Raw genomic sequence first — 117,501 nt, 5'->3', positions numbered from 1 at the left:
AAAGGCGCAGTATCTGTCACACTTCGCGGGCACGCACGTGAATCGCGCTATAAAGGAAGGGAAGAAGGTGGGACTGAAAGAAGAGAAGGAGATAGAAATGCCGTAGTGGAGGGGTACGATCCACCATGCCCTAATGGCTTTCGCCTCGTCGCAATTTAGTGGTCTTACATTCAATTCAATTACATTCAATTGGACAGATGGACTCACCGGAATTTTCCACTTGTGGCATCCTAGAGACTGTGGACCATGTATTGGTGTGCCCAGCGTATGCGTGCGAAAGAAGTGTGCTAGCCGCTTCCTTGAAGCGTTTGGACAAGAGGCCTCTGTCGGAAAAAACTGCTGCTGGGCGCTTGGCAGGACAAGGGGAAGGGTGTCCAGGCAGTGCGTGCTAATAATAATAATAATTGGTTCACAGGAAGGGAAAGGTGCAGTATCTGTCACACTTGTTCTGTGGACATCTGAACCGCGCCGTGAGGGAAGGGAGGAAGGTGGGAGTGAAAGTGGAAAGAGAGAAAGAGGAGCCGTAGTGGAGGGCTACGGAGTAATTTCGACCACCTGGGGATCTTTAACGTGCGCTGACATCGCACAGCACACGGACGCCTCTTGGTTTCGCCTCCATCGTGCTCTTTGCCGTTTTTTGTGCGCCAGCGGACTTGATTCGCGCTTGTAAAGCAAGCTGCTGTCTCTGTATATGTATTTCATATACCTTCTCCCACATCGTCACCCATCATGACCTTCTTTCTTCTTTCATTCCCCTTCACCAGTGCAGAGCAGCAGGCCAGATTTGAATTATTCGGGCCAACCTCTCTGCCTTTTCCTTTCAATAAATCCATCTATCTATTGGTCTAATGTGCCCTCTAGACTTTTTCCCTAAGCGACAAGAACGCGCAGCGTGGCCTGCAGCTTGCCAACAACGACAGTTTTCATACAGTCGTGGTGATGATGCCAGGTGGTGGCGGCGGTAGTGTTATCTTATTGTGAAAATAATAAAAACGGAAGTTAAAATATTTTTGCCAGCCCCTGTTATTGCCACCGGACCAGCATACCCACCTCAACTGGGTGATGGCTTCCAGATGCCAAGAATTTGGCAGTGCCTTTCGCCGCCGACGTACGAAAATATACATGCGATCAGTCATTTTATCACCGATGCCCTTCGGTTTTCAACAAAACGTTCTTATCTCCATGTTCATTGTGGGTTTAAAGTGCTGTGCGCATGTCGTAAAAGAAGAAAACGAAACGCCGCGTGCCACGAGTCGAGCGTGCTCTCCTTGTTCAGCAAAAGGGCCCCGTATCCCACCCGATTTCACCGCTCCCATTGCTTTCACCAGCTTTTACCTGGCACACTTCTTCAGTTGACAGGTCAGTCAATTGTTCTTTGCTGATTTCTTGCAGTTATTATCCTTATTTTGCCAGCCTATGAGGACGCAGGGAAGGACAACGAACCCCTGGCTACAATGGCACCCACACCTCAGCTTCTCTTTTAGGAAAACGCTATACTCTCGACGACATGCTATCCAACCAGATGTATACGCGCTCGACGACATGCTATCCAACCAGATGTGTATACGCGCACTACTAAGATCACGGATTATTACAAAGCATGCTCCGAAAAATGCCCGCTTCTCACTACGGCAGCAGCCACCCGCTGCAGTCCGTGCAAACAGCCGTATGCGATCTGAGGTTCACAGGAACCTTGGTATCAATCTCAATGCCTTTTAAAAATGCCTCTGGTGGCATGAAACCATACGTCGCCGATAAGGGAGAAGGAAAGAAGAGAAGCACTGAATTAAAATCTCCGTCCACCTGGCCACACTGAGTAGCAGGAAGTGATAAACGGTTTTGTTTAGTTTGTGGGGTTTAACGTCCCAAAGCGACTTAGGCTATGAGAGACGCTGTAATGGAGGTCTCCGGGAATTTCAACCACCTTGAATAAACGTGCACTGACGTTGCGCAGAACACGGTCGCCTTGATTTTCTCCTCCACGAAAAAGCGGCCGCCTTGGCCTGGATTCTATCCCGCATCCTTGGGCACAGCAGTCGGGTGCCCCAATCATTGCACCACTGCGGCGAGGCAGAATGAATTGGAAGAAATACGCGCATGCGCTGGCGCTTTGATTAATCTTCTGCTTTGACGGCCTGTTTGGTGTGTGCGCACAGAAAGTCTTGTAGGATCCTTTACAGTTTTGCGAAAGTTCGTCTATGAAGGTTAGCCTTCGTGATGATGATCTGCTTGAGGCGTTCACTCAGAAATGAGAGAGTTTAGCACCTTTTCACTCGCGCTGCGAAACCCAGCCAGTGTAAAGGGATGCCCTTGATGATGCATAGGCTCCTCCAGCTGGCAGCGTGGGATACGGACCCACTTTGCTGCACGACACGACGTGCTTACGAGAGAAAGAAATAAGACACGAAATAACGCTTCGGAAACTCGCTGCTACGCGGCGTGTAGGCCACGTGAACGCTTCTGTTTGTCCCTTTGAGGGCCTGCACAGTTGGGGCGTGAGGGTACTCAATGACAAAAAAGAAAAAGAAAGACAAGCTTTGATCTTTCTACGAGCGGTCAGGGAAGCCGACCCACAAGTTGTGTACAGCGCTACGAAAGGTGGGAGCGGTATTGGTCATTCAATGTTACGCCCATAAGGTTTATTCTCCTACCACCTGTTGCACCCGCGCTTTGAGTCTACTAGGGCGTTCTGTCGAACCCAGTATACTAGCGTTCGATTATAACGATCTATGCAACGCAGGTTGGCATTCAACATAATAGCCTGTCGCCTTGCTGGTCTCATTGGGTGTGAGCTCTCCCTTTCCTCTTTCTTACATAACAACCACATAGGTCTTTGTGCTGTTCTTCTTGCCCCGCCGGGGTGGTGCAGTGGTAAGACGCCCGACTACTGTGCCGGAGTACCCGGGTTCGAACCCGACCTCGGCGGCTGCGTTTCGATGGAGGCGAAACGAAGAGGCGTCGTGTGCTGTGCGATGTCAGCGCACGTTAAAGATCCCCAGGTGGTCGAAATTACTCCGTAGCCCTCCACCTCTTTGTCTCTTTCCACTTTCACTCCCATCTTTACCCGCCGGGGTGGCGCAGTGGTTACGACGCTCGACTACTGTTCCCAAGGACGCGGGATCGAATCCCGGCCTCGGCGGCAGCTTTTCGGTGGAGGCGAAAAGCAAGGCGTCCGTGTGCTGTGCGATGTCAGTGCACGTTAAAGAACCCCAGGTGGTCGAAATTTCCGGAGTCCTCCACTACGGCGTCTCTCATAGCCTGAGTTGCTTTGGGACGTTAAACCCCACAAACCAACCAACTCCCATCTTCCTCCCTTCCCTTACGGCGTGGTTGAGGTGTCCACAGAAAAACAAGTGAGACAGTTACCGCGCCTTTCCCTTCCTATAAATAAATCAGCAGGCCTGTTCTTCTTACTGTACAGTGTGCCAGTAAAGTGCCTGTGCTGGCTGCCCTTGACACGATGTTTGCTCGGACGCCTCCAGCGTACGACACCCTCTTGTTCTGCTGTCGGCGTCATGTAGGGGGCGCTATCCCGATGGCACCATGTCGCATTTACCGATCTATCATTACGAACCTATGAGTGTGAGAGCAGGAATACATGGGTTCGGGCTGTAACCCGACCGTGGCAATCGCGTTTTGATATATCTTTCACAGTGTTTTATAGCTCCCACGTAAGCTTCCTTTTCCGTTTTTGTGGCGAAGGTACCCCTGACTGCTCGGAATTTCTGACATTTGAATACAAGTCTAGGGCCAGATGTTTTGACTGTCATTATACACTCCCGTCTCTCGACATGGATGGAGAGGTGAACTGCGTACAGCACAACAAAGTAGCTTTTCTTCAATTTTATTATACAAAAACATACATTAGTCACTTTCAGGCTGCCAGTATTCTGTCGAAGATGTCGCACGGTGCACTCAACTATGGCACCGTGGCTAACACCCAAGCTTATGGTCAATCGAGCTACGACCAGAGTTCGTACGGACATACCACGTCCGACAATACGCAGACCACTACCCAGGCCTTCACGTCACAACTGCACGGTAAGTACGGCAGCGTCGTTCTGAACTTTGCAGGTGCTGTGTTTTCATGTCATGAAACAATACCGTAATATGTGTGGTCGACAAGGCATAAGTTCATGCATTGCCTAAATCAGGTATTCGCATAATTATATAGCTAATGGTGCAACCAACCAATGGTGCAATCATCTTACTGTCTGTTACGTATAAGGTATTTACTAAGGTAATCGCTAAGAGAATCAGGACAACCTTAGGCTGCAATCAAGCAAAGGATCAAGCAGGTTTTCGGAAACGGTACTCTACTATCGATCATATCCATACCATCAATCAGGTGATAGAAAACTGCTCGGAATATAATCAGCCTTTATACATAGCATTCATTGATTACGAAAAAGCATTTGACTCAGTTGAAACATCGGCGGTGATGCAGGCATTGCGAAATCAGGGGGTAGACGAGCCATACGTGAAAGTGCTGGAAGATATATATAGTGGCTGCACAGCAACCATAGTTCTGCATAAAGAAAGTAACAAAATTCCCATAAAGAAAGGTGTTAGGCAAGGAGACACAATCTCCCCAGTACTAATCACAGCTTGCTTAGAGGAGGTATTCAGAAACTTGGAATGGGAGCAGTTAGGGATAAGGGTAGATGGAGAATACCTCAGTAATCTGTGATTTGCTGATGACATTGCCTTGCTAGCAACTCGGGGGATGAACTGCAAATAACGATTGATGACCTAGACAAGAAAAGTAGAAAGGTAGGCTTGAAAATCAATATGCAGAAGACTAAGGTAATGTTCAACAGCCTCGGGAAGGAACAGCAGTTTACATTAGATAGCGAAGTACTGGAAGTAGTAGGCGATTATGTCTACTTAGGACAGGTAGTAACCGCAGATCCGGACCATGAAAAGGAAATAAGAAGAATAAGATTGGGATGGAGCGCATTTGGCAAGCACTCGCAGATTATGACTAGCAGCTTACCGGTATCGCTCATGAGGAAAGTATACAACAGTTGCATCTTACCTGTACTCACCTATGGGGCTGAAACGTGGAGGCTAACCAAGAGAGTTCTACTTAAGTTGAGGACAACCCAGAGGGCTATGGAACGAAAAATAGTAGGGGTATACCATTAAAAGATAGGAAGCGTGCAGAGTGGGTCAGAGAAATAACTCAAGTTACCGACATTCTAGTAGAAATTAAGAAGATGAAATGAACATGGGCAGGACATGTAGCGCGAAGAGAGGATGACCGATGGTCGCTTAGGGTAGCAAACTGGATTCCAAGAGAAGGAAAGCGTAGCAGGGGGCGACAGAAAGTTAGGTGGGTGGATGAGGTTAAGAAATCCGCGGGGGTCAAATGGATGCAGCTAGCACAGAACCGGGTTGAGTGGAGAAATATGGGAGAGGCCTTCGCCCTGCAGTGGGTATAGTCAGGCTGATGATGATGGTGATGATGAATGGTGCAACCATGAGAATACTTGTTATTAGCTAGACGACCTTGACGATGGGTAAAAACAGTGCTCTGAAATAAAATCTATGTAATGAAGCTGACTGCCGGCTGCCGACCTGCCTTTATTTTTGTCATGCCAAGGTATAATTTTCAGGATTAGCACTGTGAATGGAAGTTGGGTATAAATACTCTCAGAAACTCCTTCAATATTTCGTTCGCGATTGCTCATATATGCGCACAGACTTGTCATCACTAACGTCGTAGAGGACATTAAATGCATGCTTGATTCCGATATCGACAGTGTTGCTGTCTTTAAAAGCGCTTCCTCCTCGTAAAATGCTTTGAGCGCCCCGTTGACGAGTATTTTTTATGTCGTTTTTTTTTTTCAGACAAAACAGAACAGTAAGCAAACATTTATCGTTTACGAATTGTGCCAGACTTTCCCCGCTGTTCTGAGTAAGTAGCAAGAGGCATCTTTGCTTTAAGAAAATGCAACTCTGTTCCTGCGTTCTAACATCTCCATAAAGTTCGTGATGTCTCTATTTCTAAAATTAAATTGCGTATACGAACATTGTCAATGAATCCCGAAGACTATAAATTATAAATCGCCAAGCTGGCCTTGCTGGGTGCGATAATCAACAGGGAAAAAACTATTTTTCTGAACGCTGCCGTATTCACTCTGAGAGCACCTCTGCAATGAGGGTTATCTCTATTTTCTCTTTGGAGTAACAGTTACGCGAGGGCCAATAGGATTCAATATTATTTGGAGCGGTAGCAAGGGCTCTTTTCGTATGTCCACAATAGCACCTTGAATCCTGTATTTGCATTGCTATCTTTAAGACACCGCCACTGAACGCTGCCCCTATGAAGTATTAGGTTTGGTTTTTGGTTTGTGGGGTTTAACGTCCCAAAGCAACTCAGGCTATGAGAGACGCCGTAGTGGAGGACTCCGGAAATTTCGACCACCTGGGGTTCTTTAACGTGCACTGACGTCGCACAGCACACGGGCGCCTTGCTTTTCGCCTCCATCGAAAAGCTGCCACCGAGGCCGGGATTCGATCCCGCATTCTTGGGAACAGTAGTCGAACGCCGTAACCAATGCGCCACCCCGGCGGGGCCTATGAAGTATTAGGCAGTATAAATTTGCCAGGATATTTTGTGGGTTATTATTAGTAAAAGTTAAACTTCAGAAAGCATATAAAAAGAACTGTCATTATGATGATGAAAACAATTTACTAAAATGAATGAGGCAGGCGGATTTATGCAATGGTTAGTCGTTTCCTTTATTGTGGGATTCTAATGTCTAATTCCGTCATTCCTAGCTCTTTCCACGAGGGCTCTCTGATCCCCAAGACCCGACCCGGACAGCGTTGCCTATCACCTTTCGCATGTTGCCTGTTCTATAGTGTCTTAGGCCCTATTAACCTGTCAGGCGCAAGTATTGACCTGTTATAGGTAATTAGTTAAAATATTTTAATTAAATAATACTTTAATAAACATTAAATTAGCTGTCTGTTTAATTAAACAATAGAAACTTGAGGATGTCCTTTTTGGTATCATCAATTGGTTTGATATCTAGTTCCATTTGTTTCCTATCCTGCAGGAAGAACAGCGCAGCGACAAATGCGTGCATAGCCTTTACCGTGGCTGCCCTCATTGCAGCCGTCATAGCATTGTTGCTTCTCGTGCAAGGTACGTACAGCGCCGTCACAGCATCGCCGTAACTGTATTACAGATCTTTGAACCCGCCACCTCCTCTCTGGTCGTGCGCTTCGCGGTAATACATCCCTCGTCCTTTCTTGAGACAGGTTAAATTTGACATATCATACATACTACACTTCCCTCTACCAAACATAACACGCTATATATCATACTGTCCGCTGCAAACCACGTGGTGGGATAGCTTGCCGCAGTTCACCACGTTACATTGCATCATAGCACAAAATATTACGCCGCATTAAAATTTTCTTCGTGCTGGAGATATCGCGCTGGAGATGTTTGTCTGAAGCGTATGAACGTATTTTCTGTTAATTACCTGTTAACTATGCCTGCATTATTCTTCTTGTAACGAAGCAGCATTGCCAATCTCGTGTTCATTAATTGAGTGGTCAGCTTATTAAATTAAAATTTCAAAACGTTGTTTGTGACTGTTTCACAGTATGCTTTTTATGCCACGTTCATCAGAGATGCTGCATGTAAAAGAGGGTCGAGGACCTCACAAATGGGTACTAGACGTAGCAGCTTTTAGCGCGGTATGTTTTATTATTTGTTATAGAAATCAATAAGAAAACCTATTAGAACATTGTTTAGGAAGAGAGCGTGGAAGTTGTAGACCATACATGCACTGCGTCCTCGCCTGAGCACCACACTACTGCTGAGGGACACCTGTGTCTTATGTTGCAGGCACATTGTTCAACTCCGGCACCGAGAAAGTGGATGCAGAAGGCACGGACGTGCCTTCTGCGCCAGTGATACAACCCGCCTATCCAGTGTTGCGAGTAATGCGGCGTTTTCCCACAGTACCAGTACCAAAAATGCAGTCGACAGTGACAAGTACTACCATCACACCAACCGCATCGACTCTGTCGCCCAGGGAAGGTCAGTGATACAGCCGGAAGTGCCTACACATAACTGTCTAAATCACTGTCGTTGATTCCAAATGTATTTACCAGTTGGACCACTTGATTCGCACTAAAGCTTTAATTCTGCCTGTCAGATGTACATTATGAGGGCTCCCCTCTAATTTGACTGCCGTTAAAATCTAATTAAATTTAATCGCTGGTCTTTTTCGAAGAATAATTATGGAGGTTAATTTGTAACATGATCAGCGCCAGTTTGTCCGCCACAGCTCAAGACGTGCTGTGAGCTTATTTGTGACTTGAGCCACTCTACCTAGGTTTATACAGGGCTGTCCTATAAACGCAGCTAAACAAGAACCTGTGGAAATTACAGCCTTTTTCGTATTGCCACCAATATTTTTTAGGATGTTGGCAATGCGGTCTCTTTGAGCTGTTTTAAAAGCAGCGACTTCTTATCGTTACCTTGTGCACACGAAACACTTTCTCTTTCTCCAAGATATCCATGCGACATTATAAACAAATCGAGCGTTAGAAATGTGTGCCTGGAAATGACAAATACAGTTCACAGGCTTTCTTTGGCGACCAAACATGTGCTACGGCATAAAGCAGGTTGACAGATGCATAACACATTTGCAAGCACGCTGGCATGTGTTTATACTTTCGCTGTAACGTTATAAATAATACGAAATAAATAAAGCTAGAACACAACTCAGCTAACTCTAAACATCAAGATCACCACGCTTGTTTTCACTACATCGTTCGTGCAGTCATTGACGAGCAGCCGCTGATCTGCACCATGGGATCCAGGAGCCGGTCCGCGCACATGTTTCCACCGGACGGGCTGTGCGAGTACATCTTCTTCGACTCGGTCGAGAAGGACAATCGAAATCCGCTAGTCGACCCTAGTCGGTGGGACAACGACCTACTCACATTCTTTGGGATTTACCCTCAGTACAGCATTACGGCCTTCGGAATCGGCTTCTCCTTTGAGTGAGCAGCAGCAATCTTCAGTCGTTGAATCTAGACCACTTACTTGCGCCGAATAGTGAGTAAATATTTGAGAAATGTCAAAAATGAAAATAGATCTACCACTTTAGCTCCATCCCACCGTTGAACAGGGACCGGTCTGGATTTTTTTTTTCGGTATTAATGCGAAATCATTTAACAGCTCATGAGTAGCGTCCGCAAAAAAAAAAAAAACCGTGGACGGAAAGTGTCCACTCAACCTGCCAATAATCAGAAAAATAAAAATACTGTCTCCACTGAGAATCCATTGCTCGGATCCCCAATCGAGCGATTTAACCAACTGCGCCTCGCCCAAGATCGTGAGAAGCATATCGAAATTCTGCTTCTCTAGCGTGAGGACGATAGTAGGGATGACATTAACATTGAAATGAGTGATGATGATGATAGTACAGATGATAATGATGACGTATTTTGTTGATAGTGATAACGATAGCAAACACGATGCACAGTGTGCAGCAACGCCGCTCAGGCCTTCGCTTTCAGCAGTGTAGATTCTACAGTGCTCTCGGATTTTTTCTTTTGCTTTTGAAAGCGTCTTAATTTTAGACATTCTTCATTTACCAGTGCTGTGCATGATTATGAACTCATTTGGACACTGCTTCATAAGGCGTGTATAATCAGCTCCATGGTTCTTTTTTCCTCAAGGAGTGTAGTTTTTGTGTACTGCTTATCGTTAATGGCCTCAATTATCTCAGTATGTCATTTTCAGTACAGTATAGCTCATAAATAAAACAACGAAACACGGGATAATCGAAAGGCTGATCAATATGCCAATGTTCCCTACGCCGAATTGCAAAACTACTGAGGTAGACTGGATTGCATTTTGCCCATAGGATTTTCATAGGACATTTGTATCTTGTATGTGCAGAAAGAAGCTAATGTGTTAGCTTAAAACTAATCAAACAGTGAATATCCGATAAAAGCCACCAATTGTGGCATATGAAAGTATTTAATACGAAAAAGTGCTTTAAATATCTCAAAATGCCTAATACGGGTAGTACTTATGTTCTATTCTTTAAGCGAAAAGTTTGTGCCCGCGCTTCCGTCTTGTGCAGGAGATGCTGGGATCAAGGCAAGTGACGAATCGGTCAATCCCGCCACTTTTCAACATGGGTGTCTGAATAACATCAATATCTGCGTTTTATAAGAATTGTAAGGAATAATGCAAGTTTCGCTGAACTTGACCTGGGCTAACCACGCATACATGAAAATAGCCTTTACGGGGACATGTAACGGGACGTTGGGGTGAATTACATGTGACCTTCAGCAGAACTTCAATATTTGATGAGCTACTCTCTGTACATGTTTAACTTTTCCTATAAATTTTCTGCCTGCTCGTCCCTCTTTTGTTAACCTTCTTAGTGAAGAGGGGTTTATTAGGAGTTATTCGGAGGACTGGAGACGGCGACCGGTGACACACGACGATCGTATAGTAAGGCGCAATCTCGTCCGAACAAGACAGTCCGAGCTTCGAGTGCGTGCGCCAGCTGATCGGCCAGAATCAGCCGTCTTCGTCGTCGTTTGCGTGGGCGCTGAATCATCTTCTTCCATACATTAGGCCTATTTGCGAGACAGGGAACACTTATTGTGTATTTGGCTTTTGAAATTATGTCGAGCTCATTAGACTACCCGAAGATTCGCTCTGATTGTGCGAAAAAGCGACAACTAATGAATCGTTGATTCGTTTTTCCTTCCTAATTTCTAATTTTGGTTTTAACTACAAGACTGCGATTGTGAAGTCGTAGACAAGTTAAGCTCACATGAAGTGCCCACAAAGTACTGTATGATCACTGGTTGGTTCCCTATATTGCGCGTCAGTTCCTACGTAGAAGTGCCTAGGTGTAGTATAAGGGGGTTCTATGGTTAGGGCTGTCGACAGTCGATCGAGAACGAGGATTGGACCGCAGCAGTGGAGGCAACGCTTCGATTGAAGCGAAAAACAAGGTGCCCATCTACTATATTTTGTAACCAACTAGTTCCTCTTTTACAGCGCCGAAATAGTCATGCACACCTTTCCTTGACGCTCTATTTTGTGGTACCATTCTTTTTTGGCTGCGGAGCTGGTTACGAGGGACAACGATGACGCCGACGATCACGTTACTAGTTACTATTTAGTTACTAGTTCCTCTTTTACAGCGCCGCCAAAGTCATGCACACCTTTCCTTTACGATATCCTATGGTAGCACCACCTCCGCAGCGAGGAAAGCCTGCGGAGCTGGTTACCAGACAACGGTGACGCCGACGGCGCGAAGCGCAGGAACGCGCGCCAAATAGCTGCGCTCTAAAATTTCCAAAGCACTGTGGAATCTACACTGCAGAAATGCGAAAGTGTTAGTGCACACTGTGCATCACGTTTGCTCTCATTATCATTATCAACTAACTGCACCGTCATTATTATTGCTAATGTCATCATTGATGTTATCAATAATTGCAGCGTCATTGTCATCGCTACTATCATCCTCACTATATAAATTTAACAGAGAAGCCTGTTAAATTTCTTCTTTCTCTCTCTTTCTTACTTCTTCGGACTATTTGACTGAACATTTAGCATAGAATTTTCTCTCACTCCTCAATTTTTTCTACCCGTTTCTCCTGGCCTGATCCAGAACTTTGTGAACCCCCGATACAAAGGGGAATGGCCGCATCAGCATCAGCATCAGCATATAGACAAGGAGGATTATGATGTGCATTCACGATCCCGGGCGTAGCGCAGTTGGTTAAAGTGCTCGACTGGGGCCAAGAGATGAAAGTTGGATTCCTGGTGGGGACAGGGTTCATTTATTTCATTTGTTTATGGAGCCGGTTACAAGGGACAACGCCGACGGCGACGCCGCGAAACGCAAAAAAAAAAAAAAAAAAAAAGGCGCCAAAGAGCTGCGCTCTGAAAAGCATACGTCAAACACGTCTGTTTTACGTGCTGTACGACGAGCAGAAATTTTTGAGAGTTGGTTTTCCTGCGTGGCTGAAAAGAGCACAAAAGGACAAAACAAGCGTACAAGGTTCAGCTGTCGGCCATTTGTTGGTGCTTAAATTAGCTTGGCGCTCTTGACTGAGGCGAATTCAGTTTTAATGAAGGAATACATTTTAAGGCTACATTTTTAACTTTGTCAATCGCGGTTCCGTCCACAAAGCTCTATAGGACAACCATAGGTGACTATAAGGAGGCTCACATATATTTTTAAACTTCTCGTTGTTTTATTGCGAAAGCAATACTACGACAGCCAAAGCGAGACCTCGGGCGGCGTGAAAGGTTGCTACGCCGTGAAGAGGCGTAGCTATGGGCTCACCCAAAAAAAATCATCCTGCCATTCAATTCACATTGCCTCTATGCCACGGGCAGGAGCTGCCAACTCGGGTCGCTCTTTCCATATGGGAGGGTGCTATCTGAATCAGCCTGCCGGAACCTTCTGCATTCTCGTTACCCATACATCACACACAGGCACGTTCATACGGCTTGGTTGAAGCGTGACTTTATATGTGGGCTGGTAGCTTACGTCTCACGTCATGCCCTTAAAGGATGAGCTTAAGTGTCCCTAATAATGCAGCAACTTACGCTGATAGGGCGTGACAGGGGAATAGTGTAGCAGGCAAAATAATTTAACTAGGGTTAACCAGAATTTTTTCAAAGTATTCTTTCAAAAATATCGCCAAGTAAATTGCCCTGACCGCGAACAGGTATTTCATTGCTCCATCCAATAACGACATTACAAAATGCAGAATAATATAATAATAATAATTGGTTTACAGGAAAGGAAAGGCGCGGTATCTGTCACACTTTTTTCTGTGGACATCTGAATCGCGTTGTAAGGGAAGGGGGGAAAGTGGGGTGAAAGTGAAAAGAGAGAAAGATGCACCGTAGTAGTGGGCTTTAGAATAATTTTGACCACCTGCATATCTTCAACCTGCACTGACATGGCGCAGCATAAGGACGCCTCCTTATTTTGCCTCCACAAAACGCAGCCACCGGCGGTCGGGCCGGAACTCGGGTACTCCGGTATTCAGAGAAGTCCTAGCGCGTGTGCCCCGAAACCACAAATTTAAATTGGTTTATAAGATACTGCAAAGGCACTGTATCTGTCGCACTGTATCTATCGCACATCATCGTGTAAATATGAATCGAGCTCTAAAAGAAGGGAGGAGGGTGGGATTTTATGAAGAGAGAAGCGCCGTACAGTGGAGGGCTCAGTAATAATTTCGACTGCCTGGGCCCCGCCGTGGTGGCGCAGTGGTTAAATGCCCGACAACTGTTCCGGAATAGCCGGGTAGCGAACCCGGGTTCAACCACGACTGCCGGTGGCTTCGTTTCGATGGAGGCGGAACGGAGAGGCGTCCGTGTGCTGTGCGATGTTAGTGCACGTTGAAGATCCCCTGACGCCACTGGAGTTCGAAGAGATATGTAAGGTAACAGAACGAATTCCTCGGACGTTATTTAACCCATTATTTAATGTTCAAACAAACAAAAGACTCGGCGCTTTAGCTTTGCTGTTGTTCGAAACGGGCGGTAGACAGACTCGTCAGGTGTGATTTATGGGAAAGCCCTATTTCGGAATTGCCGGTGGTCGAAATAACTCGTAGCCATCCAAGCTACGACACCTTTTTTTCTCTTTCCGCTTTCACTTCCACCTTCGTCTCTTCCTTTAAAGTGTGGTTAAGGTGTCCACAGAAAAACTCAGATTGTCTTTTTTCCCGTAAACCAATTATTTTTATTATTTTTAACCTAAGCTGGGACATCGCACTGCACACAGACGCCTTTCGTTTCTCCTCTACCGAAACGCAGCCGATGCATTGCGCGGGCACTGCATGGACGCACCCCTCATCTGCGGCAATGTTAATGTCAACACTAATCACAGTGATTGCCAGTGCCATGCGCGGGCTATTAAGGGTAACATTGTTTAACAACCCACTTCAAACCACTACCAGAAGTGCATCTTGTATCCATCACATCTTTTCAAGGAACGTAGATCTGGCCTGGATGAATTGTGTATCTTTTGTCACCACATACTGTTGCTGCGCGTATGGCGGGCGTGGTGTGCGACAGCACGCCATGTGCGTGAAAAAAACTATTTGCTCACAATATGTGGTTTGTTCATGCCAACAGAACATGGGCCAGCAGGCATGCATTCCTGCAGTGGAATAATCTAGGCGCAACACGAATTAGATCACCATTGTTTTGCTTCGGCACCTTTATTTGTGAACCCCTTTTTGTCTGCATGCTGCGCGTAGTGCAGTTCAGATGACAATTTCCTTGTGTATATGAGCCGGACAAAGAATAGTGCAAAATCAATTCTAGGATTATTAATCTGTTTTATTAATTCACAAAGTATGGCACTGGTCAATTACAGGGCATCTCTAAAAAATGATATTGATTTACTTCATCAAAGTGCTCGGGCTCTTTTATAGAGAAGGATTATACAGTAACTGCGCTTGTTTTTACTGAAGATACGGAGTGGAAATATTGGCGTAAGAAACCCCATTGTAACATTATGAGGCGGTTCCCATTATGCAGCAAGGCCTTCAGCCTAGTGCGGGTGCTTAACCGGACTGGCGTGTCGCTGCTGGAGCCTTTCTGGCGCAGAAGCATTTTCCACTTCGGTATCCTGGATACAGCCACGATAAACCCGAGGGAACCGGACGTGGACTTGGCCCTGAGGGTATTGAAGGTGAGTAGATTGGTGAAACACTTCTCTGCTTCAATGGTAGAACTAGAGAAAGAAGATGGCTACCCAGTATGAAAGAACACTGGTTAAGGGTAGAGGAGGAGCACCAGTCCGCAAGCCGGGCCAACGTTTCGACAAGTAGACTAGTCTTCTTCCCCAGAGAGAGAGAGAGAAGTCCAGTTGTCAAAACGCTGGCTCGGTTTGCGAATGAGGCTCCTTCTCTACTCTTCTTCAGTACTCTTTCATTTTCTGTTTCGATGAATCACAAATACTGCAGCCAGCGCTTAACTAGAAATGTGATATGTTGACATGTGGGTACGTTTACGAAGATGAAAATTATAGTGCAATAGGAAACAAATGCACAGAGGCAATAGTTAGCCCGTCGGTATGTTTTGGGGGAAAAGCGGTGATTATTATACGCCATGATGCGCTCTATATATGTACGAGATGTTGGCCGGAATAAAAATCAGTGAACGAGGAGTAAATGGGAGAAAGATACAGGCATAGAAAGAGCTTTCGCGATTTGCTAGGGAAGGCTCGCTTACACGGCGCGCATGATAGTCGTCAGTAGCAAGGACAGCCGCATGGAGCGAACAAACTGTGATATGTGCGCTCATGATGTTCACATTGACGCACACAGTGTTGTTAGCTTGCAGTTCATCTGATGAACACATTGTGGTCACATTGCAACGATAACTTATTTTGAATGGAAAGTCGCAACCTGCAGAAAGCTTGAATCATGTTTATTTGAAGAGTGTTCACAAGGTCTGCTACGATCAACAATGGCGATGACGTGGACTCTGACCGCGGAAGTGCTTGTTATCCCAAATGCGATTCCTTCACAAAAAGAGACGTAGTTCAGCTAACAGCATCTTCAGATGAGAAACCTAATGGTTCTGAAGAACCTTAGTCTTCTCAAAGTTATCTCAAGACTTCATTTAAGCAACTCACAGCCACTCGTCATAACTTTTGGAAGCGGTGAGGCAGACAAGGACGAGAGAAGTGGACGGGGCAACATCAACTAGCGCAACGTAATCAGCAAATATAAAACAACCAACATCTAATCAAGGGGTAGATGCCACTGTACTTGCCGCTAAATAGACAATGAGGAACTTGTCCGAACCGCTAACATCATTTTGACATAAACAGCAACTCTTTGTGCAGCGATCTCGCTGACGTATCGCTGACGCACTTTTCGCCCAAGCCGCGAAAAAGTGAGGCTTCCAATATTTCTCTTTCGAGCCGTTTTCTGCCTCCTTCCACAATATTAGGTTTGAGCAGTGCAGGGGAGAGAAACTGAGCAAATTCGGCTACCCAAAGGCTCTGGTACAGGCGGTAGCATAATCGCTTTTAAAGAAGACCAAGTGCCCTCATTCTGATCCTTGCGCGTCGGAAAACCGACCAGAGAAGAACAAAAAGTATGAGGTTATGCCCTACCAGCACAAAGTCTCGCATAATCTCAAGAGAATTGCCTCGAAGTATGTCGTACAGTTGGTGTTTTCCGCGTCATAAAAGTTCTCACAGGTGTGAAGGCTTGTAGCAGAAGGGCCACGTCGTCGACATGTAAATGTTCCCTGTCACACAGGTGTCGTCTACCTGATGTCACTCAGCTGCGGGAGAGTGTACATTGGCCAGACCGGCCTCAGGGAGTATGAACGTCCTTTGGGAACAGGCAGTGGTTCGAACTTGCCACTGCACTGTAAAAAGTGCTCAGGCTACTCATCTGCACTTCGCAAAAGTACTATCGTGGGACGAGGCAAAAAACAGCTCGAAAGAGAAATACTGCAAGTCTCGCTTATTCACGGCTTGGGTGAAAAGTGCGTCAGCGGTACGTCAGTGACATTGCTGCAGAAAGAGTTGCTGTTTATGTGAAAAGGAGGTCAGCGGTTCGGACACGTTTCTCATTGTCTATTTAGCAGCACGCACACGTGGCATCTACCCCTTGATTAGATTTTGGTTGTTTTATCTTTGCTGATTACGCTGCGCTAGTCGATGCTGTTGTGTCTGCGCAGGAAGACTGGTCACCGGACAGGAAGGTTAAAATAAACACAGGTGCAAGTAGCGTTTGTCCCGTTCACTTCTCTCGTCCTTGTCTGCCTCAGCGCTTTCAATAGTTACGATGCTATACCAGCTAGCCCAGCAAATAACCTTGTTAAATCATAATCACTCGATTTTTCAGTGGATATGACCGCTTGCTTTCAAACATTCTTAACAAATACTGCGAAGTACTAGTTTTACCATGAATTGACTTTGGAACAAACTTGCCTTCTGTATTAAATCATTGCGCTATCTAGGATTATAAATGTCTTTGTCTGTTGCTTATTTCCTGATGGCTACAGCTGTGGAATCAAATAGTGGTGACTCGTGTTGTACATATTGTCAGTATAATAGTCGTTCAAACATATCTTGAAAATTGTAAGTTCTCATTGATTATGCGTCATATTAGAATATTTTCTTCTATTTTCTTTTTTATTCTGATCCAGTAGACGCAATGTAAAAGTATTTCAAAGCTTTGCTTGTATTACTCGGACTCTAGAAGTTCGTCGTTACACTATTCTACAGATGAAGATTCGGTATGTACCGGTGCGGACAAAACTAAACGGAGCACGCTATTTCCTTCTAAAATGTTTTACGCGTTGCATAATGGAATCTAGCAGTCATGGTATATGCGAACCGGTAGTAGACGCCAATGCCCTTTCATTTGGACAAATGTTGTTCTCTTATCTCCAGTGCAGAAGGCGTAATTTTAATTTGAACAGAAAAGCGTGCTCCGTTTACTTATGTCCGCACCTGTACCTTCATTACTTGATTAGTGTTTCCATCAAATAGATTTCATATCCCCTCTGATCACGGTCAAAAATGAACAGTATAATTGAATAAAAGCGCGGTGGCTATTACAGCTCCCAGAAATTTAAGCGAGAAAGGCTACTTTATACTAAACTTCTTTATTGTTCCTCAGAGAAATGCTGCAGAAACAACACGTCTCAGTTGGCGGCCATCAACTTCCTTTGACGCAGTTCGTAGAAGCACACTTGATACCTATGGTGCTGTCTGCAGGTAATGCATTCAAAAAGATTTAAACGGCACAGCATCCGTTTCAAGTAAGCATGTACCGTCTTTGCCAAAAGTAACCAGGCTGCATCTTTTGCTTCTCGATTTTATTCTAAAGTCAACATGGATTCCCAGATGATCACAACTTGTTGAGAAATGAGGACAGGAGCTCGCCTTTACTTTGCACATATTTGCAGCTTCACATGTGGTACGAATCCTCTGCTATCAAACTAAAAAGTGGAACACGCAGCCTGGTTACTTTTGGCAAAGACGTTACATGAGGATCTTACATGCAGCATAGTTCTTCAGAGATGACAATGCTGACTTCGGCAACGAATTTCTTTCAGGCCCTCGACACGCATGCCCAAACACAAAGGCAACTGGGCAATCCATCGTTCATTTTCCTCGCTGGAGTAGTTTTCAACAGCAACTGGCTCAACTTCTACAGTGACAAATTTAAGTAAGTAGTCATGCCGCTATTTTACATGCAGTAGTTACGAAAGTCTTGTTCGTGCTGGTTATCGGTCAATAGTACTTACTATGACGCCAGGCGTCAGAAATTCTGAGCCTGATCTGGTTTAGGAGCATTCTATAGTCGCTGTTTATATTCCTATTCGTGGCATACTTTCTTTTCCAGATACCTCAAGTATTTTGTACGCAGAGACTACTGATTCATTCTATGATCGTTAAAATGTTAAGAGAAAAACACTTGACGTAGAGCCTTTTGCAAATACTAGAAAAACATGCAGAATAATGGGTCATTTCCAGTGGGAAAGGTCTTCACATTTGCGCACTGGGGCCTTGTCAAGCTGTTGACGCTGGTGGTGATATATTGGCTGGACCGGTTATTGCGATTTTTATATGACATATCTTGTGAAGCAGATAAGCTCCTTTGCGTAAATGCTGCCGTTGGATCAAGGGGCGAGTGCCCCAGAGCGATGACTTCAGTGAACATATATTTTCGGGGTGAAATCTTTCCGTTCTGGCATCCTTTTAAAATTTCTGAAAAACTCAACGGAGAGCAGTAAACATCGGTCCTATTGCGCAGAAGCCCTCACTCGTTCTTTAACATCGTTCTTGGCTTAGCTGTGACGATTTATTAAAAAACCTGATGGCTTACTGAATGCAATTAGGAGAATTATTTGAATATGCTTGGAAAATCTGACCCCGCAGCGTTTCTCCTAACATCAAAACCGAATCAGGGGAAAAGTCGTGTACTGAGTTGCCTTTCTCGTTGATATCGAGCACAGGAAGAATTTTCCCATGACATAATAGAGTTTATCCATCCTACCGAACGGTTCGACAAAAAAAAAAAAAAGATTGAATTCTTGTTACGTTACGAAAAGGAAAGTAAAACACAAATATATTAATGAATATCGTGCATAACTCGGCACAATCATCTTAGCAACGTCAAAGCGTCAAAAAAATTTATGGCTCACTTTAATGATATAATTATTTCATTTAACTTGGCGCTGCTAGAACAGCTGCCACAGAGAGCAATAAGGACTGAGATTTGAAACGTTTTTCACCATTTACAATAGATATCTTTTTCTGGTGACCAAAGGGGCAACTTTGAAGTTCACATCTTGAGATGGTTCAGTGTTATTGCTGTTTAATCGCCAAGCGACCTGTATGACACCATTAGTACTATCTCCCGCAATCGGAAGATTCGGGCCAATTTCGAATTTAACACCTTTAAGTATTTTTTTTGGTGCTTGGTCATTCAATGACACGTGGCCTTTCTGATGCCATTACTGTCTTGACTAATCAATGATCTCGTGTCTTGTAGAGGCGGGATTTAGGACTGACCGGAAACCTGATGCCATCGCATCAATAAAATGCTCAAATGTAGACTAGTACGTAAGCGTTCACCCCTTTCGTAATTTCCTGTAATGTGAACTTGCGAAACGTTGATCATTGTGTACCCTCTTATTGGTACACATACGGCAAACCTCAACGGCTATGCAAGCAGCTTACATCACAGGTCTTCAGTCATTAGAATACACAACAGGCACCGGTTGTCGGTTCTTAATTATTAAAGCGCTAAACAAGGGTAACAGCCTAGCATAATGAATACGCACAAAATTTATCGTTTTTATTCGGCCACATTACAGAACAAAATTAACTCGCGTAGGAGAGAGTCTGCAGTTCGGTTATGCCTCTGGCCTGTTTCTCCTGCGTGTGGATAAGCACTGTAAATTAGGGACAAAGCAATGAACATAAAATGGATCTGCACTGCAATAAAGAGCCATGTTTAACAACCAGAAATGTTAGGAGCCTAGAAAGTGGCTGAAACCTGACAACATGAAGTGGCAGGACAATATGCAACCACATTTGGTTCAGTGTTACGTGAGCGGATGCCAGACATAGCTGTCCTTCATATAGTTTTTGGATAATGGCAAAGAAAATACCTTTTCTTTCAGAACTCTTTTCATAAGGCATTAATGAGCTCAATATTTCGGTACACTATTTAGACCGGGTCAGCCTTACTGTGCATACTACCGGGTCCTAAATTTTGGAAGACAGTATCACAGTTATCGCAGGAACTTCGCTTTTTGCGCAGTTATCAACACTGATATATTGACGAGTAAAAGGAGCACGTTTTAATTATGCATTATCCGCTGAAAAAGCTAGTACGCGAGTTAATATAAAAGCGACAGAGTTACAAACGCTTCCGTGTAGAAGCCCAAACTTTGGATCAGCGATGCTTTCTTTTTGACAGTACATCAGGTCACTTTTCTTGAACTGGCGGCTAAGTAGCGCTAATGTACACGAGGGCTCAGTATGCGTTTTTATCCTGTTGAAGTTCCTCATTTGGGGATTTCCACACTTGTACGAAAACTACCGGTTTGAACAGCCGGAAAGTATCTTAGAATACGCTTATTGGCGTACCCTGCGGATACTTTCGTTTTGGATGAGATTTTGGGCATGGCGAGCTTAATTGCTCCATTGCTTACGCAGGAACTTCTACAAGCCAGACCTGTTCATTGCCCAGGGCCATTATTTCTCTGGCGACAACACCTTTCGCGACTGTCGCGTGACGCCACCCACACTACTGCAGAGACAACCAAACCGAACGAACTACCTCCATGATCTGGTGAGATGCCAGCCTTTGACAAGCATATTATTTTATTAAGTCTTCACGTTCTTATTCACGCGATAAAAATTAAGCCATCGAAAACTAACTGTCTATTTATTAATTACTGATATTTATTAGATAATATCGTAAAAGATTTCGTTCGGACAGCTGCGTAGCCAGGGGTAAGAAGGTCGTGCGATGGCTTCACAAGTTCACTATTGAGGCAAGACAGGGCCGTTAACTGGATGTTCAACAGCTTGAGGGGCAAGTTTGTGCTGCATAGTACCCAGAAATGTGGCGCAACAAACACAACACAATCAGATGAGAAGAAACACAACACAGGCGCACACTACCAACTATAATATGGATCTGAACACACACTTCCTTTTCACCACTCATCCTCTTCTGCACCCAAGTACATCTTCTTCACACACCTCTTCTTTGCCAAGGAGATAGTAGTACTTTCTCTCCGCAGAACTCAAACATCGTCCAAGCATGACAGTCACAAATTCTACACCCAAGTACATCTCCACACACCTCTTCTTTGCCCAGCAGCTATTACCACAATCGTCCCAGTACAACAGAACCATCATCCAAGCAGGACAGTCACAGAGTTCACCACATGGACACACACTAGCAAACTACCACCACACATGTGCAGTAAGACATGCCCTTCCAAAACACTTCACTTGTGAAGTCCCTATGTTAACAAAAGGAACTGTAACTTGCCCGGCATGTCTATATAAGTATATATATTATATGAAGGGTAGGCTGTAATGTATCAGACGCCTGTTTCAGTCTATGAAGTCTGGAAACCTGCAAGGTTTTGAAATACGTTCGCCCGCTGACAGGCTAAAAAGTTGGCTCGTTGGGAGAGATTGCACAACTAATGAGGATGCGCGAATTGGACATCGTGGGAGACATTGGGTTATTATGCATATAAAAAAGTATCATCCGCTCATATATCAGTACATCAATCAATTTATTAGTTATCAGAACAGCGTGAGGTAAAGGATAGAATAGTTAAAAAGAAGCAGGACAATCAATAAATATTTATCTCCTGAAGTGAACGAAAAAGCGGTGAAAAAAGCAGCACATATTTTCCTACTGGAAGTCGTGCAACTGGCATTAACATTTTTTTCTTCATGAAAAAGCTGAGTAGTTTAACCCGAAAACAACAAGAAAATTGTACGTCAAATAAAACAATATGTACAAAATGGCAGCCTTGCTCTCTTTCATGATTTATGGACGCGCAATATATGTTACTGTACTTGCACATATCAGCCCTTTATACTTGTATATACTTTGCTTAATATACATACTAGAAGCTTCAAAGGTTTCAAATATTGTGCACTTCGATTATTGTTCTGTAGTACTGAGGGTTCTCCTTTTTCCGAGATATGATTGTGCTGTTGTTCGCTTTATTGTTATTCAGGTTTTTACAAACAATTTTTACATTTTGTTGCTTGTTTGCATTTGTTGGACTTTTTGCTTCTTTCATTATGTAAGCATGTACAGGGTCGTCCACTTCTAGCTAGAACACGGTCACTGCTTTTAAAGCAACATTGTATCTGACGCAGGCAGATATCGATGCAAAGCGATGCAAGCACACAGAGACACGGATGTGCTGCTTCACATGGCCAGCCACTTTAGATTACTGCGTGGCCGGGTTGGATGCAATTACACCTTGAAAGCAGTGACCGTGTTATAGCTAGAAGTGGACGAGGCTGTACGTAAAATGTCTCTTCTTACACGTATGTTGAGCTGTTTTTAGAGCGGCAGTATTGTTAAATAAATAAGCGCTGCGTTTCAATTCTAATTTGTTACAATGAAAACGGGAGTGTGGTATATCATTAAGAGCGCAAAATTTTCTTCGCCCGTGAAAGTTTCTTGAAACACTGATGCACTGAGGGGGAAAAGAGCCTAGACACAGGTGGGAAACAATTAAGATTTTCCGAGCGACGCGCAGTGGTTCAAAACAATTGGAATAGACAGTACGACTACCACAGTGTACATCCATTTTCACTGCCGAGGGTTATGCAGTCCTTATGGCCCTAGAAAAAATTAAAAATGAAAACATAGAGAATAGTGCCATTTACACTGATTTTTTTGGGCATACTAACAGCATATAATCATAAAAATGCAGCTTTACAGTATGCCACAACCCAGGGACATACTGTAAAGCTTTGCTGGGTTCCGAGTCAAATAGGATATATGCGCTGCACAAGCTCGACATATAGAAATTAAGAAAGTGCACGTTCTCTACAAAGAAGCAGTCAAATTAATGCAGTCTAAGCTTAGAGATAGATGGCAGTCTAAATAGAATAATGAAGAAAATAATAAGTTACACCTAGTAAAACCTGTCCTATCTGAATGGAAGTCATGCACACACCAAGAACGATCCACTGAAGTCATTTTATGTCGCCTCCGTATTGGACATACACACCTTACACCTGGTTATATTCTTAGAAAAGAGGAAATAACAACATGCAAGCTCTGTGGAGAAACAATCACAATTAATCATAATTTATATTCCTGTACAAAGCTAGAAGAACTAAGAAAGAAGCATTTTCCAATATTTTATTCAGAATATATTCCTCTTCACCCTAGCTTACTCATCGGAGAAAATGCTCTTGTTAATATATCATGCGTTTTTATGTTCTTAAAAGATGCCAACCTTCTTAACAAATTACGAGATTTTTAACCATATTTAATAGACCTGCATGGACAGCAGATCTCACCATGTGTTTGGCGCATGATAGCCTTAGATGCTTATGCGCCATAAAACACAACACACAACACACAACACACAACATCTTAGTACGGTTTTGTGACCCAGTATTAGGCTCTGTGTACGACTGTAGCATACTTTTATTGCGCACATTCCTCCTACTGTGGACATAAACATTTGTAGGGTGAGCGAAAAACACGATTTTTTAAAAAGGGGAAAAAAAAAAAACACGCGTACTGGCGAAGTTGCTACACAGAACCACTATAAGCACGGCCGCTTTTTTGTGTGGCAATATCCTTTAGAAGGTATGATTGGTTAAGCTATTGTGTTGAGGCTAACCGGTCATGAAGCTGCACATGGCTTCGAAGCAAAGGTCGAGTACTAGGCTTTTGGTTACTGTTGAACGCCAAAGGTTTCTATAACATGCACTGCCATCACAAACCACGTGGTCGTTATCGAATTTTATCTATCTAAATGAAGCCTCCGTTGTGGGGATTATATTCGATGTGCTTGGACACAATGGTCAAAAACACTAACAGCTAAGGCAATGCAGCAAGTTACCTCCTGTTTGGCTCTCAGCAGAAGTCGTATCAAAATAAAAATGAGCTGCACTGTTTTGTAACTGACCAGGACAGCAGTGCCATTCGGAGTGTCGTCTGCCTTACGCCCGCAGGGTACTGAACAGTGATAATTCAATGGTATACTTAATACGGAATAAGTACCTCATTCAACTGGCGCGAAAAGTCCTTTGCTCACATAAAGTTTCTTACTCTTACCTAGAGGGAAAGCTGTGCTGCCGTCTATGGGAGTTTACGTGGAGTTTCCAGACGGCCAGTTCAGCCACCATAGGCGCTCAAAGCATTATGGGCCGGAGAGCTACCGAGTGCAGAACTACAACTTTTGGTCAAAACTAATGCAAAGATAAACGTTGTTCTACCGTAAATAATGTCCTAAGATTGAATATTGGGACTGTAAATTGCAAAAAGAGAAACAGTATGCCAGTGTGATATTTATCTAATATAAGCGATGGCTCTTTCTCCTATTGGCTTAGTTTTGAGCAGCACAAATACCAATATTTTGCACTTAATAGGCAAAATTTGAAATAAAAAAACGTTACAAAAATATTTATGGTTGTGCAGTCACTGAAGGAAGTTTTTAGAGGCATTTCGGGAAACAGAAAGCATATATTGGCGACGTCTGCTTTTACGCCTTCGCTACTATGGCTTTCGCGGTCTATGTACGCACCTTCAAATGACGAAAAGAAACATCGCAGTAACGCCACTCCACGTACCCGAGAAAAACCGACTGTCCCGCAACAAGTAGCACACCGGCCCATGATTCTTAGCGCGCCCATGGTGGCTGAAGTGCAGCGCCCTCAGCTTTCCCTCTAGTTAGTGTAAGGAACTCTATGTTTGCTCAGACCGGCGCAGCCTAAACAAAGGCACGCTTTCGTCCAGAGCATGGCAGCTGACAGCCTCAACCTGTTGGCAGCGGAAGGAGTGACACTAATCTCCGCGCTGTCGGTGACCATGAAAGGTCGCTTCACGATGACCCCGCAAGGGCGACTTCTACCTGGCGGCTTCTTCTCCGCCTGCGTGCACAATACAAGTGCCCCCTCTTTTGGCAGTTATTCAGAGGTGAGTTGCATTGCTTGCACTCTTTCGGTCCCGAGCGAATTTGGTCGATTTGTCTGTGTAACTATATGCTCAGTTGTAAATGGGAGCAGGTGATTCATAGCTTTCGCTTCAAGACTGCGACCGTAGGCCGTCGGGGTTAAAACTTCGATGTCAACCCGCTTTCTGTTAGTAAATGTTATCTTTGTTAAATCAGCTTATTTGAATCGAGCGGGATGATTTTTCAAAATACAACTACTTCGTGTGTTCTGTTTGTAGCTGCTCTGAAACATCAGCCTTTAATATATTTCCGCGAAAAAAAAAAGTGGGCTTTAGCCGCTTCAGAGAGCATAGGCAATGATACAGTCGACGAAATTGCTTTTGTTGCGAAAGCAACACTCCGACAGCCAAAGCGAGACATCGGGTGGTCACAGTGAAGAGGCGTAGCTACGCTGTGAAGAGGCATAGCTACGGTCTCCTTATAAAAAAAATCAGCCTGCCATGATATTTGAATGTACGTTAACCCTGTGCCATGAGCAGGAGCTGCCAACTCGGGCCTCTCCTTTCATATGGAAGGGTGATATCAGAATTAGACTGCCAGAGCCGTTTGCATTCTTGTTACCCGTGCGACACGCAGGCACGTTCATACTGGTTGAAGCGTGACTTTATATGTGGGCTGGTAGCTTACGCTCTCGCGTCATACCCTTAGAGGATGAGCTTAAGTGCCCCCAATAATGTAGCACCTTTCACTGATAAGGCGTAATAGGGGAATAGTGTACCAGGCAAAACAAGCTTCCGCCGCTGCATCCTTTCGCAATTCAACTAGGGTTAACCAGAGCTAAACCACAACTTTTTTTTTTTTTTTCAAAACGCTGCACAGAAGCTGGTCAGTTAAACGTTTCTACTGTAGAAGCAATGGTAACTTTCTAGGTTAGGTCTTGCAACACAAAGACCGGTTATAGTAGATGATGGAGCAGCCATTGCCGTGAAGAGTTGGTAGAACAACGTGCGTAAAATTCATTGGTTGTCATTTTAGATCTCACCGCCTGCAGGTGGGTGTTTCCTGTTATATTTTCTAATCAGTTACCTTTCAGAGATAATTATGTATACATTGATATTGATTGATACTGATTTCACACTAATGGGCAGTATAACTAAAGCACATTCCTCTATGGCTGTTTCGATGACTGTTGGCTTCCTGCCTATGTATCTCATCATGACCCCTTGCCCCGCCGCGGTGGCTAGTGGACAGGGCGCTCGACGTCATGAAGACGTTGCTTCCATAGCGGTTGTGGCGGTCAGTTTCTGATAGAGGCAGTGCTCCCGTTACTATTCAGTTCCAGTGCACATTAAATAACCCCATGTGGAGGAATTATCCGGAACGCTCCTCTTCGGTAGTTCTTGCAGTTGAGGCTTTGGGACGAACCCCGCAGTCCGTAAATCATACCGAGTCCCTAACCTTTCTTTCACGGAAAGGGTGAAAATAAAAGTAACGGGGCACGGGAGCACACGGGGGCATAAAAAAACATGCAAAAAACAAGGATATGGGTTTCCATGTTACGTGACTTAATTCACGTCCGAGTTTTAGGAGTAGCAGCCCGCACTGCTCCCGAATATTTTCGGCGTAGCGAAACCATGTCTGTGCTCCTGCTCTCGATATGACATTGCAGGACGTCCGTTTTTCATGACAGTACATTTGAACTGGTCTTGAGTGATGCTGGTCGCCCACTGAAATGTGCTATTATCTCCAAATAAAACTGCATGGCTGCAATTAGCGCACGAAATATTCGATCATTTACACCAGGGTCCGTATTCCGAGTTTGCGTCGTTATCGAAAGTGTGGCTATCTTCCCAACCTCGGGTCATATGATTGGTGGAAATTGCCGGAACATGATGTCGCCACTTTTTCCGGTTCCGTAGTGGCAACACCCGGTTCTCGGCGTTTCGGCCAATCAGATGACTCGAGGTCCCGTGAGATAGCGACACTTCGATAACGACGCAAACTCGGAATACGGGCCCAGGGCAGGGCAATTCTAACGACACTGCTCTGTGTCAGGTTTGCAGAAACCCAAGGTACACCCAGAAAACCTACGATTCATCGGTGGATGCCATTCTGGCTTTCCACGACAGAGAACATACGATGTTCGCCTACGACAACGAAGTTGGTCTGTGCAGGAAGGTGAGATGGAGAGCTGACTTAATTGGAGTATGTGTAAAATACATATAAAATATGCTGAGCACTTGAGTTTACATTCTTGAATGAACTACTTGTAGATTTCATGAGGCAGTATGACTCAGTTTGTTAACGGCCTTCTCTCATAAGATGATAATGCTGCAGTTATCGTTTTGAGTCATATTATTTCCGGCGAAACAGAAAAGGAACACCGCGATTTATCGAACCATCGGCAGCATGGAACAAAGGAACTGGCGGAAGAAGTTCTGTGGTGGAGGCTTTAATGAAGTGCAAAATGAGTCTCCGGCTCTCGTGAATAAAAAGCGATTCCAGAAAAAGGAAATGCAGAAGGATATAGCTGTTTCCTGCTCAGGCTCTTGAGATGTTTATAAAATATCACAACAACCACAGTAGCCCCTGCAGCAGCCGTTTTTTGCAGCGCGTATCAGGACTAGGACAAAGCACGCAAGAACTAGTAGGGCACACAAGCGTTGAACTGCAAATTTATTTTGGCAATCCGCCAACCACATCATATATACCCACAGAAAAGCGCCCACGAAGGGAGCTAAAATCTGAACACGTGGCGAAAGAAAACAACCGGTGCACACAAAAGCAAGGCGTCAAATGGAACAAACCACAATAAGTTTATATATCAATAAATCGATAAGCCTAGCCCACAATTAACAGAAAAAGCAACATAGGATGGATGCAACATAACGTAAGTCCTAATAGTAATAGCCAGTAACAAACAGTGCGCTAAAGGAATGACAATATTTTCAGTTCCTAACGAGCTTCTTAGGCTGGCTAAAAAGTGGAGACGCAAAAAACGCTTCTTATAAGATGTTTTTTTTTTTTTTTTTTAACCGCCGATGAATAAATGAGATGGTCAAACAATGAGTGACACATGAAGAAATGTAGAGTGATGCAAATGCTCGAACCAAATCGAAAGCCAACTATTAACACGGCAAAACAAAAACCAAGAAGGAAATAAATTATGCTGCTAACATGGGCATGTAGGCTAAACGAGAAGGATAAACAAATACAGGATTGATGAGGTCTGATCGTGGAAGGTTAGAACCTAAAAGAGCAAGAAAAAAACAACCGGACACAAGTAAATTAAGATACAAAGTATAAAATATATAAAGTGACGGCATATAAAGAGTGCAAATAAACTAAAAGATAAAATCATAGAAAACCAGAGACAAATGCAATTTCGTTGGTCGAAAACAAAACAGAGGCTGTGCTGACGCATTCATCCTTGTACTTCGCGATCAAAGCGGCTTCCACTATATCGCGTACATGTTTATTATGATATCTTTTAGAATGGTAGCCTGTTCAAAGACAAGGGAACATTTTACATTGCTAATGCACTGGTAGCTTTCTGGACGATTAACCGGAAAATCATAGCTGTGCTTCATTAATCGTTTACTGATACATCAGCCGGTGTGGCCGATCTAGCATGCCTTGCCACCATATATGGGAATACAGTATACAGCGTGTTCTGCGCATGCTACTGCGGGATTCTTGTGCCTTGTGGCGCACCAAGTGTATCTCTCTTTGTCGTTTCGTTTACCATGAGACAAAGCCCAGATAGGCGGTGCGGAGCCGAAAAGACCATGGGAACACCTGCCTTCTTGCTAATGTTCTTAAGGTTATGTTTAACTTTATGCATATAAAGAATAATTGCCACCTTGTTTCGCTTTTGGACTTCGTCTGAGAGGCCTGTCTCGGTTCCTTAGCATTTTTTAATATTGTTCCACCGACAAAAGAAAACTGTTGCGTGTATCCCGACAGCGTCCGCTTGCACAGTTCAGATGAAAAGCTATCCTGTAGTTTGGCTCGCGTGACTACGTCAATGCATTGCTAAAACTATATTGTATAGTATTCCTTTCAGAACCGTATGCTAAAACGGATTTCTTACTCCTTGGCTAGAATGCCCAGTATACATGATTTCGCTGCGCATGTATGTTAGAAATTGAAAAAAAAAATGCAATAAAAAATAATTGGTACTGAAGTGAGAGGGGGGAAAGCTTCAGAGAGAGCTCGCAAAAGCCACCTAGAGAGCCTCTATTTTAAGTGAGAAATTAAGTAACGAACGAACTAAGGATCAAACGAGTGCACATGGAGAGGGCGAACAATTTAGCGGGCACAGTAACTCGTGAACAAAAGAGGCAAAGTCAAATAAGAGACAAAACGAGCAATGGTTAATGCTTTGTTGTCAGCGTGCCCCCGCGTAATCGTGCAGCAGGTTCAAATTACGCGCGAAAACTTCTTCGCTTTCTACGCTTTATGTAAGCGTGTACGTCGCCACTCATTCACAACACTGCGTTCAATAATGGACCTAGACAAAAACAACGCGGAACAAATATTTTCCTCTCATCATCGGCCAAAGTTTACGAGAAAATGGACCCCAAAAAGCGCGTATTCCTTATAGCAAAGCGTTACTTTCGCGACATCACGCGCCACTGAGCGAACTACCATCTCGTATAGGACTTAGACGAACTAGGAGACTATCTGAAACCGGCGTGGCTCGCTGTGTCCCCACCGTGGTCCCCACCTAGGTCACCGCTTAAAAAGAAATCAACATTCTTAAAGCCATCACAGAGGTAATGATCAACTAGCAGACGCCAACTTTGTTTTCATGTATGAAAGATGCATGAAATTTATGTCCAGTAACCATCCCAGCCTCGGCAGCCGCTTTTCGATGGAGGCGAAAAGCGATGTCCCCGTGCGCTGTGCGATGTCAGTGCACGTTAAAGAACCCCAGGTGGTCAAAATTTCCAGAGCCATCTACTACGGCGTCCCTCATATGAGGGACGCCGTAGTAGATGGCTTCGGAAATTTTGACTACTAAGCTACTCAAGTAACTTTGCGGCATTAAATCAATAAAACAAAACAAACCTTATATTTGATAACCATCAAATAAGGGGTTTCGTTGTAGGATACGTTAGAAACATGCGAAAAGCCACTGACGCTAAGGAAAGCGTAGGGGATATATATTGGTGGTTATAAATTTGAATTAATAATTACTCTTGGAGGTAATTTGTTAGGATGTACTAGACGAAAGCACCGGTGCAACCGATGGGATCCGAACACACGACCTTCAACTTTGCGTTTAGTGCTCTACCACTGAGCTACGGAAGCGACTGTTTAAACTTGCACTTTCTTAGTAATTTATATCGGGTGTAGCCTATCCTTGAGTGTGTTCGCCAGCGACACCCTTCTCAATAGCGGCGAACGTGGAAAGTGCCGTGAAAGCACGAGAGACACATGGAAAGTGGCAGGGGCTGCCTCCATTCTTTTATCTTTGGTTACAGCTTAAAGGGCCCATATATGTTGCATATATAATCAAGCGCAGTTTTTTTTTTTTTTGTTTTGTTTTGGAACACGCACGTGGAAAACATGCTTCCCGCGGCTAGTAGCACTGGCACACCCGGCGAAATGTTTGCTTTAAAGCATAGTGCTCATGGATTTCTATACTGAAAGCGATCAGCAAGAAACGATCGTAAAAGGAAGTTACATGTTCTGATATTTGCGTAATACAGAGAATAAAACCAGATTAAAAAAGAGAAAGAAGAGAAGAAAATTAAGTGCGACCGTTGACCTTTGCTGCACTACAGAGGGGATGGGTATTACAAAGAATGAACCCCGTTTGTAGTTACTTGCATTTGGCACAAAATTGATATTGATGTAGATTTTCTTTGCGTTTAGAAGTCATAACAATTTTTGTTAATGAATAGATGGATAAATCGAGGTATTGCACTAAATCATGCAATTTGAGGGCGTTTTTTTGTTGTTCATTTTTACATTCAGTACAAAATCCTGCACTAACAATCGAATGCAGGTTGTAGCGTATTCTTGTATATGATTTTAGTGCTCAGTACGAAGCCGAGTTCCGAGATATGGCTGGAGACCCAGCCGAACATTCGGTTCTGCTGGGTCTCCAGCCATATTGGAATTGATGGTAATGAAACCGCTGATACATGTGGTGCGGAAGCCCGCTACGGCGAAACAAAACAAGTGAGCGTGCCACACAAGGATTGGTTGAAGTCATTACATAAAAAAAAAGTTGAGACATAGATGGCAGGCTGTATGGAGAGATCAAGAAAACAATAAATTGCATACCGCAAATCCCTTTTTAGCAAAATGGAGGTCCAGTAGACACCAGGAACGTTTTAAGGAAGTAATTTTATGTCGCTTACGAGTCGGACATACTCATCTCACCCACAATTTCTTACTAGCAAAATGAGACAAGCCGCTTTGCGAAAGTTGCGGTGATGAACTCACAGTTAACCACATCTTAATTGCCTGTTCAGGACTAGAAGATCTAAGAAAAAAAGCATTTTACAGTGTTTTATAAAGAACACATCTCCACATGCTCCTTTTAGGTGAACAAGCACTCGTTGATTCTGCAGAGGTTTTTTAAGTTCCTCAATGATGCCAGCATCTTAAACAAACTGTAACAGTCAGGATATGACATTATCAATCTATATCATCAGTTTTAAACCTTGCGTTTGGCGCAGCACCGCCTTAGTTGCTTTTGCGCCATAAAAACCCAACATAACTAATTAACACCTGAGAGGGGGGGGGGGGGGGGGGGGGCTTATAACATACACGAATCCGACAGACAGCCTTCCAGTTTAAGTTCAAAAAGCGTGACTTCTGCGGAAACAAGTAATTCTGCAGAGATGCTACTGAAATCTAGAAGCCCGCCATCAGTAATCATAAAATGATAAACTAAAATACCACAGGAACAAATTTTGGGCTGTAATGCAGAATGCCCCTTGCTTCAAGACATGCCAGTTTTTGTAGTTAAGATCGAGTTAGAAATGAGGTGGTTTATATTGCTTGCCTATATATCTTCAAGAGTTTTACAGCTAATGTTTACTATTATACATGAAAATTATAGTTCTTCACTTCCGAGGCAGGGTCATGCGAATCGCGACCACGTTTGCAACCTGCCATTTGCTATGAAAACTGCCACGCAAAGAACGCCTGAAAAAATAGTTGGATTTATTGAAACGCCTGAAAAAGAAGCCGAAGGTGGGTTATGCGGACTGCGCAAATATTTAACACGGTCATTGGACTGATCACCAGGTGTGGCGGCATTACATATTCAGCGCATACCAGAAGAAACGGTATGATTTGGCCTTATCTTGTTTATGCCAGCCATACGATTAACTTCAAGTAGACGGCACTGAATGGAATGAAAACTGTCGTGGCTTTTCGCACAATGTTTGCAGGCAGGAACGATTTTCTGCTCAGTGAATATTTCGGCTTTATTGATATTGGCTTATGGAATAACTTCTTTTTGCTGATAAAATCCGTTGCGTCGAGATCTGATTTTATATTCTGTTTTCCTGCCTTACACTTTTATTTAGCTCCTGATTATTAATTTATATTCCTAAGCTCTGTATTTGTGTACTTAAAGTTCTTAGATTTCGTATCTATCAGCTGCGGGCATTGCCAAAATGTCGCAAGAATACTGTTTGTTGCCCCATTTTTCTCCTTTCTTATGTTACTGCGGTATTATATTAAAAAAACATCGTTATTGCTTTCATTCTGTTTATGAAGGTTTATATTAATCTAAACTTTTCATTTGTTTCTTCCTAGACTTCTATAGATGCCTTAATTATTTATTACCATTTTATTAGCTTTTCAGGAAACAATTTCACGAATGTTGCAATTTTCACTCAGTTCTATTCACTGCAGAATGAAATAATTGAACAAATATTTTAAGTACGCTACATATTTCAGAGGGAACAAAGATTTCAGCTTCAAGCAATTCGAATTCGAATTCGACGGAAATCTATCATTGCCTCACATGTATTTGCAAACCAAATGTGCATAAATTTGTGTGCTACATATGCTACATATTTCATGCTACCTATGTGCTACATATTTCAGAGGGAACAAAGATTTCAGCTTCAAGCAATTCGAATTCGAATTCGACGGAAATCTATCATTGCCTCACATGTATTTGCAAACCAAATGTGCATAAATTTGTGTTTTGATGGCATTCAAATCTAGTTTACATTTTTCTCAAATAATGTATAAAAAATATTCATAAAGACAGCAAATTCTGTTAAAAACCTTTTCTTCTTACTTCCTTTAGCATGCTGTCAAAAAAAAAAATCAAGGGGTGCAATAATTCTTCTTGCGTGTGGTAATGCGAAAGCACACAGGGGCGTCCTTTAGGTTGTGTTGGCGTTGGTTGGCTTGTTATCTAGATTTTCGGTTGCATTGGTGGCTCTGGCTTCGATTAGGGCCATGACTAATGTCGAAAGTTGTTATGTATGTGATTAATGCGTTATAGACAATTAATCATGACTGAATTTGGTATTGGCTTGTAATGTTGATTCTTCGCTATGACGAATTCTTGGCTATGATATGGATTCTGGATATGACTGATGTTGCAAGTCATTATGCGTTGTCAGTAAGGTATTATAGCCAATTAATTATGACTGGATTCTTCATAGGCTTAATTATGTGGATTCTGGATAGGTGTTTTGGCTATGACTTGGATTCGAGCTATGAGCTATGTCGGTAGTCATTATGCAATTTATATTCGACATTATAGACAAGTAATCATGACTAGATTCGGTATTTTTTTGGCTTGTTATTTGGAGTGTGTTAAATTGGCTTTAGATCCGTCTATTGGCGACGCATTCTGCAGACAGTCACTCTCTGCGCATGCCACTGATGAGTCAAGAAGGCTTTCGCCTTAATACGCTGCGAAATTACAGCGTGAGAAACTGTCAATGTTTACTAACGTTTCAATTGACGCCCTGTTCAGAGCTGCTTTCCTTTTCTCGGCAGCTGTGCAACGTGAAAGCTCAACACCCAGGGCTGCGTTTCGGTATCGCCGTGTACGACCTGGACTATGAGGACTTCTCAGACACGTGCGCAAGTATTAACAAGTATGGTACTTTCTCTCGGTTCTACGCCATCCGGAGCGTTCTGAACTACTTCAGGACAAAGTTCAGAAGAACGCAAGATGTACAGGGCTGCCGACTGCTCATCACGTGACATCCTCAGCGGATTGCGGCATCCGGCCCTCCAGAGTATAGTAAATAAAAAACAATTACTTGGGTGATATCGTCAAGAAGTTTTGTATTGTAAAATAGTAAAAAACGTAGAATTGTAATGAAATAAAAATTTCACAGTTGATTATCATTGTCATAATACTTCAGGGACACCTTGTGAGGACTACGAAATGCTTCAGATAGTCTATATGTTTATAGACAATCTTAACTACCTGGAAAAGATAGGTGTACTAAAAAGACCATTATGGGATGGTTGAATGCTTTGTGGTGCTGGGGATGTAGGGGAAGTATGCCTCTTGCACGTCCTGTCATCCATTCGTAATCATTCTAAAAAGAGATGGTTTTTACAAATTGGCACTCAATGTTCGGAGACTGTCTTTCGGTGGAGGCAAAACGGAGAGACATCTGTGTGCTCGGCGATCTCGGTGTACGTTAAAGTACCCAAGGTGGTCGAAATTACTCTGTAGCATCTCCACTAGGCAACCCTTTTTTTCTCCTCACTTTCCGCTTTCACTTCCACCTTCCTTGCCTTACAGCCCGGTTCAGGAGTCCATAAAAAAGAAAGTGACAGATAACTGCGCCGTTCTTTCCTGTAAACCAATTTATTATTGTTTATTATTACAAGCCGAAATTTTCCCTACCCGGCTTTGTTGACCTTTGCTCACCTAAGTCGTTACGACCCAACATGCTAAGCCAGGCACCGAAAGCCACTTTCGACCACATTAAGTTTACATGCAAAACTTCCAGCCACCGCCCCACTGAAGCCTCACAGATGAAAAAACGTTGGAAGATCGCGGTCTCCAGCTAGGACCCGGCTGAAGCCGACCTGGGCTGAAGGCGTCGCTGCCACGCATGGCCTGACGACACCACCCGGGAGCAAGAACCGTCTGAATCCTTGTAATATACTCTAGTTCCCTAAAAACGTTAAAAGTGGAAGTAGTCTAGTAATAGTGGCTATAATAAAATAGCAAAAAGGAATAGAAAATATTTGCTGCCCGGTCTCTGCTATCTCAATTCCTCACGCACCTTAACTGTGTGCAGGAACATGTAGTCGGGAGAAAGGGAGAAGCAATGAAATAATTCATGGACAGAGAAAAAGCACAGGATAGAGTAAATAAAATACAATTCTAAAATACGCTATTGTTACATCCGGATGGTCAGTAGAAACTTCAGTTAGCGGAGTGAAGCATCGCACTCTGCAGTCCATTCAAACAAAGCTCCTTTGTGAAGACGGCACGTCAGCGGGTATGCGATATCGGCAAAGCGATAAATAAAACTCCCGGAAACCCAAAAAACGATGGACCTCTAACTCTCCGTGGTGCTTGAAATGACTCCAAAGATGCCGTCTTCTGAGGGTCTGGTCTCACGCTCTCCTCATCAACATGATGGCCGAACACCATCGCTTGAGCTCGCCAAAACGGTCCTTAGAATTTAAAACTAATCCGGCATTATACCAACAGTCTAATACGCACGCATAGCGGTCATTATGCTCGTCGAACGTTACCAAAAATGACGTCATCAAGATAGCACAGACATACTTGTCTCATTTCATGACGCGCAATACCATGCCATAAATCTCCCAAACGTCGCAGGCGCATTGCAATGTCCAAATGGCATCACATTAAATTCAAAAAGTCCACCCGGCGTTACAAACGCCGTTTTTTCTTTGTCTACTTGATGCACCGGGATTTGCCAGTAACCTGATCGCAGATAAACGCAGGATAAGAAAGAAGCGCCAGAGAGAGTCTATGGCGTCGTAAATGCGAGTCAAATGGTATACATCACTTTTGGTGATAGCATTTAACCGGCGGTATAGTCCACGCAAAATTGCCACGGGCCGTCTTTCTTACGGACAATAATCACGGAAGTTGCCCAAGGACTAGACGGCTCCTGAACACCGTTCTTGCGTCACACGCTCTGTCCATGAGGTTGGGCACATTCACACGCTAAAAATAAACTTCACCACTTGTGCAGTCGACCGTCACTGCGCACAGCTTCGAAAAGTCTGATCCTAAAATGACGCCATGGGTAGAACAAGGAATAACGACGAATTCCGCTTGATAAATGGATCTACCCAATTCAACTCCAAGGTTATACACTCCAAGAGGACGCAACGGCTCGCGACTCACGCCACAAAACGTTGAGGTTTCATTACCCATGAACGTTACTTTGCGTCCCAGTAGGCATTTGTATCCCATACTAATCACAGAAACAGTTGCACCGGTATCAACGAGTATTAAGACAGGAAGAGGAATATCGGAACAGATCGAAGTTCTAGCAGCCTCACCTCCATCGATCGCGCTGGTTAGTTTTCTGGACGACGTGACGGAGACCGCCGCGTGCGAGGCACGGGAAGAGGATTGACACTCCGATCCGATGCCGGGGACGAATTACGAAGGGTGGTGTACCGAAGATCCGCTGGAGGAGGGGAGTAAGCAGTCATGGTAGATGCACCCTGGTAAGCCGGTAGTACTGGAAACATTGATGGCCCGTACCTGTAAGGTCGACAGCGGTGGCACAATTCTGCGATATGGTTTGGATTTCCAAACAGGAAACAAACCAGAGGCGAGCAATCAACGATACATGCGTGGCGTTCTTCGTAGGAGCGATCAAAGGCCCGTGTCTGGTAGCATTCATCGGCATCGGGACCTATTGAAAAGGCATCACACGGTGCGTTTTGGTCGAGAACGGACGGTGGCCACTCGTAGTAGTGTTGGTACTGGTGCGACCTAGGAGCGTTGTGTTGTCCAGCATATAGTGAGGCGTGCGGCTCGTATCAAATCCCACCGCGTTGATAAAAAAAAGGCTCTCTCGATCGCTGCATAGATAGGAACGTGTGATCAGAAGGGTGCGCATGGAAGCGGGACAATTCCTCGATGCCTATTCGGCGGACAGTGCAGGCAAGATCAGTGGCTTCGAAAGTTGTCTCAACAGCAGCAACGCTTGTCACTGTATCCTAGTGACCGAACTTCGGTGTTATTCAGCGCATCTTCAAATTCTCAAATCTTCGACAATGACGTATGACGTCGGCGACGGAGTTTAGGCTTTCCTTGCTGATAAGGCATGTGCATATGTTCGCACCGAAGCCCTTGAGCAAATGGCCTACTTTGTCCTCGTCAGACATGCGAGGCGAGACGATCTTGCAGAGCTTCAGTACTGCCTCGATATACTGTGTACACGTCTCACCAGGAAGTTGAGCCTGATGAGCCTATGTCTGCTCAGCCCTCTTCTTTTTTTGCCGAGGAATCCCCAAAGCACTTCTAGGTAGCTTTGTGATTTTCATATCATGTGAGGGCAGTATCCGTGAGCGAGAAAACGACGTTCGCCAGCTGGTCGTTATTGTCACACTTGTTATCGCGGCTCACTCGTTGGCAGTGGGTGAGCCATTCATCCACGTCGTCACCAGCTGCTCCCGCGAAGGAACGGGCACGTAGGGTGGAAGGCCGGCAAGGTTTACTTCGACTCCGATGAAGCTCGGGTTGATCCGTTGTTAATTAGGACGTATCCAGCAAGCCTCCACCAAGATGATACGGCGTAAACCGCTCTCTCAGGAGGGGGCCACGCCAGACGTGCGAAGTGAGATCTTGATCGCATTCAGCAGCGTCACTTCTTCTACAGCACCCTGTCTTTCTAATACGTCTTCTTCGTTCATCTGTCACGATATGAAGAGTACAATTAGTGCGATCTATATGAGCCGCGCCAGATTAGGGTGAGAACTCTCCTGCAATAAATATCTTTTTGGCTCCTCTTGACTAAGAGGATACCGGACGGCTGATGGAGAATTGATATGAGCGATTTTGGCTCCAAAAGTGGTTACTTTTTATGGGCACGCTAGTTTACAAGCGATGTTTTTTGCGAGCTAAATTGTTTGGTGCATCTTGATGATGCTGCGATCATTTTGGTTGAGCGTCTGCTCGAAAGATTGAAACGGGCACTCCCATTGTGATCTATGCCATTTTACCTTTCATTGTGATGAAAATGAAACTCCAGCTTTGCTCCGTGCTGAGAATATTCCTCAGGTGTCAAGTGTGGACATGTTTCAAGCAGCAGCTAATGCGCGTACTTCAGCATGGTATGTTGTTTTCGATTCGTTCTCAGCAGTTGTCACTGGATAAGGTCGTCACGTTTGTGCACAAAGCTTATTGTGTTATAAAATCTGATGCAGCTTAGTTCATGACAGGCCGGTGACAGGGAGAGGGGGAAGGAGAGATTTCTCTGCCTCTGCATGCTTATAAAGAACGTATTTGAGGGTTGCGGACACTCTATCCCATCTCATCTATACTGGCTGTTGGGCAAGCAGGAAAAGGAAATTCCTCAGGTTGAAGATTTTCGCAGGTGGGCTTCTTTAGAGATTTTTCATGATCGAAAATGCCCTATAATGACGGTAGTTGCGCATGATGTCCATCGGCGTTAGACCATTGCCAGTCAAAAGTCTCAATATTAAGAACCTCCTTCAGATGTTTCATTGCTGCATTTTGTGACTGTTGACGCGACCACAGTCGCTACGCTAACAAAAACATGACGCCTTCCTTCAAGCCCTAAGTTACTGCGAAGCTTCGAAAAAATTCGAACAGCAGGCTTTTTAAGTTGCCAAAGGCACTGGCAGCATCAACAATATTAGATCAAACATCGAAAAGCTTAACTCGAAGCCAGATTTTTACAAAATTGATAGTCATTGGGTTCGAGACAATGCTCTCGTTAGGTTTACTGCGGCTGACAATAGCTGGTGCGCAGATCGCTTTGACAGCTTTTTCGCTTGTGCCTGATCGCCGCGTGGACAGCGTGCTCGTCACGGGGGTGTTACTGCGCTTTTTGTTTTGCCGATGCGCCCTCCCACGCCGGGCTACGCCCTTTGTAGTTTTCTTATTATTGCGGGAACCACAAACTGCGAGCTACGGTTCCGCGCTTCGCGCCCCTTGCGAGTTCGGTCCAAATGCTAACAACCTTTATGTTATAAGAAATGCGATGCTCTTCCAGATTATTTCCACATAAGGTCACAAGTATTCCGTCGTCAAAAGGACGTCAAACAGAAGCATCAGGGCAAAACTAGCTTTTGCAGCCAGTAAGGTTTGGCTATAAATAAATCTGCCACAAAAATTCTGTCAATTCTTCTCATTTCCCCACTCTTGCACACTGCGCGTCAGTTTACCTTTGCAGAATAATTTACCTCGGTGTCCTGCTTTTTCTATTTCGCACTGAATAGCATAAATTCCGACTATAGGCGTGGCAAGAGACTTGCACCTTTTCTGAGCATGATAACATAATAGAGTTAATTTGAAATAGTAATGCGATGTTGCAATAGAGAAAAGCGCTAACTTGTGACCGCAAAAAAATATAAGCGTGCTTTTTAAGCCAGGAACAAATTTGCTATCAGTACAAAATGCCTAGGAATAAATTCCGAAGGAGTCGGCTGCCCAGTGCTAGCGGCTATTGCACTTTAAAATATTCTGTTTAGGTTTTTACTGCCGCCGCACCGTCGTTCGCAGGCAATCTTTAGCTCATGTTTAAAATATGACTCGCATTTGTGCCATATCACTTATGCACGAATATTTATGAATGGGTTATGGGCAGTAAAGCGCCATAGTGACGCAGGCTACTAGTGGCTTCGTAGCGTATATGTGCTGATTGTTCTGGGCTACCCGGGATTCTTAAACGAGAGCTGCATTCGTGGAGTGCACGGTCGAGAAGAAAAAAACTTCTTGAAACGATGCTACATAAGGATGGAATTGCTTGCAAGAGAAAAGCAAGGGTTAAGATCCGGAGCATCCTACATTAAACAACCTTGACACTTACGGAGAGGTGGCGTGAAGCGATGATAAAGCACAAGATCATTTGCGCCCTTTCAATCAAATAACAAAAAGAACCAGCGTGGCAGTGTGAGAGATGATACCGCTATAGGCGTGGGGACAGGCAATAAAAACAATATCAGCGGATGATGCCTGGCCTTAAGTAGTGTGAAACCATACGTTCAGGACCATTTTCTGTAAATGACTCGAAGAGTGGCCAAAGACGAGCGTGCTGACATACTGCATACGGCTCACACGATGAGCCGTTGTGAAACAGCCACAAGAATGGAACGGTCCAATTCTATGGTAAACCGCATTATTCAGGTATTTAGAGCCAAATTCAGATTGGAAGATGCTCCACGTGGAACTCAGGAGCGCGCAGCAACGCCCAAAGATCTGATTGTCGCGGCTTCAGTCTATGATCCGTTTCTCACGACACGAGAAATCCGCAACGAGCTCGGCCTACATGTCAGTGAGGAAACCATACACAGAAGGCTCCATGATGCTTGAATCTGACGCCGGGCAGCCGCGACTTGAGCCGCCGCACAGCCTCAGCTGGCGGTTGGAGTTCGCAGAGGGCCACGAAGAATGGACGCCGGAAAACTGGTGCTACGTCGTGTCCAGCGACGAATCAACATTCTGCTGACGATAGTACCAGCGCCAGAGAGTTTTGCGTCCTAAAAACTAGCGGTATACTTTGGGTACATCCTTTTATACCAGTTGAGTAGAGAAAATGATCGCTTTCTTGTTTAAGTTAAAAGTGATCGGGATATGTTTGACACGCAGTCGAGCGGACGCACAGCAATGAACGTCTTGGATGCCGTTAGCTACCAGGGCTTGGGACCCTTCCACAGGATTCAAAGCAGGTTGAAAAGGGAAGCATACATTAAGGTCGTGGAGAATGTTTTGATCCATATATGCTGGACGGGACATTTCCGGAATGCTTCTGGTTTTAACGCGATCGCGCTCCAATACACACGGCTCGAGGGGCGGAAGCCTTCTTGGACAAAAATGTCGCAATGCAGGTGCAGTTGCCAAGCCACATCCCAGACCTCAACATCACTGAAAATATTTGGAGCATGATCAAAGCAAGGCTCTCCAGGCATTTAGGCTCGAGTTCCACCACTTCGGACCTGCTCTAGGTTCCCATTCAAGAGTAGTGGCAGCTTCTGCAGGCGAACATAAAGGACATAGATCTGCTCGACGCGTTTTATCAATCACTGCTGGAGATCATGAAGGTACTGAAGAGTGCTCGTGGTGGAGCCACTCGTTTCTAGACTGGGTTTTACGAAGTGCTCGTTGCTTGCATTTTTCTCTTCTTCACATAGCCAGTGACAAAAGTTTCATTTTCCTTCGCATGCTGAGAAGCCGGACTGTTTTCTATTTGAGAGAGAGAGATAGAGGGTGTGCGTATGTGCGTGCATGTAAAGATGTAAATATTTCTTGAACTGCTCAAAAACACCATGTTAAGAAAACCGTTTCCTGAAATAAGAGATGAATCTGAGTTCTATTGCGTAAAAAACGTTTTTTGTATAGTATCTCTCATTTTTACTATTGTCCGAAGATTCGGCATATAAGGGCTTCAGTTGGAAGCGCAGCACAAAGCCAAACATGTTTTGTTTAGTGGGCAGCATTTCAATCACACTGGCAAGGGCATCAAGCTGCAGCAGCTTAGCGATAATAAAACTGCAAAGAGCGTTGCCGGGGCTGTGGAGGCTACATCGGCGAGCAAAAGGCGCAGAAACGCCCCCGTGACGAGTGCGCTGTCCACGCGGTGCTCAGGCACAAGGAAAAAAGCAATCAAAGCGAGCTGCGCACCAGCTATCGATAGCCATCGTAAACGTACGGAGAGCATTAGCTGACTGTCGCTTCGTGGCGGATTGCAGGCTGTCGTGACGCTGGGACTACGTCGACCCGGCCTTCACTTGGTAGCGTGCAGAGACTCGGGGTTGAAGTAGGATTGAATCTTCGAAGTTGGTGAAATATGTACAAGCAGGTTTAATGGCACTTTGAGAAACTTATTTACAAGATTATTTACACGAAAAAGAAGGGTACATCAGCAAAATGACAAGCGTTAAGAGTTCATAGCGAGAAGCGACTGGATGAGCCGTTTACCCAGGGCCCAGAGCGACATTTCGAGCTCTGCAGCGTCCTTAAAACCCCCTATGTCCAGCCCCTCTCTGAAGATGCTGACCAGCCAAATCCAGGGCATGCCCCTCAGGTATCGGCATCCAATCGAACACATCACTGCACTGATGGTCGGAAGCACTGACTGGTCCGGCATTCATTCGTTGGGCGTGATCACTTGTTGGCGGGAAAAGCTTGGGAACGGCGAGGAGAGGAGGTACATTTCTATTCTTCAGCAAAGAAACCACAGGCTGGTTCTGACAAGGGGTTTTACTTCTCAGAAACCCGAGTGCACGTGGCGCCGCATAGGGCTCCCAACATTGTCCCTTTTCGACAATTGCAAATCTTTCCTGCATTCCCGGGAAATCACTTAATGGCCGTATGAGTCATGCTCCTTTCTTGTCCTGCACGTCAGCGGACATGTCACTCTGTCGTCTCCTTTGGATAGGAGGCATTCATCACTGGAAGATAGCACTTCTCGACTGGAAGGGTGAACAAAAGAAAGCACTTCCTGCTATTTCCCGCAGGGGGACGTTTCTTTGTGTTTTTCCAGACGTTCTCTTGACAGGGCCAATTTGGCATTTGCAGGTTGTCCACAAAGCAAAACATGCTTACAAAACAGGATTCCTGGAAACAGGCTCACTTAGAGCCATTGGACCATCACCACATATTCACAAAACTTATCCATGCCCACAGGCGAACAATAGAGCGCGCAATTGCGGATGCTTGGTCGTAACAGCCTCCTCCCCCGCCAGAAGAGTCTCGGAGGGCAGCAGTCCCAGCTGCTGCATGAAGAGACGACTTAATGGTCTGCACGTGAACGCTTGAAGCTCGCTGTTGCTTGTCGCGTTGTCTTGATTGTTGTAGGCCAAATTGCTCGAGCTGTCTGAAACTCAACCACATGTCGAAGCAAGCACTCGGCTCCCGTCTGAAGAGACCAGGTCAAAAGAAAACTGCCATTGTTGTTCGAGAAAAGCCCACTCTCAAGACGTTCAGGACCCACGTATTCCTAGAAAACCAAACGTGCTGCTTTACATAGTCACACATATACAAGCGCACGGAAAAAAAAAAAAAAACCTGATTATCAATTTGGATACATGGTGAGGAACATCTCGGATCGCTTAGAAAGAGCGGCTAAGCGCGTCCGCATTCCCATTTAACTTCCCCTTTTTGTATCTTATTTCAAAATTGTACTGCTGTAAAATCAAGCTCCACCTAAGAAGGCGACTGTTCTTCGATGTCGCAGTTTGCAGCCAAGCCAGGGGACAATGGTCCGTCTCTACGGTGAATTTGGCCCCTCCAAGATAGCACTGCAATTTTTGAATGGCCCATACAATGCAAGCGCACTCTTTCTCTGACGCGCAATAAGCTCTCTCTCTAGAACTCAGTTTTCTGCTCAGGTAGAGCACGGGGTGCTCATTACCGTCGTCATCTCTCTGGGAGAGAACAGCACCTAGCCCTCGATCACTGGCATCACACTGGACCGTGAATTCTCGGTCATAGTCTGGAGCTCGCAATACCGGACGGCTAATCAGCACAGCCTTCAGGTTTACGAAGGAGGCTTCCTTTTGTTCGTCCCAGACTACATTTGTCGGTTCTGTCTTGCGGAGAGCGTCGGTCAGAGGGCTAGCCAAAGCTGAATAGTTAGGGATGTAGTGATTGTAGTACCCAGTCAGACCCAGGAATGCTCGAATTTCCGTCTTCGTGCTCGGCCGCGGGTAGTCTGCTACCGCAGAAATCTTAATCTCGCTGGGTTTCCTGAAACCTTGACCTACATTGTGACCCAAGTAGTCCACGGTCGCCCTTGCCAGGCAACATTTCTCGGCCTTTACGGTTAGTCCAGCTTGACGCAAAAGGCTCAGTACAGCTCTTAGATGTACCATATGGTCCGCCCATGAGTCGGAAAAAACCGCAATGTCGTCTAAATAAAGCACCGCGAATGTTTCACACCCCTTTAAAATCCTATCCATGAGTCGGGAAAAACAAAATGGAGCATTTTTGAGCCCGAAACTCATCATTGTTGGCTGGTAGCTGCCCGTCGGAGTGACGAAAGCCGCGTATCTGCTGGCGCGTTCAGTGAGCGGTACTTGCCAGTATCCTCGAGTAAGGTCCAGCGTAGTCACATATGCCGCTCTACTGACCTGTTCTACTCTCTCCTCAATATTCGGAATAGGATACACTTGATCCCTGGTGAGAGAATTTAGCTTTCGGTAGTCTACCACAGGCCTAGGGTCTTTACCTGGAGCTTCTACTAAGATCATAGGCGAAGCATAATCGCTTTCCGAGGGTTTTATTACTCCTAATTCCAGCATGCGAGTTACTTCCCTATCCAGAATTTCTCTTTGCCTTGGAGAAAATCGGTAGCACCTTGATCGCACTGGCACGTCTGAAGTCAGCTCAATATCGTGCTCAGTCAAATCAGTTCTGCCTGGCCTGTCCACGAAGCAGGTCTCAAACTCTGTTATTATTTCGCCCAGATCGGACAGCTGGGATTTCTTTAGTTCTCCTCTCTGCTCCGTCTTTTTGAGAAGCTCCTGAGCGTTGCTTCCTTTTCCGCTGAGGCAAATCAAGTTGTCCCCCATCTCCTCGGGAAGGTTTAACGTTAGATTTACCACGGCTTCCCTCTGCACATAAGGCTTCATAAGATTGCAATGATAAATGCGCACTTCTTTACGCCTACCGGGAATTTTCACTGCGTAGTTAGTGTTAGAAAGCTTTGCAACGACTTCATCAGGTCCTTCCCACTGTACTTCGAGCTTATTCCTGAGATCATTGGCTTGCTCCATAGCTAAGTCCTCTCGGGTTCCACTTAGAAGTCTCGTGAGATTGCTAGACACCGGCGGCAAGAGGTTACTCTCTAGAACGTCCTCATTCCGTGTCTTATCAAGCTCACTTTCTAGTTGACTTATCTGAGATGCCTCGCTCTCAAAGTTTTCTGACCCGCTATCTTCCGCATTTACCACTGTTTTAACTGCCGTTTCCTCCGCTGTGGATTTTTCTGGAATGAGCAGTGTAGCTAGTTCTCGCGCCTTTGAACGTGTTAAGGCTTGCACAACTCTGTCTCCGAAAAGGATGCCCCTCTTTCGCAGCAGCATGTCCGATTTGTTGGAGAACAAATACGGATAGCACTTAGGAAGCTTTCCTGAAACGGCAGCCTCGGTTGTTAATTCGCCGAAAGGGCCCTCGATGACCACGTTCGCGATCGGCAAGCACACACTCTGTTCCTCAACTACCTGTCGGATCCATGCACACTGTCCTGTATAGTCGGAAGGCGATACATACGCCGGATGGACAACATCCATCGTTGCGGCCGAATCGCGCAGTACCTTGCAAGGCTTCCCGTTGACTACTAGGTCATGCAGGTAGGGTTCTAAAAGCTGCATATTTTCATCGCAGTCCCTGACATACGAGAAAGCAATCTTTTCTTTCCGGCAGTTGACGGCAATGTGACCCTGCTCATTACACCTAAAGCATGTGAGTGGCTTCCTAGCCTCAAGCTTATTCTTTGTGTTCTGCACGTTGGTCACTTCCCCACTTTTCTCACTGCCGTCCTTTCTAGGGAATTTGCCTGAAGAAACCTTCATTTCTTCGTTTCCAACTCTAGTAAAGTGCCTTTCCTGACGGTTATTCACTCTCAACTTGGGATTGCGGGGCCTATCCACTGCTGGGTTGCTGAATTGTCGGCGCGAAGCATACTCCTCAATAAGTTCGGCAGCTTCAGTTGCCGACTTAATTTCGCCTCGGTCCTGTAACCAATTTCTTTCTTTTTCTGGGAGGCAGTTATAAAACTGCTCCAAAAGAATTCGCTCGACTACAGCGTCCCTATCACTGTAGGAATCTGTGCTCTTTAGCCACTCGCCCAAATTTACTCTTAAATTGTACAGGAATTCAGGGTAACTCTCGTCTCTGGACTTAGTAGCGTTCCGAAAACGTTGTCTGAACGCCTCGGCGCTAAGCCTATACTTTCTCAGAAGGCAAGCTTTGACCTTCTCGTAGTTGTCCGCGTCCTCCTTGCTTAGCCGCGCGACAACCTCCGCTGCCTCGCAGGGCAGAACCGTCAATAATCTCTGAGACCACGTGTCTCGCTGGAAGGACAGTTTTTCGCAAGTTCGCTCAAAGTTAGCCAGATACAGACCGATATCCCCTGATATCACATATGGCTGCATGTACTTTGACATCTTGAAATCTGCCTCCTTGTTGAGACGAGGTACCGCTAGCTGGGGACAATCGCCCGACCTCTTGCTCAACTCTAGTTCTAATTTCCGGAGCTCAATTTCTAGCTCCAGCTTTTTTGCTTCTCTTTCAATTTCACGCTCTTTCTGCTGTCTGAGCTGTTCCTTTTTTTGACCGATCAGGTTCCATGCTTCACTGAGCTCCTCATCATCGGTTCCCAGATCAGTGATTGCCTTTATAATCAAGGGTTTTCGTGCCAAACCACTTGTATCAATTCCCAATTCCTCACACAATAGCAACAGGTCCGGTTTCTGCAGCTTTTGTAGGTCCATGATCGCTCCGAGTGTCGGCTACTTCCAAAACAACTGTGCAAACTACCAAACCTAAAGGCGTTTCAACACTTTTTACCAGTTCTAAAATCTAACCCTGTTCTAGAACCTGGTCCACATCAGAAGAAAAGCCAAGCACTCACCCACACATGCGATCGATGTTCCGAGCTGCTCTCTTGTTGGCCGATTGTTGCGCCTGCTTGTTGCTTGAGATGCCACCTCCGATCACAAGATGTTGTGGCTTGTAGATTCTGATCCACCTCGAACCACCAGATGTTGTAGCTTGTAGATCCAGATGCCACCTCCGATCACCAGATGTTGTGGCTTGTAGATTCAGATCCCACCGCTGCCACCAGTTGTCGTGACGCTGGGACTACGTCGACCCGGCCTTCACTTGGTAGCGTGCAGAGACTCGGGGTTGAAGTAGGATTGAATCTTCGAAGTTGGTGAAATATGTACAAGCAGGTTTAATGGCACTTTGAGAAACTTATTTACAAGATTATTTACACGAAAAAGAAGGGTACATCAGCAAAATGACAAGCGTTAAGAGTTCATAGCGAGAAGCGACTGGATGAGCCGTTTACCCAGGGCCCAGAGCGACATTTCGAGCTCTGCAGCGTCCTTAAAACCCCCTATGTCCAGCCCCTCTCTGAAGATGCTGACCAACCAAATCCAGGGCATGCCCCTCAGGTATCGGCATCCAATCGAACACATCACTGCACTGATGGTCGGAAGCACTGACTGGTCCGGCATTCATTCGTTGGGCGTGATCACTTGTTGGCGGGAAAAGCTTGGGAACGGCGAGGAGAGGAGGTACATTTCTATTCTTCAGCAAAGAAACCACAGGCTGGTTCTGACAAGGGGTTTTACTTCTCAGAAACCCGAGTGCACGTGGCGCCGCATAGGGCTCCCAACATTGTCCCTTTTCGACAATTGCAAATCTTTCCTGCATTCCCGGGAAATCACTTAATGGCCGTATGAGTCATGCTCCTTTCTTGTCCTGCACGTCAGCGGACATGTCACTCTGTCGTCTCCTTTGGATAGGAGGCATTCATCACTGGAAGATAGCACTTCTCGACTGGAAGGGTGAACAAAAGAAAGAACTTCCTGCTATTTCCCGCAGGGGGACGTTTCTTTGTGTTTTTCCAGACGTTCTCTTGACAGGGCCAATTTGGCATTTGCAGGTTGTCCACAAAGCAAAACATGCTTACAAAACAGGATTCCTGGAAACAGGCTCACTTAGAGCCATTGGACCATCACCACATATTCACAAAACTTATCCATGCCCACAGGCGAACAATAGAGCGCGCAATTGCGGATGCTTGGTCGTAACAAGGCCAAGTCATGCGTTCCGTCATTCGTGTTAAGTCTGTGGGAGGCTGTACCTCGAAAGATTCTAGCCACTCGTATGTATGCATTTCTGTATTTCTACAATGTTTCTGGGTTTTGCTAGTCACCATTTGCGGCCTTAACTAGATGTTTCTTTGCTGCCTTTAAATCGACCGTCGACAGTTGCGACATGCATTCGTACCACCACTGAGCCCGACTGCTGCTATCACCGCCGCCGAGTTCCTCAATTGCTTTGGGCGCACAAGTCAGCCAATAAAGAGTTTATTTCAGCGAAATCCAAATCTGGTCGATTGCTCCCTATGGCCGTGGCGCTTCCAAGTGACAGTATCAATTGTTCTTGTATGTATTTCTCCTCCCCTCTGTAACGACGAACGGCACTGAGGGTATATATTCAGACAAGTACTACTGTTTTATGCAGCATCCAGGTTAATTCCTTCGTATAGGAGCGTAAACAGGAGCCCACGAGGTGCCTAACTAACCGCACGACGCCCTGCGCCGCTAGTTCCCATCTCTCTCTCAATATTGGGCTAAGCCGGTAACTTTAGCCGTAAGAAACTTTGTGTCATTTTAAGCTGATATGTCCGTTTAATAAGCATCCAAATGTTACTAACACGTACAGACTAGCTAGCTTTATATTTGCAAACAAAATGGGAAGTTGTTTTAAAAAGGCATTTTTGGCGGTTGCTCGTCCCGCCAAAAAAATGGTCTCATTAAATTCTGCCTTTAAGGGCGTGTCACGATAGTGTTAATGACTCCTGTCCCTGGATTCTCCCGCGGATGCTCGTTCGCGTATATCCATTTTACTACTCGCTTATTCTCTAATACGTTTTAGTGCCTCTGTTATCTCAAACTTATTACCATGCAGTCATTCGTTACTTATATGAAAGGACTCCCGTTACAGATATTTCTAAAGTGCTGATTTAACCAAGTTGCATGGACTTAATTTCCTTTGTGGCCTTAGATAGCAGCGTGTCTTATTCACCGTGTGCAATGGTCCTCGGAAATTTGATGGTTATCTCAACAACTGATCTTGGATGTAGAAGCTCGATTTGGTAGCTCTTGCGATGTCACATGACCTCGTGCGTCGCACAACGGGCCGACCTAACAGTATCCGGCCATGTCACCTGTAACAACAAAACGATATCCATGACTTTTCGCTCACAAAGCCGGTATCTCTGAGATCGCCGGATTTTTTACAGAGTGGTTCGTTCAACGCTTTCCGTCTAATGAAGTCGCCATACCCTAGTCCCGGCAATTGTTAAGTAATATGCAAAGTAACAGTTTGCCGCGAACCATTCAATCATTTGTTTTTTCTTTTTAGACTGCCACCGGCATGCAACCTCATCACTGTGATTACCGCAGAAATCGCAGCTTTATCATTTTCTTTCTCGCTTAACACGCGCCGAGATGTATTTCGAAGATTCCAATCACTCGCATGTGTTTTTACAGTGTTCCAGTTTATGTTATTCACAGTTTGCTATTTTATCTAGACGCTTCTTTACCGCCTTTAAATTGAGCGTTGCCGAGTGCGACAGGCATTAGTAGATCGATGACCGCCGAGCAGGCTTGTTGCTATCGCCGCCGCAGATTGCTTAGTTCTTTTGCGGGCGCAAGTCAGCCCAATAAAGATTTTTTTTATCGGTGAACTTCAAATTTCCTCCTTTCTCGGCAACAGCCTTCTCAACACTTCGTGACAATATGACACAGGAGGCTGGTCCTTTTCGGTGTGTAATGGGCATGCAGTAGAATGAGCGAGCTTAACAGGGGAGAAGGGGAACACTCAAACTCCGAATCTAGGGGCAGGACGTGGCGGCGCTAATGACTCCCACCTGCTGCTTCCCTAGAAGATCCTCTTTGGCATAGATGCACACTTTCTTGCACACCTCGCTAGCATGCCATCGCAGCTACGGTCTTATTTGAAAAACCACCAGGCGCAGATATAAAGATACGATGTACCAAGCCGTGTGAAGTGCCCTGAGCGGAGTGGGAGACAGGACGTGGCGGCGCTAATGACTCCCACCTGCTGCTTCCCTGATCCTCTTTGGCATAGATGCACACTTTCTTGCACACCTCACTAGCATGCCATCGCAGCTACGGCCTTATTTGAAAAACCACCAGGCGCAGATATAAAGATACGATGTACCAAGCCGTGTGAAGTGCCCTGAGCGGAGTGGGAGACAGGACGTGGCGGCGCTAATGACTCCCACCTGCTGCTTCCCTAGAAGATCCTCTTTGGCATAGATGCACACTTTCTTGCACACCTCACTAGCATGACTTGACTTGACTAGGTGTCTCACGGTCTGTGGGGGTTCGACACTCCCCTGAAAGAGCTATCTATGAGTTGGCAGCTTCTGCGATCCCAGACATCACAAATCACCGGCCCAGTTTTGATACTGTATTGGCAATGCATTGGCCCTATGTTGGGCAGAGTATTGCTAGCCTTATGTCAATATTGGGCATTGAATTTTGATGTCTGGAATGTTATGCGGTCTCATAACGTCGTGTGATCCGCTTGCCGATCAGCGCCCGGCCATGTCATCTTCCAGCTACAGCCTGCTCGAGCTATAGCAGTGATGTTTCACTCACAACACAATTTTCAGCATGCCGCCTTGAACTATCTCGCGTTAAAACTAGACATTACACGTATAGCGTGAGTTTTCGGCTGACTTTTGTCTATTTTTATTGTGATGAAGGTGAAAAGGATGAACTATTCAAACGTGTAGACAGGTTGCAGCTGTGGAAAATACACAATCGTATAGCCTTACACACCATTGTATCGGATGCTATGTTAAAAGCACACGAAGTCAGTGGGCACATGAATGTTACTACAACGTTACTCTTTGTTGGCTTACTCTTCGTTACCCTTTATGTCACTGTTTATTGGGTCCACTTTTGACAGCTTATGAGTAAAGTCAGGAGTAGGTGATCGCAAGACATGCAGAAATTTAAAAAGGTGCCAGACGTCAACAAAAATACGCATGAAAAAATCATTGCGCTATCACACACCAAGAAATGACGCCTGACGAGCATAACATTTATAGACAACTCTAGCTGCTTTCGACCGCGACAATAGAAGAATAAAATCATATGACTGCGCGGGGGGAGGGGAGTTATTACGAAAAACATATCTTCCAAGAAACACAGAGACGCCGACCAGTGACTTATATTTTCGCGTCTCTGCGTTTTCGAAATATATCCCCCCGACCAGACTGGATACCTTCATATACTCTCAGCTTCAAGAACATGTCTTATGCGGAAAGTTCTGTCCAATTATCGGAAATAATTTTAGTCTACTTTAACGTATTAACGTAAAAGGCCACGTTCTCCTCAAAATTCAAGGGACAGTTTTGGCCCACTAAAGTGCTCCAAGGCGGAAGCCTTCCCCACCGCGCTGCTTAGGCATTGACTGTGAGACAGTTTGTGATTGACTGGAATTGTGACAGATACTGCACCTTTTCTTTGCTGTCAAACAATTTTAAACGCCTCTGATGCCTGCTGTACTGCGTCTAGCTATTTCTATAGTATATGCTCTGTGGTGCGGCGTTCGAGGAAGTGGCAAATGAAAGGCGCACATGGGCGCCTGGATCGAACGCCCGGTGGGCTCAGCTTCGTATATGCGTGAATCTCCTGGTGACGTCTTCACCAGTCATGACGTCATGACCTGATGTGATGTCGTTATCACTTACGGTTATCAGACACGATTGGATGTGACGTCACATCTGGTCATGACGTCACCATGTGACGGCTATGGACGTCTCGAAACGTCTAACCATTACTATTGATTAATGATAGTTAACCATGACTTGCTCTTTGTGAGTACTAGTTAATGTTTGATTAGGGTTAGTTAAGCACCCATTAACTTGTAAGTTATGGTTTCTGATAGTTACGATGACCTCCAAATGCAGAGGTTCCTATGGGTATTTGCTTAACTATTTTATTAGTCGTAAATTATGAAATTATCTTGAAAATAGCTTAAATCATGTCCCGATATAATCCGATTGCAATTGGAATATGCCCATATAAGGCATGCACCCGACACGCGGACACATTTGTTAACGACAGTATGAGGCATTAAAGGCTTTCTCCTTAAAATCCGGCATTGACAGCGTCGACGCTGACGTTGTAAGATAAAGTTCACCAGACTGGCTCTGACAGGTTGTAGTTGACGGGTGATATGGCCGTGCACTGATTGCTCGTGGCATGATGTGACGTAACGAAATGGCATGAGACGGCCGAAATAGTTGGTATTGCCATCTCAGGCTTTGCTGTCGAGATGAGAGGCGAGATCGGAATCCACTTTCTAGCCGCTTTTAATCTAGAGTTAGCCACAGTACCCCTAGCCTACAAAGGTACGTTTGTACACTGCATTGTTAAAGCTGGTATTTGTATCTATGTCCTATGGCCTTTCAATTACAGGGTGCCTCACGAATGTATGCCAATAACAATAGGTAAGAAAATAGGGGCACAAATAAAAGATTGCTGATTAGCTTAGTTGTAGAGTGATTGGGCACAAACGAGAAAGGTTGCAGCGGGTGCCTGCAAATGGATGGTACTAATGCTGTCGCGTCACACACTATAGGCGGAGCTTAGATGTGAAATAATTTTCCCCCAAATTTATAGTAACTAAAACGTACCAGTCAATATATCTAAAGATACTTCCTGTCATCGTTAACAGTTTTTTTATTATTATGTTTCAAGCGTGTTATTCATTGTTTTTTTCCTAGCTGCCATAGCACTCGCTGAGAGCGCGCAACTAACTTTTGAAGCAGAATTGTGCCACACATTGCAAGCTTGTTATGCTTAATAAAGTACTTTAAAATATTCTACAGATCTATCCTATAATATTTCTAATGCAGTCTTAATTACTCAATTAAGCGCAGGTTGCACTTTGCGAGCAAGCTTTTGCGGTGCATCGGAAGCTCTTATCTTTCCCATTCAATGCTTCCTCACGAAAGAAATATCTCAAACTGCCTCTCGAAAGAAAGGGATGCCAGAAAGCTTGACTGCATGACATAAGCACAGAAGTGAGCACATATCGTTGTAAGAATGAGGATATGGCTTTTATTGTATGCAACGGGCCGTGGTTGTTATAGAAATAAGTTGTGCGTACCTAGTGTTCGGCACTGTGTCTTTCTTGCAATTTGTGCTTGAAACAAAAATATTATCGGCAGACCAACGCAGAAACACCCTTACCATCGCGAAGACATTACAGAGCTTCGTGCTCGAAGAAGCGGCGGAAAGTGGAGTATGAAGCGTAGATTATATTTGAAAGATCTGGAAAGCTCGGTTTGTATTTATTTTAAAATTTACCAGAGAAGAAGCAGCCACCCTCGGGAAAAAATCTAACCACCAGTCACGTTCACAGCAGCTTACTAACACAGGTTCTCGCCCAGCACCTAGAGATATTGCACAATCTGTAATGTGTCAAAAAGCTTACAACGTATGACGTGCGGAGCGCAAAGACTCACATGCCACCATAGGCACCCGAGACCTAAACGAAGAGCAGTGGGAGAACCAGATCACGAGCCCCAGCCTGAATGCTCAGCGCAGTCTCTTGGACCGGACTGGGTAGATGGGTCGGGTTCACGGCTTCCTGAAATCAGGAAGCTGCCCAGCTGGGGCGAATATTTCACGCCTGCTCTGAATAAACGTTTTTCTCTCTCTTGAGCCGCATAAAGTGAAAGACCGCGAGTGAGTGATTATTTTCGGGATCACATTTCGATCTTGTTCTGGCGGCAATAGAAAAATGCACAAAAGCACATGGCTGCTTATTTTGTTAGGATAAAGTATCGATGTCACGAAACTGAGCTCAGAATGTTTTCCAGCTGACATGGACTTTTGCAACGCTGAATCGTAAAAAAATTATGAGCAGCTCATGCATATTTCGGTAACCTCCCTACGGGTTACACGTATTACTGGGCTCTGAACGCGCGAAATTACGTGCGGAAGGTTTGCAGTTCCAGCCGAAGACCGCAGCGCCGCCACTCGACTGTGAGCCCTCTCTGGCCAGCGGCACTACTGCCCTGTAACTTCCGGCAGACGTGTTCCACTTCGCAACAAAGTTATACTTTATGAAGAAGCAATAAACTCCATTAAGGCATAATTAGCCTAAAATCGCAGCCTTTAACGATTGCAGATAATTAACGAATCCATTTTCACTGCAGGACATTCGAGATACGAGTACAATGAACTTGCTGCAGATAACGCTTCTAACAACTTTCTGGGCCTTTGCACGGCCAAAAGATCTCTTCTGTGAAGGTGAGTCCTCGTTTTAATGGTCAATCAAGTTGTGTCGAACGTTTCTTTTCCTTACCCCCGTGTGATCAGCTGCTCAAGAAGGAATTTGGAGAGGAAGCTCAAAGTTGGTTGTGACTGGGAATATACAATTATGCATACAAAAATTTACACTTAGGTTTATGTAGATAGCTATTATTGGCGTGCTGCTAGTAGGAAACGCGCACTTGCATACTATCGACCGGAGTATTGTAATTCGAATGCAAACAACGGCGATAATCTATTGCGCATGCCTGCAAGTATGGAACGCCATTTTTCGGGCAGTGCGGAGCCATGGTGAATTGGTAATCGGTAATTGGTTTATGGTATATAGCAGAACTATTTGGCTCAGATGAGTAACTGAGCACCATTAAAGCCCACAAACTTGAGTATAGCTGGCTATTTCTCCCGAACAAGCTGTCAATCAACACTCATGCTTGTAAAGTAGTCTCGTTTATTGCTATCTCTAATCGGGGGGTTTGTGTGGATAAAACTCGAGAACAAATGCAGGACCGACTGCAATCCGACGTCAACCAGACTAGAAGGGCGCCCTCTGTAGGCGATGGTAATGGGGCGCATGCGTAAGCCTGTCTTTTTCTTTACAATGGCCACTGGGCAGAAGAAAAACCATCCTGGTGACTTAAGCGGCGGATAAAACAATGGGGTCATAGTAAGGCTTGAAGCGCTGGACTTGAACAGCTCGTTGCCACTCTGTCGGAGATCGGGATATGACGTGCGTGGGTCAACGGTATAGATAAAAGCAGATGTGTGTTTCCAAATGCAGTAGGCATATTGATATTAGCGAGAAGAGGCACCCGGTCACTGGGAGGTATCCAAGAAGAGACAACAAAGGCGCGCAAGAAATTCGACAAAGGTTTATCTGCGTCGGGGCGATTATTTTGGAGGGTCTGGGTAGCTGTCCTGAGCGACCGTGAGGTCTAGCGGCAGTCTTCAGGAAATTTTGCAATTTGAGAAACACTGGTGCAGTTAGATGTGTCAGGATAAGAGGGTAGAACACCATCTGTGGAAACGTATAGGTGTCCGTAATAGCAAAGTAGGAGTATAGATCTTGCAGTCCACTGCGGAGCAGAGCTGTACAGGAATCTATCCGGGTATCTTTTTTAACTGTTTACAAATTGTTATATTAAGAGAAAGGCAGAGATTATATACGGGATTGAGCTCAGCGATTTAACGATTAATTATATAAAATTACCTAATTAACAGTTTTACTTTCGACTTTAAGGGCAACGCTGCATTAACAAATTCAAGGTCATTAACATTAAATATAAGTGCAGTTTTAATTTTTCCTTATCGGCATGCAGATTATTTTATGTAAAAAAATGGGCATTTGTTCTTCCTCGTACGGGTGGCTTCAAGCAGTGTGTATTTTTACAGACCAGATCGATTAGGAAGGTAAGGGACTCAATGTAACTCAGTGTAAAAAGCCGAAGAAAAGTGTGTTTTGATGTTGTACCCATGTAATCGATGGAGTTAAGCGATCAACAGAGTCAGTTACTGTAACATTTGCCGGAAGTACATGCCCATCAGAATTGAAAATGTGGCCTCTGCTCCTCAGGGTGGACCAGTTTGCCTCTCGGCCCTTGCAATGTCGTAATTGTTGGAGATTTGGCCACAGTGCAAGCATCCTTAAGTCAAGTTCTAGGTGCTGTGCGTGAGGTGCGCACTATGAAAGTGAACAGCATTGAGAAAAAGAAGAGGTATGCTGTTTGTGGAATGGTGGCCATCCTGCAAACTACTCTGTCCTGCGAGGGCAGTGCAGATACAACTTTAGAGATTACCGATAAGCGTCATTGCTCGAGGCGTGAGGCCATTACAATTGTGAAGAAAAGATATGGTTATGCGAGTACTGCAGCGCGGCAGACTACGGTGGTGGGTTCCAGTCTGTCCACTACCATAGCGGCAGTAGTAGAAAAGGCTATGGGAAATGTGATGGACCGAATAACAGAATCAGTTACGATACGCATTGCGTAAGTAATGGTGTCACAAATGCCCTGTCCTCGCTTATTTTAACCCGAACGCCTCTTAGATGCCTAAGGTGGATCTCGGGGCTGCTCCCGATCAGAACCCAAGTAGCACACAATACGGGGACCCCTGGGGCCCGTATGGGAAAAATAGGACTGAGGCAACCAAACTAATACCCATGAGGGCCCCTTTAGAGATAAAGTGGGGAAGCCCAAATTAGGCCTGCCCCTGTATATATCCCATTTGAACATCATATGCACATTGCAAGGGCACACATACCCACATCTTGCCCTCAAGGGTCCCTCTTGGGGAATTTTAGGACCGCTGCAAAGTAAATTTAGGCATTATGTATAAAAAATTGGCAGTGGCTTAGCTCTGGTTAAGCCTGGTAAATTGCGTTAGCGATGGCCGCAAGGCTACGCGTGTGTTCACTTGTTGCGTAGCCTGTGTGATTCGATAGTTTGGCTATAGAATAACACATGACACAATGGTTACAACTGTTATTCTGGCGATTCGTCAGCGCGCTGTCTTCGCTTGGTGGCATTGCGGCGTTCCTGAGTAGTCATGTGTTCATCAGTAGCCGACGAGGTGGAAGCACTCAGAGAGCTAGAACGTAGTCGCCGAGCTTCATCTTGTGCACGACGTTTAGCACGACGTTCTTCACGTTCTCCACTGTCTCTTGTGCACATTGTCGCTTCCTTGCCACAGCTTGTCGGCGACACATCTCCTTAGCAGCCTGCACAGCAAAGCAATCACGGCGAAGCCGAAGCAACGGCGAACCATCTGTTCTGCGTGGCAGCGGCGCCGCCAACTTGGCGCCGCTGCAGCGCGCGGCGCGCCGACGGTGCCGCCATCTGGCGGAGCTCGGCTGAAGCGGTTGCTGTTGAAGGTCAAGCGTGGCGTCCGCCAGGGATACGCGACAGCTCGAAACTTGGCGCAGTATTGCTATCGCAATAAAAACCATGGGGTAACCTAATTGGGGCTGCCCACTCAAAAGCCCGATGGGTCCCGGATGGGCTGCGGCGGGGATAGAAACTGGAATGCCCGCATGTTGCTAACGTTGGACGCTTGACAGTGTTGGGTGTTGCAAACTCAGTTAATGAAGTTTGTCGCTAAGCAGAGCTGAGAAGACGTTAGATAAAACGCGGCTGAGAGGCTCACGAGACGCACTGTGTGTAATGATGAAACACCGCCGAAGGAACGACGCAGCATCCTAGGCTGCCGCAGCATGGAGCACGTCATTTTCAGCAAGCCTAGTCGGGTGACCGAAGGCCCCATTAACGCGTCGTTTACTAGAAGCAGTATGCTGAAGACGCCCGTGCAAATCAATACCAACAGGGTCGAAAGGGCGAGGAGGACAAGGTAACGACTGCAACTCGCGAAGAGAACGGTGAGTGGGTGTTTTATGGTGTTAGCAGTTGAGGCATGTGCGCTCGTGCTTCAGTACAGGTTCAAAGGACTAGGCGCTTGTACAACTTTAAAGTCCCGCGTCACCTCAGTGGAAGTCATTGTGAAACGGGGAGCAAATAAAGGACCGTAGCTGTCGAAGAATAAGGATCCATTTTCGTCAATCGAAATGATAATTATGGCAATAAAACCTCGGACGCTGAAACGTGAATTTGGCGCATAATGGTCTAATCAGCAATGGGTAGCCGAAACAATTGAACGGAGCCCCGATCCAGATATCCTTACCTGTTTAGAAGACAGGTTGATGACGGCAGAAGACAGAGCTGAAATGTCGACTTACAGAAGCTCTCATTTTAGGACGGTGGCGAGGACCAAGAAAGGCATCAACGTCCTGATGCTTGCGGCCCGCCCGATTGGTAGACGACTTGAACCTCATACCTTGGACACAGAGCACTAATCGTACCATGAATAAAACAGGCAACAAATGAAATGAGGGAAGTGAACAAAGTGTGTAATGGACCCATGTCGACCTCGAAAGGACTGCCATAAAAAAAAAAGAACGAAAGTTGCCTACGGTCCAGAGTAGCTGGACGCAACCTTTGTAAGTGTAAGGCTGGCATATGCAGATACATATTCCTCTAATTTACTATTGTGGTCGAGCACTGTGCGGAGATTTAGGCCACTGTCATCCTTGTGGATTTTATACGGGACCACCGGATTGAAACGGCTCAAGATGGGAGGAGGCCACTGGAATGCAGAATAGCTAACTCCGCTTCTAACCATGTTGTCCACGTGCTCTTCAATGATGTGTCTAGTGGTGGAAGCACAAAATGGTTGCTCTCGTTGAGTTGGCAGGGCACCAGTGTAAATGTGGTGCTAGATAGTCGACGAGCACCCCAAACCAATTGGTAGCAATCGAAGGAGCTACGACGGTGCTCATAGAGCGCAAGGACCTAGGTTCGTTGAGATTAGGGGAGTGATCGACACTGTGGCGTGCGCAGGAACAAATGGGTTGAGGGCGTCCATGTCGAGTGGCGTCCATTTTGTGGCGTCGAAGAACTTACACGATGAGCTGGTCGGGGGCGATGCATTCGCCTCGGTGCAAAGGCAAGGGACATGAAAGAAAATAGGAAAGAAATAATGCGGATAGGCGGGCGATTTTTTTTTCTTTTTGGAGCATGGCATGAGCCAGAGGCAGACAATGGTGGCTCAGAAAAATATGAAACAGAGTGAGGACGAAACTTGAATCGCGAACGAAGTCGCACAAGAGATGCACACCTACGTTGGAGGAAGTTGGAAATCGGGGCTGTCGGTAAAACTAACTTTACGGAAACAGAGGCAGGGCAACGTTTAGCCTCCGGGACGAGATTGCACACGCAAGATATGCTACCTGAGCCCGAGGAGATTCGATAACTGCATCGTAGGGCGCAACAAAAACGCAGCGAAGAGACATGTATGTACATCACACTTTCATTGTCAGTAAAGTCATGGTTTTCATATATTTTCATTCAGGACAGCTGGTTAGGATTACGGTGGGATAACCAGACGCAACAAAACACTGGCGAGAAGGCACTTGGCTACGCTTCTCCAATGAACTCTTTTATGACTCTTGCACTAGTTGGTGTTTTGATACTTTTAAATAGTGGGGTGGTTCAAATAAATGATTTAGCATTGTATTTCTTGCAGTTTATGTTTGTTGCATGTCCTAACTACCCGGCTTCTCGCTCATAGTTATGACGTTTGCTCGGCCTTGTTTTTTATTCATCGAGCAGAATGTTGGACCCCCACCGAAGAGAAGGCACTTTGCGTAGGGGATATTATTTACGAAGACACCTGTGTTGGACAGTATCGTATAAACTGCAAGCGCGGAAAATGCAGGTGCCACTGCAAGATCGGCTACTTTCGTCGATATGACTTTCAGTGTGTGAAAGAGAGAGAATGCTGTGAGTAGGGTAGCCCAGATTTTATTGCCTTGATTGTGAAACTATTGAGCAGAAAACTCTGAACATTTCTGGCGGCTATCTTGACACAAAATTTCTGTATCGCTTTGTGTTCCCTTTTCAGCATTCTAAATTGAACACATATTACTTGTTTAGTTCCATACAAAATTCTTCTTTTAAGTCCCTTTTTATGTTTTCGCTGCTTTCGCCACTATCCCACTTACTGTTTTCCGCTAACATTAATTTCACTATTTTTTGTTATCTTGTGCTTTAAATTGTAGTTTGCATTACCTATGGTTTCTTTAATATGTGGCTTTAAACAATCAAGATAACTCAATTTTTTTTAAATATAAAGCGCTGAAAATTAATTATTAGAGCATTTATCGACAAGCAGTGCTGTATCCTGAAGGCTTCAACCAGTATCACACCGGAATATCCTGAACTCTTGTATACCGTGAAAGGAATGAACAGATTTGTGATTAGAATACCAAACCATCTATCCCACTTTAGTGAGATGACGATCTGCAGGATATGCTAGTACAGACCATGATACATGCAGAACTCTTATTTGCGCTGCATGTAATAGAACATAATGAACAATAACTTTATTAAAAGCTAGCACGTGTCTCACATTCTTGATATGCCAATGTTATGTAACATGCATTAGGAGTCTCATCAGCATTTTTACAGATTGTATTAATACGCAGAATTTAACAGGAATCACAAAGAGAGATTTTATTCATAGAGCGTTGCTTTAGAATGAGTGGTGATTTTAACGCTATTATTATCAAAAGGCATGTTGGTGTTCATGTTTCGTAATGTGTGAATGACAATCTATATGCAGTCGGCTTTTAGTCTTTGCTTACCAGCCGCTTCGCGAAGAGCCAGTTTTCCATTCCCTCGTTTCCACTCTGCACAGGCGATGGTATGGAGTGAAGGATAGTCACGACTCTTACGAGGAAGGGTGGGAACGCGCTGTTTTCTCGCACTGCTATTAGATGACACGAAAATTGCACCCGCCAGGAGACACGGCTGTGGTATTACGATTTAGCATGGCTCACCCACCGAACGAGAGGGGACTGGCGCTCTTAAAGAACCACCGCTCACTTTCGCTGAGCCTCGGCTCACTTCCTCCATAAAAAAAGGCGGCTCAAACGACAACTGAAGGCAGGGGTATGGAGTGAGGGTATGGTTCGGACTCTTACGAGGAACAATGTTTTACAACGAAATAAAAAGCGGATGAATGTAAGATCACAGAAATAAAAAAAGCAAACACTGCAAAACCTAAACACAAAGCGACCATCAGCACTCGTAATAGGGTATTTGGCGCGCAACGTGCACAATATCCGGTCGAGGGCGTCACCGCTGGGATGATGTCGTTCCTTGATGACGAGTTGTTTTGTATGGTCCAAATTAGTTGCGCAAAAACTTTTCACTCAGTGCGCGACAGCGAATCAGTGTCCAAACTTAGGCTCGATCTCTCAAAATGAAGTCCGCGTCGTGTCGTCATAAGTTGTAGCGTCCGACGGCTGTGCATTGGTGTGTTCTTCAAAGCGTAATCAGACGAATCGTGGCGATTTATCTGCGCGCTGAAGGCCCAACGTCACGGTTGCCCTCGTCAGCGGCGTGCGCAGCGTGATTTCTAGCATTGTAGTCCGCTTCCTGCCCACACCAGCTGGAAGAGGGTGACGGCCCGGTTGCCTCCTGAACGGCCGTCTTACAGGGAGATGTAGGGTAAGATGGTGCCCCATCTCTTGTATTCACTCTCTGCGCACATGAAAACATGTTTGCGATGGTTTTGTTTAGACATGCTTCAGTCTGCTAACATGTGGAAGATAAGCAGTTGTCCTCCATTGGCTTGTCTAAATGTAGCTATAATGACTTGAGTGAAGTACTCGGTAAACACTTTCCCTAGCCCGTTGTGTCGCAAGACGGTGTGGGCAGGGCAATTTGGTTTATACAGCCCAAACTAATTAATATCCATGGTAAGCAGTTCTGAGGCGGCGTGTCGGAGAAGGATGTTTTTGGCAATAAACTTGGCGACTTCTGCTTCGGTACCATTAGGGAGTGCTTCTTCTTTCGAGTAGCGAATCAGGTAGTATTTCTTGCTAATATTGTTAACTTGTTGCCTAGTGTTGACTTGGAAAAGGGGCCAGGTAAGTCCATGCAGATTATTTGGAATTGTTTTTTCTCATGCCGGATTTAGTGTTGAAAATTAGGGGAAGGCACTTAAGCTCCGCCTATAAGGGCGTGATGCAAAAGCTTTCATAGTGCAAGTCTGCCGGCAAAATAAGTGCTCGAAGGCTTGTCATCCGGACTCCGCTGGCTGATTTTTCCCACCCGCTAGATCTGGTCGAACTTCTACATCTTCAAAGACATTGCGAACGCACTCTGGTACCTTGGGTGTTGTAGAGAGTCAACGACGTAGGTGTTGCTTATGCTATGGCTTTGGTGACTTGGAGAACTCAAGCGCTCGAGAATTTGTCCGGTAGATGGTTGTAACCCGGTGCTGGAACTAGAAGGCGGAGGCTAGTGCGATGCACAGAAGCGCAGACACCCTGCATCCGCTGTGGTCAGGCTGAAGTAGCCCTATGCTTACCCAGCACTTCTACTAGAGTCGCTTCCCGACAGGCACTAAGGAAGGGCTTAATGACAAGGCGTCCTAATGGGCAACTGGCATCAATCCTGCGTGTCGGCTTCTTTAAATGATTATGATGACCTCAGACAAAATGCCCCATACCCACGGCGGGGGATTGGCCAGGGTGCATTGTAGATTGTAAATATGTATATTCTAGGACTGGAGTATTCAGATAAATATGGGTATTTACTAGAATTTGGAGAAAATAAAAATGAAAAGAAAAGGTAATGAAATCGTACCTAGCACTGGAATCTACCAGTTGAAATTATGTAATCATTGATAGAATCGCGCTCACTGATTTTAAGACATATCCCTCGTTTATCCTTCAGTATAACATTCGTGTCTTATGTCGTCGTCGTCTTCGATGTGGCAATGTACAACCATTGAAGTTGTGTAAAATTGTATGTGAGGTTTAGCTTAAAGAATGGAAGATTCGTGAAGCTGTCGCGGAGAGGCTGTAGTAGCGAGCTCACAATTAAATCTAGCCGCCTGTATTTTTTTTCTGAAGGGCTGGCACGGCACCGTATAAAAGGATATTTAGATTTCGCCATATTCGTAGTACGGCCGTTCTGGATAGGGTTCGTTGCGGCGAGCTTTAAATCAGTAGCCAACACCTGAAATCCACTGAATCAGCGCCTTAGGGCTTTACGTTGTGGAGCTCAGTATTTTACGAAGATTTGTGATCTTTGCTTCTTCCTTCATTTGCGAAAAAGATGGTCTCCAATCAGCACAGTAAGTACTTTGATGCATGTTTCCTGAAGGCTTTTTAGTCTAATGCAAGTACGATTGATATGGGAGTTTATCATGAAAATGCTTACAGAAAGTTGCGACTTATTCGTTTTTCCTTTTCAACCAAACTGACATTGCTACGAATTGCAAATCGAAGATCCCAGACAGCTGAAGGTTGAACAGGTGAGAATTGCTGGCTTTGCGACGAATCATGTCGTTTATTTTTTTTGGCCTTTCTTTTTAAGTTTTTGCCTGCTTTTTAAAGAAACTGAGCAGTGTTTTAACTTTAAATTTATCAGTAACGTGTTTATTCTTGTTCTTGCGACGCATAATTCACAAAAAACCTTTTCGGGTCTGCCTGCTTTTTTTGGCGTATTCAGGCGTCCGCTGTGAACTTCATTTTTTTTTTTTACCTTCAAGGTAATCATTGTCAAGATGGTATTTCATTCTCTGGCGGTCTTCTTTTTGCAAAATTTCACTTGAGAAATTTTTATTTGTGGGTTATGTATTGGAGAAATACATTCTATATTTCTTTTCAGACCTTTCTAATTAACAGCCCACAAACTGCTGCTCTTTTACCATAAATAAACCATTCATTTATTCTTGCTTCAAAGTAGTTATTTATTGCAGCAGTGAAAACTTTAATGATCGCTTATTTGGGTATGTCTCTACTTCGTGCTCGGTCTCGTTGTGAGACTGCAGATTTTCAGTCTCATTGGCAGCTATACTTCTTGGTCGATATCGGAAGCGCAGGACAGTAATTATTAGCTCAATTACTGTTCAATATCCGCCGAAAAAAATTGTCACAATGTCGTAAACATGGATACTTCACTCCTGACTGCCACCTCCATTACAGCATCATTTCAAAAAAGGCAATTTTCCCCCAAACACCAATATACGTTTTATTATCTTACTAGTAAAATGACATTATTAGCAGGGAACAATTAAAATGAACTTCCTCACAAGTACTGAGGCCTAAATTAAATATGATACTAAAAGTCATGAAGGTTTATATCGAACGCGCTTCAAAAGTTTAGACTTGCTTTCAGCGAAAGTATAAGGCAGCGGAGGCGGGCAGATTTTTTATTGTTATCTACAGCATCGCTCCGCATTTTGTGCAGCAAACACTTTCAATTGTTCCGATAAGTATGTCGGCAAGTCATCTTTTACGGCACTGAAATTATCATAATGAATTTTATATGCTGATGTGAGGGACTGCAAAAGCAAACACATGAAGGCGAGTAAGGGGGCCATGAAAATATTGCAATAGATAGTTTGTTAACGTTAACATAGGCTGACATTTCTGCGATAAGTATTTAGGCATGTTAGGGTTGTGTATTACATCGGCGTTACGTATGAATATTTATGTATGAATATTTACGTATGAATATTACGTATGAATATTTACGTATGAATATTTACGTATGAATATTACGTATGAATATTTACGTATGTCACCGACAGAGGCTGGCCTTATTGCAGAGCATTTTCGTTCGCTTTGCTTCTATGAGGTTTAAAGTTCCAAAGCGATTCAGGCTATAAGAGACGCTGTAGTGGAGGACTCCGGAAATTTCGGCCACCTGAGGTTCTTTAACGTGAACTGGCACCGCACAGCACACGGGCGCCATTACTTTTAGCCACCACTGAAAAGCGGCCACCGCGGTCGGGATTCGATTCGCGTATCCTTAAGCACAGCAGAGGTGCGTCTTAACCACTGCACCACCGCGGCGGTGCTACAGCTCATTTTATGTACTAACGTACGTGGTTGTAAAGACAAATAAAAGGCTGACGCAGGAAAGCACTCAGGGCCGCCATGAAATATCGCCATAGCTATCTTCCTAACACAAAAGTGGAATTCACTTGCTGAGTTAATCTCCTTGGTGATAAGAGTACTTGGCGTCTTAAAATAAATTGTCGGTCATTTTTTTCGCAGTGGCTGCAAACCACGGATGACGTTTATATGAAATGGATGTCGGGCTATCAGAAGAAGTGGTATCCGTGGAAGTGCTTTAAGTCAAAGTATTCTCGCCATAATGGCAATACCTACTACCGGAACGTGGAGCTCGGACAGGCCTATGGCGTGAGTACTGGCTCGCTTTTTTATCAGATTATGTATACTATCTTCCTAAAAGATTGTTGCAAAATGTGCTGCTATACAATCCAATTGGAGACGTTAGAAAGCTCCGTCTTGAAACCCCTTTTTTAGACCATAATCTAAATTTATGACATTAAAATTTCGCTTCTCTTTCGCAACTCCTCGAAAGAAACTCGTGATGACTGCTTATGTTATATCGTCCTCCATTGCTTCGTGGGTAGAAATTGTCATTAATATATAGCGCACCTAACAAACTAGGAAAATCCTGGTTGATCACACTGAAATGCTTTAACGTTGAGAATTTTTTAATGTGGTAAAAATGTCTTGTCACTCGTAGAAGAAAACTACTGACGCTTTCGCAGCAGTTCCCATTCTTTTGTAAGGCAGAATGAAGTACCTTTGTATAACGCGAGGACACGTTTTGAGAAATCCAACTTTATTCTTTTTTTCTCCTGTTTTTATACATCGGTCTAGGCAAAAATAAGAAATATAATTTTGATTGTCTGAACTGTTGAACGTTATATAGCACTAAATAAGAACTGTATTTTTTTTTTTGTCTTCCAGGCCAAATGGATAACCAGGTACGCTATAACGTGAATAGTCACACGATATTCACTTGTATTGCTTTCCGGGGAAAAATGCCAATCGACGGCTTCTACAGTAGTGCTGATATGACTCATTACTTAGTTATTGGTGTCGCACATCACGTAGTAACGTAAACTATATCATTCCTAAATATATCAGTTATGATGCCATTAACCGGGAACACACTTTCCTATGCGCGGGTAAATACACAGGGAGAGGAACAGAGTTACAAGTAATGACAATGCAAAAACAAGTTTATTTAATAAATCAAATTAGGCTACTGTTGCCGGTGTGGGCCACTCGAGAGTAGGAGGGTGGTTCTGTTGGCCAGCTTCTCGAGGTCGACACTACTTCGTGTGAACATTCCTAAGTTAAAGGCTGATCTCAAATATTTCGTTGTAGTAGCGGTAGCTGCGCGGACGTGAATGGATTGCTGTGCCGAACGTGAAGGTTGATCGGGCTTCGTGCTTGTCTCGATCGTCCTTGGTTTCCGAGTAGAGGATGTTCGCGTGACTTCGAATTTCTCATACAATGAATCTTCACCTTCACCTGAGAGCCGGAAATATAGGTGAGACCTCTCCAGTGGCCTTTATCCTCGCATCGGCCAGTGTGCAGCTGTCTACAAGGCAGTCTATATGTGGGCGTTTTCACAAGGCTGTTGACTCCCTTGTCGGCGTGGAAGATGCGACTTAGTAGTTTCTCATGACTGCCAGAGGACTGGTAGGGTTCCGCCATGAGCATGATTGCATATACGCGGACACGGCTGGTCTAGCTACAGGCTCGCAAAATGCGTGTCTTAGAAACTATAAGCACCAAAGCCACTCCTCCTCACAGAATGCTATCGTCACTTGAAAAGTCACTTTGCATAAGGAGAGAACAAAAAGTTCTTGCCAGAGAGGCACAGTTCTTGTGTTTGTTGAGGCATGCATGTCGTCCCTGGTGGGTACTTGACTCAAAGCTTCTTGCAAACGCACCAGTGCATTGCTTACAAATGCTCTCCATATATTTTGCCTTGACTGTGGTAGTAAAACTACTGTAGTAGTTTTATTACTACAGTCAAGGCAAAATAAAAGGGTGGTAGAATGAGATTGGGAAGTCTGCAGGGGCCAATTGGATGCAGCTCGCACAGTACTTGATTAATATGAGGGATAGGGGAGAGGAATTTGCCCTGCACTGGATGTAGTGGTAGTGGTGATGATGATGATGATCATAAAGCACCAATCCCCAAAAGTAGCCAAAGAGGGAAGTCGCTACCACTGTCGAGACATATATTTGAAGGCCGAGCTGAAGGGTCATCAGATGTCTTTCATTCTTCACTGCTCCGCACTTTCAAGTGTAGAGTATTTAATTGATGTTAATTGAAGTAAAAACAACCTAACTGCCATATCTATAGCGCATGCTCTGCCATCACACCGTTTGGATAAGTGAGGATAACATCCGTTTATTTCCATTTCATAATAATAATAATAATAATAATAATAATAATAATAATAATAATAATAATAATAATAATAATAATAATAATAATAATAATAATAATAATAATAATAATAATAATAATAATAGTTGGTTCACAGGAAGGGAAAGGCGCAGTATCTGTCAGACTTGTTTCTGTGGACACCTGAACCCGCCTCCGGGGTGGTGCAGTGGTAAGACGCCCGACTACAGTCCGGAGTGCCCGGGTTCGAACCCGACCTCGGCGGCTGTGTTTCGATGGAGGCGAAACGAAGAGGCGTCTGTGTGCTGTGCGATGTCAGCGCACGTTAAAGATCCCCAGGCTGTCGAAATTACTCCGCAGCCCTCCACTACGGCTCATCTTTCTCTCTTTCCACCTGCACTCCCACCTTCCTCCATTTCATGCTGCCAAATCTGTATTTGTTTTCTGCTCACAGTTAGCTGTTGTTGTTGTAGTGGTTATTTATTGTATGTACAAAAGGAAAGAAAAGATGTTTGCCAGCCCCGGTATCTGCTATCTTATATCTGAAGCACCTGAACTGGGGCGGCGGAAATAAAGGGATAGCGAGGAGGAGGTAGAGGAAATCAAAGAGGTGAGTGATAGGGAGAAAGAAAAGGGTAGGTAAAAATAAAAGAAATATATACACTATGGTACAGTATACAGTAGTTTGCTTGAGGCCCACCCGCAATCTCTTAAGTCACTGAGCACTCGGCCCATCGGGCGGGCCTCCGCAATAGCTCTGCGTCCAGGCAACTGTTCACAATGCACACACTGGCCAACTGTACAAAACACTGACGGCTGTCGTGGAAGATCGGCCGTTATTGTGGGAAATAGCACACGTGGAGCTTCAGTCCCAGCGCGCACTATCCGGCGATGTGAAATAGACGGGTCATCAAGCCCGCCTGTTCGATGTACTCACACAAGCTCACGTGAGCTCGCTCGCGGACGCGCGCACAGCCCGGCGGCCACAGGAGCACAGCTACGCTGTCCGGGATTACCCCCTGCGCTCTGTAAGCCGCCAGCAACTCACGTCGTGGTTCGGCTAGCGCGGTGCAGCGCAGTAGGAGATGTTCGAGAGTTTCTACCGCGCCACAGCCGTCACACACGTCACAAGTGGCAAGTCCGTGGCGCATCCGTCGTTCCCCAGGCCACACACATCCAATGCGTGCACGGAGGATCATTGCGCGTTGCAGCCGAGTCAGCGAGCGGCCGCTGACACTGTGAATGCGCTCACCTCTTGCGATGCGTGGGTCGGGGTGCTGCGTCCGGAGGTGATTGTCGATTACCGCCTGCACATCCTCCAAAGCGAGTTGCTCGTCGCTAGGAGGGAGTTCATGTGCTGCGGTCGCGAGCTCGTCGGCACGTTCGTTGCCCTCTATGCCGCAGTGCCCGGGGATCCACTGTGCCCGTATAGCGCAGCCACGCTCCGCCAAGCGTTTGAGACGCGCGCGAATCTGACACAGCAGCGGAGTTCCCCGGCCGGTGGTTCGAAGGCGGCTGAGGGCAGCGCGGGAGTCACATAGCACGGCACACCTGGGTGGCGGCGGAGTCAGTTCAAGCAGTAGATCCAGGCCTAGGCGTAGGCCCAGCAGCCTACAAGGAATTATGGGGACCACTAGCCCATGGTGGTTGTTGTTGTGTCTGTAGGAAAAGAAAATGCACGGGCCTGCTCAACACCTTCTCGACTTTTACAAGGCCTGCTCACGTCCTCCTCTCCCCAGCGACTACGTCACGCTAGTTGTCCTTTTCTGCCAACACCTTTGGCGTTTGGACGGTACACCATCGCTCCGGTCGCGTGGCGTTCTTTGGCGTGCTTTCGTGTGGGATTGCGGATGGCAGGAACGCTAGACAAAATGATACTTCTGGTTGGTGCTTTGATTTTGGTGGCTGGTGATGTCACTTCTCTGTCGACCAACCAGGTGCGCCGCTCGCCCGGATAGCTTTGTTCGACGACAGTATGCTCCAATAAAGGCTTTCTCCGAACGTTCCCGGAAACAGGTTCGAGCGAAAATGTTTGAGCAACTGAATATCAGCTTTTTAGTCGTCGCTGCCTACTCTCTTGATTAGGTTTGGTGCTGCACAGCTCCGCGTTGACGTTATTTTTTGGGTTGCTTTCCCACGCTCAAGTGTGCTTTCAATCATGTGCATGTATTTTTGCATGTATCAGTACGTGCGAAATACTAAGTGTGACCAGCATCACCGGTGCTTGAAACGAGGATATGGCGTTGCGCAAAAGACTACATTTGACGTGGCGTAACATGGGGTGGTGTTGGGTTCCTGTGTGTCGCGGGAACTGACACTGGTCCCAAGGTGCGTGTGCGTTTCCAAAGGATGCCAGCAGAAATGAAGCGTTGTCCTCGTGCTTGTGTGTGCTTCTTATGTTGTGTGTTGTTACCTGCTCCGCTGCCTTCTTCCAAGAAATGAATCGTGGATTAGAGTCATCCCGCGGAAGTATTTCACACCCAGCGTGCATTCAATGGTGAAAAACTGAAGTTTATGCTGTACTCCCCATATCCCACGTGCTCGACCAGAAGGTCATGTAGTGCTTAAATAGTTTGACGTGAAAAGACTGGCAGTCTTAGTGAATTTTACCAGGCCAGGGATAATGAACAGAAGTATGCAGTACTGTGCTGGACTGCTCAATAACACGCAAATTATGTAATAGTGTGTCCATATACCGGCAATAAGTGACTACACATTTTTCATACATTATTGCGCGTTTGTGAACTTCACTTCCAAGAGAAAGACCTAATGAAGAGGCTATCACACATTGATGCAGCAACAGGGAAGACTTTGACAGTTGACAGTGACAGGTTTCATCTGGTGTGCAATGCCGTACCACCTATTTACCCGAACTGCACAGCTTACTTGAACCAGTCCCAGCCCCGGATGGCAATGCCGTTGTCCACCACCGAAGCGGTGGCGGGTGAAACGACGGCCTACAAGATACAAATCCGATGGCAGGCTAGCCCCGTATAGGCATTTCATTTCTGCGAGATGCCGCCTTGGGAACCTGTAAAAATGGTCACACACCAGAAACTCTAGTGCGGCATGTAGTGCGTGCCGCAACAAACGTTACTTTGAACAACTTTTGTAAAATGAGAAACGATCATATTCAAAGTGCAGCGCAAAAAAAAAAACTGCGGACAGAAAAATGAAGACGTCAAGTAAGAAATGAAATTGACCGATTCCAAGCCTTCCTGTCAACAAAACTATTTGTATAAAAGCATTTGCGATTATTTCAGAACGCTGTTTACTAGTCTAAAAGCTACCTTAGACATTGGCGGTGCATGCCTCGGTGGTGCGAAAAAAATCAACTCGAGTGTTAGTCAAGCTCCCTTAATAATTACCGAACGCAAAAACCTGCAACAAACGCGCACCTGGGCAAGCAGCCGCGAGAGATTCAACGCGAACGCCAGGCGGCCGAAAGCAGCGTCCGGGTTGGCGAGGGCAACTAGCGTGACGTCACGGCCTCCGTGGAAGGGCCTTGGTCAAGAGGGTGTTGGCCTGCTACTGGCTCTGTAGCTGAGCCACCTCCGCTGCCTCGTGCAGGCAGAAGAGATGATTTATTTATAGGAAGGGAAAGGCGCAGTAACTGTCTCACTTGTGTTCTGTGGACACCGCAACCGCGCCGTAAGGGAAGGGAGGAAGATGGGAGTGAAAGTGGAAAGATAGAAAGAGGAGCCGTAGTGGAGGGCTACGGAGTAAATTGGACCACCTGGGGATCTTTACCGTGCGCTGACATCGCACAGCACACGACGCCTCTTAAAAAACTGATTTATTTATAGGAAGGGAAAGGCGCGGTAACTGTCTCACTTGTTTTCTGTGGACACCACAACCGCGCCGTGAGGGAAGGGAGGAAGACGGGAAGTGAAAGTGGAAAGAGAGAAAGAGGAGCCGTAGTGGAGGGCTACGGAGTAATTTCGACCACCTGGGGATCTTTAACGTGCGCTGACATCGCACAGCACACGGACGCCTCTTCGTTTCGCCTCCATCGAAACGCAGCCACCGAGGTCGGGTTCGAACCCGGGTACTCCGGCACAGTAGTCGGGCGTCTTACCAAACACGACGCCTCTTAGTTTCGCCTCCATCGAAAATAGAGAAGAAAGAAAAGGGAGAGGGAGAGAAAGACGCGCGCCGCAACAACGGCCGTCGTCCACCACCGAAGCGGTGGCGGGTGCAATGACGGCCTACAACAGATAAAAATTCGGACAGGCTAGCCCCCGCAGCAAACGGCGGTGACCTACCACCAGGGCGGTACACGCCCATGGTGGCGCTCCTTCGTGTGAACACTCTCACGAGCCACTGGTGGACCGATTGACGACTAGAAGGCTGAAATGCACCGCGAACCGACCGAATCGTCAAGCATGCGCTGGACTGCTGCCTCCATATGACGCCATGTGCTATTAGTAAAGTGAACTTTGCTCAGTAATAGGAGCTGGGGCCCTATTTTCGACAATTCGCCATTTTGTTCAAATTTTGACGTACGCGTGACGTTTGAAGTAGGACAGCGCCAGGTTACGTAAGCACACAATCGGCTTACGCATTCTGAAGAAAAATTACCGACGATTACGTTACTTCCTAATGCAAAATTTGAGCGCAGCAAATAAGCTGTTTCACCTTTTCGATAGATTAAGACAAAGAAATCGAGCAACACATGTATGCGGTATCACAGAATTTTTTTTTTTAATTTTTCACACGTATTCCTTTAACAAAGACTCCACTAACAGTTCTTGACAGTCATGAAGGAAGCTTTGTGGTCGGAGAAAGAGACTGATATATGTTCGACTTGGTCCCTTTGCTCTGGCAGCTCACTTAGCAGCAGCAGCAGCAGGCGGAGGACTTCCACCAGTCGTCTCGCTCATGGCTCAGAAAGAACTGGCAGATAATTTCGCAGTGGCGAACGGCAGCGGCAATTTCGGCTCGGGCGGTGCACATATACAGATCCGCCGCCACCGATCTGGCTCTCTGATTGCCACCGCACAGGGGTTGCATTGGAGGAGGAGCGAAGAAAGGAATTAAGTTCGAGCCGACGCTTTGACAACCGGAGACTCGCAGGAAGAGGGGGGAGGGGGGCGGCGTGTACACCCAGCGGCAAACGATGGGGGCAGAAGCGCGCGCAGCAAGCGGACAACTCGATAAAAGGAGGAGGGAAGAGATAGCAGCTGGCTGACTGATGCTGCTGACGCCGATAGTGAGTCAACCCCAGCTGCGGAGTTGGTTTCAGGGACAACGCCGCCGATGCCGACGCAAACAATATGATACCCTCGCTTCCGCAGCGCCAAGAACCAGGTCTAGCCGTGGGAAGGTGGTCACGTATTCGTCGACGTGCGGGGCCTACGTGAAATAACCGGCGCGTCGGCAACTGAAGAGCACCCTATCCGCGACACAGGAACAGGGGGGGGGGACCCTCCCCTTCTCTTTCTGCATGGCGGCGACGGTGTTCTATGCAGTCACGTTATCTTGCTCTAGCGGCGTCAGCGGCATCTAGCGGTATCAGTCGGTCGCTGCTAGCGCTGGGGGGATGAAAGGGGGGCGGAGCTTGTTACGAGGCCGACGCCGACGCGAAACCCAGGAACGGACGCCAAAGAGCTGCGCTCTAAAAGAGAAATAAAGTGACAGAAAAAAAGCGTGCTCTCGTCTGCTACTATATATTGGCGCCAAGTATGAAAAACGACGATGCTCATGCAGTAACCGATACGCTGCGGTGCATTCCGTGATTCGAAAGCCCCGGGTTGCAGTGAGGCGAGTCAAGTATCTTGTGACGTTGCGGTATCAGTGTGTCATGACATACTTGCGGTCGAACATTCGGCATCAGCTACGCACGGAAAGGCAGCGCGAGTTTCAGCTGAAGGGCAAGAACAGCAACGGAATATTTTCAGTGGGTTAGAGCAAAACGGGAGCGGAAAGTAGTATTGCTGTTCATAAGCGCCGGTGACCCCTCACGTTCACTTATCAGCGGCTTTTAAATGCAGGAACTAAAACGTTTAAGGACTTGGTCGTAAACAAAAGGAATCGACAGAATTCCAAAGTAGCTCCTGCACTGACGAAGAGGCGCCGGCCCAGCCGGCATAGTCCATGTCTGAGGACAACTTTCACAGTCTCAAAGTATCAATTACTGTTAGGTACTGGCTGTGCTACCCACATTTTTCGAAAAGCCGCGTTATGACCAGCTACCGCCTGGCCGCCAAGTCTGCGTAACGGTTTCTAACATATTGTGTCGGCTTGAGTTGTGTAGAGCGCCGAAAGCAGCACAGAGAGAGAAATGGAGGGAGAGAGAGAGAGAGTCTTCCACACACACACGCACACGCACGCGCACACACGCACACACACACTCACACCCACGAGGTGGAAGACACACGCTGGACCTTACACCTAGTTGATTAAATATTCATGCGCTGGCGTGCGAAAAGCTCTTGCGAAACGCAAAAGATGTCCGAGAAAGAAAAAGAACCAGAAGAACAGAATAGCAGGAAGGTTAATTAGGCGATGCTCAGGCTACCATACATGTGCAGAGGGGGATACACGGACAATAAGGAAAGAAAGCGAAAGATGACTGAGGAAATCGTGGTATGAAGCTAGGGCGGCGCCGCGCGCGCGTATTCCTTACTGTCGAGACGGTAAAATGCAAATCAATAAAGAGAGATTATTTTCTGGCTGAATAAAAAATCATTCAACACAAAATGTCAGTCAACTACATCACGATTAGAGCGTACCGTCATAACGTACTCCGGAGTACTTATTTTTTTTTCTTAAAAATAAGTAAGTGGTGAGCCCACATGCATATTAAAAGAACACTTTATATATGAAACACATCACATGTGACAAGAAAATATGTGCCATGTACATGGAACATACATTTCTTTATTAAAATAAAACCTGTGAGTATTTTTGCTTGCTTTTCACATCGTGGAAAGGCTGTTCAAAGGCTGTTCAATTCATTAACATTGCAGTGAAAGCATAGTGCAGGGCAAAAAAGGCAGTGTTTAGGGCCAACGTTTAAAACAGTCTTTGGTGATTCCTCGCTGCCTGTCGCGCGAAGTTCTTGCACAGCCATCGAGCCATATGACCCCGGCCCTCAGGCTGTACTCAAAGAACCGACCAGACAGATAATTAGAAAGCATCGCGGTGCTCTCTGAAATTCATAATGGCTTGGTGGGCGATGTTTAACACAGAGACAAAGAGAAGAAAACATGGGACTGGAGCCTTTATTTCTCATTTCTTTGTCTCTGTGTCAAAGAGCGCCCACGAAACCACCATGAACAGCCTACAAATCGCCCAACTTTCCCTCTCTGGAATGCCTCGTCTCGCGCAGATCAACCGCTTGAGTTGGCGGGCCGCATTGCTGCGCTTGGCAACGACAGCGTGGATCGATGGTTTATCTATGGGAACAAAGCATTTGCAACGGGAGGGTAGCTCCGACCCTCATGTGGCTGTAAATCTGTGTCTTCATTATTAATCTTCTAAAAGATAACGCAGCTGAAAAGTTCCCTTATGATGTCGTTTCAGTGCTTTCTGCAATTACAGGAAGATGTGTCAGCTTACTTCACAACCCACCAAACTGTCCACCAAACTGCGGTGAGCTAACAGCCGCCCACACTGCACGTCGAATTCGCCATGTTTTTTTCGCGGCCGTTTTAAGTGGTTCGAAATGCGGCGCCCAACTTTGGTCATTTGCATCAATTATGGTAGCCACCATACATCAATGGCAGAACATCATTTACGTAATGAAACGTCATTTTGACGTCATCGTTAAATCTTTATGCATGAAGTATTTCCCGCCACACAACGTCAGCCAATCAGATTTCAGGAGTCGGCTCTTGACATTGGGCAGTTCATTTCAGCCCATTCGTTATACAAGCGTAAGCGCTTCCCTTTCTATATACCGCTGTCTTCCCTCCACAATTACTTATAAAAATACCATCCAGACATCATGAATAGTACTACTAAAAATCAGTTTTCACGTTCACATCATTTTTACGTCACCGCAAAAAGCCGTTTCGACAGACCGCAATTCGCAGCACAAATTTGAAACACGTGACTTTTCTGAATACCAATCAGAGAAACAACATGGCGCCGAACGGCGGCCATGTGTGCCGAAAATAGGGCCCCTGGTCATTTGCATCAATCCAGCGTATGTGGAAAAGGAGAAGCGCGCATGCGCAGACTGGTTATGTGAAATAGGTCGGTGCCTCGAGAAATAAACACTGTTTTGCCAGTCCTATTAAATGACTGCAGCATGAGGTATGAAGAAGAAATGAACAAGGGTAAATAGGGTACGCCTCAGTTCGCAGATGAGCCAACGTTTCGACAAGTGGACTGTTAAATTTTCTAGAAGAGATGTGAAAATGGGCCTGTAGAAACTGCCGCCCAGCGACACTACCCGCCCTTCGAATGGCGCGCAGCCACTTCGCAAAGTAATATTGGCATGCAGAGCACGTAAGACTAAGGTAATGTACAGCAGCCTCGGAAAAGAACAGCAGTTTACAATAGGCAACGAAGCACTGGAAGTGGTAAGCGAATATGTCTACTTAGAACAGGTGGGGACAGCAAATCCAGACCATTAACGCTTAACTACTAGGAAAACAAGACTGGTGTGAAGCGCATTTGGCAAGTACTCGCAGATTATGACTAGCAGCTTACTGGTATCGCTCAAGAGGAAAATATATAACAGTGGCATCGTATACCAGTATCACTTAGGCGCTAGTGTCCTCTACATAAGTTGAGGACAGCGAAGAGAGCTATGGAAGGGAAAATGGCAGGTGTAAAGAGATAGGAAGTAGAGTTGGTCAGAGAAATAACTATAGTTCATGACGCGGAAATCAAGAAGACAGGAAACAACTTTATTAAACGCATTGCATTAAGCGTTAAGAATGTCCTGGGCCAGGGTCACTAAGGCCAACTGATCTTGCAGCTGGTCAGAGGCTAACCAAGCCCGCCACGTTGGGGGAGGAGGGTGTGGAAAGTGAGGAGATTGGAGGGCGACAGGGCATGAAAAGATGCAATGCTCCAAGTTTGCATAGTGTTCTGGGCAATTTGGGCATGCAGGGGAATGTATGATTCTGTATAGAAAAGATCGGGCAGGAGTAAGCAGTGTATTTAGTTGTATGCGTCTAAGAATGCGGATTTGCGTGGTAGTGAGAGATTTATCAGGAAGAGGAAGTGTACGCAGTCTTCTCTAATGTTGTCGTAGTGAACGTTGATTTCTTTTTTGTAGTGAAGAGTAGTGTCCCACGTTGGTGGATAAGGCCAGGGAATCCCAGGCGCCCGGTGTTGAAGTTCGCGGGCGAGGCGATGCACCACCTCATTGCCTGGGATTCCAGCGTGACCAGGAATCCACCTCAGTGTTACAGTGTGGGGACGTAGTTTGGTAAGGGCTCTGTGTAGATCATCGTGTAGTTCTTCAGGAATGCGACCCGTGTGAATGGCGCGTATAGCTTGTATTGAATCAGTGTATATGGTATATCCTGAAGGGTTAGGGGGTGCTTGTGCGAGGTCTTGAATACTGGTAACTATTGGTAGGGTCTCGAGAGTCGCTGTAGGAGGAGACAAAATGAGCATGGACAGGACATTTGGGAAGAGAGGATAATTGATGGCCGCCCAGGGCAACAAATTGGATTCCAAGTGATGGTAGGCATAACGGGGGGCTGCAGAAACTTAGGTGGGCGGATGAGGTTTAAGAGGCAGAAACACCAAATTGAAAGGCTGTGGATTGCTTGTCAAGCGCTTTCTTTGTGTGAAGGCCATCACAGGCAAGTATTAAACTCGAGAGGCGTAGAAAATATTTTAATTATTTTTAAAGCTTATGGAAATGCTCTCGCATTCCTGACCCGTTGCTAGCACATTGGCTGTGACATAGATTCACTATATATATATATATATATATATATATATATATATATATATATATATATATATAATTTCTGACGTCATTCCATGGTTACATGCCAGCATGGCAGCGTTCTAACGCGTGGATAACACTGGCGGCGTGGTAAGATGGGGTTGTAGAAAAACAGATGCTTATTGTGGCTTTCGTGGGATTGTAGGCGCATCCTGCGATGTAAGCAAGTGTCGATTTCAGCTAACTCTAGCGAAACTATACTTAATGGCCACTTTCTTTCCCTAAAACTTGTGAAGGCTGCCGCCAGTGGCGCAGCAAAGGTCGGTGGGCGACGTTGTTGTCAGTCGTCGTAGCCGAGACTCATTTTACGAATGGTAATGTTCCGGAGAGTCTTACATTAAATGTAAAATTGCCTTCCAGAAATTACTCTCTAGAAATTCGGTTGGAATACTCCAAGACGCGAAATGAAGCATACCTTAAGATAGTGGGCGAAGGTGAGAATTCTGGAATTTTTATGTCTGATATGCATCATAAAAGTGCGCAAAGACTGCCGGAGTACTGTTGTGTACAGAGAATGCAGACATTAGCGAACGGTTGTCTACGGTGGCGTCATTTCCTATGTGTATGAAAATGCACCTTTTCTGATGGCATTGTGTACGCAGCTCGAAAGAACAACAGTCTCCAATTCGCTAGATTTCACGTAAGAGAAGGTGAAAAGTGAAAACTTTATTAGTAAGTGAAAACTTTATTGAATATTCCAAGGGTTTCGCGGTTGTGAAGTCTCCGTCACCTTCTCTGGCGCTGGCGACTTGAGACTTCTCATCAGCAAGGATGGGCCCCTATTCCAAGGCTCCACTGAGTCGTGCTGCATCAGTCGCGTGCTGCACTAAGGCCCTTTGGGTCGCGAGCTCGCCGCTGGTGAGCCGACTTTCCCATTCCTCCGCACTCGGGTCTTCGTGTTGGTGGAATGCTTTGTTGCGTTCGCATTCCCACGTGATATGATAAAGTGTAGGTGTGGCATCGCACCAAGGGCAAGTGGCTCTGTATTGTGTCCGGAACATTTTATTAAGTATGTGTAGGTTAGGAAAGGTGCATTGTACAACTTTACCCAGTGGCTCAGCTCACACTGCCTGAAAGGTCGGTGTGGACTGAGTTGTTAACGCATATCTAAAATGTGATGAGGAATTTCGGCATAAAGAAGCGGTCGTAAACAGTGTTGCAATTTCTGCCAGCCACATAGAATTTTCATGAAATTTTTGTTTTGCGTTTAAATTGATAGAAGCCGATTTGCTGCGATTGTGTAGTGGCGACAATATAGGACAAACGGGATCATTTTGGAGGTTCTAGGATTTTGATCTGGTAGTGCTCTTTTGTCTTAAAGCAATTTCTCCCCTGCATTTAGCACCTTTCAATTTAAGCAACGATTTCAATCATGCTTTAGACTACAAAAAGTCCTCGTCGAGTTTTTTAACCGATTCACTGAACCTCAGTATATATATTGCTCATGAGACTCTACTGGAGACGCACAGGGATAAACGCTCTTATTTATAATTACAATTGCGGATTAGAATCGACTTAATTAAAACGACCTGTTGGGTAAGTTGGTTATTTTGCTTCAGCATAACTGCAGCGCGAAAAAAAGACGAGCACCAAAAAAACTCTATTTGGTCGTCTTTTTTTTTTTTATATCTGCTCTGTCGGCAAGAGACAGCCGTGGTAGCTCAGTTAATGAAGTAGTCAACAGGCCTGTGAATTTTATTTTCCTCCTTACAACAGTCGCAATAACAACTGGAGACCGAGACCTTCACGAGCGTTCGTCGAGTGCAGACTTCTCCCCAGTCGTCACTGTGCGACTGCAGTTGGTTCTGTTTAGTAGTCCTCGTCCCCGTGCCGATCTGCTGTAAATAATGCCCCGTAAGTAGTGTATAAAGACACATTTGTTGATTTAATCGACACTGACTCGATCTCCTTCATTCAATACTCATAACGTGAGACCTGTACGGTGATCTGTTCCATGAAGAAAGGTTTATGAAAGTAGTGGACGTCATTTCTGGCAACATATTTCGTGAGGCATGCGTGATTACCATGTAAGCATTTTGCATGCCAATTTTTGAGGTGCTATTCAATATTGGAAATGTGAAACTGAAGCCGATTCTTTTTTTTTTTTTTTTTTGACAGCTGAGGGAAAGCGGCCACCAAATTTTCATCCTCCGTTTGTTGTCTTGTTCGCTAGCGACTACTGCATTATCGTTAGCGATAAATACCCTGGTCCAAATGGTAAGCTAAACCGTCATTTTGTATCTACATCATTGTCGCTATCGACATCAACCTCGCCCTCAATCGAACGCTGTCAGACATCACTGTGTTCATTGCATGTATTATCCTAGTACCCTATCGATTTATTTTGTCGAATGTCATATATCCTCATTGGAATCATTTTAATATACTAAAGCTGGACGAGCCTAAACGAATGCACTTTACATCGGGTGTATTACATACGGCGTGAATAAAGTGCAGTACAAAAATTGTCTAATAAAGCAAAACCTGTTAAATATTCTTATGCGCTGTTACCTAAATATAAAAGCTTTACCTTTACAAACATGGATGGTAAAGTTATCGCGGCGATATCTTGTAAGAAGCCCATCTACAGTAAGGTCAGGTTGGGGATGAGGGCGGGGAGTGGTGCGGAATGATTCTTAAAGGTTCCCGTTTGTGGCTGGTAAGCTTGAAGTGAATTCCCAATGCTGAGCGAAATCACTGAAGGCGGACTCACGCAGGATGCGAGATTGAGTGTCCTTTACCATAGCACATGCAATAAGCACATGCTTCAGAATCGACGGCGACAGTTAAGCAATGTTTTTAGGTATGGCACCGCTTCTATTGGTAGTATATGCTGACGTCAGTTGAACACTCTGAATAAATGAATATATCCTGAAACACTTCAAAGAAACATCTTCGACGGGCAATGTGAACATAAACATTCATACATTCATAAGAGTGCCATGACTTCAGCGGTTGTCTGACAGCCAACAGAGAATAAAAAGAAACATAACTTGAGGTGATTACAAAAAGATATATTTTGGCTTACAAAACCAACCCTGTCAAGAACACACGTACGCTCTCCGTATTTACGGCCTGAACTGGAGTCGAGAGAGAAATGCGACAGCATTGCACTCTCGAAGATTTATTCGATGAGATTCTTCGCAGGATTTTCATGCACGCTTGACAAGCCGGATTGCGAAAAGCAGCGACGCTTGCCAAGCTAAGGCGTACTGCATTCAGCCGTTTTGTAAGCCGCGATTGCAAAGGAACTCAATGCGCGCTTTCATTAGTTTCTTGTTTATCAGGTACTAAAGGTCATGTGAAGAAATATTATTTCTATGCCTGTTTTGACACCTGTGTGCAGCAAGCAGCTCGTCTCAAGTGATACTCAAGAGAGTGAATTGAAAATTTAATTTATTGTAATGTATTAAAGTAATCGTTCAACCTCACGGTTGAGAGATTCGATCCTCAACTGCTGAGCTAGAGAACGCAGCTTCGATTCCTTCCGCAGAAACCGCGTATACTCAATGCAAAAAAGCACAGAAATCTTTCAGCTTTCGTGATTTGAAATGATGGATTTACTCGCACACTCTGACAAGTAAACGTTTGTTAAAAATATATGTGGCCGACATTTACCAGGAGGCCTCTAACGCTAGCTTTTTAGCGGATGTCGCTCTTAGACTCTAAGCCCCAGGAAGCTATATACCATTGTGGATTTTATTTTTGTTTTTATTGTAGTGATGCTGTAGTGATTCCAGATATGTCTCGCATTTAAGATAGCACTGTTTCTTAATAAAATATACATGTATATATGGCACCGCCGGGGTGGCGCACAGGTTACGGCGCTTGACTATTGTTCCCAAGGACGCGAGATCGAATCCCGGCCTCGGCGGCCGCTTTTAGGTGGAGGCGAAAAGCAAGGCGCCCGTGTGCTGGGCGATGTCAGTGCACATTAAAGAACCTCAGGTGGTCGAAATTTTAGGAGCCCTTCACTACGGCGGCTCTCATAGCCTGAGTCGCTTTGGGACGTTAAACCTCACAAACCAACCAACCAACCAACCAACATGTATGAGTATATATATATATATATATATATATATATATATATATATATATATATACACACATACATGTTGGTTGGTTGGTTGGTATATATATATATATATATATATATCTATATATATATATATATATATATATATATATATATATATATATATATATATATATATATATATATATATATATATATATATATATATATATATATATATATATATATATATACCACTAACGGCGCGTTGTTTTTCCTTCTGCTTTTCATTAAATATTCTTTGTCCCTAAAATCCTCATAAGACTATTATTTTCAATATCAACAAATAACGTAAACAAATAATAATAAATCACCACCGTTTACCTTTGCCTTGTAGACTGTTCGCTTCTTTAATTTATATATAAAATTTAATATATATATATATATATATATATATATAGATACACTCGGGGGATGAACTGCAAATAATGATTGATGACCTAGACAGGAAAAGTAGAAAGGTAGGCTTGAAAATCAATATGCAGAAGACTAAGGTAATCTTCAACAGCCTCGGAAAGCAACAGCGGTTTACATTAGGTAGCGAAGTACTGGAAGTAGTAGGCGAATATGTCTACTTAGGACAGGTAGTAACCGCAGATCCGGACCATGAAAAGGAAATAAGAAGAATAAGATTGGGATGGAGCGCATTTGGCAAGCACTCGCAGATTATGACTAGCAGCTTGCCGCTCAAGAGGAAAGTATACAACAGTTGCATCTTGCCTGTACTCACCTATGGGGCTGAAACGTGGAGGCTAACCAAGAGAGTTCTACTTAAGTTGAGGACTACCCAGAGGGCTATGGAACGAAAAATGGTAGGGGTAACATTAAGAGATAGGAAGCGTGCACAGTGGGTCAGAGAAATAACTCAAGTTACCGACATTCTAGTGGAAATTAAGAAGAAGAAATGGACATGGGCAGGACATGTAGTTCGAAGAAAGGATAACCGATGGTCGCTGAGGGTAACAAACTGGATTCCAAGGCAAGGAAAGCGTAGCAGGGGGCGGCAGAAAGTTAGGTGGGTGGATGCGATGAAGAAGTTCGCAGGGGTCAAGTGGATGCAGCTAACACAGAACCGGGTTAAGTGGAGAAATGTGGGAGAGGCCTTCACCCTGCAGTGGGTATAGTCAGGCTAATAATAAGAATAAATAAATATATATATATATATATATATATATATATATATATATATATATATATATATATATATATATATGCGAGAACATTTAGCGTACTCGGCCGCTTAAAAAATTATAGAGCAATGTGTACGCTTCATTTAAAGAAACATTTGATTGGACTCGACGTTTCGACCAGAAGCTGGCCTTCATTCGCACTCCTGATGAAGGCCAGCTTCTGGTCGAAACGTTGAGTCCAATAAAATGTTTCTTTAAATGAAGCGTACACTTCGCTCTCTCTCTCTCTCTATATATATATATATATATATATATATATATATATATATATATATATATAGAGAGAGAGAGAGAGAGCGAAGTGTACGCTTCATTTAAAGAAACATTTTATTGTATATATATATATATATATATATATATATATATATATATATATATATATATATATATAGAGAGAGAGAGAGAGAGAGCGAAGTGTATTGGACTCAACGTTTCGACCAGAAGCTGGCCTTCATCAGGAGTGCGAATGAAGGCCAGCTTCTGGTCTATATATATATATATATATATATATATATATATATATATATATAGAGAGAGAGAGAGAGAGGTTGGGCTCCTGCCAAAACGTCGATTCCAAATAAACTTGGAAACAGTATGAAGCAATTTTTCACTTGTATGTAACCTCTAGCAACCAAGTACGTCTATTTACTTATGCTATATATATATATATATATATATATATATATATATATATATATATATATATATATATATATATATATATATATACCTATCCATACTACTCAATAAATCTTACACAAATGCTGGTAATTATATTTCGGAAGTATCAAGGATATTTTGAACACGGGGTAGAAAAACGTAGCATTAGAAGCTTCTTTGAAGAACACAAGCAAACGGCGGAAGAGATTTCGTGAATTCAGTTTCGGTGGCGCGCAGAAATTATGGCGATCAGGAACTTGAAAAATACTCGAAAATGCATATGGTTGCACAGAGGAAGTCGGTGACTTTTCTCATAACTACGACGCACTTAAAGAAAGCATACCTCCCTTCAATGCTCGAAATCAGTTAGAAGCAGAGAGAAATGAGATAAGGTGAAAACCGTAAAAATAGCTCCGCCGAGGTGGTAAAGTTGTAAGGGCGCTTGACTATCTGCCCAAGGATGCGGGATCGAATCCTGGCCGCGGCGGCCGCTTTTCGATGGAGGCGAAAAACAAGGCGCGCATGTGCTGTGCGATGTGAGCGCACGGAAAGAACTCCAGGAGGTCGGAAGTTATGGAGCCCTCCATACGGCATCTCTCATAGCCTGAGTTCGTTTTCGACGTTAAACCCCATAAACCAAACAGTGAGGTAATTGTAGTGTTGAAAAGGAAATGGGGCATGATGGACGCTTGGGGAGTACCACTCCTCTAAGATAATAAGGAGGTGATGCATGTTGGCCAGAGTGGACTTCAGCCATGCGGTTTGTAAGAAATGCCCCGATATAAGTGTACTACGTAGTACGCCATTATGATTGCGCGATAGTCAACGTGCTCAAATTCTTTGGATAAATCCAGAGCTAGGATAGCCTTTGTGTGGCCTCGATGTCTGGGTCAAAGACGTCTGTGGGAATCTGCAGCATGGCATCCTGCGTGCACAAATGGGAATGGAAGCCAATCATGCTGTGGGGGTAGACAGTGTTGTCCGTCATGCGTTGATTGAGTCTCGCCAGCACGAAGTTTTCAAAGTGTTTCTCGAGACACGAATTGAAAGAGATGGGGCGTAAGTTGACTATTGTGAGTGGTTTGTTTGGTTCAGCTATAAATATAACTGGCTGATGTCAAGGCTATACAAGGGTGCCCTCCGCCCTGTATTTGTTAAAGTAGTCCATAATCGATCGTGATCGATTGATCATCCAGGTTCCGGAGCATGTAGTTGGAAGTTTTGTCAACACCTCGAAAGGAAGAGGTAGGAAAAGTCAGGAAGGCTGCTCTGACTTCGGCTTCCGTAATATATACGTCGAGAGTGGAGTTTGGCCTCTGTAGGGAAGAAGAAGTCGTATGTCCTGCGACTTCTGCGTTTGTCTGAGGCTGTTCAAGAGGACGTCTAGAGTTAGGTCTGTGTTCTGTACGAGTCGAATGACGTGGTGTTCCTTAGCTGTTTTGGAGGGTGCAGAGTCGATGGGATGCCGAAGGATTTGCTAAGCTCGCTCGGTGGATAGATTGCCGGCCATGCTGTCACAAACCTGTCCACAGTTGGACAAGCAGAGCTCCTCTGTATGTTGGGAGATATATGACTGCAGTGTTGCCAACCGCTTTTTCAGAGCGTGGTTAGGTTTGTTCTTTTCTAGCGCTCCAATAGGCTACGATATGTGTTTCAGAGACGGACAAGTCGAGTCTAGTGCAGGAGTGCCCTGTGTTTCGATATGTTGGGTGTGCGTGGAGACATCGGTCATGAGTGGGCTCACCCATTGGTCGATATCTGTGATGGTAATGGTAGCTAGCTTGCCCATTTGCAGTTTGCGTATACCAGTTTGACAGCTTGTGTGTAAGTAATTTCTTGTGAGGCTGTGTGAACGGGACAGTGAAAGAGATAATGTAGTGGTCGCTGCCTAGTGTGTCCTGTTCTACGGGATGTTCATGAGGTGGCGGCTGAGCATCGGGTCTTCAATGATGTCCATGCAGATGCTATTGCCGATTCACCTGGGAGTAGGAAAATTATTCGGAAGTACAGGTTCGCCAATTTGCTCGGTGCTAAAAACAACAGCTTTAAATTGTGCATGCTGGGAACATTTATAAATCTATGTGAAAGCTTATTTTCGTGTGGCATCACTTCAGGGTACAACTTCGCGCGTCCTTTCTGAGCATTATTCTTGGTCTTGTCCTTCGTCTTCTTGTAGTCTTTTCTGTTTAGCGGTTCCCTTTGTTTTAAACAATATCAGGTTTGTTATCTGGCGGCGGCAGCATTTCACAGTGTAAATTAGTTTCGCACCGATACATCCGATTTCAATTACTCGTGTGGTACCAGTCAATCGCTGTCGCGCGCGATGTAGCGGAAAGCGTCTGCTTATCCTGGTAAGCTTGTCTGAGGCTGCCAAAACGGCTTGAACTAGCACTATAGCTGCCTCGATCTGCTTAATTCAGGCTATTGACACTTTAACGCAGTCACGTTTAGGATCCCGTTAACCTAGAAAAATCCAGCTTCAGTGCCAGCGTTGTGTGCGAAAAACGTTGTTGGAGGCACCTAGACCGCTTGTAAATGCGGTAAGGCGAAAGCCTTCCCTACGACTCTACTCATTTGCTTCTTTTTTTCCTTTATTGCGTTGTCTCTTTTTTTTTCTATTTTCTTGCTATTTTTTTTTCTGTCTTACTCTTTCAACTTGTTTCTTTTTTGTAGTTCTTTTATTAACGGTTACTCTCTCTTCTCTCTTTCCCTACACCTTTCCTCTTTCAATCTTGACAGACTGTTTTCGATATTGTGACGCAATGAGGAGGCACGACAATAAAGCTTTGCAACGGGCTTGCATGTTTTCTGCACACTTGTGACGTATTTGCACAAATTCGACATTGGTTTAGGTTTGATGTCTGCTCGCTATATCGACGTCCATGGCTTTTCGATGTCGAATTGGCAATTACTTCACATCGACTAAATTTTTCTCATCGAGACAATTTTTCACCGTGTGCCTCATACAACCATTATTTTTGCTCATAAATCACGTCACTCTTCCACAGAGATGTAAAGACCCCCTCTGCGGACGTACACTGTGCACACCCATGAGCCTGTAAAAGCGTTCGCCTCAGAATCACGGCCATGGCTTTAGCAGGTGGTATATTTGGGGGCAGGCATGGTGGACGCTGATAGGACGTATGATTGTCTGACGTCACGTGACCACTGGCGTAGCTGATTTGACATGAGCTGTGAGACGAGTAAAATCCAATCAGCCGTCCCGGAGCCTAGCTTGCATCCTACATCAGACACGCTGCCCCTAAGCTATGCAGTCATGTCCGTTGTCACGAAATCGGCGCACATTTTTAAGTCAGCGCGGCGCGAAAGCAGCCCTCACGGCGTCTACGTAGTCGACTCCGCGCGAGGGGAGACCGTAGCCTTGCACGCATCGGCGTCACCCTCCTTCTCATCACTCGGCGGCGACTGAGACTCACCCGAGGTGGAACGGTATGATAGATCAAATCGGGAGGCCTGTGGTGAAACAGCCTCGGGACAAGGGAGGCCTTGGCATCCCAGACCTGGGCATAGTAACCGCAGTGCTACACGTCAGATGGACGCAGACAGCCCTGAATTCAGACATGTCTCTGACTCGAAGCTTGACCTCGTTCTTCCTAAGCCCCCGCCTTCGTCTTCTTTTTTCGCAAAGTACATTTTCGCACTGCGCTCCCCGTTCTGGCTCTCCTTCGCCCCTCTATGCATAACTGCTTGAAGCGACTCAGAGGCCTGCAGGCCGACATAGATATTCTGGCAGTACCGTTAAAAAATCTAGCCAATCTTTTGACGCCGAAACTCCCCCCTAGGTATAGTCAGAGATCTGCCTTATATGCTTCCAAGCTGGAATCTGATACTGGCAAACTTTTTGGATGCAAGCAGAGCGACGTTCATGTATCGCCTTGCGCGCGGCTTTCTCCCCATCCGCGCAGGGCGTTCACACGGGCGAGCTTGCATCCAGTTTGCCCGTTCTGTGGTGGTCGTGAAGACATGGTGCATATATTTTCACAGTGTCTTCCCAGCAGCCCTCCTTCGACGAGTGGCTGACTTGATAGATCCCAGGAGTGCCGTATCAAACTGTCAGGCACCTCAACCCGTTGCCCAGGCATGCTGTGAAGCAGTTTGTGCTCTTGCTCGTTGAGTGCATAAACCAAGTCTGGTCTGCCAGGTGCGGCGCTGCGTATGGACGCAGTGTTCCAGGCCTTCGTGAGGTACTCGCACGAGTCCGCAGAGAGGTCTGGTTTCACCTCAGCCGTGAGCAGCGTCACCTAAGCGAGCAAAAGTTCATAGACGTGTGGAGCAGGCCACGGATTATTTGCACGATCTCTGGACGTACCATAGCAGTATTGATATGAAGCACTTTAGGGTTACAGTTGTCCTTCAGGACATCCGAGGTCCAAAGAAAGTCCAGTCTCCCTGTGTTCGGCCTGCTGTCACAGCGGGGACCTTAAACACAGTTGTGATAGTGTTCGGTGACTGCTGTGTGCGTTTCACCACACGACTGCCCCTTGCCAGGGTACGGCCGTCATCCCGAAACAAAAAGCTCCGCCCCCCGGACATCCGGGAGGAGGAGGAGATACCGGGGATGATGTATGAATGATGACGGGCAGACAGGTTACGTGAGACCTTGAGGTGCGGCGCCTTCTGGAGCCAAACCTCCTCCCACCTGACAAAGGCACCCGATGACCCGGCCGGAAGGTACTCGTCCTCTCCAGAAGTTTCGGCGGCGCTTGACCAATGACAACGCACGGCTCGGCGGGAGGAAAAGTGGGCGCTTAAACGAGCGAAGTTACGTGTATGTGTGCGCTGGCCGGGGCGCGTCGTAAGATACAGACGAGGAGCGCCTTATTTATTGAGGTTGCGTAGCTTGAACGGCCAGCAAGCGTCTGAGCTAGTGTTGCCGCGAGTTAGCAACTGCTACTGCTCGGCTCCCGGCGTCAACCCGCTGCTCGGCAAGCCCACTGCACTGAGAGGGAGCATGGCGGCCACATCGTGACTCTCCAGATGTCGGTCTGCGGCAGTGTCCGGTGAACAATTTGTTGTTTGTTTATTTGACTCTATCGTGTATTGTTGAGTGTTGTAAAGCCTCTGTGTTATTGAATACCTGTTTACTCGCATGTTTTGCGTTGCCTTTCTGTGAACCTCATGTCTGTGTATTTTCAGTGTTAATGTGTATTCCTCTGTGTCGTCTCTTGCTGTGTATGAAGTTTGTTTTGCTTGTCACTTCCGACTCCGACACTTACTCTGGCTTGAACCGGCGAAAGCTGGGCACCAAACGGCCACCACCTTCTGTCACAACAAGGTAGTTGACTTCCGGCTGGGCTTGCCACGCAACTCGAGGGCATCTCCTTTGAGACCGAGACAGCTACGCCCATTCACTTTAAGCGTGTCTGGGAGCGTGTGCACCAATAGTGGCGCATCGTTAATATCACTATGTTAGTAACGGATAACATCCGCACGGCCTGGTTAAAGCGAACCGCTCTATATATTTCTGCTGGCCTTTGTCATACGAATGTATGATAAAGAGTACGCGCGAAGTATTAGAGAAATAAGTTAAGGGATTACAGTGGGGCGAGTAGCAACATACTTGAACGAGAACGAGGATACGTAAGGAGACTTGCAAATGGTAGATATTACCGTTCTCGCGTCAAAATCTTAAAGGCAAGTCTTAATTGTCTCCCAGGGTTTTTCGTGTGTTCAGAAATGCGTCTCTGATTTGTCCGCATGCTTACAGCGCAAATGCGCCAGGACAATGGCCAATCTCGGCGCATATTTTGTGGCATGATTTAATGAAAATCATTTCCGCGCCTTACAGAGACACAATCACTTTTACGTATAGCAAATAAGGCGTGGTGTTTTTAACCTAATTGATTTAAAAGCCTCGTCAACCAGAAAATCCGGCGATAGCTTTGCGAGGAAAATTCCATGAGCATGGCGCTGGAAAGTGGTAGCTAGCAGCCTACATCGCCGAGCATTGATTGATTCATGGCGTCTGCAACTTAACAAGTCCACGTGAGATCAGAAGTATAGGAGCAGCTGCCATCTCGGGTTGCTCAGCTGATGTGGGCACGTGGAATAGTTATTTTCGTTCGGTATGCTAAGAATAAAACCGCTCGACAACCCACTCATAAGCAAACCTGTTCATAGTATTTTAAGACAGAGACAGCCTCTAGGTATTCGTCCACGAAAATGGATATTTACGTACCCATTCTTACAGCTTCTAACTACTCACAAGCCGTTTTAGGCTCAGACATATCTTCAGGGATATTGTGACGTTTCTGGGGTATAATTCTCGTGTAAGGACTTCTTTGGTAAGAGCGTCATGTCCCCTCTCTCTGCTTCGTCTCATGTTAGCGCTGTTTTATCCAGAGAACTTCGACTGCTTTTCAGGCACAATCACCGTACAGAACCGTCTTAGGGTATCTGTGATGCCCTTTCAAGAGCTGCACCCCGTGTACCGTTGACAGAACCCGATGTAGATAATATCAAACTAGTTTCGATATCCACCAAGGACGAGAGAAATTTAACCAGAAAAATTCGCTGATGGCTTCACACCAAAATTATGAGAACAGCCGCCTAAACTTTTTATTAAATGGGCTTCGTATATTCAACACTAATAAGTCGTTAAGTCGAGGTAATGAAACTAACTTTCGCAGAGTAACAGTTAAAGCTGAAGGGAAGGTTGGGGTACGCTGACGACTCACACGTTACTTTTCAATCTCCCTTACAGAGAGGGCAAAATGCGTATACTGGACTACGTATACGTTCTTTAATGAGGAAGATGTATTGTGCGAGTACACGTTCCAGCTCTTCTGCGCGCAGCCAAATCTCACTGTCAGCCATTCCAGCGAGTGTTGGAAATAAACGTATTCCGTATAAAAGTGAGTGTGAAAATAAAATACTGGAAAAGCCAAAACGTCTCGTTGTGAACCTTTCAACAATTTTTCATATGGTAAGTTTCCCAATCTGTGTCTATCGGTATACCACCGCAACACTGTAACAAAATTGCTCAAAAACTATGGGGTAGTTGCTGCGAGTTGCCGTAACGCGAAGTAACAGACGTTCTTCGCGACCATGCACATCACTTATCAAGAATTGATGCCGTGTTCATCGATTTTGCACAGGTACTAGGTATGGCGGCCGAAGTTGTCCCTATAATGAAAATTGCCAATGTTGACGTAAAGAGCAATGTTTATACCTCGATTGTCAATTTTTTAACCAGCAGATACCAGTTTGTTTCTGCTAATTGCTGCTCACTAACCAATGTTAAATCTGGTGCACTTGGTGGAGGTGCTGGATACCTCCACCAGATGTCACGTAGTGGTGACGAGGTCGACGACACAAATGAAGGGTCGATGATTGCACTAAAGAAACTCTTTACTTGGGCTGACTTGCGCTCGCAAAAGAACTAAGTAACTCGGCGGCGGCGATTGAAAGAAACGTGATCATCGATCGTCGAACAAAGAATGCTCGCCATACTCGTCAACGCTCAATTTAAAGGCTGTACAGAACAATCTAGATAACGTCGCGAACAGCTACCAGCACGGGCTGGAACATTGTGGAAAGACACCCGAGTGGCCGGAACCTTCGAGACAGATCTCGGTGCATCTTGCGCTACAACAAAACTGATAAAGGTGTGACTCGCGACATCGAGCATTAACAAACAAAGATTAGGGAACTGATACGCGGTCCAAAATCAGAGTGATAAGCCTGTATGCCGGCGGCTGTTAAAAAACAACAAATACTGTTTTGAAGGTTTCGCGGCAATATTCTGATATGAGGTGCAATGTACAGGGTCGTCCACTTTAAGTGCGAACACGGCTCCGCGTGGCCGCGCTCCGCGAAGCGCCAGCGGATCCGGCGCGTTCACGCATCGAAGCAAAGCCGCGCAGGCGCACAGGGGCCCGGAGGAGGAGCTTCGTGTCGTCTGCTACAGCGCTGGCGCGCACCTCGCTTGCATTGCTGGAAAGCAGACGACACGAAGCTCCTCCCCAGGGCCCCTGTGCGCCTGCGCGGCTTTGCTTCGATGCGCGAACGCGCCGGATCCGCTGGCGCTCCGCGGAGCGCGGCCACTCGGAGCCGTGTTCGCACTTAGAGTGGACGACCCTGTACTTTACCCAGTGGCTCTGCTCACACTGCCTGAAAGGTCGGTGTGGACTGAGTTGTTAACGCATATCTAAAATGTGATGAGGAATTTCGGCTTAAAGAAGCGGCCGTAAACAGTGTTGCAATTTCTGCCAGCCACATAGAATTTTCATGAAATTTTTGTTTTGCATTTAAATTGATAGAAGCCGATTTGCTGCGATTGTGTAGTGGCGACAATATAGGACAAACGTGATCATTTTGGAGGTTCTAAGATTTTGATCTGGTAGTGCTCTTTTCTCTTAAAGCAATTTCTCCCCTGCATTTAGCACCTTTCAATTTCAGCAACGATTTCAATCATGCTTTAGACTACAAAAAGTCCTCGTCGAGTTTTTTAACCGATTCACTGAACCTCAGTATATATATTGCTCATGAGACTCTACTGGACGCGCACAGGGATAAACGCTCTTATTTATAATTACAATTGCGGATTAGAATCGACTTAATTAAAACGACCTGTTGGGTAAGTTGGTTATTTTGCTTCAGCATAACTGCAGCGCGAAAAAAAGACGAACACCAAAAAAACTCTATTTTGTCGTCTTTTTTTATATCAGCTCTGTCGGCAAGAGACAGCCGTGGTAGCTCAGTTATAGAGGTAGTCAACAGGCCTGTGAATTGACGAACACCAAAAAAACTCTATTTTGTCGTCTTTTTTTAATATTTGCTCTGTCGGCAAGAGACAGCCATGGTAGCTCAGTTATAGAGGTAGTCAACAGGCCTGTGAATTGACGAACACCATAAAAACTCTATTTTGTCGTCTTTTTTTTATATTTGCTCTGTCGGCAAGAGACAGCCGTGGTAGCTCAGTTATAGAGGTAGTCAACACGCCTGTGAATTGACGAACACCAAAAAAACTCTATTTTGTCGTCTTTTTTTTTATGTCTGCTCTGTCGCAAGAGACAGCCGTGGTAGCTCAGTTATAGAGGTAGTCAACAGGCCTGTGAATTTTATTTTCCTCCTTACAACAGTCGCAATAACACAACTGGAGACCGAGACCTTCACGAGCGTTCGTAGTGTGCAGTCTTCTCCCCGGCCGTAACTGTGCGACTACAGTTGATTCTGTTTAGTAGTCCTCGGCTCCGTGCCGATCTGCCGTAAATAATGCCCCGTAAGTAGTGTATAAAGACACATTTGTTGATTTAATCGACACTGACTCGATCTCCTTCATTCAATACTCATAACGTGAGACCTGAGCGGTGATCTGTCCCATGAAGAAAGGTTTATGAAAGTAGTTGACGTCATTTCTGGCAACATATTTCGTGAGGCATGCGTGATTACCATGTAAGCATTTTGCATGCCAATTTTTGAGGTGCTATTCAATATTGGAGATGTGAAACTGAAGCCGATTCTTTTTTTTTTTTGACAGCTGGGGGAAAGCGGCCACCTAATTTTCATCCTCCGTTTGTTGTCTTGTTCGCTAGCGACTACTGCATTATCATTAGCGATAAATACCCTGGTCCAAATGGTAAGCTAAACCGTCATTTTGTATCTACATCATTGTCGCCATCGACATCAATCTCGCCATCAATCGAGCGCAGTCAGACATCACTGTGTTCATTGCATGTATTATCCTAGTACCCTATTGATTTATGTCGTCGAATGTTATATATCCTCATTGGAATCATTTTAATGTACTAAAGCTGGACGAGCCTAAACGAATGCACTTTACATCGGGTGTATTACATACGGCGTGAATAAAATGCAGTACAAAAATTGTCTTATAAACCAAAACCTGTTAAATATTCATATCCGCTGTCACCTAAATATGAGAGCTTTACCTTTACAAACGTGGATGGTAAAGTTACCGCGGCGATATCTTGTAAGAAGCCCATCTACAGTAAGGTCAGGTTGGGGAGGAGGGCGGGGAGTGGTGCGGAATGATTCTTAAAGGTTCCCGTTTGTGGCTGGTAAGCTTGAAGTGAATTCCCAATGCTGAGCGAAATCACTGAAGGCGGACTCACGCAGGATGCGAGATTGAGTGTCCTTTACCATAGCACATGCAATAAGCACATGCTTCAGAATCGACGGCGACAGTTAAGCAATGTTTTTAGGTATGGCACCGCTTCTATTGGCAGTATATGCTGACGTCAGTTGAACACTGAATAAATGAATATATCCTGAAACACTTCAAAGAAACATCTTCGACGGGCAATGTGAACATAAACATTCATACATTCATAAGAGTGCCATGACTTCAGCGGTTGTCTGACAGCCAACAGAGAATAAAAAGAAGAAACTTAACTTGAGGTGATTACAAAACGATATATTTTGGCTTACAAAACCAACCCTGTCAAGAACACACGTACGCTCTCCGTATTTACGGCCTGAACTGGAGTCGAGAGAGAAATGCGACAGCATTGCACTCTCGAAGATTTATTCGATGAGATTCTTCGCAGGATTTTCATGCACGCTTGACAAGCCGGATTGCGAAAAAGCAGCGACGCTTGCCAAGCTAAGGCGTACTGCATTCAGCCGTTTTGTAAGCCGCGATTGCAAAGGAACTCAATGCGCGCTTTCATTAGTTTTATCAGGTACTAAAGGTCATGTGAAGAAATATTATTTCTATGCCTGTTTTGACACCTGTGTGCAGCAAGCAGCTCGTCTCAAGTGATACTCAAGAGAGTGAATTGAAAATTTAATTTATTGTAATGTATTAAAGTAATCGTTCAACCTCACGGTTGAGAGATTCGATCCTCAACTGCTGAGCTAGAGAACGCAGCTTCGATTCCTTCCGCAGAAACCGCGTATACTCAATGCAAAAAAGCACAGAAATCTTTCAGCTTTCGTGATTTGAAATGATGGATTTACTCGCACACTCTGACAAGTAAACGTTTGTTAAAAATATATGTGGCCGACATTTACCAGGAGGCCTCTAACGCTAGCTTGTTAGCGGATGTCGCTCTTAGACTCTAAGCCCCAGGAAGCTATATACCATTGTGGATTTTATTTTTTTTATTGTAGTGATGCTTGTCTCGCATTTAAGATAGCACTGTTTCTTAATAAAATATACATGTATATATGGCACCGCCGGGGTGGCACAGAGGTTACGGCGCTTGACTATTGTTCCCAAGGACGCGAGATCGAATCCCGGCCTCGGCGGCCGCTTTTAGGTGGAGGCGAAAAGCAAGGCGCCCGTGTGCTGAGCGATGTCAGTGCACATTAAAGAACCTCAGGTGGTCGAAATTTTCGGAGCCCTTCACTACGGCGGCTCTCATAGCCTGAGTCGCTTTGGGACGTTAAACCCCACAAACCAACCAACCAACCAACCAACCAACCAACCAACATGTATGTATATATATATATACCACTTACGGCGCGTTGTTTTTCCTTCTGCTTTTCATTTAATATTCTTTGTCCCTAAAATCATCATAAGACTCTATTCTTTTCAATATCAACAAATAACGTAAAAAAATAATAATAAATCACCAACGTTTACCTTTGCCTTGTGGACTGTTCGCTTCTTTAAATTATATATATATAATTTATTATATATATATATAAATACACTCGGGGGATGAACTGCAAATAATGATTGATGACCTAGACAGGAAAAGTAGAAAGGTAGGCTTGAAAATCTATATGCAGAAGACTAAGGTAATGTTCAACAGCCTCGGAAAGGAAGAGCAGTTTACATTAGGTAGCGAAGTACTGGAAGTAGTAGGCGAATATGTCTACTTAGGACAGGTAGTAACCGCAGATCCGGACCATGAAAAGGAAATAAGAAGAATAAGATTGGGATGGAGCGCATTTGGCAAGCACTCGCAGATTATGACTAGCAGCTTGCCGCTCAAGAGGAAAGTATACAACAGTTGCATCTTGCCTGTACTCACCTATGGGGCTGAAACGTGGAGGCTAACCAAGAGAGTTCTACTTAAGTTGAGGACTACCCAGAGGGCTATGGAACGAAAAATGGTAGGGGTAACATTAAGAGATAGGAAGCGTGCACAGTGGGTCAGAGAAATAACTCAAGTTACCGACATTCTAGTGGAAATTAAGAAGAAGAAATGGACATGGGCAGGACATGTAGTTCGAAGAAAGGATAACCGATGGTCGCTGAGGGTAACAAACTGGATTCCAAGGCAAGGAAAGCGTAGCAGGGGGCGGCAGAAAGTTAGGTGGGTGGATGCGATGAAGAAGTTCGCAGGGGTCAAGTGGATGCAGCTAACACAGAACCGGGTTAAGTGGAGAAATGTGGGAGAGGCCTTCACCCTGCAGTGGGTATAGTCAGGCTAATAATAAGAATAAATAAATAAATAAATATATATATATATATATATATATATATATATATATATATATATATATATATATATATATATATATATGCGAGAACATTTAGCGTACTCGGCCGCTTAAAAATTTATAGAGCAATGTGTACGCTTCATTTAAAGAAACATTTGATTGGACTCGACGTTTCGACCAGAAGCTGGCCTTCATTCGCACTCCTGATGAAGGCCAGCTTCTGGTCGAAACGCTGAGTCCAATAAAATGTTTCTTTAAATGAAGCGTACACTTCGCTCTCTCTCTCTCTCTCTCTCTCTCTCTCTATATATATATATATATATATATATATATATATATATATATATATATAGAGAGAGAGAGAGAGAGAGAGAGAGAGAGAGAGAGCGAAGTGTACGCTTCATTTAAAGAAACATTTTATTGGACTCAACGTTTCGACCAGAAGCTGGCCTTCATCAGGAGTGCGAATGAAGGCCAGCTTCTGGTCTATATATATATATATATATATATATATATATATATATATATATATATATATATATATATATATATATATATATTGTAGTGAACTACACGAGGATATACGAAGACGAGGATTAAGTAGGTGATAATATCACGAAGACGAGGATAAGGACGACGAAGTGCCGCTGCGCTGCTCGTGCTCGCTTGTGTATGCTGAGACTGGCTGTGTTCTTGTGTGGTTCGCCGTGAAACTTCGACAGGGCTATTATCCCTGTTAAAGCACAGTAAAAACCCCCTTTCACTTGGTGGAGGTGAGCATTTCCTGCCGCCCTGGAGCTCCGCAGCCGCACACTCCCGACACAAGCAATGACCGACGCTACTACCCCCAGTCCAACCGGCCCATCATCCGCGGTGTTCTGCGCTGGAGCTTTGCGCCAGCGTGATCCTCCAATCTTCAGCGGAACCGGCGACCATGACGTGGAAGACTGGCTGGCTTCATATGAGCGGGTCAGTATTCACAACCACTGGGACGACAACCAAAAACTCAATAACGTCATTTTCTACCTAACGGACGTTGCAAACCTATGGTTCCGCAACCACGAGGCCGATATCACATCGTGGTCTACTTTCAAAGCTAGTTTTGCCGATATTTTCGGCCGGCCTGCAGTGCGCAAATTGCGCGCTGAGCAACGCCTGCGCGGCCGTGCACAGCTTCCTGGTGAGAATTTTACCAGCTATATTGAAGATGTCGTAGACCTCTGCAAGCGCGTGGACGCTTCAATGTCAGAGAGCACCAAGATAGACCACATTATGCAAGGCATTGATGATGACGCGTTCCAGATGCTTCTGGCTAAAAATCCAACCACCGTCGTCGACGTTATCAACGCATGCCACAACTTTGATGAATTACGCAAGCGCCGTAACATCACTCGCTCTTCGCTCTCAAACCCCGCGCCGCTTGCAGCTTTAACACCTGAAGCAGACCAGTCCACCTTGCTGCCACAAATACAGCAGTTCGTTCGAGAAGAAGTTGCCCGTCAACTATCCCTCGTTCGCCAACGTCCTGACGCTCCCACTCCTTTAGTGCCAAAGCTGCAGCAAGTCATCCGCCAACAAGTTGCGGAAGCACTCCCCACGCTTCCTGAAACTCCTTCTGTTGCTCCTTTGACATACGTCGAAGCACCAGTCCAGTATAGTCAACCTGCTGTTCCAGCCCCTTTGACCTACGCGGCTGTGGCTGCGCGGCCACCGCCTGAGCCGTCACAACCCATGCAGCCTGTTCTACGCCCTGCACCGCTTTCTCAAACGGCCCCGCTTCATCCGCCCACTGCGCGCTATTACAACCCTTCGGGTACTTCTGACAATCGTCCTATTTGCTACTACTGTGGTTTCGCTGGACATGTGGCCCGCCGATGTCGTCGTCGCATGGCCGAGCCTGCGTCTTCTGATTACTCGCCACCGCTGCTTCGTTCTGCCCACTCTCCGCCTGCGTATGCCCCAGAACAGCGTTCATATACAACGCGTCGTTCTCCTTCTCCGCGTCGCCGGTCACTCTCACCAATGCGCCGGCGACCACCACCTGCTGACGAGGGAAACTAAGCTCCGCGGTTCCTGAGGCAAGAACTGCGTACTCTGCGAAAAGCTCAAGGCCTCATATTCCACCCACGAACATTATAATGATTTCTATCGATGGTCTGTCCGTATATGCGCTGGTCGATACGGGTGCTGCAGTGTCAGTGATTCATGAGCAACTCTGCCGACGATTACGAAAAGTTACGACGTCATTTAACGGTTTGTCGCTCCGCACTGCCAGTGAAGAGAGGATTGCACCTTTAGCAGCATGTACAGCGCGTGTCGTCATTGAAGGTATTTTGTACAGTGTCGAGTTCGTAGTTTTGTCATCTTGTTCTCACGACGTGATCCTCGGATGGGACTTCTTGTCTAAAAATAACGCCGTGATCGATTGCGCCCGAGCTGAAGTAGAATTTTCTGCACTGTGCGACGCACTGCCCGACGACAGCCGTTCAGTGTGTCCTCAAAAGCTGACCATCGCTGAAGATGTCGACGTAGCACCAGAGGCTTGTGCCCTTGTGCCTCTTTCGTGTCCTGCCGCGTCAGACGTTAGTGTTTTATTTACACCGTCTGCATCCTTCATCCACCGCAAGAACCTGCCGCTGCCATCTGCTGTTCTCGATGTTCACGGTGGCTTCACGAAGCTACTCATCTACAATCCGTCCCCACGCCCGATTACTCTGCTACGTGGGGAATCTCCCGGTTCCATTCAACCAGCCCACCTTCTCTCTGACCTGGATGCCTCCGAGACCTACCGCAGTAACTACATTGATGCTCTGCAGTCCGATCCGACGCCTGATTCGTTGCCAGACGACTTCTTCCGAACCGCCATCGATGAGGCTCTTCCTTCCACCTACCGGACTCAGCTCGTGGCCCTTTTACAGACATTTCGCTTTGCTTTCGACGCCGCCCACACACCTCTCGGCCGCACTTCAACAGTCGCGCATTACATTCAGACCGGCTCTAACTCGCCTTTTCGACAGCGCCCCTATCGTGTGTCAGCGGCAGAGCGTCGCGTGATCAATGAACAAGTTGAGGACATGCTACAACGTGGTGTAATTCGTCCATCACAAAGCCCCTGGTCCTCACCAGTGGTGCTAGTGAAAAAGAAAGATGGCTCGTTTCGCTTTTGTATTGATTACCGGCGCCTCAACAAAATTACCCACAAGGACAATTACCCCCTTCCGCGTATAGACGACGCTCTTGATTGCCTCCAAGGTGCCGAGTACTTTTCATCTCTTGATTTACGTTCAGGTTACTGGCAAGTACCAATGGCCGCCTGTGACAGAGAGAAGACCGCATTTGTGACGCCGGATGGCCTCTATGAATTTAATGTGATGCCCTTCGGTCTGTGCAATGCGCCCGCCACATTCGAGAGGATGATGGATAACATCTTGCGGAAGTTCAAGTGGCACATCTGCCTCTGCTACTTGGACGACATTGTTGTCTTTTCCGCCGACTTCGCTACGCACCTAGAGCGCTTGCGGCAAGTTTTGGTTTGCCTTACTGACGCCGGCCTGCAGCTGAATCTCAAGAAGTGTCACTTCGGTGCCAGGGAGTTGACTATTTTGGGGCACATCGTCTCTAAGGAAGGTGTTCGCCCTGATCCGGCCAAGCTGCGCGCAGTGGCGGAGTTTCCTAAGCCGGTTTCTCTCAAGCAACTTCGAAGCTTCATAGGTCTATGCTCCTATTTTCGGCGCTTCGTGCAGAATTTTGCTTCGATAATTGCACCCCTGACGAAACTACTCGGAGGAAACAGTGACTTAACTGCGTGGTCGGTCGAGTGCGACGAAGCGTTCAACGCATTGCGCCGTCTTTTGACTTCGCCACCAATCCTTCGCCACTACGACCCGACAGCACCCACCGAGGTCCATACTGATGCGAGTGGCGTTGGCCTCGGAGCTGTCTTGGCACAACGGAAAAACGGTTTTCACGAATACGTCGTCGCGTACGCGAGTCGTATCCTCTCTAAAGCTGAACGCAACTACTCAGTTACAGAAAAGGAGTGTTTGGCAATTGTGTGGGCATTAACAAAATTCCGACCCTACCTTTACGGTCGCCAGTTTGACGTCGTCACGGACCACCACGCGTTATGTTGGCTGTCCTCTCTTAAAGACCCGTCCGGCCGCCTCGCACGATGGGCTCTTCGCCTACAGGAATTTGACATCCGCGTTATATATCGCTCTGGCCGTAAACACATGGACGCCGACGCACTATCTCGTTCTCCCGTCTCCAACGAACCTGCTTGCTCTACGGCGGCTGATCCCGTCCTCTCCTCTCTAACCATCGCTGACATGCCTGCGGAGCAGCGAAAAGACCCGTGGCTCGCATCTCTTATCGAGATCGTGTCCGCTTCTCCTAACGCTGCTGCGCCTTCTCGGGCTTTACGCCGTCAAGCACCACACTTTGCCCTACGAGACGGTCTTCTCTACCGCCGCAATTATATGACTGATGGTCGACGGTGGCTTCTCGTCATTCCCCGCCATTTACGACATGAAATTTGCACCTCTTTCCATGCCGACCCTCAGTGTGCCCATCCTGGTGTATTGAAGACGTTTCAAAGGATCTCTCAACGCTACTATTGGCGCGGCATGTACGGCTATATTCGCAAATACGTCCGCTCCTGCATCGCCTGTCAGCGCCGAAAGTCATCCACACCTCGTGCTTCTGGCCCCTTACAACCACTTCCATGCCCGGCCCGCCCTTTTGACCGCATTGGCGTCGACCTTTACGGGCCACTTCCCTATATATATATATATATATATATATATATATATATATATATATATATATATATATATATATATATATATATATATAGAGAGAGAGAGAGAGAGAGAGAGAGAGAGAGAGGTTGGGCTCCTGCCAAAACGTCGATTCCAAATAAACTTGGAAACAGTATGAAGCAATTTTTCACTTGTATGTAACCTCTAGCAACCAAGTACGTCTATTTACTTATGCTATATATATATATATATATATATATATATATATATATATATATATATATATATATATATATATACCTATCCATACTACTCAATAAATCTTACACAAATGCTGGTAATTATATTTCGGAAGTATCAAGGATATTTTGAACACGGGGTAGAAAAACGTAGCATTAGAAGCTTCTTTGAAGAACACAAGCAAACGGCGGAAGAGATTTCGTGAATTCAGTTTCGGTGGCGCGCAGAAATTATGGCGATCAGGAACTTGAAAAATACTCGAAAATGCATATGGTTGCACAGAGGAAGTCGGTGACTTTTCTCATAACTACGACGCACTTAAAGAAAGCATACCTCCCTTCAATGCTCGAAATCAGTTAGAAGCAGAGAGAAATGAGATAAGGTGAAAACCATAAAAATAGCTCCGCCGAGGTGGTAAAGTTGTAAGGGCGCTTGACTATCTGCCCAAGGATACGGGATCGAATCCTGGCCGCGGCGGCCCCTTTTCGATGGAGGCGAAAACCAAGGCGCGCATGTGCTGTGCGATGTGAGCGCACGGAAAGAACTCCAGGAGGTCGAAAGTTATGGAGCCCTCCATACGGCATCTCTCATAGCCTGAGTTCGTTTGGGACGTTAAACCCCATAAACCAAAAAGTGAGGTAATTGTCGTATTGAAAAGGAAAGGGCACATGATGGACCCTTGGGGAGTACCACTCCTCTAAGATAATAAGGAGGTGATGCGTGTTGGCCAGAGTGGACTTCAGCGATGCGGTTTGTAAGAAATGCCCCGATATAAGTGTACTACGTAGTACGCCATTATGATTGCGCGATAGTCAACGTGCTCAAATTCTTTGGATAAATCCAGAGCTAGGATAGCCTTTGTGTGGCCTCGATGTCTGGGTCAAAGACGTCTGTGGGAATCTGCAGCATGGCATCCTGCGTGCACAAATGGGAATGGAAGCCAATCATGCTGTGGGGGTAGACAGTGTTGTCCGTCATGCGTTGATTGAGTCTCGCCAGCACGAAGTTTTCAAAGTGTTTCTCGAGACACGAATTGAGAGAGATGGGGCGTAGGTTGACTTTTGTGAGTGGTTTGTTTGGTTCAGCTATAAATATAACTGGCTGATGTCAAGGCTATACAAGGGTGCCCTCCGCCCTGTATTTGTTAAAGTAGTCCATAATCGATCGTGATCGATTAATCATCCAGGTTCCGGAGCATGTAGTTGGAAGTTTTGTCAACACCTCGAAAGGAAGAGGTAGGAAAAGTCAGGAGGGCTGCTCTGACTTCGGCTTCCGTAATATCTACGTCGAGAGTGGAGTTTGGCCTCTGTAGGGAAGAAGAAGTCGTATGTCCTGCGACTTCTGCGTTTGTCTGAGGCTGTTCAAGAGGACGTCTAGAGTTAGGTCTGTGTTCTGTACGAGTCGAATGACGTGGTGTTGCTTAGCTGTTTTGGAGGGTGCAGAGTCGATGGGATGCCGAAGGATTTGCTAAGCTCGCTCGGTGGATAGATTGCCGGCCATGCTGTCACAAACCTGTCCACAGTTGAACAAGCAGAGCTCCTCTGTATGTTGGGAGATATATGACTGCAGTGTGGCCAACCGCTTTTTCAGAGCGTGGTTAGGTTTGTTCTTTTCTAGCGCTCCAATAGGCTACGATATGTGTTTCAGAGACGGACAAGTCGAGTCTAGTGCAGGAGTGCCCTGTGTTTCGATATGTTGGGTGTGCGTGGAGACATCGGTCATGAGTGGGCTCACCCATTGGTCGATATCTGTGATGGTGGTGGTAGCTAGCTTGCCCATTTGCAGTTTGCGTATCCCAGTTTGACAGCTTGTGTGTAAGTAATTTCTTGTGAGGCTGTGTGAACGGGACAGTGAAAGAGATAATGTAGTGGTCGCTGCCTAGTGTGTCCTGTTCTACGGGATGTTCATGAAGTGGCGGTTGAGCATCAGATCTTCAATGATGTCCATACAGATGCTATTGCCGATTCACCTGGGAGTAGGAAAGTTATTCGGAAGTACAGGTTCGCCAATTTGCTCGGTGCTAAAAACAACAGCTTTAAATGTGCATGCTGGCAACATTTATAAATCTATGTGAAAGCTTATTTTCGTGTGGCATCACTTCAGGGTACACCTTCGCGCGTCCTTTCTGAGCATTATTCTTGCTCTTCTCCTTCGTCTTCTTGTAGTCTTTTCTGTCTAGCGGTTCCCTTTGTTTTAAACAATATCAGGTTTGTTATCTGGCGGCGGCAGCATTTCACAGTGTAAATTAGTTTCGCACCGATACATCCGATTTCAATTACTCGTGTGGTACCAGTCAATCGCTGTCGCGCGCGATGTAGCGGAAAGCGTCTGCTTATCCTGGTAAGCTTGTCTGAGGCTGCCAAAACGGCTTGAACTAGCACTATAGCTGCCTCGATCTGCTTAATTCAGGCTATTGACACTTTAACGCAGTCATGTTTAGGATCCCGTTAACCTAGAAAAATCCAACTTCAGTGCGTTGTGTGCGAAAAACGTTGTTGGAGGCACCTAGACCGCTTGTAAATGCGGTAAGGCGAAAGCCTTCCCTACGACTCTACTCATTTGCTTCTTTTTTTCCTTTATTGCGTTGTCTCTTTTTTTTTCTATTTTCTTGCTATTTTTTTTCTGTCTTACTCTTTCAACTTGTTTCTTTTTTGTAGTTCTTTTATTAACGGTTACTCTCTCTTCTCTCTTTCCCTACACCTTTCCTCTTTCAACCTTGACAGACTGTTTTCGATATTGTGACGCAATGAGGAGGCACGACAATAAAGCTTTGCAACGGGCTTGCATGTTTTCTGCACACTTGTGACGTATTTGCACAAATTCGACATTGGTTTAGGTTTGATGTCTGCACGCTATATCGACGTCCATGGCTTTTCGATGTCTAATTGTCATTTACTTCACATCGACTAAATTTTTCTCATCGAGACAATTTTTCACCGTGTGCCTCATACAACCATTATTTTTGCTCATAAATCACGTCACTCTTCCACAGAGATGTAAAGACCCCCTCTGCGGACGTACACTGTGCACACCCATGAGCCTATGAAAGCGTTCGCCTCAGAATCACGGCCATGGCTTTAGCAGGTGTTATATTTGGGGGCAGGCATGGCGGACGCTGATAGGACGTATGATTGTCTGACGTCACGTGACCACTGGCATAGCTGATTTGACATGAGCTTTGAGACGAGTAAAATCCAATCAGCCGTCCAGGAGCCTAGCTTGCATCCTACATCAGACACGCTGCCCCTAAGTTATGCAGTCATGTCCGTACGCACACGAAATCGTAGTCACGAAATCGGCGCACATTTTTAAGTCAGCGCGGCGCGAAAGCAGCCCTCACGGCGTCTACGTAGTCGACTCCGCGCGAGGGGAGACCGTAGCCTTGCACGCATCGGCGTCACCCTCCTTCTCATCACTCGGCGGCGACTGAGACTCACCCGAGGTGGAACGGAATGATAGATCAAATCGGGAGGCCTGTGGTGAAACAGCCTCGGGACAAGGGAGGCCTTGGCATCCCTGACCTGGGCATAGTAACCGCAGTGCTACACGTCAGATGGACAAGCAGCTAACTGCTTGGAGCGACTCAGAGGCCTACAGGCCGACATAGATATTCTGGCAGTACCGTTAAAAAATCTAGCCAATCTTTTGACGCCGAAACTCCCCCCTAGGTATAGTCAGAGATCTGCCTTATATGCGTCCAAGCTGGAATCTGATACTGGCAAACTTTTTGGATGCAAGCAGAGCGACGTTCATGTATCGCCTTGCGCGCGGCTTTCTCCTGTTACGACCAAGCATCCGCATTTGCGCGCTCTATTGTTCGCCTGTGGGCATGAATAAGTGCTTTGGAAATGCGGTGATGGTCCAATGGCTCTAAGTGAGCCTGTTTCCAGGAATCCTGTTTTGTAAGCATGTTTTGCTTTGTGGACAACCTGCAAATGCCAAATTGGCCCTGTCAAGAGAACCTCTGGAAAAACACAAAGAAACGTCCCCCTGCGGGAAATAGCAGGAAGTGCTTTCTTTTGTTCACCCTTCCAGTAGAGAAGTGCTATCTTCCAGTGATGAATGCCTCCTATCCAAAGGAGACGACAGAGTGACATGTCCGCTGACGTGCAGGACAAGAAAGGAGCATGACTCATACGGCCATTAAGTGATTTCCCGGGAATGCAGGAAAGATTTGCAATTGTCGAAAAGGGACCATGTTGGGAGCCCTATGCGGCGCCACGTGCACTCGGGTTTCTGAGAAGTAAAACCCCTTGTCAGAACCAGCCTGTGGTTTCTTTGCTGAAGAATAGAAATGTACCTCCTCTCCTCGCCGTTCCCAAGCTTTTCCCGCCAACAAGTGATCACGCCCAACGAATGAATGCCGGACCAGTCAGTGCTTCAGACCATCAGTGCAGTGATGTGTTCGATTGGATGCCGATACCTGAGGGGCGTGCCCTGGATTTGGTTGGTCAGCATCTTCAGAGAGGGGCTGGACATAGGGGGTTTTTAAGGACGCTGCAGAGCACGAAATGTCGCTCTGGGCCCTGGGTAAACGGCTCATCCAGTCGCTTCTCGCTATGAACTCTTAACGCTTGCCATTTTGCTGATGTACCCTTCTTTTTCGTGTAAATAATCTTGTAAATAAGTTTCTCAAAGTGCCATTAAACCTGCTTGTACATATTTCACCAACTTCGAAGATTCAATCCTACTTCAACCCCGAGTCTCTGCACGCTACCAAGTGAAGGCCGGGTCGACATAGCCCCAGCGTCACGACAACTGGTGGCAGCGGTGGGATCTGAATCTACAAGCACAACGACTGGTGCCCAGCGTTGGGATCTGAATCTACAAGCCACAACATCTGATGACTGGAGGTGGGGTCTGAATCTACAAGCACAACATCTGGTGATTGGAGGTGGATCTGAAGCTACAAGCCACAACACCTTGTGATCGGAGGTGGCATCTCAAGCAACAAGCAGGAGCAACAATCGGCCAAGAGGGCAGCTCGGAACATCGATCGCATGTGTGGGTGAGTGCTTGGCTTTTCTTCTGATGTGGACCAGGTTCTAGAACAGGGTTAGATTTTAAGAACTGGTAAAAAGTGTTGAAACGCCTTTAGGTTTGGTAGTTTGCACTGTTGTTTTGGAAGTAGCCGACACTCGGAGCGATCATGGACCTACAAAAGCTGCAGAAACCGGAACTGTTGCTATTGTGTGAGGAATTGGGAATTAATACAAGTGGTTTGGCACGAAAACCCTTGATTATAAAGGCAATCACTGATCTGGGAACCGATGATGAGGAGCTCAGTGAAGCATGGAACCTCATCGGGCAAAAAAAGGAACAGCTCAGACAGCAGAAAGAGGAAAGGGAGCGCGAACGTCAGAGGGAAAAAGAGGAAAGAGAGCGTGAACTTGAGAGGGAAAAAGAGGAAAGGGAGCACGAACGTGAGAAGCTTGAAAGAGAAGCAAAAAAGCTGGACCAAGAAATTGAGCTCCGGAAATTAGAACTAGAGTTGAGCAAGAGGTCGGGCGATTGTCCCCAGCTAGCGGTACCTCGTCTCAACAAGGAGGCAGATTTCAAGATGTCAAAGTACATGCAGCCATATGTGATATCAGGGGATATCGGTCTGTATCTGGCTAACTTTGAGCGAACCTGCGAAAAACTGTCCTTCCAGCGAGACACTTGGTCTCAGAGATTATTGACGGTTCTGCCCAGCGAGGCAGCGGAGGTTGTCGCGCGGCTAAGCAAGGAGGACGCGGACAACTACGAGAAGGTCAAAGCTTGCCTTCTGAGAAAGTATAGGCTTAGCGCCGAGGCGTTCAGACAACGTTTTCGGAACGCTACTAAGTCCAGGGACGAGAGTTACCCTGAATTCCTGTACAATTTAAGAGTAAATTTGGGCGAGTGGCTAAAGAGCACAGATTCCTACAGTGATAGGGACGCTGTAGTCGAGCGAATTCTTTTGGAGCAGTTTTATAACTGCCTCCCAGAAAAAGAAAGAAATTGGTTACAGGACAGAGGCGAAATTAAGTCGGCAACTGAAGCTGCCGAACTTATTGAGGAGTATGCTTCGCGCCGACAATTCAGCAACCCAGCAGTGGATAGGCCCCGCAATCCCAAGTTCAGTGTGAAAAACCGTCAGGAAAGGCACTTTGCTAGAGTTGGAAACGAAGAAATGAAGGTTTCTTCAGGCAAATTCCCTAGAAAGGACGGCAGTGAGAAAAGTGGGGAAGTGACCAACGTGCAGAACACAAAGAATAAGCTTGAGGCTAGGAAGCCGCTCACATGCTTTAGGTGTAATGAGCAGGGTCACATTGCCGTCAACTGCCGGAAAGAAAAGATTGCTTTCTCGTATGTCAGGGACTGCGATGAAAATATGCAGCTTTTAGAACCCTACCTGCATGACCTAGTAGTCAACGGGAAGCCTTGCAAGGTACTGCGCGATTCGGCCGCAACGATGGATGTTGTCCATCCGGCGTATGTATCGCCTTCCGACTATACAGGACAGTGTGCATGGATCCGACAGGTAGTTGAGGAACAGAGTGTGTGCTTGCCAATCGCGAACGTGGTCATCGAGGGCCCTTTCGGCGAATTAACAACCGAGGCTGCCGTTTCAGGAAAGCTTCCTAAGTGCTATCCGTATTTGTTCTCCAACAAATCGGACATGCTACTGCGAAAGAGGGGCATCCTGTTCGGAGACAGAGTTGTGCAAGCCTTAACACGTTCAAGGGCGCGAGAACTAGCTACACTGCTCATACCAGAAAATTCCACAGCGGAAGAAACGGCAGTTAAAACAGTGGTCGATGTGGAAGATAGCAGGTCAGAAAACTTTGAGAGCGAGGCATCTCAGATATGTCAACTTGAAAGTGAGCTTGATGAGACGCGGAATGAGGACGTTCTTGAGAGTAACCTCTTGCCGCCAGTGTCTAGTAATCTCACGAGACTTTTAAGTGGAACTCGAGAGGACTTAGCTATGGAGCAAGCCAATGATCATAAGATACAGGAGCTTCTCAAAAAGACGGAGCAGAGAGGAGAACTAAAGAAATCCCAGCTGTCCGATCTGGGCGAGATAATAACAGAGTTTGAGGCCTGCTTCGTGGACAGGCCAGGCAGAACTGATTTGACTGAGCACGATATTGAGCTGACTTCAGACGTGCCAGTGCGATCAAGGTGCTACCGATTTTCTCCAAGGCAAAGAGGAATTCTGGATAGGGAAGTAACTCGCATGCTGGAATTAGGAGTAATAAAACCCTCGGAAAGCGATTATGCTTCGCCTATGATCTTAGTAGAAGCTCCAGGTAAAGACCCTAGGCCTGTGGTAGACTACCGAAAGCTAAATTCTCTCACCAGGGATCAAGTGTATCCTATTCCGAATATTGAGGAGAGAGTAGAACAGGTCAGTAGAGCGGCATATGTGACTACGCTGGACCTTACTCGAGGATACTGGCAAGTACCGCTCACTGAACGCGCCAGCAGATACGCGGCTTTCGTCACTCCGACGGGCAGCTACCAGCCAACAATGATGAGTTTTGGGCTCAAAAATGCTCCATTTTGTTTTTCCCGACTCATGGATAGGGTTTTAAAGGGGTGTGAAACATTCGCAGTGCCTTACTTAGATGACATTGCGGTTTTTTCCGACTCATGGGCGGACCATATGGTACATCTAAGAGCTGTACTGAGCCTTTTGCGTCAAGCTTGACTAACCGTAAAGGCCGAGAAATGTTGCCTGGCAAGGGCGACCGTGGACTACTTGGGTCACAATGTAGGTCAAGGTTTCAGGAAACCCAGCGAGATTAAGATTTCTGCGGTAGCAGACTACCCGCGGCCGAGCACGAAGACGGAAATTCGAGCATTCCTGGGTCTGACTGGGTACTACAATCACTACATCCCTAACTATTCAGCTTTGGCTAGCCCTCTGACCGACGCTCTCCGCAAGACAGAACCGACAAATGTAGTCTGGGACGAACAAAAGGAAGCCTCCTTCGTAAACCTGAAGGCTGTGCTGATTAGCCGTCCGGTATTGCGAGCTCCAGACTATGGCCGAGAATTCACGGTCCAGTGTGATGCCAGTGATCGAGGGTTAGGTGCTGTTCTCTGCCAGAGAGATGACGACGGTAATGAGCACCCCGTGCTCTACTTGAGCAGAAAGCTGAGTTCTAGAGAGAGGGCTTATTGCGCGTCAGAGAAAGAGTGCGCTTGCATTGTATGGGCCATTCAAAAATTGCAGTGCTATCTTGGAGGGGCCAAATTCACCGTAGAGACGGACCATTGTCCCCTGGCTTGGCTGCAAACTGCGACATCGAAGAACAGTCGCCTTCTTAGGTGGAGCTTGATTTTACAGCAGTACAATTTTGAAATAAGATACAAAAAGGGGAAGTTAAATGGGAATGCGGACGCGCTTAGCCGCTCTTTCTAAGCGGTCCGAGATGTTCCTCACCATGTATCCAAATTGATAATCAGGTTTTTTTTTTTTTTCGTGCGCTTGTATATGTGTGGCTATGTAAAGCAGCACGTTTGGTTTTCTAGGAATACGTGGGTCCTGAACGTCTTGAGAGTGGGCTTTTCTCGAACAACAATGGCAGTTTTCTTTTAACCTGGTCTCTTCAGACGGGAGCCGAGTGCTTGCTTCGACATGTGGTTGAGTTTCAGACAGCTCGAGCAATTTGGCCTACAACAATCAAGACAACGCGACAAGCAACAGCGAGCTTCAAGCGTTCACGTGCAGGCCATTAAGTCGTCTCTTCATGCAGCAGCTGGGACTGCTGCCCTCCGAGTCTCTTCTGGCGGGGGAGGAGGCTGTTACGACCAAGCATCCGCATTTGCGCGCTCTATTGTTCGCCTGTGGGCATGAATAAGTGCTTTGGAAATGCGGTGATGGTCCAATGGCTCTAAGTGAGCCTGTTTCCAGGAATCCTGTTTTGTAAGCATGTTTTGCTTTGTGGACAACCTGCAAATGCCAAATTGGCCCTGTCAAGAGAACCTCTGGAAAAACACAAAGAAACGTCCCCCTGCGGGAAATAGCAGGAAGTGCTTTCTTTTGTTCACCCTTCCAGTCGAGAAGTGCTATCTTCCAGTGATGAATGCCTCCTATCCAAAGGAGACGACAGAGTGACATGTCCGCTGACGTGCAGGACAAGAAAGGAGCATGACTCATACGGCCATTAAGTGATTTCCCGGGAATGCAGGAAAGATTTGCAATTGTCGAAAAGGGACCATGTTGGGAGCCCTATGCGGCGCCACGTGCACTCGGGTTTCTGAGAAGTAAAACCCCTTGTCAGAACCAGCCTGTGGTTTCTTTGCTGAAGAATAGAAATGTACCTCCTCTCCTCGCCGTTCCCAAGCTTTTCCCGCCAACAAGTGATCACGCCCAACGAATGAATGCCGGACCAGTCAGTGCTTCAGACCATCAGTGCAGTGATGTGTTCGATTGGATGCCGATACCTGAGGGGCGTGCCCTGGATTTGGTTGGTCAGCATCTTCAGAGAGGGGCTGGACATAGGGGGTTTTTAAGGACGCTGCAGAGCACGAAATGTCGCTCTGGGCCCTGGGTAAACGGCTCATCCAGTCGCTTCTCGCTATGAACTCTTAACGCTTGCCATTTTGCTGATGTACCCTTCTTTTTCGTGTAAATAATCTTGTAAATAAGTTTCTCAAAGTGCCATTAAACCTGCTTGTACATATTTCACCAACTTCGAAGATTCAATCCTACTTCAACCCCGAGTCTCTGCACGCTACCAAGTGAAGGCCGGGTCGACATAGCCCCAGCGTCACGACACTCCCCATCCGCGCAGGGCGTTCACACGGGCGAGCTTGCATCCAGTTTGCCCGTTCTGTGGTGGTCGTGAAGACATGGTGCATATATTTTCACAGTGTCTTCCCAGCAGCCCTCCTTCGACGAGTGGCTGACTTGATAGATCCCAGGAGTGCCGTATCAAACTGTCAGGCACCTCAACCCGTTGCCCAGGCATGCTGTGAAGCAGTTTGTGCTCTTGCTCGTTGAGTGCATAAACCAAGTCTGGTCTGCCAGGTGCGGCGCTGCGTATGGACGCAGTGTTCCAGGCCTTCGTGAGGTACTCGCACGAGTCCGCAGAGAGGTCTGGTTTCACCTCAGCCGTGAGCAGCGTCACCTAAGCGAGCAAAAGTTCATAGACGTGTGGAGCAGGCCACGGATTATTTGCACGATCTCTGGACGTACCATAGCAGTATTGATATGAAGCACTTTAGGGTTACAGTTGTCCTTCAGGACATCCGAGGTCCAAATAAAGTCCAGTCTCCCTGTGTTCGGCCTGCTGTCACAGCGGGGACCTTAAACACAGTTGGGATAGTGTTCGGTGACTGCTGTGTGCGTGTCACCACACGACTGCCCCTTGCCAGGGTACGGCCGTCATCCCGAAACAAAAAGCTCCGCCCCCCGGACATCCGGGAGGAGGAGGAGATACCGGGGATGATGTATGAATGATGACGGGCAGACAGGTTAAATGAGACCTTGAGGTGCGGCGCCTTCTGGAGCCAAACCTCCTCCCACCTGACAACGGCACCCGATGACCCGGCCGGAAGGTACTCGTCCTCTCCAGAAGTTTCGGCCGCGCTTAACCAATGACAACGCACGGCTCGGCGGGAGGAAAAGTGGGCGCTTAAACGAGCGAAGTTGCGTGTATGTGTGCGCTGGCCGTGGCGCGTCGTAAGATACAGACGAGGAGCGCCTTATTTATTGAGGTTGCGTAGCTTGAACGGCCAGCAAGCGTCTGAGCTAGTGTTGCTGCGAGTTAGCAAGTGCTACTGCTCGGCTCCCGGCGTCAACCCGCTGCTCGGCAAGCCCACTGCTCTGAGAGGGAGCATGGCGGCCACATCGTGACTCTCCAGATGTCGGTCTGCGGCAGCGTCCGGTGAACAATTTGTTGTTTGTTTATTTGACTATCTCGTGTATTGGTGAGTGTTGTAAAGCCTCTGTGTTATTGAATACCTGTTTACTTGCATGTTTTGCGTTGCCTCTCTGTGAACCTCATGTCTGTGTATTTTCAGTGTTAATGTGTATTCCTGTGTGTCGTCTCTTGCTGTGTATGAAGTTTGTTTTGCTTGTCACTTCCGACTCCGACACTTACTCTGGCTTGAACCGGCGAAAGCTGGGCACCAAACGGCCACCACCTTCTGTCACAACAAGGTAGTTGACTTCCGGCTGAGCTTGCCACGCAACTCGAGGGCATCTCCTTTTAGACCGAGACAGCTACGCCCATTCACTTTAAGCGTGTCTGGGAGCGTGTGCACCAATAGTGGCGCATCGTTAATATCACTATGTTAGTAACGGATAACACCCGCACGGCCTGGTTAAAGCGAACCACTCTATATATTTCTGCTGGCCTTTGTCACACGAATGTATGATAAAGAGTACGCGCGAAGTATTAGAGAAATAAGTTAAGGGATTACAGTGGGGCGAGTAGCAACATACTTGAACGAGAACGAGGATACGTAAGGAGACTTGCAAATGGTAGATATTACCGTTCTCGCGTCAAAATCTTAAAGGCAAGTCTTAATTGTCTCCCAGGGTTTTTCGTGTGTTCAGAAATGCGTCTCTGATTTGTCCGCATGCTTACAGCGCAAATGCGCCAGGACAATGGCCAATCTCGGCGCATATTTTGTGGCATGATTTAATGAAAATCATTTCCGCGCCTTACAGAGACACAATCACTTTTACGTATAGCAAATAAGGCGTGGTGTTTTTAACCTAATTGATTTAAAAGCCTCGTCAACCAGAAAATCCGGCGATAGCTTTGCGAGGAAAATTCCATGAGCATGGCGCTGGAAAGTGGTAGCTAGCAGCCTACATCGCCGAGCATTGATTGATTCATGGCGTCTGCAACTTAACAAGTCCACGTGAGATCAGAAGTATAGGAGCAGCTGCCATCTCGGGTTGCTCAGCTGATGTGGGCACGTGGAATAGTTATTTTCGTTCGGTATGCTAAGAATAAAACCGCTCGACAACCCACTCATAAGCAAACCTGTTCATAGTATTTTAAGACAGAGACAGCCTCTAGGTATTCGTCCACGAAAATGGATATTTGCGTACCCATTCTTACAGCTTCTAACTACTCACAAGCCGTTTTAGGCTCAAACATACCTTCAGGGATATTGTGACGTTTCCGGGGTATAATTCTCGTGTAAGAACTTCTTTGGTAAGAGCGTCATGTCCCCTCTCTCTGCTTCGTCTCATGTTAGCGCTGTTTTATCCAGAGAACTTCGACTGCTTTTCAGGCACAATCACCGTACAGAACAGTCTTAGGGTATCTGTGATGCCCTTTCAAGAACTGCACCCCGTGTACCGTTGACAGAACCCGATATAGATAATATCAAACTAGTTTCGATATCCACCAATAACGAGAGAAATTTAACCAGAAAAATTCGCTGATGGCTTCATACCAAAATTATGAGAACAGCCGCCTAAAATTTTTATTAAATGGGCCTCGTATATTCAACACTAATAAGTCGTTAAGTCGAGGTAATGAAACTAACTTTCGCAGAGTAACAGTTAAAGCTGAAGGGAAGGTTGAGGTACGCCGATGACTCACCACGTTACTTTTCAATCTCCCTTACAGAGAGGGCAAAATGCGTATACTGGACTACGTATACGCTCTTTAATGAGGAAGATGTATTGTGCGAATACATGTTCCAGCTCTTCTGCGCGCAGCCAAATCTCACTGTCAGCCATTCAAGCGAGTGTTGGAAATAAACGTATTCCGTGTAAAAGTGAGTGTGAAAATAAAATACTGGAAAAGCCAAAACGTCTCGTTGTGAACCTTTCAACAATATTTCATATGGTAAGTTTCCCAATCTATGTCTATGGGTATATTATTGCAACAATGTAACAAAATTGCTCAAAAACTATGTGGTAGTTGCTGCGAGTTGCCGTAACGCGAAGTCACAGACGTTCTTCGCGACCATGCACATCACTTATCAAGAATTGATGCCGTGTTCATCGATTTTGCGCAGGTACTAGGCATGGTGGCCGAAGTTGTCCCTATAATGAAAATTGCCAATGTTGACGTAAAGAACAATGTTTATACCTCGATTTTTGATCTTTTAACCAGCAGATGCCAGTTTGTTTCTGCTAATTGCTGCTCACTGACCAATGTTAAATCTGGTGCACTTCAGTGCTCAATGGCTCGGTCGCTTTTCTTTCTTGTATTTTGTATTCACATAAACAATAACCAAACGTTTACGGCCAGTTATTCGCCGATGGCTGTCTTTTGTAATCAGAATTACGCATTCTCACGGTACTGACGAAATCGTTACGTGGTGCAGACGGTCCAGCTTGAAATAAATGTGTTTAAAAACGAGAGCTAGAGCTTTAAGGAAACTGGAACCATTGATGCTTATTTTGTTCAATGATATCAATAACTCAGTCATAAAAAAATATACTGCCGTAAACTACAAAGGTGTTCACATTTCTTCAGAAAGGTCATGCCACAGGTTGCAACATAAAAACCATACCATCTAGGTCATTCGGTTTCTTGACACATTACTTGAAGTTTGGAAATAAACCAATGTATATTTTAGCTTGCGTCACCTTATTATATCACAGTTAGAAAATGCGATTGTAATTTGCAGCAAGCATGCGTTGCATAAAAAAGAATGCTTCGCCAGGTGACTTAAATGAGTCACACTGAAATAATACGGAAAGTTGAGCTAGTTGGTACATGATTGCAAATTACAAGCGCTGCGACGGAGAACAACAACGAGAGAGTAATGACAAGGACAGGCGCTACTATCAACTGAAAGTTTATTCGAAGAACACAGATTAAATACTCGCAGAAGACAACCAAAGGCACATGCGCTTCACAGATTTTTTCTAGGTATCCAGATATAAAATCTCACAATCTTGGATGCTTACAGATGGTGAGCTCATGCACGTGTCACTGTTCTCATGGATGTGATATGACTCTGACAGTTCTCTAGTCATTTGATCTTTGTGTCTAAACTTAATCTTGGTTTTGTTAAAAAGCGGTAGGCATTTCTTCCTACTAGGCACATTTGACCCACTAGGTTTATTCAAATGACAGTCTCTATAATGAAGGACCAAATTGGATGAAATAAGGCAGCGAAGTTTACTTCGATGAAACACTCTAATCACAGTCAAGCAGAAGGTAGCCACATATAACGGTAAGCAATTACGCGCCAATGGTGACTGGTAATGGGAATTGCTATCCCACGTCCCACTTGTACTATTCTTTTATTTCTTAGCGTACTTCTACAGGCATTCGCGAACTTTCGCTACGAGGCCTTCTTTGTCATTCTGCTATTGCTCGGCAGCCTCGATATCTTAAGTATCGCCGAAGGTGAGCAATTCCCTGAATAGCGCGAGCGGGTTGAGACCCCAAATGATTTCCTTAAGCGTCCACGTCGGCACCCAGCCCACACCGTCGGCTCTGATTTCACGTAGGCGGCTCAGGCACACATTGTCTTTCTAGTTAATGTTTGGATGCCAGAGCCGAGTCCCGCACTTCACTTTCGAAGGCGCCATATTGTAGTCTTCTGGAACCTCGACCTTCAACATGTCTGGGTCATCTAACAAGATTCGGGAGTAGACCTGCAGGCAGTCTCGGCTCCGTGGGACGGTAATGTACTGCAAGTTTACCCTTTTGCGATGTGTTCCGGTGACGAGGCTTGCACGTACCCTCTAGGAAAATATTAAGCAAATAAGAGGTGCGCAAAATCGAGCCCTGAGAAGTTGGTGCTTTGAGCATCATAATTATCGCCACAAAGTTCGGAAGTAGACCTGCAGGCAGCCTCGGCTCCCTGGGAATGGACTGCAGGTTTACGCTTTTCCGAAGTGTTCCGGTGACGAGGCTTGCGTATACCCTCTAGGGAAATAATAAGCAAATAAGAGCTGTGAAAATGCGAGCCCTGATGGCTTGGTGTTATGAACATCATAGTTATTGCCTCAAAGTTCGGTAGTTGACCTGCAGGTCGGCCTCGTCTTCGGGCGACGGAAGCGGACTGTAGGTTTACTATTTTGCGAAGTGTTCCGGAGACGACGCTTGACGTGTCCTCTAGGCAGCGTGGAGTACGGCTTCGAGGGGGATTTTTTTCGGAATCCGGAGAAATGAAAAAATAACTCAATCACCTGAACATCCTTCTACGATCGGCAGTAAAGACAACCCTCGGACTTCCCCCGTACACCTCAACGCATCGCCTGTTTCAGCTTCCACAACACCGCAGAAGACCTAATAGAAACCCAAAAGACTGGCCAGCTCACGCGCCTTCCAGACACTAGAGTGGGCCGGACTGTTCTCCGTAGACTAGGCTACCCGGAGCCGACAACACCGCTGCAACAGAGGTACCACGCCATCTCGCCCAAACTGGCAGCTAAGATCAAGTTCGCGCCAGTCCCAAAGAATATGGACCCCGAATTCCACACTGGTTGTAGGATCGCTAGAGTCAATCACTCCTGCGCCAGTACAGATGTGTCCAAACTGTTTCGTATGTCGACGCGGCGAAATATCCGTCGGGCACAGACGCTATGGCACTAGCTGTTACGGACGCCAACGGCTCAATTAAGATTACGGGCTCCGTTCGTGGTAGGAACTCGAGCACGACGGCTGTGGAGACCACCATAGCGGTAGCACTCGCCTTCATACACTACATGGACACACGGGGCAACCATCCCAACAGTCCGACATACACAATAATCACAGATTCACAAGCTGCGTGTCACGCCTTCGCGAAGAATACATTATCATTCGAGGCTTCACGCGTGATCTCACTTATAAACTACCTTTCCCCTTGTTAAAATTGTTTGGGCTCCTGGCCACTCCTCCCATCCTGGCAACGAGAGTGCGCACGCGCTCGCCCGAGCAGCAACCTTCCGGGCGCTGTGGACGGAAGCGGAGGGGAACGTAGACACAGAGGACGCCAGCACAGTTCTAAAGTCTTACACCCACATTACACTATATTACCGTACACAAAGACTGCCACCGCCACACACAACACTCACCAAGGCCGAAGCTGTGGCATGGCGACAGCTGCAGACTCACACGTATACAAATCAGTACCACAAACATTTGTTCTTCCCCACCCGCTACCCAGAAAAATGTCCCACCTGCCAACAACCCTACACTATATTATTCTGTGTGGGCCTGCCCAAAGCCACCCGGCGGCATTCCACCTATAACTGACCCCACCATCTCATCTTGGGAAGAGGCCTTGTCCCGCACGGAGCTGACCGAACAACGCCGGCTAATCGAGCGAACCGAGAGGATTGCAGTGTCCCTTGGACTTATGGACTGACGTGTATTTATTTCTTTCTGAGACCGTTTTATTCGCAACAACCCGCAAGACCAGCGACAGCTGTTCTGGCGGGCCTGCAGGATTGCGGCGGCACATGTAGCCCTGGACTGAGGGCTCCACTCAGGAGGATAAGGATGTATAGAATAAATGTTTTCCTCCTACTCCTCCTTCTCCTCGCCTATGGCATAAATAAAGCTGAAACCATAGAGCAAACTACTATGTGCAAAAGCCATTAGTCTTTACTTTCAAGGCGAATCAAAGCGTAGCCATGCAGACTGCTCTCGCGTAACTCCAGGTTTAACTACAAGCTACACCACAGCTAATTTTTTTCTTTTTCTTTAGATTACACGACACTTTGCGTACTTTCTGACCACATTCACTCATTCATGTCGAAACAAGTGCACTTCCAGTTTTGTGACGTCACGCAAACACGTCGCAATCCGACATCGACATAACTACGTAACTATTCTGACCTCCTCATAGGTCACGTAACAGGAGGTTAAGCACCACCTAACCGGAAGTGATGGATCACGTGATCACTTTGGCCGTCGCCATTACTCCGCGGTTGGCTATTTCGACAGCTCATTGACTTAATTGGCTCTAATTATTTATCTAATTAACCCACATTCGCCAAATTCGTCCCCCAGCAAGATTTTTCATCTTCTAAATAAGCAACCGTTCTTTTTCTTACGACTCGCTTCATTCGAACGCAATCGTGAGGAAAATCTCGTTATGACACGAACCTGC

General features: G+C 45.8%; 2 protein-coding genes across 5 annotated transcripts; both read left to right on the top strand.

Annotated features, from left to right (window-relative positions):
• The first annotated feature begins 3,899 nt into the window (after nt 1–3,899).
• Nucleotides 3,900–34,531, top strand: LOC146190006 (uncharacterized). The gene is made up of 11 exons (XM_084605397.1): nt 3,900–4,041; nt 5,854–5,866; nt 7,068–7,156; nt 7,868–8,062; nt 8,811–9,033; nt 14,576–14,729; nt 18,125–18,237; nt 20,739–20,874; nt 25,045–25,224; nt 27,257–27,379; nt 34,193–34,531. Exons 1-11 carry the CDS (start codon nt 3,900–3,902, stop codon nt 34,400–34,402), a joined length of 1,578 nt encoding a protein of 525 aa, XP_084461523.1. The 3' UTR covers nt 34,403–34,531.
• Nucleotides 34,532–38,599: 4,068 nt separating this feature from the next.
• LOC146190005 (uncharacterized) lies at nt 38,600–90,048 on the top strand. 4 transcript variants are annotated; one of them, XM_084604728.1, is made up of 10 exons: nt 38,600–38,754; nt 54,349–54,442; nt 59,620–59,790; nt 63,312–63,337; nt 65,088–65,234; nt 65,814–65,830; nt 74,800–74,868; nt 77,552–77,625; nt 79,310–79,408; nt 89,841–90,047. In XM_084604728.1, the coding sequence occupies exons 2-10, from the start codon at nt 54,370–54,372 to the stop codon at nt 89,972–89,974; spliced, it is 810 nt and encodes a 269-aa protein (XP_084460854.1). In that variant the 5' UTR covers nt 38,600–38,754; nt 54,349–54,369; the 3' UTR covers nt 89,975–90,047. The 4 variants fall into 4 exon arrangements, with proteins under 4 accessions (XP_084460854.1, XP_084460856.1, XP_084460855.1 ...); XM_084604730.1 differs by lacking the exon at nt 59,620–59,790 and having other exon boundaries at nt 89,841–90,048; XM_084604729.1 differs by lacking the exon at nt 74,800–74,868.
• The last annotated feature ends 27,453 nt before the right edge of the window (nt 90,049–117,501 follow it).

The sequence above is a fragment of the Amblyomma maculatum genome, chromosome 5 (genome assembly GCF_055883805.1).
Source record: "Amblyomma maculatum isolate TAMU_Amacu chromosome 5, ASM5588380v1, whole genome shotgun sequence".
Lineage (NCBI taxonomy): Eukaryota > Metazoa > Arthropoda > Arachnida > Ixodida > Ixodidae > Amblyomma > Amblyomma maculatum.
The sequence above is the reverse complement of the archived record's forward strand: the minus strand, read 5'-3'. Positions and strand labels throughout refer to the sequence as shown.

Bases quoted from the DNA above. Each gene is read 5' to 3' on its own strand.
- LOC146190005 (XM_084604728.1), top strand. From the start codon at position 54,370: ATGAACTTGCTGCAGATAACGCTTCTAACAACTTTCTGGGCCTTTGCA. The intron at 54,443-59,619 runs GTGAGTCCTCGT...TTCATCGAGCAG, and splicing joins AAAAGATCTCTTCTGTGAAG to AATGTTGGACCCCCACCGAA. The intron at 77,626-79,309 runs GTGAGAATTCTG...TTTTTTTGACAG, and splicing joins CCTTAAGATAGTGGGCGAAG to CTGAGGGAAAGCGGCCACCA.
- LOC146190006 (XM_084605397.1), top strand. From the start codon at position 3,900: ATGTCGCACGGTGCACTCAACTATGGCACCGTGGCTAACACCCAAGCT. The intron at 7,157-7,867 runs GTACGTACAGCG...CTTATGTTGCAG, and splicing joins ATTGTTGCTTCTCGTGCAAG to GCACATTGTTCAACTCCGGC. The intron at 20,875-25,044 runs GTGAGATGCCAG...GCTTTCGTCCAG, and splicing joins CGAACTACCTCCATGATCTG to AGCATGGCAGCTGACAGCCT.